Consider the following 129,947-nt stretch of genomic DNA (forward strand, 5'->3'; position numbering starts at 1 on the left):
GCCCGCTCCATGATCTCGCAATCATGGTTGACAACTCCATTGTGTCCTCCTTCCAGAGTGCAAAGAACCTTGGCGAGACCCTGGACAACACCCTGTCGTTCTCCGCTAACATCAAAGCGGTGACCCGATCCTGCAGGTTCATGCTCTACAACATTCGCAGAGTACGACCCTACCTTACACAGAAAGCGGCACAGGTCCTAATCCAGGCACTTGTCATCTCCCGTCTGGATTACTGCAACTCGCTGTTGGCTGGGCTCCCTGCCTGTGCCATTAAACCCCTGCAACTTATCCAGAACGCTGCAGCCCATCTGGTGTTCAACCTTCCCAAGTTCTCTCATGTCACCCCGCTCCTCCACACACTGGCTTCCAGTTGAAGCTCGCATCTACTACAAAACCATGGTGCTTGCCTACGGAGCTGTCAGGGGAACGGCACCTCCTTACCTTCAGGCTCTGATCAGACCCTACACCCAAACGAGGGCACTACGTTCATCCACCTCTGGCCTGCTAGTCCCCCTACCTCTACGGAAGCACAGTTCCCGCTCAGCCCAGTCAAAGCTATTCGCTGCTCTGGCACCCCAATGGTGGAACAAGCTCCCCCACGACGCCAGGACAGCGGAGTCACTGACCACCTTCCGGAGACACTTGAAACCCTACCTCTTTAAGGAATACCTGGAATGGAATACCTGACTTTGCTCGCAGGTGCTTGTTTGAAGAAGTGTACTTACTGTGATCAAGATGTGGTTGTCCCACTGGCTATCCTAAGTTGAATGCACCAATTTGTAAGTCGCTCTGGATAAGAGCGTCTGCTAAATGACTTAAATGTCAAATGTAAATGATACATTCAGTTTGACTTCAAACACTGCCATTTTACAAGAATCTGCATATGAACTCTGTAACCCATCCCGGTTTCAGGTACCCAAGAGCCCTGGCTAACACACACACATCTGCTAGTTGGTGTAGTGAGTGAGTAGATCAGGAACAGGCTCCAACATTAATTATGCTGAAGACTAGGCTTATTTCAAGAAAATAGTGAGGTTTTATTTCTGTCTATGGTGTCTGCTGGCATACTGGTGATATGATCATCGATGCTTGGCTACTGTTTGACAAATAAAAAGTAATCTTGTTCTTTTGTCCATAATCTCATGTAGGCTATACCTGCACGGTAGGGGCTACCACCCAAATTCGCTACACAGGTGTCAGAAGTGGGATGGCACCTGTGAGAGCATCCGAGAGGCTGGTACACGTGAGGGACTTGGTATAGAGAAGCGTGGGGACACATTTATATCTGAACATCTTGTACCATTTCAATGTCCTGAACAGGCCCCTGGAAGGTCCTTTATCTTAATGTCATCAGTGGAGAGTCCTTTGAGGAAGAGCAAAGAGGGCGCGTTCCTCTGCCCAGGTGTTGCTGACGGATGATCTTACAACGCCTGGATAGTTATTTTATGATGAGCTAACCACATATGTTATAGCAATCTGGTGCCCGACGACACGGTCGATGACGTGGCACGCAACCATTGGTCTGAGCAGGGGAACGCGACATGACGATGGAGTGGATTGAGTAACAGGTGCCAGACTCAGAGGGCTGTGGTCCAATTCTCTCCCCATCTTGTGCGCTCAGTTTTCTAGCACAAAACACCAGAAAATGGCAAAAAAGAGTAGAACCAGTTCACCTGCTTTTACACTGATTTGACTGTTATATGTTCAATGTTTCTTTTGAAAAAAATATTTAGGAATAGTTTCACCATATTAAAAGAGTTCAGTTCACTTAACAGGGTTTACCTTAAAATGAGGGACATATGTAAATTAATCACTAATCACATTAAATAAATAATAATCTTCAGGGCCTAATTTTTCAAATGTTTTCATCTGGATCAGAATGATCCGGATTCTGTAATTATCTTTTTTTGCAATACAGAATGAGATCGATCTGGCTGTTTTTGAGCTGTTTTTAATAAAAAATAAAATTGGATAGGATCATTCTGATCCAGAGACCACAAAATCAAGTTCACAGAATCCAGATTTTCAGTGCTTTGAATAGGCCTATACCATTCCATCTACTGGACAGGTTATGGTACTACTTCTACACTATCATAGAGAAACAGAGACGAGTACATAAATACATAAACTACATTAATAAAGGTACCTATATTAAAAATAATAGAGCCTGCAGATCACTTATTTTATAAATAAGTATCAATCAATCAATCAATTTTATTTTATATAGCCCTTCGTACATCAGCTAATATCTCGAAGTGCTGTACAGAAACCCAGCCTAAAACCCCAAACAGCTAGTAATGCAGGTGTAGAAGCACGGTGGCTAGGAAAAACTCCCTAGAAAAACTCCCTAGAAAGTACACACATTTATTTGACACATCTCAATATAACAACTGACCACATACCTATACTGCAGTCAATTTAACATATTAACCTTTGGTTTTCAGATGTAAGAATGTATTTTAAACCTGTTCACCTTAATTACATTACATTTCTTTTGTCCGTGCCTTTCACCTTTCTAAATCCACCCTGAATCCACCCTTCCAGTGGGATCAAGATAATCCTGATTTTAGGCATCAAAACTATTTTAATCACCTACATTTAATCCTGATTAAAGGTCAGATTGGATTACCAAATCTGAATCCCTACCCGGGTTTTTCAGTTTTGAAAAACCCAATTCTAACATTTAATCCTATCCGATTGTTGAAATCCGTTCAGATAACTTTTGAAAAACTGGGCCCAGAAATAGCTTTGTCAAAGGAACTAAATAACTTTACAATGACAGTGAAAACGTAGGGAAATTCTGAGGTAAAGTGGGTGAAAATCGTCTTTAAAGTCAGAAAAACATGACATGGGACATGTCAAAATGCTTATTTTGGGCACTTTAGGAAGTCTTTAGCTATATTAAAAATCTAATTTATTTAATTTTCCATGTGGTTTATATTAAAGGCTCCAATCTTTAAAAGATAAATGGGGCTGGCAGGTAAGATTTAGTTCCTCCCGGTCTCTGGCCCACCTTCCAGAACAGTAGGTGGCGGTAATGCACCAGTAACGCTGGATGCGAAACGCCGATTAATCCAACCAAAGAAGAACGTCTCATTGGGGCGCATGCGTTCCCCGATTTATGTCAAGGCACTAAAGTGGCGCTATATCGTTTCAACCTCTACTCAGGTAAGAATTTCCGAGACGTTTTATCAAATTTTACGGTTAATTTGTCAAAGTTTCAACAACTAGCTATGGTTTAAGACTGATGTCCACCGGCTCCCCGTGTCTCCTGCTATGTTATAAAGTAAAAAATGGTGACCACTTAGCAGTAAATGTTTACCCCGCCTGAGATTTCTATTTATTTCTCCCCCTCTTGCCTCTGCCCTCTCTTATTGTTTCGCTCGCTCTCTAATGGCGGACGTGAGGCAGTGCTGCTTGCTGATGGAAGAGAGGCACATTTTAGCCCTGGTTGAAAATTTTATATTATCCTCTGAGGTTTGCAATAGTGTTGTAAAAACGACACGTACTGAGAATAATTATATGTTTGTATGTCTGTCAAGTATTTTGACACAAACAGGGCAGTTAGACATGTAACAGTATAGCGCCTCCCTTCGGCAAATTGGCAACGTCACGTGTATTTTCTTTGGTTGCCCGGAGTAGTCTCTTTTTTATTTTATTTTATTTCACCTTTATTTAACCAGGTAAGCCAGTTGAGAACAGGTTCTCATTTACAACTGCGACCTGGCCAAGATAAAGCAAAGTAGTGCAATAAAAACAACACAGAGTTACATATGGGGTAAAAAACATAAAGTCAGAAATACAACAGAAAATATATATACAGTGTGTGCAAATGTAGCAAGTTATGGAGGTAAGGCAATAAATAGGCTATAGTGCAGAATAATTACAATAGTATTAACACTGGAATGCTAGATGTGCAAGAGATGATGTGCAAATAGAGATACTGGGGTGCAAAAGAGCAAAATAAATAACAATATAGGGATGAGGTAGTTGGGTGGGCTAATTTCAGATGGGCTGTGTACAGGTGACTTTGGGGTCTCTGGGGTGACTTTCCAGACTTTCCAGTTAAACGTTGACGTTACACAGGTATCTCAAAAACAAGACATTTGTTTTGGTTTCAGACTGTTGTGAAAACAATGTCCACTGAATAATTGTGTGTTTGGAGCACGGTTGTTTTTCTTCTATGTAGTGCTCTAGGACTTCTGTCAGTTACATGACTCAACATCACATGGGTTACTAATAGTCGGAATAATTTATTATAATTTTTATGTAATAACAATGGCACAGTCTGGTTGGCTCTCCTACCTCCAGTTCGCCTCTAATCCATTCCTGCCAGGCCAGCAGGGGTGGGTATAGCTACAGTTTGTAAGGGGGTATGAAATAATGTACTCCATACTAACATACTGTTACACAACCTGGTCTCAGAGCATTTCAAATTATTCTGTAAGTAAATCCGAGACACTCCATTTAGTATGTTAAGTTTCGTATGGTATTAATTTGTATGTCCATCATCCATTTCGTATGATGCACTACATGACCAAATGTATGTGGACACCTGCTCGTCAAACTTCTAATTCCAAAATCATGGGCATTAATGTGGAGTTGGTCCCCCCTTTGCTGCTATAACAGCCTCCACTCTTCTGGGAAGGCTTTCCACTAGATGTTGGAACATTGCTGCGGGGACTTGCTTCCATTCAGCTACAAGAGCATTAATAAGGTCGGGCACTGATGTTGGGCGACTAAGCCTGGCTCGCAGTTGGCGTTCCAATTAATTCCAAAGGTGTTCGATGGGGTTGAGGTTAGGGCTCTGTCCAGGCCAGTCACATTCTTCTACACTGATCTCAACAAGCATTTCTGTATGGATCTCCCTTTGTGCATGGGGTCATTGTAATGCTGAAACAGGAAAGGACCTTCCCTAAACTGTTTCCACAAAGTTTGAGGCACAGAATCGTCTAGAATGTAATTGTATGCTGTAGCGTTAAGATTTCCCTTCACTGGAACTAAGGGGCCTAGCCCGAACCATTATTCCTCCTCCACCTAACTTTACAGTTGGCACTATGCATTCGGGCTGGTAGCGTTCTCCTGGCATCCGCCAAACCTAGATTAGTCCGTAGGACTGCCAGATGGTGAAGCGTGATTCATCACTCCATAAAACGCGTTTCCACTGCTCCAGAGTCCAGTGGCGGCGAGCTTTACACGACTCCAGCCGACACTTGGCATTGCACATGGTGATCTTAAGCTTGTGTGCGGCTGCTGGGCCATGGAAAACCATTTCATAAAGCTCCCGACAAACGGTTACTGTGCTGACTTTGCTTCCAAAGGCAGTTTGGAACTCGGTAGTGAGTGTTGCAACCGAGGACATACGATTTTTACGCGCTTCAGCACTCGGCGGTCCCTTTCTGTGAGCTTGTGCGGCCTACCACTTTGCGGCTAAGCCGTTGTTGCTCCTAGACGTTTCCACTTCACAATAACAGCAGTTACTGGGGCAGCTCTAGCCGGGCAGATATTTTACTAACTGACTTGTTGAAATGGCCGAATCCACTAATTTCAAGGGGTGTCCACATACTTTTGTATATATATTGTATGTTATGAATTGCAATTCATACAATATGTGACGAATTTGCAAAAACTACACAATGTTATGAATTTGCTAAAAGTATGATATGTTACGAATTCCAATTTGTTGTGTCTGACGTTAGCTAGGTGGCTAATGCTGGCTAACGTAAGCTAGGCTAGGGATTAGGGTTAAGATTAGGGTTAAGTTTAGGAGTTAGATTAAAGGGTTAAGGTTAGGGGAAGGGTTTGCTAAAAGGGTTAAGGGAAGAGGATTACACAATCCAGATCATTCTGATCCAGATTTTAAAAGTATTAAGTAGGTGAAAAGTTGCTAATTGGCTAAAATGCTAAAGTTGTCCGTGATGAGATTCAACACGCAACCCATCCACCCTGACCAACCACCCTCCTTTTGTTTTTGCCTTAAGTAACCTTAAGTAACCATACCAAATGTAACATATCCAACTAATTTGAGTATTCCGGATTTACATTTGCTATGTTACGTCTAGTCAATGAGACCAGGCTGCGGTACATTTTAGGTAATGAAGAGCTCCATCAGCTATTTCTCAACTAGGCTAACCTTTCATTCTTGACTTAGAAGACACCAGTGTCTCCTAAACTCCCATCCCTAGTTGCAGGTGGAATGTTTGAATTTAGAAAATAACTCTTAAGGTAAATGAGGTAAATGAAGTAATCAACAATAATACGCTGCCATCTTGTGTATTTCTGATCTTCTCTCATTGGTCAAAACATGTGGGTGTCCACCCCAAAGTGCTGCACATCATGAGCGAGACTCAGAAATCGAGCGTTGCTTTGAATGACACTGACCTGGCGTGATCAATGGGTACGGTTACATGCACACAATAATGCGATTATTGTGAATACTCAGATTAATATAATAGTTTGATTACGATGTTTACATGCTTTGCAAGAAGAACAAATTATCTAATAATCCTGTTTTACATGGACACATCTGAAATCAGGCTACCTGATGGGACTTTGATAAATGCAGAAAATCGCCAATCAAAATAAACGTTCTACCACAGCGACCATGTTATTTTTGGGAAGCCTATTTGATTCTGTTCGGACATATAAAGTTTGTATGTGAACTATTTCTAAGATGCATACTTTAAATTTTTCCGAGCTAATTTCACTCGCGCAAAAGAGGGAGGCGCGCACTGCTGGTGCTAGCACATACGCAGATCAAATAAACCACTGAAATTCCAATTAAAGTGTTTACTTGTCCTTATAATTCGAAAGATTGCAAAAAACAATCAAGGGGTTTTAATCTTTGTATACTTCGATTATGACCGTACACCGATTTTAAGATAAGCAGAGTAAGATGGTTATATGACTAATGCCATTCGCTACCCAAGAATAGCAAAGCACCCTTTACTGGCTCAAACAGTCGATCAATCAGCTTAGTAAACTTTTGGGAAAAATTGTGTTTACCAGATACGATGCTATTTCACAGTAAACAAATTAACTGACTTTCAGCATGCTTATAGAGAAGGGCACTCAACATGTAAGGCCCTTTCACAAATGACTGATTGGCTGAAATACATTTATAAGAAGCTTGTGGGAGCTGTTTTGTTAGACTTCAGTGCAGCTTTTGACATTATCGATCATAATCTGCTGCTAGAAAAACTTGTGTTATGGCTTTACATCCCCTGCTATATTGTGGATTGAGAGTTACCTCTAACAGAACGCAGAGGGTGTTATTTAATGGAAGCCTCCAACATAATCCAGGTAGAGTCGGGCATTCCCCAGGGAAGTTGTCTAGGCCCCTTACTTTTTTCAATCTTTACTAATGACCTTGCACTGAGTAAAGCATGTGTGCCTTCGGAAAGTGTTCTTACCCCTTGGCTATTTCCACATTTTGTTATGTTACAGCCTTATTATAACATTTATTAAATGTATAAAAAAATCCTCAACAATCTACACACTACCCCATAATGACAAAGCGAAAACAGGTTTTTAAACATTTTCGAAAATATATACACTACCGTTCAAAAGTTTGGGATCACTTAGAAATGTCCTTGTTTTCTAAAGGAAAGCATTTTTTGGTCCATTAAAAGAACATCAAATTGATCAGAAATACAGTGTAGACATTGTTATTGTTGTAAATGGCTATTGTAGCTGGAAACTGCTGACTTTTTATGGAATATCTACATAGGCGTACAGAGGCCCATTATCAGCAACCATCAGTCCTGTGTTCCAATGGCACGTTGTTTGCTAATCCAAGTTTATCATTTTAAAAGGCTAATTGATCATTAGAAAACCCTTTTGCAATTATGTTAGCACAGCTGAAAACGGTTGTGCTGATTAAAGAAGCAATAAAACTGGCCTTCTTGAGACTAGTTGACTATCTGGAGCATCAGCAATTGTGGGTTCGATTACAGGCTCAAAATGGCCAGAAACAAATAACTTTCTTCTGAAACTCGTCAGTCTATTCTTGTTCTGAGAAATGAAGGCTATTCCATGCGAGAAATTGACAAGAAACTGAAGATCTCGTACAACGCTGTGTACTACTCCCTTCACAGAACAGTGCAAACTGGCTCTAACCAGAATAGAAAGAGGAGTTTTCTTTCAGAAACAAGGACATTTCTAAGTGACTCCAAACTTTTGAGTAGTAGTGTATACCTTATTTCCATAAGTAGCGTGAGACTCGAAATTGAGCTCAGGTGCATCCTGTTTCCATTGATCATCCTTGATGTTTCTACAACTTGATTGGAAGTGACTCCAAACTTTTGAGTAGTAGTGTATACCTTATTTCCATAAGTAGCGTGAGACTCGAAATTGAGCTCAGGTGCATCCTGTTTCCATTGATCATCCTTGATGTTTCTACAACTTGATTGGAGTCCACCTGTGGTAAATTCAATTGATTGGACATGATTTGGAAAGGCACACACCTGTATATAAGGTTCCACAGTTGAGAGTGCATGTCAGAGCGAAAACCAAGCCATGAGGTTGAAGGAATTGTCCATAGAGCTCTGAGACAGGATTGTCTGGGGGCACAGATCTGGGGAAGGGTACCAAAAAATTTCTGCAGCATTGTAGGTCCCCAAGAATACAGTGGCCTCCATCATTCTTAAATGGAAGAAGTTTGGAACCACCAAGACTCTTCCTAGAGCTGGCCGACCGGCCAAACTGAGCAATCGGGGGAGAAGGGCCTTGGTAAGGGAGGTGACCAAGAACCCGATGGTCACTCTGACAGAGCTCTAGAGTTCCTCTGTGGAGATGGGAGAACCTTCCAGAAGGACAACCATCTCTGCAGCACTCCACCAATCAGGCCTTTATGGTAGAGTTGCCAGACGGAAGCCACTCCTCAGTAAAAGGCACATGACAGCTTGGAGTTTGCCAAAAGGCACCTAAATACTCTCAGACCATGAGAAACAAGATTCTCTGGTCTAATGAAACCAAGATTCAACTATTTGGCCTGAACGCCAAGCATCACGTCTGGAAGAAACCTGGCACCATACCTACGGTGAAGCGTGGTGGCAGCATCATGCTGTTGGGTGTTTTTCAGCTGCAGGGACTGGGAGACTAGTCAGGATCGAGGGAAAGATGAACGGAGCAAAGTACAGAGAGATCCTTGATGAAAACCTGCTCCAGAGCGCTCAGGACCTCAGACTGGTGCGAAGGTTCACCTTCCAACAGGACAATGACCCTAAGCACACAGCCAAGACAATGCAGGAGTAGCTTCGGGACAAGTCTCTGAATGTCCTTGATTGGCCCAGCCAGAGCCCGGACTTGAACTCGATCTAACATCTCTGGAGAGACCTGAAAATAGCTGTGCAGCAACACTCCCCATCCAACCTGACAGAGCTTGAGAGGATCTGCAGAGAAGAATGGGAGAAACTCCCCAAATACAGGTGTGCCAAGCTTGTCGCGTCATACCTAAGACTCGAGGCTGTAATCGCTGCCAAAGGTGCTTCAACAAAGTACTGAGTAAAGGGTCTGAATACTGATGTAAATGTGATATTTCTGTATATTGTTTCTAAATTAGCAAACATAAAATAAAATAAAAAGTCATTATGGGGTGTTTTGTGTAGATTGATGAGGGAAAAAAGTGAAGGGGTCTGAATACTTTCCGAAGGCACTGTATGCTGATGACTCAACATTATACACGTCAGCTACCACAGCAAGTGAAATCACTGCAAAACACTTAACAAAGAGCTGCAGTCAGTTTTAGAATGGGTGGAAAGGAATAGGTTAGTACTAAATATTTCAAAAACTAAAGCATTGTATTTGTGACAAACCATTCACTAAACCTCAACTAAATCTTGTAATGAATAATGTGGAAATTGAGCAAGTTGAGGAGACTAAACTGCTTGGCGTAACCCTGGATTGTAAACTGTCATGGTCAAAACATAGCTAAGATGGGAAGAGGTCTGTCTGCAATAAAGTGCCGCTTTCTTGACATTGCTATCAACAAAACAAGTCCTACAGGCCCTAGTTTTGTCGCAACTGGACTACTGCCCAGTCATATGGTGAAGTGCCACAAAGAGGGACATAGGCAAATTACAGTTGGCCCAGAACAGAGCAGCACGGCTGGCCCTTAAATGTACACACAGAGCTAACGTCAATGACATGCATGTCAGTCTCTCCTGGCTCAAAATAGAGGAGAGATTGACAGCATCACTACTACTCTTTGTGAGCGATATCAACATGTTGAAAGCTCTGAGCTGGCTGTTTTTAAACGAGTAGCACACAGCTCAGACACCCAATGGGGATCCCTAATAAACACCACTACTCGGCCTACTGCCATAATCAGTTTAATATCGAATTATTAGTGTGCATGTAAGCGTAGGCTACTCAGTGAGAGAAGATCAGAAATGGACAAGATGACGGCGTACACATTAAAATGTTTGATTACTTCATGGAGCGAAATTGTATTTATTTTAATAACGGCAAATTTTCAAACGTTCCACATGCAACTAGCGATAGGAGTTTAGGAGACACCGATGTCTTCCATGTCGAGAATGAAGAAGGTATCGCCATGTAAAGGTTAGTTTACATTGCTTTTCATTACCTAAGCTGTAGGCTTGGGTGGTATCCAGATTTGTATATTGTCATACCGTCCTTCTCTCATAGCGGGATTTACGGTATTACTGGCATAGCTCACAAGCGGGTGCTAAAAACGCAAGAAAAGGCCATTGTACCTCTATTACAAGAACAACAAAATTAGCACAAACTAGTAGCGAAATCACATAGACGCTGTTAGCTAAATGCTAACGAGCGAAAACTAACAAACTAATTGCAAAGACAGGCAAATCCAGCTCATAAAGTTATACAAGCATACAGTGAGGGAGAAAAGTATTTGATCCCCTGCTGATTTTGTACGTTTGCCCACTGACAAAGAAATGATCAGTCTATAATTTTAATGGTAGGTTTATTTGAACAGTTAGAGACAGAATAACAACAAAAAAATCCAGAAAAGTGCATGTCAAAAATGTTATAAATTGATTTGCATTTTAATGAGGGAAATAAGTATTTGTTTGTGTAGTCAAGGGCACAGCCTCATAGGGGAAAAAGAGAGCGCTTTGGGACAAATGTGGTAGGCTTTTTTTTTCATGTATTGAGCCACATCATTAGGATCGCCAGCTATTAGTAGCCCTGAACATGGGGCTTGATGGCAAGAAATGATATGAGTTGCATTCGCAGTCTAGCAGCAGGAATAGAATAGTCTGGCATTTAGCATATTCCGGTGTTTGGCATCAACCACAATATGAGCATAGCTGCTGCATAAGGACATGGCGTGGAAGCCCCCACATTTCAATAGGGCATTTGTAGCCTTGTTCAAAACAGTAAGAAACTGATTAGTGAACTTGACCACCTCCCCATTTTCTGATGTCTTCAAATAAGCAAAGAAACCTTGGAATGGAATTTACCGACTGGAAACAAATGTATTACAGCTCTTTTTTTTTCTTGCTGTGTGAGTCGCATTACATGTTTTTTTTTTTAAGCTTGACACATTAAGATGAAACTACTTGATTTAGCCTTCAGAATTGTATGATGTTGCACTTGGAGAATATTAACCCTTTATTGTCCATGGTTTGAGACAAAATGGATCCCATGGTGCTGAGGCAGTTGCCGTGTTTACTATGTTGTCATAATGACCATTCAGAATGACCATTCAGTTGTGTTCAGCTTTTGTCTTTGGGGGTGTCCATTGCACTCATGAAAGGCTGTGCAACAACATTGGTGTTCTATGTCTCTGTGGCAACTACAGTCAGTTGCAGTCTACAATCGTGTTTGATATAGTGGACTGGATTATACATGGACCCAAACTAGAGAATGAGCGTGGCCAGGTAGTGCTGCATCTCGGCTCCTGTTTGCTGCCTACTGCCCAGTACTGAATGTTACCCTTATGTCTACCTCCAGATAACAACCAATCCCCGGTAGCCTCCTGATCACTACGGCAACCAAGGTGTTGCATTACTTGGCAACAGAGATGGTAGAGGTGGACAAAGGGGGAGGAGAGAGACAGAGAGGATAGATGTGTTTGTAGGGGGAGGTAGAGGTTTGAATGAGGAGAGGAGAACCTGGACAGAAGGAGTAGAGGGAGACCAAAAGGGAAAGGAGGTACAAGGGAAGAGGGAAAGGATGAGAGGGAAGATGTGCAGAGGTAGTATTCTTGCAGGACAGTGGCTCCCCTGGAGAGTCAGTGGTATTGTAGGCATTGTTATGCTCCAGATTCAGCCCTGCAACTAGATTCACGTGCAACCCTATCATTGTCCCCTGAACACAGTCGTGTTCCAAATACACCAATACTGTGCAGGCATGCACAGAATTTCAGATATGTTTTACAATGCCAAGGGAAGTCTCTAGAATTCCTGCATAGAAATTGTGTGTCTGGAAAGCAACCACAGTCTCTTAACTGGACTTTACCTGAGCAGAGCTCATTAATGACTCTTACGAAATAAACCTGCTAGCCTAGAAAGTGGTTGGCTATATTCCTATTTTTTCACATACACACAGCTTGTACCTGGAATACCTGCACTCAACATGTTTACCATGGACTATGCTTACCATAGGCTTATGGGAGGTTTCTCCTAATAATCTGTGCTGTGTTTGTGTGGTTGCAGGTGGTAGCAGCCTAAACGATGGACGGGGAACACCAGGAAGAGAATCCTTCACATGAAAAAGAAAATGCTCTACACAATGAAGAGAAGACTTCATGTGATGTGGAGAAGACTTTATGTGACATGGAGAGAGCTTTATGTGACGTAAAGAAGAGTGCTGAAGAGAGCAGTTCAAGTGATGATGAGAACAGTTCGGATGATGAGGTAGGACAAAGACTGGATTCAAACATCCCAAGTGGGTCAGATCCTCTTCTATCTAATGCAGAACGCCCCTGCGATAATGAATCTGAGCCGTTGCCCCAAAAAACTGCACAAGCTAAAAAAACTCAACGCAAGAAATTTGCACCACGGAAAGGTACACGGTCAAGCTTACGTTCTAGCTCAAAAATGACAGTCAGCGCATGTAGTACGGCAGATGATGGTAAAAGAAAATGGGGCAAAAAGCACTTCTGCCTGTATTGCAATGAACCACACCATAAAATTGCAAGACATTTAGAAAGGATACACGCAGAAGAAGCAGCTGTCGCTCATGCTATCAGCTTCCCCAAACTCTCCAAAATCAGGTCTCTCTTGCTTGACCAACTCCGTAACAAAGGCAACTATCAAGTTCTTCAAAGTGGAAATTGCGAAATTGTGACAAAGGATAGAACCTCTTACGATGGTGTTTCTGTGCGTGACTGCCTGCCCTGCCAACACTGCTCAGCTTCTTTAAACAAAATTGATTTATGGAAACATGAGGGCTCATGTAAAGCCAGAAAAGGACAAGATGAAAAGAGGGGAGGAAAAAGGGTGCGGGTCCAGGCTGCGCCCTCTCGACTTCTTCCATTGCCGGTCTATTCTACTGGAGGATGTGAAGAAATAATACACAATATGAATCAAGATGACATCTTATGCCACATCAAAAATGATCCCCTGATATGTAAATATGGCAATGCACTATCTGCAAAGCATGGCCATGCCAAGTCACAGTTTACTTACATTGGATCAAAAATGAGGGAATTGGCTAGATTTGTACTTACTGTAAATGAGATGGATTGTGGTGTCCAATATCTGCATGAAGTATGTGTACCATCCAAATTCAAATTGGCCGTTCATGCTGCCAGGAAAATTAGTGGTTTTGATCCTGCCTCCAACAGGTACAAGACCCCATCTCTTCCTTTAAAGATTGGCTATTCCTTGAAAAGAGCTACTGAAATAGCTTTTGGGGAGAGTCGTATGACAGAGGACCGTGAGGCAGAGGAACAAGCCAAAAGCTTAATTGAGCTTCTTGAAAACGATTGGAATAACTGTTTTTCCGGTCTGTCCCTCAGCGCTGTCCCTCAGTGTGATGAAGTTGATGTGACTTCACTAACTGAGGATTTGATAAAACTTCAGAAGTTTCTCAAGGTTGCAGAGGACACGGCAAAGAAAGAATTGCTCGAGAGCCCCACCAACGCTGTCTGGAAAAAGCTCAATGAAACTCTTCTTGCAGAAATAGCTCTCTTCAACAGAAAAAGGACAGGAGAGGTTGCGAAAATGCTGTTGGAAACATACACAAACCGAAAGAAAGCTCCAGCTAGTGCAGACATTTTCAATAGCCTCTCAAGGCTGGAGCAGGAGCTTGGTGACGACAAACTAACCAGGGTGGAAATAGAAGGCAAAAATGGTAGAACAATGCCGGTCCTGCTAACGGCAAGGATGATCTCATCTCTTGAGATCCTTATTGCAAACAGAGACAAAGTTGGTGTGTCAAAGGACAACCCTTATGTCTTCGCACGGAGCCCAGACGCAGCAAGCTACATCAGAGGGTCTGACTGTCTGAGGAAGTTTGCTCATGAGTGTGATGCAAAGAATCCTGAAAGTCTGATCCATGCAACAGTAAGGAAAGAGGTTGCTATCCATAGCCAAATACTGAACTTGAATGAAAGTGAATTGGATCAAGTGGCAAAGTTATTGGGACATGACACCCAGGTCCACAAAGAGTACTACAGACTCTCTGAAAATGCAGCACATCTAGCAGAAATCAGCAAAATGCTGCTTGCAATGGATCAGGTTCCAGTTGTAATTCCAGGGCCATCTGAGGAAAGGGTTGTTTCACCTACATATGGTGAGTATCAGTTGTTTTGGAGAGTATTTGGACAACATTTCCATTTTGTTTCAAGGGTTAAATGTTCAGTGGGAAAATCCCAGTTCAAGTTGTTTTGTGCCATTTACATGTTAACTAGATCTACATTTTTGAGAAGCTTGCAACTTATTACCCTATAGTATTTGCTCTGTTCCTCTTTATAATATATGATAATGGCACATGTTCATGAATCCTTTTCTTCTGTATGTATTAATTTTATAGGGGTATATTCTGCAGGGACATATCCAGTGGGAACCGATTCTGCGAGGACATATCCTACTGGCACATATACCACTGGGTCATCTTATCCTACAGGGACATATTCAGCGAAGTCATATACGTTGGGGGCACAGCCTTCAAGGTCATATCATGCTGGGACATATTCTGAGAAGTCATATCCTTCAGGATCCCATTCTGCAAGGTCATATTCTGCAAGGGCATATCCTACCGGGATAAATCCTGCTAGGTCATATTCTAATGTGACACATCCTGCAGAGACCTATCCAGCAGCTTCATATGCTGCAGGTACACATCTTGCAAGTTCATATCCTGCAAGTCCTTATGATCTCTCATCTCCTGCAAGATCATATGCTTCGGGGACGAATCCTGCAAGATCATATCCTGAAGAGACATATCCTGTAGGGACATATCGTACAGGGACACATCTTGCGGGGTCACAACTTGCAAGGTCATATCCTGCCGGAACATATCCTGCACAGACACTTCCAGCGCAATCACTTCCAGCGCGTACAGTTATTACGCCAACACTTAATGCACAGACACTTCCTGTTGGGGCATTGCCTGTGGGTGCAGTTCCTGCGGGGGCAGGTTCTGTGGGGATGGGTAAGGTGGCCACAGTGTGGAAACAGAGGATGTGGAGTGATGCAGCTAAGGCTGCGGTGAACCGTCAGATGGGACACTTTATCTCAATGATGGAGGTTCCAGGTAAACAGGACTGTGAAGTATGCCTGCACAATGAACCAGCTCTACGAGACAGGACATGGAGGGACATCAAAAACTATGTGCACAACACAGTAAAATCTATAAAAAGGAAGAAGGGCCTTACAAGAGTGGACCCCACAAAACAGACAAAGAAAGGAGCGGCAAAGAAACAAAAAGAGGCAAATCGTGCTAAAGAATGGGTTGGTGGAACAAAGGCAATACCTGCAAAGGGTCAAGAGGAGAGACTTGAGGCAGGTCCTGTGGCAACACCAAGGAAACAGAAGATATGGAGTAATGAGGCTCAGGCTGCGGTGAGGCGGCAGCTAGGAGACTTCACTAAACTGATAAAGATTCCAGGTAAAAGGGAATGTGACGCATGTCTTGCAGCTGAACCAGCTCTACAAGGCAGGACATGGAAAGATGTAAAGAACTATGTGCGTAATACATTAATGACAATTTGCAGGAGGCATATTTCAGGCAAGCAAAATATGGACCATGAAAAACAAAGTCCAAGGACACAAAAACCAGGGGTTCAACAAAATCCAGGGGTGCATCAGAAACCAGAGGTCCTGTTGGGACTTCCAGACGATCCTCCTGTTTATCTGTACTTATGATTACCTTGAACTAGTTTAAAAAGCTTTTGATTTAATCTGACCATCCTTGCTCACTCTGATCTCACTTTGTAGCATAAATCAAGAATGAAGAAGCAGTTTAAGTATATAATATCACTACGTACTTTATTCTACAACTGTATCCGTAGCAACTAGGCTACGTAGTGACATAGTATGCATATACACTACCGGTCAAACGTTTTAGAACACCTACTCATTCAAGGGTTTTTCTTTATTTTTTACTATTTTCTACATTGTACAATAATAGTGAAGACATCAAAACTATGAAATAACACATATGGAATCATGTAGTAACCAAAAAGTGTTAAACAAATTAAAATATATTTTATATTTGAGATTCTTCAAATAGCCACCCTTTGCCTTGATGACAGCATTGCACACTCTTGACATTCTCTCAACCAGCTTCACCTGGAATGCTTTTCCAACAGTCTTGGAGTTCCCACATATGCTGAGCACTTTTTGGCTGCTTTTCCTTCACTCTGTGGTCCGACTCATCCCAAACCATCTCAATTGGGTTGAGGTCGGGGATTGTGGAGAACAGGTCATCTGATGCAGCACTCCATCACTCTCCTTCTTGGTCAAATAGCCCTTATGCAGCCTGGAGGTGTGTTGGGTCATTGTCCTGTTGAAAAGCAAATGATCGTCCCACTGAGCCCAAACCAGATGGGATGGCATGTTGCTGCAGAATGCTGTGGTAGCCATGCTGGTTAAGTGTGCCTTGAATTCTAAATAAATCACAGACAGTGTCACCAGCAAAGCACCCCCACACCAGAACACCACCTCCATGCTTTACGGTGGGAAATACACATGTGGCGATAATCCGTTCACCCACACCAAAAATCTCCAATTTGGACTCCAGACCAAAGGACAGATTTCCACTGGTCTAATGTCCATTGCTTTTGTTTCTTGGCCCAAGCAAGTCTCTTCTTCTGATTGGTGTCCTTTAGTAGTGGTTTCTTTGCAGCAATTCGACCATGAAGGCCTGATTCACACAGTCTCCTCTGAACAGTGGATGTTGAGATGTGTCTGTTACTTGAACTCTGTGAAGCATTTATTTGGGCTGCAATTTCTGAGGCTGGTAACTCTAATGAACTTATCCTCTGCAGCAGAGGTAACTCTGGGTCTTACATTCCTGTGGCGGTCCTCATGAGAGCCAGTTTCATCATAGCGCTTGATGGTTTTTGCGAGTGCACTTGAAGAAACGTTCAAAGTTCTTGGAATGTTCCGTATTGACTGACCTTCATGTCTTAAAGTAATGATGGACTGTCGTTACTCTTTGCTTATTTGAGCTGTTCTTGCCATAATATGGACTTGGTCTTTTACCAAATAGGGCTACAGTGGGGAAAAAAAGTATTTAGTCAGCCACCAATTGTGCAAGTTCTCCCACTTAAAAAGATGAGAGGGGCCTGTAATTTTCATCATAGGTACACGTCAACTATGACAGACAAAATGAGAAGAAAAAAAATCCAGAAAATCACATTGTAGGATTTTTAATGAGTTTATTTGCAAATTATGGTGGAAAATAAGTATTTGTCTTCTGTATAATCCCCACCCCCTACCTTGTCATAACACAACTGATTGGCTCAAACACATTAAGAAGGCAAGACCAAAAATTAACTTTTAAGAAGGCACACCTGTTAATTGAAATGCATTCCAGGTGACTACCTCATTAAGCATGAAGCTGGTTGAGAGAATGCCAAGAGTGTGCAAAGCTGTCAAGGCAAAGGGTGGCTATTTGAAGAATATAAAATATGTTTTGATATGTTTAACACTTTTTTGGTTACTACATGATTCCATATGTGTTATTTCATAGTTCTGATGTCTTCACTATTATTCTACAATGTAGAAAATAGTAAAAAATAAAGAAAAACCCTTAAATGAATAGGTGTGTCCAAACTTTTGACTGGTACTGTCAACTTGTTTAGCCGACTTTTAAGGACATTTTATGAACTTCTTTTGAGCTGCAAAATTACTTTTGCCACATTGTGGCGCCCAAACTCCAAATCCTTTGGCATAAGCTACACCAATGATGTATGTAATCCCTGGATTGCTGATGCTATGTATTGTCCTTTAAGAGGCTTTGAAGACACCGGTCGGCCATATTGGCACTCCCCACTAGGAGCAGTCCTCCATAGGAATGACTGGAATTTTACAGTATTTTAATTAAATGTTTCATGGACAAAATTACATGTATTTAAGTATTTTTTTGTTGTTGTAGTGAGGACCGTAACATTAGTACTCTAAAATACTTTAAGGAAATGTTATGTGTATTTTTGCCTGTACCGTTGTATGTGTAGCTAATGTATATGTGTAGGTTAGGTTTTGAGTTAAAACAACTGACCAGCAAACCTAGAATTTAGTGGGTTAGGCTATTCCTGGTAAAGTGCGGTGTGAATGGGTTTAAGTACTACATTTGTGCCCAGTTTAGAGAGTATGGTTTGATGTTTGAGCCGCTTGAAATCCACCAATCACGTAAAGAAGAATGTTTCTTTGGCTGTTCTTGAATTATACTGAACAAAAATATAAGCGCAACATGTAAAGTGTTGGTCCCATGTTTCATGAGCTAAATAGAAGATGCCAGACATTTTCCATACGCACAAAAACATTCATTCTCTCACATTTTGTGCACAAATTAGTTTACAACCCTGTTAATGACTGTTTCTCCTTTACATTTTTGGCATTTAGCAGACGCTCTTATCCAGAGCAACTTACAGTAGTGAGTGTATACATTTTCATATTTGTTCGCACTGGTCCCTCGTGGGAATCAAACCCACAACCCTGGCGTTGCAAGTGCCATGCTCTACCAACTGAGCCACACAGGACCTCCTTTACCAAGATAACCCATCCACCTGACAGGTGTCGCCCTCCCAGAGTGCAAAGAACCGTGACCCTGGACAACACCCTGTCGTTCTCTGCGAACATCAAAGCAGTGACCTGCTCCTGCAGGTTCATGCTCTACAACATCTGTAGAGTACGACCCTATCTAACACAGGAAGCGGCACAGGTCCTAATCCAGGCAATTGTCCTCTCCCGTCTGGACTACTGCAACTCGCTGTTGGCTGGGCTCCCCGCTTGTGCCATCAAACCCCTGCAACTTATCCAGAACGCTGCAGCCCACCTGGTTTTCAACCTTCCCAAGTTCTCTCATGTCATCCCACTCCTCCGCACACTCCACTGGCTTCCAGTCGAAGCTTGCATCCACTACAAGACCATGGTGCTTACCTACGGAACAGCAAGAGGAACTGCCCCTCCCTACCTTCAGGCTATGCTCAAACCCTACACCCCAACCCGAGCACTCCGTTCTGCCACCTCAGGTCCCCCCCACACACACTTTTTATGCCTGTGATATGTGGTTGTCCCCCCTAGCTATCTTAAGATGAATGCACTAACTGTATGTCTGCTAAATGACTCAAATGTAAACAGCATGATCATTACACAGGTGCACCTTGTACTGGGGAAAATAGGCCACTCTAAAATGTGCGATTTTGTCACACAACACAATGCCACAGATGTTTTGAGGGAGTGTGGAATTGGCAGGCTGACTGCAGGAATGTCCACCAGAGCTGTTGCCAGATAATTTAATGTTAAATTCTCTGTCATAAGCCGCCTCCAACATTGTTTTAGAGAATTTGGCAGTACGTCCAACCGGCCTCAGAACCGCAGACCACGTGTAACCACACTAGCCCAGGACCTCCACATCCGGCTTCTTCACCTGCGGGATTGTCTGGGACCAGCCATCCGGACAGCTGTTGAAACTGAGGAGTATTTCTGTCTGTAATAAAGTCCTTTTGTGGGGAAAAACAAATTCTGATTGGCTGGGCCTGGCTCCGAAGTGGGTGGGCCTATGCCCTCCCAGGCCCACTTGTGGCTGCGCCCCTGCCCAGTCATGTGAAATCCATAGATAAGGTCCTAATTTATTTATTTAAATTAACTGATTTCCTTATATGAACTGTAACTCTGTAAAATTGTTGCATTTTTATTTTTTGTTCAGTATAGAATCTTCAGATGACTACACAAAGACACCAGCTCCATTGAAAATGTTTTCTTCTAATGGATTATACATACATACATACAAGTAACTGAAATGTGCGTTGCCTATTGGAAACAGTTCCTTCGTTCTGCGTGTGGAATTGGTTTCAGAGAATCACACAGAACCTATTCCTCTTGTACTTCGGTCTTTAGCAGTCCATGTAGGGCTACTTGTTTTATTGCCCTTTTGTCAAAGGAAAAACATTTCAACTTTTTATATTAATGTTACTATTATTCAGTACTGTCTTAACCATATTGATTTCACAGCAGCAGTTTAAGTTCTTCAACACTAATTTAGGCTGACTAACTTGTATAGGGTTTGATAGCTGTTGCTTCTCTATGATTTAATCCACTTGCCTACTAGATAATGTTACTATTGCAAGTAAACCTTTCTGTTGCTTCTAATTGCATTAAGGTTCAAGGAGAAATTATGTAAATGTGTTTGTTTATATTTATCAGTTCATGTTATAACTGCAACAGGTCTGCCACAGTGTTGTTAGGCGTTAACTGAGAAAAATAATCAGGGGTTTCAACCACACCCCACTATTTACTGTCTAAAGATGCTTAAATTGTTTGTTTTTTTCACTAACATGTATTTGTTATCAAGCTGCCTGGTGCTCATTGTGTGTACTGTAATATACTATATATTTGCTTGGTTAATAAATTGTTACTTGATGTAAATGTTCAAATGTTATTTAAGTTCTCAGAATATTCATACAGCCTTCTTGAGGTCCATCATTAGTGTTCCAACATGGATTTAGAATTATACCAATAACATTTAAAGGAAACAGCTTTGAGATTTCATGATGTTGTAATACTAGGAATCTATTATCACCATTGCTTAGTGCTTTATGCTTTTACGAACTTAAAACCCTTTTGGATGAAAAGACAACGCCCTAGGTAAGTAGAAAATCAGCTAAACCTTCAAAGAAGTGAACTGCCCCTCTAATTCTTTAAACAATTAGCCCCCTCCCCATTTAATATAATATGTAACTTGTTTGCTACCAGTGGCTTTGGAACGATTTGGTCCTCAGTAAGAAGGAGTCTGTGTGTGTGTCTGTTGCCTCCCGCAGGACTCCAGTGGTATGTCCCTGAGTATGCTGGCAGCAGCAGGGGGACAGGATGACATCCTGAGGCTGCTGATAAAGAAGGGGGTGAAGGGGAACGGACGGCAGAAGAACGGCACCACTGCCCTAATGCACGCTGCAGAGAAGGTAACACAGGACAGACTGGTTTCAACCACCTTATTACAAACAAAGTACACATGTATAAATTCCCCTTGTTTGTATGTTAAATGTCTGTTATGCTATGTGTACTTACTAACTTAACCCCGTATCCTTTAATTTATCATTTCAGAACTTCCTGACCACAGTTGCTATCCTCCTGGAGGCAGGGTCCTACGTCAACGCTCAAACACTGGGAGGAGAGACGGCCCTGATGAAGGTACGGAGGAGAAGAACAAATAAGGGGAAAAGGGGGGAGGTGATGAAGATAAATGCTGTGTTTAATTAGAAAGCAACATACAGTGGTCCTCTGTAGCTCAGCTGGCAGAGCACGGCGCTTGTAACGGCAAGGTAGTGGGTTCGATCCCCGGGACCACCCATACACAAAAATGTATGCACGCATGACTGTAAGTCGCTTTGGATAAAAGCGTCTGCTAAATGGCATATTATTATATTATTATACAGTGCATTCGGAAAGTATTCAGACCCGTTGACTTTTTCTACATTTTGTTTCATTACAGCCTTATTCTAAAATGGATTCAATTGTTTTTCCCCCTCATCAATCTACACACAATACCCCATAATGACAAAGCAAAAACAGGTTGTTAGAAATGTTTGCAAATTTATATAAAATAAAAATAAATTAACACTGAAATTACATTTACATAAGTATTCAGACCCTTTACTCAGTACTTTGTTGAAGCACCTTTGGCAGCGATTACAGCCTCAAGTCTTCTTGGGTATGACGCTACAAGCTTGACACACGTGGATATGGGGAGTTTCTCCCATTCTTCTCTGCAGATCCTCTCAAGCTCTGTCAGGTTGGATGGGGAGCGTCGCTGCACAGCTATTGTCAGGTCTCTCCAAAGATGTTTGATCGGTTTCAAGTCCGGGCTCTGGCTGGGCCACTCAAGGACATTCAGAGACTTGTCCCGAAGCCACTCCTGCGTTGTCTTGGCTGTGTGCTTAGGGTCGTTGTCCTGTTGGAAGGTGTACGTTCGCCCCAGTCTAAGGTCCTGAGCACTCTGGAGCAGGTTTTCATCAAGGATCTCTCTGTACTTTGCTCCGTTCATCTTTCCCTCGATCCTGACTAGTCTCCCAGTCCCTGCAGCTGAAAAACATCCCCACAGCATGATGCTGCCACCACCATGCTTCACCTTAAAAATGTAAAACAGAAATACCTTATTTACAATGAGACTCAAAATTGAGCTCAGGTGCATCCTGTTTCCATTGATCATCCTTGAGATATTTCTACAACTTGATTGGAGTCCACCTGTGGTACATTCAATTGATTGGACATGATTTGGAAAGGCACACACCTGTCTATATAAAGTCCCACAGTTGACAGTGCATGTCAGAGCAAAAACCAAGCCATGAGGTCGAAGTAATTGTCCATAGAGCTCCGAGACAGGATTGTGTCGAGGCACAGATCTGGGGAAGAGTACCAAAATATTTTTGCAGCATTGACGGTCCCCAAGAACACAGTGGCCTCCATCATTCTTAAATGGAAGAAGTTTAGAACCACCAAGACTCTTCCTAGAGCTGGCCGCCCGGCCAAACTGAGCAACCGGGGGGGGAAGGGCCTTGGTCAGGGAAGTGACCAAGAACCCGAGCTCCAGAGTTCCTCTGTGGAGATTGGAGAACCTTCCAGAAGGACAACCATCTCTGCAGCACTTAACCAATCAGACCTTTATGGTAGAGTGGCCAGACGGAAGCCACTCCTCAGTAAAAGCCAAATACACATGTGCCAAGCTTGTAGCGTTAAACCCAAGAAGACTTGCGGCTGTAATCGCTGCCAAAGGTGCTTCAACAAAGTACTGAGTAATGGGTCTGAATACTTATGTAAATGTGATATTTCCTGGTTTTTTTTATATACTTTTGCAAACATTTCTAAAAACCAGTTTTTGCTTTGTCATTATGGGGTATTGTGTGTAGATTGATGAGGTGGGGGAAAACAATTTAATCCATTTTAGAATAAGGCTGTAACGTAACAAAATGTGGAAAAAGTCAAGGGCTCTGAATACTTTCCGAATGCACTGTACATGTGTGGGGTATCATAAGTTTGAAGGAAGGTTGTTGTCTTAGGCACCTTTGCAACACAGGATTCTATATCCTAAACTACTTTAACTACATAAGAGCTTTCAAGAATGCATGATTTTAACTACCTGGTCAAAATAGTCATCCAAATCACTTGTAGTTAAAGTAGTAGTTGTGATGACGATAATGCAGAGCACATCCTGGCAACGACATGCCATTGTAGACATACGATAGTTGGATAAACAGTTATCAATGATGATCTACTGTAGTCCTTGTTTTGTTCATTTGATGTGAACATTACATCTGCTTTAACAGCCACATCATTGAAATAATTTCCCCTTTTTTGTCAACTGCTGTGCAAACTGTGGCATTGAAGTAAAACCGGGTCACCAAGGATACCCATGTCTGTAGTTTATTCTAAAGATATGTCAAATGTCCTCATGTAATTTGACGTCTTTGTTTGTCTGTCGATACATTCAGGTAAGTTTGACTTCAAACACTGCCTTTTTACTAGAATGTGCATATGAACTCTGTAACCCATCCCGGTTACAGGTACCCAAGAGCCCTGGCTAACACACACACACACACACACACACACCTGCTAGTTGGTGTAGTGTCAGTGAGTAGATCAGGAGCAGGCTCCAACATGCATTATGCTGAAGACTACTGTAGGCCTAGTTCAATAAAATAGTGAGGTTTTATTTCTGTCTATGGTGTCTGCCGGTACTTTGATCATGGTTTTCACTCCTTTGTGTGTGTTCCTCTCCTGACCCTGCTGCAGTCTGACCCCATGATGCTATGTCCATATAATAAACAGTGTACATATGTTTCCATATCAAAGAATAAGATTTATTTTTGATTCATCAATGAATGTAAATGCAATGGGAATTTAAGATAGTTTGTTTTGAAGATATGACAAAAGTAGCTACCAACTGTCAGACAAACCTGAATGTCAAGTCGTCAATAGAAAGTACCTAAACATGAGAACACTAGTTTCTGTTTCCCTCTCACAAGGGAAAGCTCATACCTGAGCAGGGGCCTATTCAGTAAGGTGACACGTTCAATCAGAATGTTGCCTATATAAATCGAATGTATGGAGTTGACACAGGCTTCTATATATTCTAAGGACAGGAAATCATGTCTGTTCTACACAATATATTTATATCTGAATGTCTTGTACCGTTTCAATGTCCTGAACAGGCTCCTGGACGGTCCTTTATCTGAAGGTCATCAGCGGAGAGTCTTTTTGAGGAAGAACAAAATGGCCGGAGTGGATTGAGTGACAGTTGCAAGACTCCGAGGGCTGTGGTCCAATCTCTCCCCTTGTGCATTTTGTTAACTTCCCCTCATTGATTGAAAAGAAATGGACTTGTCTAAGAATTATGGTGGAAACTCCCTCTGGCTTATTCTTACACCAATCCAATGCTTTTAAATCCATGAGTAGGAGTGGTCAGATGCACACTTTGTGGAGAAGAGTATAGAATTGGAGTGCAGTATTTTGAAACAGGGCATTTGTCCCTGCTTGTGCGAGAGAGAAACAGCCATGGTAGCTTAGAATGCAAATCCTGCTGATGAACTACACAAGACCGATTACGTCACAACTTTGACCAGCCATTCAAGTCTGTCGTCCATTTGTTGCAATAGAATTGGAGGGACTGCAAAATGGGAATAAGTGCTTGTGAATGGTTTGGAATTAGGTTAGATGTACATCTCTACAGTATTTTTAAATATGTACTGTATATCAAATGTCTATTGATAATGTATGTCTATAAATGGCATATTAACTATAAAGGGTCATACTTGTATTATAAACACTGACTTAGGACGCACCTGTGTGACCAACTGGGGTCAAACTCAGGTCTCCGTTACAAGGTTGGGTTGGCCTGCTGAGCTAAAGCCTAGGGTTAGCAGGGTGCTTACGCAAGTTGTCAGATCATATCAGTAAGGTTACTCATTCACATGTGATTCACACACACTATGAGCATCAACGTTCCACTTTTCAACTTTAAAGTATAGCCTAATACATACAGTCCATGCACGCACACAATCATCTGCTTGCAATAGCATAAATTCATCACTAGGCGGAGTTAGACCAATAAAAGGATGTGGATAAAATGCCCCGCTGTACAAGGGTCATGGCTAGAAGGGATCCAGCTTTTGTCAAATTAACGCCAAAAAGTTATATTTTTTAGCATTTTAGCTAATCCTAACCCTTTCCTTAACCTTTAACCTAATTCGCCTAACCTGCTACGTTAATTCTCCTAACCTGCTACGAAGTCAAATCTGACGTTAATTTGAGAAAAGCTGGATCCCTTCTAGCCATGACCCAGTACAGTTTTTTTCTCCTTTAGTTCATAGTTCGTGGTTATTTTGTTCATGGTCCTTTAGAGCTGGGTCAGAGCTAGCGGATCCTGTTCTTTTTTAGATCAATGATCCTGAATCATTCAGCACATTAGCAAACATCGCCGTTCTAGCATCATCACCATGAAAGTAATGTCCTTGGGTCGTCTTAATTCGGTAAGTTTGCAGATGTAGGCTATCAGAGTATGGACATAGCACCTGGTTTGTATTTTTTGTTATGAGCCCATGCTTGACTCAGGACCACATTTTATCTCACGTAAACGCACCTGATCCGCCATTTTTATACGCCCTCTAGTCCTGTGTGCTTTGTATAAAAAGTGCCCCGTGCTCTCAACATGTGAGTATGGTCCCACTCCGCAATGCTTCGTTGCAAGACGGTTCCGACATTGTTAAGATAACATGTATTTGTCTACCGAGCAGCTCAATGAGCACAGACATACTGACCAAAGTGCAAAGAGGGTGATTTAAACATAGAGCATATAAAAATGTTTTGCTACCAGATGTTGCAAAATTATTCATTTTTTCACATCTCTACATATGCTACATGATTTCAAGGGTGGTGTTTGACATTTTCCGTTGAAACATTTATTTTATTTTTGACACATCGTAATCTTCTGTTGAAAATCATTATGTAATGCTGAACCACCGGTAGACGTGTGTTGGACCTGAACGCAACCGTGACGGGACTGAACGCTGATTGGATCTCTACAGTGTCAATGCGACCTCGATTGCGGTCCAACAGTAAACACACCAGATGGCAAAGTAAAATGCGTAATCATTGCTGAATGCATTATGTGGATGGTTTATGGTAAAGTGCTACTGTTATTATATGAGTTTCAGGTATTCGATCCCAGTTTAATTGTCATCCGCACCACTCCTGATTGAACATTGTACGCCTGCGCGATGATGAAACGCGAGAAGGATCTCGTTCAGATCTCGTTGGCAGTGTCCTCCCACGCGCAGACAAGAACGTCTTTACGTTGGGGCGCATGCGTGCGTTCTCCGATTTATGTCAAGGCACAAAAGTGGCGCTATATCGTTTCAAGCTCTACTCCGGTAAGAATTTCAGAGACGATTTATTGACATTTTACGGTTAATTAGTCAAAGTTTCAACAACTAGCTCAGTTGTTAGACAGATGTCCACGGGCTCCCTTGAGTCTCCTGCTATGTTATAAAGTAAATATGTGTGACGATTTAGCAGTCAATTTGTACCCCGCCTGAGATTTTCTCCCCCTCTCTGCCGCGGCAGGGTACTAGCTATATTGCCTCCACTCTTTCGTATTGTTTCGCTCGCTCTCTAATGGCGGACGTGAGGCAGTGCTGCTTGCTGACGGAAGGGGGGCAAATTTTAGCCCATGTTGAAAATGTTTAGTTACCCCCACAGGTTTGGATTAGTGTTGTAAAAATGACACATACTGAGAGTAAATATGTTTTTAGGTCTGTTAACTATTTGATTGACACAAACAGCAGTTGGTAGATATGTAACAGTATAGCGCCCCCCTTCGGGTGGCAACGTGTATTTTCTGTGATTGCCCTGGGTAGTCTCTCTGGGGTAACTTTCCAATTAAACGTTTACGTTACACAGGTATTACAAAAACAATACATTTGTTTTGGTTTTCAGACTGTGTTGTGAAAACAAGTAATATCCACTGAATAATGATGTGTTCGCCTCAGAGCACTGTTTTCTTCTTCTAGCTATGTAGCCTATCACATTGATATTTGAAGCAGCATTGAGGATAGAAAACGTGAATAATACGTTGCTCTCAATGATTTTTGTCAGTTATGCGACTAAACATCACATGGGTCACTAATAGTCTCGAATAATTTATGATAATTTTTCTGTAAGAATGGCGCAGTCTCGTTGGCTCTCCTCCCTGCTGTTCGCCGCTAATCCATTCCGTGGAAGGCCGGGGCAGCAGAGGTGGGAACGGAACTGAACCACGTTTTGTGGTCCTCAAGTTAGATCAGTGACCCCATCTACCCCGCTCCTCTGTTCGTCAGTGGGTCTTATCGGGTATGCATGAATTATATTTGTCATCGGTCTATTATCCACCTAAAGTTTTGGACCATTCAGTCTAAGTTTTCTGAATAAAAATGATAGCAGGGCGGGTTGACATCGTTATCCGGTTGCCTTGAGAGTGGAGGAGCTGTGGTCCTCGCGATGGAACGGAGGTTCTACCCGGGTTGTGTAGTCACGGGCAAGGCCTGATATGGGGAGAGAGGGCGAGCTTTGGGCCAAATGTGGTAGTCTTTTTTTATGTATTGAGCCACATCATTGGGATCATCAGCTATTAGTAGCCCTAGACATGGGGCTTGATGGCAAGAAATGATAGGAGGCATTAGCAGTCTGTCTAGCAGGAATGGAATAGGACTGTAATTGAGTATATTCCGGTGTTTATTAGCTGCTTCACTCCGCATCAAGCATAATTCATAAACAGTGTCTTGAGCATCACATAATATGACGTAATGGTCATGATTGTAAGAGCAGAAGAGTACCAGGGACCACCCTGTGTATGATGATGGCATGGGGCATGTGCTTGTCGTAATTACGTCATACCTTAGTCACTCCCATTGACTGTAGAGGTCACTCCCCATGATCTAATTGAAATTATGCCGTTTTATCTAATTGAAATTATGCCGTTTTATCTGTACTCTGTGTTGCCTATTTGCAGATGTACGACAATGTGGCCGGTGTACTGTGTGTAACACTAATGCAGTGCTTCAGTGTTCAGTTCAAATCCTGAATGTCTCTCTAACCACACCTGTTTCTCCTTGCTGCATTTGTATCAGTGACTTGGTTCTAGCACATATTGGTCGTTTTGCTGTTTATTTTTGTTATTTTTATATGAATAATGCCTATTGTTACTCTTTATGCATAGAACCCACAACAAATACTATTTAAAGGGATACTTCGAGATTTAGGTCGTTTTTCTACTTAACCAGAGTCAGACGAACTCATGGATACCATTTTTATGTCTGCGTGTGGTTTGGAGATTATCATTTATTTGATTGATTGAATTTTTTTTGGGGGGGGTGTTTACCCCCCTTTTTCTCCCCAATTTTGATCTTGTCTCATCGCTGCAACTCCCCAATGGCCTCGGGAGGCGAAGGTCAAGTCATGCGTCCTCCGAAACATCACCCGCCAAACCGCGCTTCTTCACACCCGCCGCTTAACCCGGAGGCCAGGAAAACACTGTTCAACTGACGACCAAGGTCAGCCTGCAGGCGCCCGGCCCGCCACAGGGAGTTGATAGAGCGTGATGAGCCAAGTAAAGCCCCCCCCCCCCCCCCCCCGGCCAAACCCTCCCCTAACCCGGATTACGCTGGGACAATTGTGCACCGCTCTATGGGACTCCCGATCACGGCCGGTTGTGACACAGCCTTGGAATGAACCCCGGTCTATAGTGACGCCTCTAGCACTGCAATGCAGTGCCTTAAACCGCTGTGCCACTCGGGAGGCCCGGTTTGGAGATTATTGAAGTTAGCATATAATTAGTTTAGCGCAATTGCAGGAAGTCTCCTGGTACAGTAGCCAGCTCCTCTCAAAAGCAGGGAATTGGACCTTAACTACTCCAAAGCTGGGTGGTTGGTCATTTATAGTCTTACAAAGCTATACATAGTATTCAATGTTTTATACAATCGTACATTTGACTGATAATCATTAGAAACAAGATTCTATCCACTTCCTCATTTGCTGTCCTGTTGTCACATAGAGCTGTATAGAGGTCGCAACGTTGTATCTGTCCCATTATGGCGTCAGTGAGCACACAGGCAGCGCCAGTGAGACCGATAGAACGTTGTGATCTCTCTACATCTGTATGCGACAATGGGACAGAGCATGAGGAAGTGGGTAGAATCTCGTTTATAATGACCAACCACCCAGCTTTGGAGTAATTAGGTCTATTACCGTAAAATGGCTTCTAGCCAAAACCATTCTACAGACTAGAGCTGGGCGATATGGTTGACAAATCCATATCGATCAATTGCCTGAATGGATACGATAATGATAAATAGAACACTAAGTTTGTAACATTAATGTGCACTTTTTTTTTTTACCTACTACTACTAGTTTGATGGTACTAGCCATCAATTGTCCCATTGACAATCACCCATATTAGCGAACTTATTTCATTTCAAACTTCACATTTCTCTAGTATAGGCTTAATTGCGTCAGATGCCTGATATAGTTCTGGGGGGAGATGTGTTAGAAAATATAATAGAAGGAGGAGTGGATGCAGGGTGGTAGCTCCACCCCCCTCTCTGCATGTTTCAGGCAAGTCTATGGGCCAAATGTCCCCACACCTTCCAAAATTCGAAAGATGCGAGCACCTGCAAAATCGTGATTTATCTAAAATATCAGTGACAAAAAAATCTGCTTACCTGAACGAAGTGCCTCATTACTTGTCGCATCCCCACAGTCTGTTGACAGACGCTATGATACCATTTATGTGACCAGTGTCTCTCTTCATATAAGGAAATCAGTTAATTTAAGTAAATTCATTAGGACCTAATCTATGGATTTCACATGACTGGGAATACAGTTATGCATCTGTTGTACATCTGTGTCCGTCCAGTTGGACATTAAACATGTTCTTGATATGCCACACCTGTCAGGTGGATGGATTGTCTTGGCAAAGGAGAAATGCTCACTAACAGGGATGTAATCACATTTGTGCACAACATTCTAGATAAGCTTTTGTGCATATGGAACATTTCTGGAATCTTTTATTTCAGCTCATGAAACATGGGACCAACACTTTACATGTTGCATTTATATTTTTGTTCAGTATATGTTGTCATAACAGAATTGTCTTTGGGGGGAGTGTCCATCGCACTGATGAAAGGCTGTGCAACATTGACTGTTTATGTCTCTGTGGCAACTGCAATCTGTTGCCGTCTACAATCGTGTTTGATATAGTGGACTGAATTATACATGGACCCAAACTGGAGAATGAGTGTGGCCAGGTTGTGCTGCATCTTGGCTCCCATTTGGTGCCTAGTACTGAATGTTACCCTGGTGTCTACCTTCAGAGAACAACCAACCCCCATGGTAGTCTCCTGATCACTACGGCAACCAAGGTGTTGTATCACTTGGCATCAGAGATGGTAGAGGTGGACGAAGGGGGAGGAGAGACGGTTGCGACTGAGAGGATAGATGTGTGTGACTTTGTAGGGGGAGGTAGAGGTTTGAATGAGGAGAGGAGAACCTGGACAGAAGGCGTAGATGGAGACCAAAAGGGAAAGGAGGTACAAGGGAAGAGGGAAAGGATGAGAGGGAAGATGTGCACAGCTTGTACCTGGGATACCTGCACTCAACATGCTTATGATAGCTTTCTCCTAATAATCTGTGCTGTGTTTGTGTGGGTGCAGGTGGTAGCAGCCTAAACGATGGATGGGGAATCGAAGGCCAAACCTTGGGTAGAGGAGGAGAACACAGCCACAGCCCCAGAGGAGGAACCCATAGACACAGGCGCCACTCCCTCCTCAGAGCAAACTACACCCCCCACGAGAACCCAGGCTCCTGTCACCAAGGCAATAGAGGAACCCTCCAGGGTTATGGAGAACAATGATGATGATGATGTGGTGCTGGTGGAAGAGGCCCCGCCTCCCTCAGGGAAACAGCCCCCCACCCCCTCTGCTACTCCCTCTTTCCAAGATGGCGCCCCCACTGCCTCCACCCCCACAGACTACACTGAGCCCCGCCACCCGGAAACAGAAACCACAGCAATGGTAAACACGACAACCGCCACAGCAGCATCATTCCCCTCCAAGACCCCGAGTCCACCCGCCACCTCTTCAGCAGAGCCCATAGTCATTGACGATGAGGAGGATCCCGGGCACAGAGGCTTTTCCTCACTAGCCACAGCCGGAGGCCCCTCTTCAGACAGCGAAGGCATCCTGAGCAGCACGGAGCCCGACTCTGAGATAAAGATCGCCAGTGTCACAACGCTGGGGCCCTCTGTCGCCATGGCAGCTACAGCAGCCGAGCCAATGGCAGAAGGGGACATGAACCTGGTGATCACCAGTGTGACATCACTTCAGGGCGGAGTGGGGGGGGAGTGCATGGTGGAGAATGGCTTGCAGATCAGCAGCACCTTCAGTCTGAACCCTGAGGCCCAGAGCTCCATCAGCACCAACAGGCCCCCGGCCACCTTCAACCCTGGCCGGGTTAGCAACACCTCCACCACTAGCCAGCCTGTACAGAACGGAGACACGGGGACCCACCAGAGGCCTGGTAATAAACACGCGCTTATGATTTTCACACACATGCTGAATCATTCTGTGCTGGCTTATATTTCTTATTTTCACATTGCAGCCGTGTTAAGTCGTTTCTTCAGGTGTGCTAAAGTTTGTGTTTGTACGTGTTTTCTTTTTTCCACAGATTCGTGGATCTCCCAGTCAGCCTCGTTCCCGCGGAACCAGAAACGGACAGGGGTGGACTCTACATCGCCAGCCGCATCCCTGCCCAAACCGCCCGGCCCCTCCCCCTCAGGCTCCCAGAACCCCCCTCGCACTGTCAAGGTGACCTGCGCCAATTGTAAGAAGCCTCTGAAGAAAGGCCAGACGGCCTACCAGCGGAAAGGGTCCACACACCTTTTCTGTTCCACCACCTGCCTCTCCTCCTTCTCACACAAACCCACCCCCAAGAAGAGCTGCACCATGTGCAAAAAGTAAGAAGGAAGTGTTGTTTGTGTGTGTCGCTATATCTAATTTGCTACTTTATTTTGAGTGTGTGTGCGTTAACGTGTCTTCCAGGGACATCACTACAATGAAGGGCACCATCGTGGCCCAGGTGGACTCCAGTGAGTCATTCCAGGAGTTCTGCAGTACAGGCTGTCTGGGAGCCTACGAGAACAAACAGAACCCAGCCAAGTCCTCCCTTAAAACTAAGTGCACTGTCTGCAGCAAGCTCACTGAGGTCAGTCTAGCACACTACACTAACCAATCCCAAATCGCCCCCTAGCCTCTCTACCCCTAGGCACTCCTTTTAGATCTGAAAGGATTGAATAGGTGAAATCTCTACTCAGCCTATCCGAAGACAAGGGTATCCTCTTAGATCAACAGGAGTGGTGGTATACAGCTACGACCGGAAGTTACTTTTTCGTCGCAGGTTAGGAGAATTAATGTAGCAGGTATGGAGAATTACCGTAGCAGGTTAGGAGAATTACCGTAGCAGGTTAGGAGAATTAACGTAGCCGGTAAGGAGAATTAGGTTAGGAAAAGGGTTAGGGTTAGCTAGAATGCTCTCCTAACCTGCTACAAAAAGGCAATTCCAGTCGTAGCTGTACTCCATCTAGTCACAACTGTGGGTAGGGGTCGATTTAGGGACTGAGTAAATGAGATGCGTTCCACTCACTCTCCCTCCAACATGGCTGCCGACGGCACAGTTTCTCATCCGCTGTGTCTGTCCAAGCGTTGAGCCTGGTGACCATGGTTACTGCATGGAAAACAGTTGGCATCAAAATGAAGCGTGGTTCCCATCTCACAATAGAGTATTTATAAACAACCCCAATGACACCAACCAGCCACCAGCTAGAATCTCACACCGATCTCACCACTTGCCAGAGTATTCATTCACTATGATTGATTTATAACAATATATGGTAAAATATAATTATTTATATTCCCTTTCCTCATAACAGATCCGCCATGAGGTGAGTTTCAAGACGGTCACCCATAAGATCTGCAGCGATGCCTGTTTCAACCGTTATCGCATGGCCAACGGGCTCATTGTGAACTGCTGTGAGCAGTGTGGGGAATACCTGCCCAGCCGCGCGACCGCCAACCACTTCCTCATCATCGATGGCAAGCAGAAACGCTTCTGCTGCCAGAACTGTATCAGTGACTACAAGCAGGTAACAACTACAATGTATCAGGGACTACAAGCAGGTAACAACTACAATGTATCAGGGACTACAAGCAGGTAACAACTACAATGTATCAGGGACTACAAGCAGGTAACAACTACAATGTATCCGGGACTACAAGCAGGTAACAACTACAATGTATCAGGGACTACAAGCAGGTAAAAAGCCAGGCTGTTTTATCCAGTCTCTCCCTGACACTGGGAGATTTGTAGATTTTTTTCTATTTGTTTCTATTGGTCCATATCTGCTGGTAATTGTTAACAATAAAATCAGCCTTAGGTGCTATTCATGATTTATGTTATGGCTACAAATATTTGTATTCCCTTATTCCTCCAGGCCAACTCTAAGATGGTGATGTGTACTGGCTGTAGGGCCATGGTCAGGTCTAGTGAAGTCACTCACTGCATCGGGGCCAGCGGCACCATGGAACCGTACTGCTCCACAGCCTGCGTGAGCAAGACCAAGCTCGCCAGCAGCGCTACCACTATCCTCCGTCAGTATTTGTCTATACCTCACCATCAGAGCATCACTGTACTCCATTTTCACTTTATTACTTGAATTCCAGTTCCTGAATTAAACCTTGTCTCACACATATTAGAGCATACCACTCTCACTCTCCAGTGAGCCCACATCTTACGTCATTCACACTGACTGTTGGTGTGGTTGCTTTGATGTGTGTGATGTGGTTGTCAAAGTTGTTTTATTTTTCTCTGTGTACATATGCATGGGGGTGTGAGTCCAGCACAGCAAGTACTATAATAAAGGTGCTGGTACTTACTTAAATTTGACCATACCGTGTGTAGGAAGGTTATGTGGTAAGTGGGTGTTTTGTGTTTGTTCCTTTCTGCAGACTCGGAGCCCACGTGTCACTTCTGTAAGAAGACATCGTTACCTCAGTACCAGGCATCGCTGCCTGAGGGGAAGGTCCTAAACTTTTGCAGCTCAACGTGTGTCACCAAGTACCAGGTATGTACTAACTCCTTTCTGTCTTTATTATTGTAAATATCACCTTAACCGGGACATTTGAATAAGAATTCTAAAAGCCTACTTATAGTTAGGTTTCACGTTAGAAAGTGCAGTGCAATTAAACAATATGAGTCCCTGACTGTCTGGGGACCTTATCTGGTTGTCTTCTCAAGGAAATGTTTTTCTTTCTTCAGAATTCCACCATTCATACAGTAACCAATGGACAGGCTCCCCTGTCTACAACGAACCACAACATCCAGCTCAAATGTAATTACTGTCGAGGAGCATTTAGCCTAAAGCCTGAAATCCTGGAGTGGGAGGTAAATTCACTTTGTGGTCATGAACTTGGTTTATATAACACAATTATATTACGTTTTTAGTTGTAGTCTTTTTTTGGTTCTCAAAATTGAGCATAAAAGTTAAAAGACTGAGTGTACATGCTCCACTTATCCCTCTGTGTGCAGGAGAAATATCAAGTGGTCAGATCTCTATAAAATATGCAGGAGCATTCAACAGTGTGTTGGTATCTATTCTCTCCCCCCAGGATAAAGTGTACCAGTTCTGCAGTAAGATATGTTGTGAGGACTACAAGAAGCTGCACTGCATCGTCACGTTCTGTGAGTACTGCCAGGAGGAGAAGACGCTCCATGAGACAGTCAAGTTCTCCGGAGTCAAGAGGCCCTTCTGCAGCGAAGGTTCGCCAAGGCTCTCACTCCTTCATCTGTGTCCTTGTTAGCTAGTCGGTTTTGATTGTGAGAGAACCCAGAGTGAACACTCGGGGTGAATAATATTGTCCTCATCCCATATTTCTTCATGGCCTTGCCATGTTCTGCCACTAGATGGGGCACTTTACCCAGACCAAACATGAGTTGAGCTAAAGTTTGTCTGTCAGGTGAGCGTTGACATCATGTAACCTCCTTAAAGTTGTTGTCCCTATTTCCCCTCAGGTTGTAAGCTGCTGTTCAAGCAGGACTTTGCCAAGCGGCTGGGTCTGAAGTGTGTCACCTGTAACTACTGCACTCAACTGTGTAAGAGAGGAGTGACCAGGCAGCTGGCCGGGGTGTCCAGGGACTTCTGCAGTGAAACCTGCGCCAAGAAGTTCCACGAGTGGTACTACAAGGTCAGAGTGCCAACCTAAATCAGTTTAGCTGTGAAAAATCATATTCCTGAGTTAGTCAATTATTACTTATTTTTATGTTATTCTCAAAATTGTCTCCAGAGGTTGATTTGATCAATCTCTTACATGAAAGGTGTTTGTGTGTACGTTTCCCTGTATGTCCACCAGGCGGCGCGTTGTGACTGCTGTAAGGTGCAGGGGAACCTGACTGAGTCGGTACAGTGGAGAGCAGAAATGAAGCACTTCTGTGACCAGCAGTGTCTCCTCCGCTTCTACTGCCAGCAGAATGAACCCAACCTGGCAACGCAGAAGGGCCCAGAGAACACCAGACTTGGTACTAATTTGTGTGTGTTTAGTCTTTTTTTTTTTATACAAATACATCTGTGTGGTTGACTTATGGAACCCTGTTTTCTATTGACAGGATTTGGAATACAAACCGAGGCAACCAACATTGCGGTAAGAAAAAACCACTTCATGTTAGAACACCAGAATCGTCACAGCACGGCTGACTGTAAGGTAAACAAGATCATCCTCCTCCTTTAACAAGGATCATCTCTTATCCTTTCTATCTACTAGATGTTGAGTCAGCCGTACACCGGTGGAGGGATCCTAAAGGACGTGAAGAATAAAGCTGTACTCTGCAAGCCTCTCACTATGACCAAGGCCACCTACTGCAAACCACACATGCAGAGCAAGCTCCTACAGACAGGTACACAGCTCAATATTACTGTCTGAGAAGTTGTGGTTCAAACTGTACAGGACGTTATCTCCCACAGTCGTGTTTCATTGTCCTTGGTTTGACCTTTGACCTGTGTGTCTGTCTCTAGATGAGGATGACGGGGTGAAGAGGGAGTACATTCCTGTGCCTATCCCTGTACCCGTGTTCATCCCCGTCCCCATGAACCTCTACGCCCAGATCACACCCATGTCTATCACACTACCCGTCCCGGTAAGAAACGCCCTGGGCTCCTTGGAACCAATAGAATAGCCCCAAAAGTGCAAATTCCAAATAATTTCGAGCAGAAGTGTGTCCGACGATTAGAACTCTATTGCTGTTCACGTTCTGAAATTGTATGATTGGTATTTTGTAAATATGAGGACAACTATGAATCACGTTCCCGTTATGAAAATAATAAGGTGGAGTGGGTATTGACTCTGTCGAGTCTTACAAGTATTTAACACATGAACAGTCCCTAACCAACCAGTTGTCCCCGTCCCCCGCCCTCCTATCCCAGGTTCCAGTGCCGATATTTCTGCCGACCACGCTGCAGGGTGCAGAGCAGATTGTCCAGACCATCAACGAGCTGAAGGCCAAAGTCCCCACTGACCCCCACGAGGCTGACCTCCTCTCCATGGCTGAGATGATCGCAGAGGACCAGAAGCCAGGTAGAGAGACACACACGCATAGAGAAAGAAAGCTGGATACCACATCCACAGTTTGCATGTTCCAAACGTGCAAACTCAAAGCATTACTCAAATACTGTCAAGTGTGTCTGATGATTAGAACTCTATTGCTGTTCACATCCTGAAACTCTGTGATTTGGTATTTTGTTATATGAGGACATGAAACAAACCATGAAGCTTTATCCATGACTACCGGTATGTGTCTTTGTCTACCTGAATGGGAAGCACCTCTCTGCCTCATCACTGCAAGCTGCCACAGTTATGAGGTTGATTGTTGTGACTCTTTCAGATGTGAAGGTGAAGAGGGAGCGAGGAGAGGCCAGGTCCAGCAGCTCGAGTAGCAGCGGCTCTGAATCAGAGGCTGAGGAGGAGAAGTATGAACCAGACCTGGACCTGGAGAACGACTTTCCTCAAGGTACGACTACTGAACAACATCCGACCACCCTGACTCTGTGAGACACTTTCTAGTGCTGTCCTTCTCTATTGGGTAAAATTAGATTATTTAACTGCTCTCTGTACAGTGGAGAGGTGTTACGCAATATCACAGGTCACATGGTTGTGTGTTTTTATATTATGGAACAGTACAGTAATTCAGGTAAATTCCTCTGGGGTTATTTCTGGACTGCCTGCTCGTTAGACTCGTCACTCCTATCGGACAAAGGGATTTTTTATTATTTATAATCTGAAGTGGATTCAGAAGGACCGGTATCGGACCTAGCTAATAAAGGAATATAAAATAATAATAATAATAAAGAACCTAGCTAACTGCGGCAGTGACCAGCAGCACTGGACTATGTGTTCAATAGAGAGAAGCTAGTTATGTAACTGCTGTTTGATGATTTAATTCACCCCCACTGGTAAGGGCCAGTAGCTAATTCACTCATTCACATCCCTCCATCTGTCTGGCTCAGTTTGGCACAGTTCGGTTCAGCTCTGCCCGGTTCACTTTAGCTCTGTCCAACTCAGTCTGGTGGGCTTTGACTTGGCTCATCCCTTACCTGTGTCTGTTTGTCCTGTGGTGCCCCAGACCCTGTTCCCACGCTGGAGAGTCTGGACGTGGACATGGGGTTCACCCTGCCCCCTCTCCTGGCTGAGGAGAAGGAAGTGGCACCCAGAGCCAGGAGACAGGTACACTACTCTACCCACCCTGACTAGTGTTGTCACGATACCAACATTTTGCAAACTATACGATACCAACATTTTACAAACTATACGATACCACGGTGGGAAAAAATCAGTGGCCTACCATCTTGTTCGCCCCGTACACTTGTTCCCGTTTTCTAAACGTTCTCTGTCACTGAAATTCACACTTCTACTCAATACAACACATTGCATTTAACTTCACACTGTTCACTGTATAATAGAATGCTGCATAGAATGGCTGATTTGCTCATATGTCCAAAGGCCTACCTGTGATTTGGCTGGAGGAATGGGAGGAAGGAGTATACATGCATAATGATCTGCATGTCATTGTGTCAGTAAGGGGAAAACACTGCATGAAACCTTCTTCTTTACTGTTCAGTTAACAGACACACACACACACACACACACACACTCTCCCTTCCTCACACACTCTGTCTCCCTTACTGTTCAGTTAACAAACACACATACACACACTGCTCCCAACTTTTAAAACGTTAGGCACCAAACAGAATTTAAGGAGCACCGGAAAAGGCCTATATGAACCCTACCTTTGAACCACATCTCATGAGTAGCAGACCCTTTTCCTTTCTTCCTGGGCCAATCAAATGTGCCTAAACCTAGTGTCAAGTTACCAGGTTGTTAGCTAACTAGGTAACATGACTGTTTTTTATTAAACCAATAATTAGCAACCCGGGATTAGTTTAAAACGGCCCGTGACATGGTTTTTGAAATTATATAAAATGTTTGCGAATCCCAATAGAAAGAAAAAAAGGCATCTCTGTTAAAATGGGTCGTATTCTTTTAACTGTTTAGGCTAGAGACAAGCCGTTTTCTTTGTTGTAAAGCTGCAAGCATGCCTGTCACCTAGCGGTGCTCCATTTCCCCTCTCTGACACTCAGAGGCTGCATGACAGTGAACTTGCAAAGTCTACTCAGACTGGTCTGTGCTCTTGGTTACAACAGGCGATTAAATTATACAATGTATCAACATTGCTGGCTTTGCGCACTGCTCCAATGTAACAAATGTACAAATCTAACGACAGAAGACTCGTCTGGGTCTGCATCCCCATCCCCGCTCGCCATCACTGCTAAATTATATTTTAAAAAACTGACGGAGGAATAGATGTGCATGAATCCCACCCCTTACCCTAAACCAGATTCGTATCCCGTCCCCGTCCCCTTATCCTAAACCTGGTTCGTATCCAAATCCTAACCCTACCCATACACTGATACATCACACTCTTTCCCTTCTTGGAGCCCACCTCTCTCTTTATTCATGTTTTGTTATTCATTTCTGTAATTGTAAAGCTACTTTGGGTCCTTGAAAAGCGCTATATAAGTCCCATGTATTATGAAGAGCAGATGGAGAGAAGCAGGTGAGTGAGGGCTGGTTGGGGATGCGGCTGGCTGATTTACAGCTGCCACACGTGATATGCGCATGAAAGTGAAGTGGACATTATTGGACCTGCGCATACAAGAGACTAGTGGCTGTTGCTTAAATTCAACAGAGTTTATAAACAAAACTGACTTTATAGACATTTTATAACAGGCGCCAGCAGGTTCTTTAGATCGGTAGGGCTGACAAATTCGGTAGTATGATATGAAACGGTACTACAGTATTCTAAAATGTTGGTATCATAAGGATCATGACGTTTCGGTACCGTGGTATTACTGTGGTACCGGTATACCATGCAACACTAACCCTGACCCCTTTCATCTAGCTACTAGCTCCAATTGGAAGCAGAAGTGTGTCTGATGATTAGAACTCTATTGCTGTTCACATCCCGAAACTCTGATTTGTTATTTTTCATATGAGGACATGAAATAATAAGCCATGATGGAGAGGAACATATAAACATCTTGAAAAAACGTTTACTAAAAACAGTCTGCCATCATTAAACACAATAGAAAAATTAAGTTATTACTTAAATATTGAAAGTGTGTGGGCTACTGTTTTATAAAATTAAAATCATGCAAAAAAAATAGTGGATAAGGTCTCCCACACGAAGGCTTCTACCGAGACATTACCAGTCTCATTCGTAGGAGATGTTTGTTTTAGGGACACAAGAGGCGAGCTGTAGAGGGAGACCCTTCCTCCCCCTCTCCCCCTACGCCAGACGGCCCTGTGGAGGGGCGCTCGCTACCCCTGAGATCTCGCTACGGGGTCAACGCCTGGAAACGTTGGGCGTTGTCCTCAGCTGACCAATCAGGTGACGATAAAGGGAAAGACTACCTCAAGCAGGGTGAGTAAGCTCCACCCACAGCAATTATTATCGTACAGTAATTGGAACCATTGGACTTTCTGTATGAAAGGTGCTATATAATTAAGTTGCTAAGCGATTATAATTATTTGTCCTCAGAACCTCCACCGGCCCGGTCGAAGAGTAACCCGCTCTCTCTGAAAGCATCAGAGCTCAGCCTGGCCCTGTCACGGTTTGTCCATGAGGTACGGCGGCCAAACGGAGAACGCTATGCCCCTGACAGCGTCCTCTACCTCTGCCTGGGCATCCAGCAGGTCAGTCACCCCTTTCTCGGTCGACTTCTGTGGCCTGGTTTCATTTCAGTGTGTAGCCCTTCGCTCCTACCCATTCAGACCGTGTTCACAGATCTGACAAGACATGGATAGGTGAAAGCAATATGGTGGAGGTTCTGTCTTAAGGCTGATCCAGTATTATATAGATCTATGAACATCAACTGAATAGGTGCTAGGGACCAGAATGGCTCCAGGCCCACATTCGGGGAGTTTCTCCCATTCTCTGCAGATCCTCTTAAGCTCTGTCAGGTTGGATGGGGAGCGTCGCTGCATAGCTATTTTCCGATCTCTCCAGAGATGTTCGATCGGGTTCAAGTCCGGGCTCTGGCTGGGCCACTCAAGGACATTGAGACTTGTCCCGAAGCCACTCCTTCGTTGTCTTGGCTGTGTGCTTAGGGTTGTTGTCCTGTTGGAAGGTGAACCTTTGCCCCAGTCTGAGGTCCTGAGCACTCTGTACTTTGCTCCGTTCATCTTTCCATTGATCCTGACGAGTCTCCCAAGTCCCTGAAAAATATCCCCACAACATGATGCTGCCACCACCATGCTTCACCGTAGGGATGGTGCCAGGTTTCCTCCAGATGTGACGCTTGGCATTCAGGCCAAAGAGTTCAATCTTGGTTTCATCAGACCAGAGAATCTTGTTTCTCATGATCTGAGAGTCCTTCAGGTGCCTTTTGGCAAACTGCAAGCGGGCTGTCCTGTGCCTTTTACTGAGGAGTGGCTTCCGTCTGGCCACTCTACCATAAAGGCCTGATTGGTGGAGTGCTGCAGAGATGGTTGTCCTTCTGGAAGGTTCTCCCATCTCCACAGAAGAACTCTGGGGCTCTGTCGGAGTGACCATCAGGTTCTTGGTCACCTCCCTGACCAAGGCCCTTCTCCCCCGATTGCTCAGTTTGGCCGGGCGGGCATCCCTAGCAAGAGTCTTGGTGGTTCCAAACTTCTTCCATTTAAGAATGATGAAGGCCACTGTGTTCTTGGGGACCTTCAATGCTGCAGAAATATTTGGGTACCCTTCCCCAGATCTGTGCCTCGACACAATCCTGGTTGCCTACATGAAGTAAGAAAACATGTAATGTAACATCTAATTAGGGTCACTTGGAAACACTGACCAACATTTTGGTTCCTACCCTGTCTAATGAATTAATTACATTTTATTTTCGTGTCAAATAGCTAACTGGCAACCCATCCCTTATGGGATTAATTGACACATAAACAAACATTACAATAATTCAATTATAATTATTTTGTCAATAATTCCTCCTTGGTTTATTCATTCGTTGTCATGTCAAACAACAATGTATTCAAGGTGCTGCCCACTATATTCCAACTATAACATTTCCATAATTCCAACAGTTCACCTAGGCCTATATTTTTTAGCCCATATCATGCTGCGTGGCACAGTGTGGAAATGATAATAAAAGTGCTGGGGGGATTTTTTGTGAGGGGGATTGAACAGTAAGTAGAAATGGAGAAAGACCAATTTTTTAAAATCACTTATAATGTATGTGTTGTCACCTTAGGGTCATGAACTACTCATAAAGAATATTTAGAACTTCTATTATTAAAAAACATAAAATACCGTCAAGCATAATATTTTGTCCATATCGCCCAGCCCTAGAAAATGGTGTTGTGAAGTAGATTCTCTCAGGAGCAGGAACAGACCCCTCTATTTCTCACCGCTCTCCTTTCATCTTACCTCCTCTATTGCCCCTCCCGTCATTTTTTAAAGTCTTGTCCGATGATTATAACTTTTGCTGTTCACATCCTGAAACATGGTGTTGACTATTTAAAATATATTCTTCACAATCTCATAACCAGGTCTAGGTTTGGATTCCCACAAGATTTTACTCTAGTCCAGTTATTCTCTACTGGTGACTTATTACTTGTTTGTCTGTAGCATCTGCAGGCCAAAGGCAGGAAAGATGACCTGTTCAGTGACCTGTGCTACGAGCCGTTTGGAGAGGAGCTCAACAAGGTCCTCAAAGACTGGCAGCCCAGCGTGATGCCTGATGGTAAATAAATAGCGCACACTTTACCACTGCTCAATTTACATGTCTATCAACTGAATTATCTTCAGCACACACTCCATCTATGCTGTTTATGGTAATAGTTTTACCATAAAGTGTATGTTTTGAACTGCAACTCCTCCATTGAAGACCTTCCCGCAGTGTCCAATGATTAGAACAATTTTTGCTGTTCACATTCTGAAACATAGTGATTGCACAATATTTATGATATGAGGACACTATAGACATGATCAATTTAAAACCCACATTCAATTGAAGCAGGGTTCATACCTTGTACCTTTTGTGTGTGGATCAGTGTTTGTGTTAATGTTAGGTCCAGAGGTAGTGTATCGTGATCATTGTTGTTAACAGCTGTGTGTCTGTCTGTGCCCCCAGGCTCTCGGTGGGGCCGTGTGGAGGAGCAGTGCCTGTGGAGCTGTAAGCTGCTGGGGGAGCAGAGTCCTGCAGCATTGCTGCGCTCCCTGGTCTATCTCAACACCAAGTACTTTGGCCTGCGCACCGTGGAGCAGCACCTGCGCCTCTCCTTCAAGAATGTCTACGGCCCCGACCACACAGACCCAACCACACAGGAAACCACCATCTGCATCCGCATCCCTTCCATCTCCTCACCAGACCACCACTGTGAGTCTGACCACTAAAACACACACACACACACACTCTTGTGGTCGAGTCCATCTTTTTATCAGCATTTCCGTTGTCTATTTTTGTGCCAGGGTGCCTGTCATGTTGTTAATACTGTCTTTTTGTCTCTGTGAGCAGTACAAACAGGGTCCAGGAAGAGGAAACGTAAGGAGGACAGTGACGCGGCCTACGAGCCAGACGACGGCTCGGGAAGCTCCACACACTGTCCAGTCAAAAAGCACGAGGGCAGATTCTATGAACTCTACCGTTCCAAGTGGTGAGTCACTCTGCTCTTCTAAACTCAGCAAAAAAAGAAACGTTCTCTCACTGTCAACTGTGTTTATTTTCAGCAAACTTAACATGTGTAAATATTTGTATGAACATAACAAGATTCAACAACTGACACGTAAACGGAACATGTTCCACAGACTTGTGACTAACAGAAATTGAATAATGTGTCCCTGAACAAAGGGGGGGTCAAAATCAAAAGTAACAGTCAGTATCTGGTGTGGCCACCAGCTGCATTAAGTACTGCAGTGCATCTCCTCCTCATGGACTGCACCAGATTTGCCAGTTCTTGCTGTGAGATGTTACCCCACTCTTCCACCAAGGCACCTTCAAGTTCCCTGACATTTCTGGGGGGAATGTCCCTACCCCTCACCCTCCGATCCAACAGGTCCCAGACGTGCTCAATGGGATTCGCTGGCCATGGCAGAACACTGACATTCCTGTCTTGCAGGAAATCATGCACAGAACGAGCAGTATGACGGGTGGCATCATCATGCCCAGAGGGTAATGTCAGGATGAGCCTACAGGAAGGGTACCACATTAGGGTGGAGGATGTCTTCCCTGTAACACACAGCGTTGAGATTGCCTGCAATGACAACAAGCTCAGTCCGATGATGCTGTGACACACCGCCCCAGACCATGACGGACCCTCCACCTCCAAATCGATCCCGCTCCAGAGTACAGGCCTCGGTGTAACGCTCATTCCTTCAACGATAAAGGCGAATCCGACCATCACCCCTGGTGAGACAAAACCGTGACTCGTCAGTGAAGAGCCAGTCCTGTCTGGTCCAGTGACGGTGGGTTTGTGCCCATAGGTGACGTTGTTGCCGGTGATGTTTGGTGAGGACCTGCCTTACAACAGGCCTACAACCCCTTAGTCCAGCATCTCTCAGCCTATTGCGGACAGTCTGAGCACTGATGGAGGGATTGTGCGGTCCTGGTGTAACTCGGGCAGTTGTTGTTGCCATGCTATACCTGTCCTGCAGGTGTGATGTTCGGATGTACCGGTGTTGTTACACGCACGTGGTCTGCCACTGCGAGGACGATCAGCTGTCCGTCCTGTCTTCCTGTAGTGCTGTCTTAGGCGTCTCACAGTACGGACATTGCAATTTATTGCTCTGGCCACATCTGCAGTCCTCATGCCTCTTTGCAGCATGCCTAAGGCACGTTCACGCAGATGAGCAGGGACCCTGGTTATCTTTCTTTTGGTGTTTTTCAGAGTCGGTAGAAAAGCCTCTTTAGTGTCCTAAGTTTTCATAACTGTGACCTTAATTGCCTACCGTCTGTAAGCTGTTAGTGTCTTAACGACCGTTCCACAGGTGCATGTTCATTAATTGTTTATGGTTAATTGAACAAGCATGGGAAACAGTGTTTAAACCCTTTACAATGAAGATCTGTGAAGTTATTTTGATTTTTACAAATTATCTTTGAAAGACAGGGTCCTGAAAAAGGGACGTTTCTTTTTTTTGCCGAGTTTATAACTTCGACTTCCTCATGTGGTCAATTGCAACTTCCCTTAATACATTCCATGCATTTATTAGTTAATTTGTCAGGGACCACTGCACAACGAATATATTGGACCAAATGTAGCTACATAACTATAATTTGTGGTCATTCCTCTCTCTGCAGCCCGGGGTCGTTGAGGCAGCGTATGGACGTGTTCTATGTGCAGCCAGAGGCATCGGGCAGCAGCCGTGACAGTGACAGCTCCCTGTGGTTCTCCTCTACTCCTCTGGACCGCAGCGTTCTGGAGAGCATCCTCACCCCTCTACTCCTGGTCAAAGACATCTACAGAGAGCGCCATCTAGAAGAAGAGGAGGAGGTAGGCGGGGAATAGAGTCCACTCTTCCTCCATCACAGAGAAGAGGAGGATTAGGGGGTCCTCTTATCCTCCATGTTCCATCCGCAACAACATTACAACTGGGTTGCTGCATTATCTGTTAGTTATTCCACCATTTCACACCGATCTCAGGCCAGCTGTGAGCGTACAGTGGATGTCCGGTTGGAAGGGACTGCACATGCCCAGAGCTGATCGGAGGACCGTGTTTCCCTGAAGGGCCAAGGAAAGGGACTCTGACTGCGTGTAGCTAGCGTATTGGAGTGTGTCGTGTGAAAAGCCATTCACCATGAACTGTTGCCCTTCCTTCCTTCCTTCCATAGGGGAACTCTGTCCACGTGATGTAGCATTATTTACTAAGCCCAGATTGGGCTGCTATGCTGTGTAAATATTTCTGAAAGTTAAAAGTAGTGGACGGGAAGAGACAGCGAGACATCCACCAGAAATGCCCACTGAATCCTCCTCCCCTTTGACCCCCAGAAGCCTTTTAAAGATGAGACATTTATTTATTGCGGTTGATTGATTGGTTCTATTGTACGTTTGTTCTTTGTACGCCGGGATGTGATGTGTTCGATTGTGCCATTTTCCTCTCCTCCATTAAGAGCATTAATTAGTTGATTTAATTAAATCTGCTGCAGCCTGGAGCTCTCCTGTGTCTCTCTTTCCCTTGTCTTTGCCCTTTGGGGGGCGGTAGTGGTGGCTGTAGGGGTACTGTCTGGGGCTTCAGAGGAGTTGTAGGTACAAGAATGAAGGAGATGGTATCCTGCCTAAAGACTACATTTTGAAATACTATATTTTGTCAAATTGAATCCCATTTGTATTTTGTTTTGTCTCATTTAAGCTATTTGATGTTTATTATTTAGTTGAAAACGTAGCACTTGATAATGGGTGTTGAATTACTCCCAGCTAATGAGTGATAATCTGTTAACATGTCAACAACAAACTGTTTCTGTTGTAACTAGGGTGGACAGATCTCTTTCAGGATTAGCACATTATAGACATGCCTGGTGACGTTTCCCAAATGTACTCCATCTCCAGGCATCCAAGTTACACTAGAAAGCTCTGCATTTATTTTATTTATGTTTTTTTACAGTTTCACTTTTACGTCTTCTTTGTATTATTTTCTATCAATAAATTACACAAGCGAATACCTCGTTTTTACGTTGACTTCTGAATAGGATTTTGTTTTTTCCGTTTTCGTTGAATGGCACCTGCCTTGCCTATTGACGTCCATGTAATGTCTGGAGACTACGCTTCGAGGCTGGAGGATGTCTGGAAAGAGCCTGTCAAGGAAAGGAAAGGAGTCACGGTTGGTTCTGTGACTGACCGGCTGGCTCTGAAGCCTAATGTGAATGTGCCTATCTGTGTGTACTGAACGTGTACGTGTAACTTCACGCGAGGTTGATGCAGTGTGTGGGCTGATATGACAAAATAAATCATTTCATTTCTTAATGTGTTTCCTCTTACATTGCTTACAAAGTTCTGAAGTTCTCTATGTGGGAGATGGTGTTCACTTTTGTGAATATGTGTGATATGTCCATGTGAGTGCGGCCTCACTGGTTCTGTCAGTGGCATAACACTGGGGCTCTCGCCTGTAGTCGTGGTAACTTGTTTTTTGTGTTACAAGGTGACCGGCAGACAGCCCACTGATGAAGGCCCTTATCTATTAGGTGGCAGACAGAGGGGGCATAAAGGGGTGACGCGTGTCAACAACTCGCCCAGGAAAAGAGGCTGGGGGATCGATCACATGACAGGAAGTGACGTAAACCCACTGGGCACAGACGTCAATTCAACGTCTATTTCACGTTGGCTCAATGTAATTTCATTGAAATGACGTGGAAACATTGTTGATTTATCCAGTGTGTGCCCAGTGGGGAGTAGTGACAAGTATCAAGTTTAGGAAGCTTGGCATTCCATTCCTATTTTCTCTCAGTGAATTGATATGGACAATTCCACGGTAAAACAATGATTGCGAAGTTAAACAAACCATACAACTTTATGCACATGAATGACTTAACATTTTCCACAGATTACTTTAACAAAAACACATTAACTTGAACTGTGCAGATGTAACGTTTGGTAACAGAATGACAGCACAAACTGTCATTCTGTTACCAAACTTTACACTGTTCTTCAAGCAAATGTGTTTGTAAAATTGTCAGTGGAAATTGTTAAAACTAGTCCTTGTGCATAGAGTTGTATGGTTTGTTTAACTTTACCGTTATTGGTTTTTGTTTCACATACATTGTAAAGAAAAAAATCTCAGCATCACTCTTACCATGGAATTGCCCATATGTTCATGTCTTTCCATACAATATCATAATGATGGCGACGTTCTGATAAATCATCCATTGTTAGATGTAAAGGGATTGGGGTCAACTCGGGAAGTGAATTGAAATTCAAAAAATTGTCCCATTCTTTTCCATGACATGTCATTCCTGTTCAGTGTTCATATTGTTGTTGAATATATGTTCCCAATAGGGGGCGCTATATGCCATGAGCATGCACGTGCTCCATTGACCAGTGCATAGAGGGGCAGATGCTGCCTAAACTCTTGATTCATGAATATCACAACACAAGGCCTTGTTAAAATAATACCCATCATTCCCCACATGAACACTGCTATGCTGAGCTCCACGACAGGGGTGTCTGAAAGGGGCTGCAGTGTTTCCCCTGTGTGTGACTGACGTAAGGCCTTAATGGCCATCCCACCAGAATTTCAGAGGTCATAGACCCCTGTAACCTCCCCCACTATCAGTGCTAAATCTATCTAGAAATCTTAACCTTTTAAAGGATCAAGCATAAACTTGAGGTGTTTAAACAGGCCATTTCATCATGAGCATTATGACAAAGGTATGACAACCCCTTTATTTATTTTTTTGAAGAGGCAGCTTTTTTATTTTCTATCGGTTAGAGTTGGCCAGACTCCAATAACTTGTCCCATTGATCTAAAGCTAAAACGGCCCTGTGCGCACAGCCAGACCTGCGAGAGAGCGGGCCGGGTGTAAAAACATTTTTCACCCTCTTGTTTTTTTTTTGTTTGGGCTCAATCCCCGGTTCTTTCAGGGGGCATAAAGGAAGCGCTGCGCTCAGCAGGGTCATGTGGGCAAACCCTGCAGCCCAGGCGAGGTGCAGACTATAGGTGGTGATTAGGGCCTCTAATGTGTGATGAATCCTTTTCGAATCACATGATATGAACTAATGTCGCCATTTAATTATAAAACAACAGAGTGGGAGGGGGTGAAGAGCGTACAGCTGCACCAGACCATAGAGGGGGGGGGGGGGGGGGTGGAATGGATGACAACTGCATTTCTAACGTTTTGTGCTCCAACACATGCCTCATACCCCAGTGAAGAAAGATTCAAAAAGCTCAGGGGGACTGATAGAAAGATATTAAAGTTAAACACCTGAAAACGTTTTGAGCTTTTGCCTCATTGTCAATCCTCAACAATACTGTATCTGACAGTAGCTGTTTTCTCAGCGTTATTTGCTCCCTGTGTAAATTATGGATGGTTTAGTTTGTCCTTCCCATTGGCCCAAAGAGTGGGTGAAAATACTTGAATTGTCTTTGATGGACAGGATAGTGTCCACCTCCATAACACAGCCCTCTAACCTTGGGAGCTGGTTTTAAAGGCTGGCTTTCAATAGAGGGTTGTCGGGGGTGGATTAAGTTACATTTAGGATGACCTATCCTTATTTGGGGGACTCAGGGAAGCAGTGGGCGTAGCCCTCCAACAAACACACACACAGTTCTCTCACTCAATCAGGGAGTTTTCATACTCGGACTGAGAGAAGGGCACTATGATACCCTGGCTCTGCCTGTAGGAGTCTCTGTTGAGATCAGTGCCCCTCTGCTCATTCCCATGTTCCCACATCTCTGTCACTGGGATCTTGGATGTGTTGTCATCTTTACCTCAGGTTCTCATGACAAGCCCCTCTTTCTCATGGACAGTCCCTATTGGATGCACTGTTTGGCCACACTGTAGAAAAGTCACAGGACATTAAGCACTCAATACCAGGGTTAGGATCTATCCATTTTCAGTTCAGTCTATTCATGAATAGAAAATGGCACATTATTTTCTATGTGGATACTATTCATGAATCAAATTTAATTTAACTTTCTGAATTGACAGAATTAAAAATGGAATGCATTATTTGGCCACACTGTTTTAATGTCTTCACTATAGGTTTAATTAACATCATTGTTTAACCCCTCATTCTCTCTCTCACACGCACACATTCGTACCCACACACACCCTGTCACAGAATTCTGAGGCCTTGTAATAGAAGCTGATGTCTGTGGGAAGGCTATTACAGGCCCCATAAAAACATCCAGGGCACAACTGAAATAAACAACGGGGGTACTGACTGATTGATTGACTGACTGACTGGCTGACTGAAGTATTCGGACTCTGGAGCCAGTGTGAATTTGTTAGGTGATTAAAGGCTATAAATAACTGCTGTCTGTTTTAGGCCCTGGGTCTCTGTGCCCTGGCTGCATGCAGAGCAGCCTTCACCCTGCAGACCCATGCCAACCCACCAGCAATCTACCAACACTCCTCAGCCATGGGACCCTGTACTCCAGCACCTACAGTGGGGGAAAAAAAGTATTTAGTCAGCCACCAATTGTGCAAGTTCTCCCACTTAAAAAGATGAGAGAGGCCTGTAATTTTCATCATAGGTACACGTCAACTATGACAGACAAAATGAGGAAAAAAAATCCAGAAAATCACATTGTAGGATTTTTAATGAATTTATTTGCAAATTATGGTGGAAAATAAGTATTTAGTCAATAACAAAAGTTTCTCAATACTTTGTTATATACCCTTTGTTGGCAATGACACAGGTCAAACGTTTTCTGTAAGTCTTCACAAAGTTTTCACACACTGTTGCTGGTATTTTGGCCCATTCCTCCATGCAGATCTCCTCTAGAGCAGTGATGTTTTGGGGCTGTCGCTGGGCAACACGGACTTTCAACTCCCTCCAAAGATTTTCTATGGGGTTGAGATCTGGAGACTGGCTAGGCCACTTCAGGACTTTGAAATGCTTCTTACGAAGCCACTCCTTTGCCCGGGCGGTGTGTTTGGGATCATTGTCATGCTGAAAGACCCAGCCACGTTTCATCTTCAATGCCCTTGCTGATGGAAGGAGGTTTTCACTCAAAATCTCACGATACATGGCCCCATTCATTCTTTCCTTTACACGGATCAGTCGTCCTGGTCCCTTTGCAGAAAAACAGCCCCAAAGCATGATGTTTCCACCCCCATGCTTCACAGTAGGTATGGTGTTCTTTGGATGCAACTCAGCATTCTTTGTCCTCCAAACACGACGAGTTGAGTTTTTACCATATGACATTCTCCCAATCCTCTTCTGGATCATCCAAATGCACTCAAGCAAACTTCAGACGGGCCTGGACATGTACTGGCTTAAGCAGGGAGACACGTCTGGCACTGCAGGATTTGAGTCCCTGGCGGCGTAGTGTGTTACTGATGGTAGGCTTTGTTACTTTGGTCCAAGCTCTCTGCAGGTCATTCACTAGGTCCCCCCGTGTCGTTCTGGGATTTTTGCTCACCGTTCTTGTGATCATTTTGACCCCACGGGGTGAGATCTTGCGTGGAGCCCCAGATCGAGGGAGATTATCAGTGGTCTTGTATGTCTTCCATTTCCTAATAATTGCTCCCACAGTTGATTTCTTCAAACCAAGCTGCTTACCTATTGCAGATTCAGTCTTCCCAGCCTGGTGCAGGTCTACAATTTTGTTTCTGGTGTCCTTTGACAGCTCTTTGGTCTTGGCCATAGTGGAGTTTGGAGTGTGACTGTTTGAGGTTGTGGACAGGTGTCTTTTATACTGATAACAAGTTCAAACAGCTGCCATTAATACAGGTAACGAGTGGAGGACAGAGGAGCCTCTTAAAGAAGAAGTTACAGGTCTGTGAGAGCCAGACATCTTGCTTGTTTGTAGGTGACCAAATACTTACTTTCCACCATAATTTGCAAATAAATTCATTAAAATTTTTGATTTTCTGGATTTTCTTTTCCTCAATTTGTCTGTCATAGTTGACGTGTACCTATGATGAAAATTACAGGCCTCTCTCATCTTTTTAAGTGGGAGAACTTGCACAGTTGGTGGCTGACTAAATACTTTTTTTCCCCACTGTATCTGTTATCTCTCTATCTTGTCCCTCTGTCTGTCTGGCTTGGCCTGTTTGATCTATGCACCCAATACTAATCATCACTCTCCTCCTTGTTCTGCTGGACCTACTCACATTTCTTTGTCCATTGTCATTCTCCCTACATTTTTCATCTGCTACCCACTGTTCTTCCCAACTCCCAAACATGTCCACAAGTGCAGAACAGGTGTCCATGTAATTTGTAGATGTGTAGGTTTTGTGTCCCTGCTTCCCATGAGTTCCAGGAACAGCCTGAAGGGACATTCCTTCCTCATTCTCAGGTGCTCCAGATCCAGGCTCTGCTTTAAGACTCCAGGCTCTCTACTAGACTCCCCTTAGCCTGGTCATTTGTTGTTTTAGGCAGGTTACGAATCACACATTGACTCATGTGAGTGCCCAATGTAGATATCATCGACACTTATGAGGTTCCCACATTGATGTTTTAATTCTTATTGCAGTTTACTATAATGTAGTTGATTGTCTCTATTTTTATCCTGGTTGTTACCACCTTTGTGCTGAACTCATATTAACTTTAATGTTGGGGAGTTGGTCCACCGGTGCTGCAAAAAGTTGCTGGGTCTGTGTGACAGTGCTTAATGGATTTGTGATAGATGTTTGTCTCCAACATGTGAGACTGACACACTGGTCTCAATTTAATTATATGTGTGGATGTCTGTTCGCAGGGTAGTCAGCACTGTGGGGAGTGGTGTCACTCCTTCCTCCTTTCCAGCGCAATATCCCATTCTCACATCCCCTCTTGGAATGTGAAGAGAGGGAACGATACTTTTAAAGGTCAATGAGTGTGAGCTCTTCTTGTACAAGATGCATCCCAACTTCCCCAAGATATGATCTTCTCATGAAGGTACAGAATGGGTGTGTGTGTTGCAAATGTATACTCAAGTACAGTAGATCCACATACTGGCTCAATTTTATTGATCGCCACATACACCGGATATATGGTACAAAAAGTTTATTTAGTAACAGTTTTGTAAACATTTGAGGTAAATTAACATTTACATCAACTTGTTTTTACAAAATTTCATACACAAGGCACTTCTCTTAAGACAGCATTGAAACAGGCTGCTGTTCTGAGCATAATGTAGATGGTTCCTACTCCCTGACTGGCCAGAGAAATCACACTCCGCATGACACACATCAAGAGTTTGAAGAAAGCTACTGTATATTAACCTATTGGATGAAGGGCTTGCGGGCAACTCAAAACGATACACAAGTTGCTGTGTTTAGAAGAAGAAAAGGGCCAGCTACCCAGCTAACATTCTCTCAACGTTAGTGTGACGATGTAATACAAGCTAACTAGAGAGTCACAGGAATGTTGTGAGAACACAGTGAAAGCACTGAATGAGCACACAGGAAATACTCACAGACCACTTTTTTTCTATATTTGAAAACCCAAACTTTCTGCAATCGTCTCAGACCATGATTTAACTTATAGATGTATCCTATATTCACATTTTACGTAATTTTTTTAAATACTGTCTTTAATGCAAAGAGCCGCTGTGTTTAACTGTTAAGACATTTTCCTTTAAGGATTATAAACATCGGCAGTCTGGTGTCTTTTCCACTCTCTCTCCTACCAATATAAACTTCTTAGAACAGCATGTTTTGCCTAAATGTGCAAATCTTTTATCTTTTTACTCAAATGTAAACTTTGAGAACCAAAATGACAAATGCAAATAACACAGATTTTTTGTGGTTTGGTACATTTAAATAGTTGAAATGAAAAGGTAACATACATTGGGAAAAACAGATTGTTCCAATAAGAGTAACACTGTTATAAGCAAAGCATTGCGTAGTCTCCTCGGGTAGTCTCTCCTCGGGTAGTCTCTCCTCGGGCAGTCTCTCCTCGGGCAGTCTCTCCTCGGGTAGTCTCTCCTCTGGTAGTCTCTCCTCGGGGTAGTCTCTCCTCTGGTAGTCTCTCCTCGGGTAGTCTCTCCTCGGGTAGTCTCTCCTCGGGTAGTCTCTCCATGGGTAGTCTCTCCTCGGGTAGTCTCTCCTCTGGTAGTCTCTCCATGGTTGGAACTATGGTTCTGGTAGTCTCTCCGCGGTTGGAACTATGGTTCTGGTAGTCTCTCCGCGGTTGGAACTATGGTTCTGGTAGTCTCTCCACGGTTGGAACTATGGTTCTGGTAGTCTCTCCACGGTTGGAACTATGGTTCTGGTAGTCTCTCCGCGGTTGGAACTATGGTTCTGGTAGTCTCTCCGCGGTTGGAACTATGGTTCTGGTAGTCTCTCCGCGGTTGGAACTATGGTTCTGGTAGTCTCTCCACGGTTGGAACTATGGTTCTGGTAGTCTCTCCACGGTTGGAACTATGGTTCTGGTAGTCTCTCCACGGTTGGAACTATGGTTCTGGTAGTCTCTGCACGGTTGGAACTATGGTTCTGGTAGTCTCTCCACGGTTGGAACTATGGTTCTGGTAGTCTCTCCACGGTTGGAACTATGGTTCTGGTAGTCTCTCCACGGTTGGAACTATGGTTCTGGTAGTCTCTCCACGGTCGGAACTATGGTTCTGGTAGTCTCTCCACGGTCGGAACTATGGTTCGGGTAGTCTCTCCACGGTTGGAACTATGGTTTTGGTAGTCTCTCCACGGTTGGAACTATGGTTCTGGTAGTCTCTCCACGGTTGGAACTATGGTTCTGGTAGTCTCTCCACGGTTGGAACTATGGTTTTGGTAGTCTCTCCACGGTTGGAACTATGGTTCTGGTAGTCTCTCCACGGTTGGAACCATGGTTCTGGTAGTCTCCACGGTTGGAACTATGGTTCTGGTAGTCTCTCCACGGTTGGAACTATGGTTCTGGTAGTCTCTCCACGGTTGAAACTATGGTTCGGGTAGTCTCTCCACGGTTGGAACTATGGTTCTGGTAGTCTCTCCACGGTTGGAACTATGGTTCTGGTAGTCTCTCCACGGTTGGAACTATGGTTCTGGTAGTCTCTCCACGGTTGGAACTATGGTTCTGGTAGTCTCTCCACGGTTGGAACTATGGTTCTGGTAGTCTCTCCACGGTCGGAACTATGGTTCTGGTAGTCTCTCCACGGTTGGAACTATGGTTCTGGTAGTCTCTCCACGGTTGGAACTATGGTTCTGGTAGTCTCTCCACGGTTGGAACTATGGTTCTGGTAGTCTCTCCACGGTTGGAACTATGGTTCTGGTAGTCTCTCCACGGTTGGAACTATGGTTCTGGTAGTCTCTCCACGGTTGGAACTATGGTTTTTAGTTTGCATTGAATGTTTGTTATTGCGTTTATTTCTGATCCTTCTCTAACTATAAATTATTAGCATATGGTAATTTGAAGGTATAAGAAATATGTAAGAAATACATACATTTTGGTACAAGTGTGGTACTATACCAATCATGTTTCACAAGTAATTTAAGAAAAGGCCTATTTTAAGTGAATTATTGTGTTGTGCAATTACTTGGATAGCTTTTCAGGTATTCAAGATGGTTCAGGTAATCTAGAAGGTGAAATATTACATTTACGCTAACTAGACGGAAGCCTGTGCTTCCCAATGCTTACAACAGGTGTAGTAGTCAGTAATAGTTGAGCTTCTATCAAGTTGTTAACTGAAATGCAAAAAAAAAGAAGATATGGGGATTTACTTTTCATCCTGGCGTTATGGCACTTGCAACGTCATTGCATTTGTCAGTTTTGTACCAAATAGCTGTTTTGGTTGTCACAAACTGACTACAGTTTTGAAATTAGATTTAATTATAATTCAATTCTGTTAAAAAAAATAGCACTTTTAGGAAAAACCAATAAAGTATCACGTGATTTATGAGAGTGAGTTTCGCTCAACATGAAGATGCAATTATTAAAAGGTGATATTGTGTTTATGATGGCAGCAATAATATTTACCCTCTTAAATTGAAGCATTTGGTTTATATTTGTTTTCAACCTCTTTAGAATTGGATGTTAACTTTTCATTGTGCACATGGCAGTATGCTTTTTAATTTCAGGCAAAAATAATACTTTATTTGCTTAATTTCTGCATTCGAGAATCAAATGTAGGAGCAGGGGCTGGAACCATGGAACCTTATAACAGCTGTGGACTACAAGAACACATTCAACTTCTAGTTTTGACCCATAATCCGGTTATAGTTTGTGTGTAAATGATTTGTTCAGTAAGTGGATCCTGGGTAAAACTAAGACAGATAAATGCACCTGCAGACCTGTTAGTGAATCAGTGAGTTGTAGTTTTGCATTTACAGATTCCACTTTTACTCTTCAAACACATAATACAAAAAATAGCTTAGCTATTTCCTGAATATTATAAAAATAAAAGTTATTTAGATTGTGAAATTCAGGAAGTGTCAAAGTACAATATAAAAGTTCAATAATGAACAAGTAAATGTTATCCCCATATTGGTGTCATCGCTGACATTGAACAGTATTCTTCATCTAAGAGAAAGAATGAGAGCATACATGTTGTTGGATTTAGTTTGTCTTGCAAGCAACTTTCTATGATACACCATAAAAATAGTTTAAAGTAAATTGTTTTAAGAAAGGCTCAACTTGAAGGAACTGTATAACAGCATAAGAGTAAACATACTAAACACACAAGTGGTTTCAAAACACCCTGTACTTGTTCCACATAACAATTTTATTCGAAGTTGGTTCTCAGCAATTTGCCAACCGAACTCAACGACTTGATGAATGTACAGTATCATTCCTAATTGGAATAAATAGGCTTTTATGTTAATCAAATAAACACAACAACAACAACCACTGTTGACAAGAGCACATTGACACATACCAGGCCATTGAAACCAAAAGCAAACAAAAAAGTTACTTGGCCATTTTAAACTGGAATTAGAACCATAAAGTCCCCTGATGTCCAGTATATCGAAGCCTTCAGCTTGTCAGACCATTTTAACCCACATTGCACAATCAGACTGTGCGCATTTTTTATAATAACACGTATGCTACAACTCACCGATTGCACTGATATCAACTGATGTTAATAGATATATACTAGGCAACAACTCCAGTTCCAGCCCCCAGCCTCACATTGCCTCCATAAAAAAACAAATATATATATATATATATATATATATATATATATATATATATTGTACTTTTTATATAGAAAAATCATTGGGGCTTTGGGAGGTTGGAGGTTTATTTAGGGGGACTGACTATACTGCCAAGTCGTTGGGCCTGGCTCTGATGCTGCTGCTCTTGCTGGCCCTGCTGAGCCGGCGAGGGTCTGTGACCATAACGGGGGGCTCGTGCATTTCCACTGTGGTGGTGACGTGGCCTCCCTCCTGATCAACATTTCCCCCACTCAAACTGCCCCCACTGGAGCTGGGGCTGCTGGTGGTGGTGGGGGGAGCAGCGTCACGAGGCTGCTGCTCACTATCAGAGGAGGAGGAGGAGGATGAGGAGGGAGAGGAGGAGGAGGAGGTGGCCTTCATCTCCCGAGTCTGCTGCTCGGTGGCCATGTTGGCCCAGTTCTGCTGAGTGGTCAGCCTGTGGTTGTTGTTGCTGCTCATGTAGTAGGAGGATGAGGGCTCCTCCTGCAGTGGGTCCATCTTGAACTCTGCCAGGGAGGCTTCTGCCATGGGCGGCAGGAACGCACCGCTCCCAGCCGTCACGTCCGTGTACATCGGTGGGTAGCTGAGGTTGGGAAGGGCAGTTCTGGAGGCTGAAGTCATGGACTCAGGCCCCACACCATCAGAGCGAGGCAGCAATGCATGATCAGGGGTGACCATTCCCTGTTTAACTTTCTTCCACCCAAGGTGATAGATCTCTAACAAATTCAGCAAAAGAGACAAGCAAGCCACCACAAGCATAAATATGATGAAAATTGACTTTTCAGTGGGCCTAGATATGAAGCAGTCCACAGTGTTGGGGCAGGGCCACCGTGCACACTTGTATAGCGGCCTCAGCTGGAAGCCATAGAGAAAATATTGACCTAAAATGAACCCCACTTCAAACAGGGTCTTGAATATGATGTTGAACACATAGGTGCGCAGCAGGGCACCCCTAATGCGGATCTTCCCATGCTCATCCCTGATAGGTGGCTTCTCCTTTTTACCACCTCCTCGTCGTCCTCCTCTTCCTCCACCTGCATCCCCTTCGCCGTTGTAAAGGAGTTCTTTCTCCTCCTGGAGTCTGATGGCCTTTCGCAGCTCCTCCTCCTTCTCTTTCCGCTTCTCCTCCATGCGGACGATGTGCAGTACGTGACCCAGGTAGATGAGTGTTGGCGTGGACACAAAGATGATCTGCAGCACCCAGAAGCGAATGTGTGAGATGGGGAAAGCCTCATCATAGCAGACGTTCTCACAGCCAGGCTGCTGTGTGTTGCAGGTGAAGTCAGACTGCTCATCGCCCCACACATCCTCGGCTGCCGCTCCCAGCACCAGGATCCTGAAGATGAAGAGGACAGTCAGCCAGACCTTGCCGATTACTGTCGAGTGTTCCTGTGCATTCTCCAACAGACGCCCCAGAAAGCTCCAGTCACCCATGCTTCAAGATTTCTAGCCTAGGGAGAAAGTACAGTCTGGAGTGTACAGAGGGAGGAGAGAGGGAGGAGGGGAAAAAGAGATTGTCAGGAAACCTGTCAAAGTGATGCTGTGTAACATAAAGTATAAACAGCAGTCGAAAAAAACATGGACAGAGAAGCACTACACACCTAGAGCGAGAAAGCAGAGTTCTTGTCACCCACAAACATACAAAGGGTTAATCACACTTCACATTGGCACAACACATTAAGCACTTATTAAAATGAATTCCATAAAATGGCCTTGAAAAAGTAATTGACGTAAACCGCTGAATCAATTGTCTCAATTGGTCAAAGGAAGTGAACGGTATAGAAATGTTCTGTAATGCCATATAATTTTGTGAAGCCCCCTATTTCACTATTTAGCTTAGAACTATGAACCTGACATTTATGCTAACACTTTCACTCTCCTGTTCTCTCTCTCTCCCACTCTTTCTCTCAGTTACTGTCAAACACACACACTCACACACACATGCACTCCCATACACTCTCTCTCTTTCTCGCTCTCTCACCTGCTCGCTCCACTGCCCAGATGGCATGTGCTGAGATCAACATTATAATGTTCAAAAACAGCAGCAAGCAGAGGTTGGGCTGCGGTGTGTAGGCTCTGACACACACGACTCCCACTGTTACAGATCCAACAGAGCCATAGGGGGTCAAGTCCAAAGATATAACATACCATCTTCAACATCTAATAGCCTTTTATATCCTATGATGTACAGAATGACTTTTACATTGAGAACGGAGGCAGCTATAGGCCTCTTTAACATTATGATCATTATTAATTATTAATTAGCTAAATCTAATACATCTGTAACTCACTTGTTAAAAAAGGATGAGAGAAAAATAACCAATGCAGAGGCCATTTGATGTTTGAGTCTGAAAAATGTGTGCTCTTTTAATGGCAATTGAATGGTCATTTGTATCAGAAATTGCAGCCTATAAATGCAAATACACCATACTCACAATTACATGCATTGACTAAGCTATTAACTATGCAATAATGTATCCTGTCATGCGGCATAAGTTAAACCAAACAGAATTATCAGATGACACTTTCCCATATGTGATGGTCAAAAACAAGCTTTTAGAAAGATTTTTAACTAACCTCTGAATATATGTTTGAAACTAAGGCATTGCACAACATTCGCCAGCCCTAGTCACACGAAACACTGTTGAATACAGGAGCATGAAGACAAATAGGCCTCCTGCCCCTTGTTATCGATATATAGCGCTTGGTTAGCGTTGTTCACATGAACTTGCCAGTAGATAGATGCCTATCAATCTACTATTCACACCAAAAGCAAAACACAAGCAGAAACATAAAATAGTTGGAACTTACTCAAATGTTTTTGTATTGAGGGTAATAAATCCATCGACTAGGGTTCAGAATATATATGACACCTGTAACGAAAAAAATGATACATTAATTAACATATTCGTCCATTAATGTATTTCCATCAAACCCAAACTAAAAAGAATCGTATTCACTTAGATTTAAGCAGACTGGCACATAAAAATATTATTTTGTTTAATGATGGGTATTCTTTGGTTTACTAGTATTTTTTCACTCTTATTGAAGTTACATTACCATAATCTGATTCATAACTAGTATGGCGTCATGAATTAGGATGTTAATTAGATTGGCAAGACAGGCATTTTGACTAATAATTTATATGCAAATAAAACTGTTCACCTATTTCTCTCTCCTTATCAATAGGCCACCCCATAGTTTGTATCCGTATTAAAATATTGTAAAAAAAAAAATGTATATATATATATAGGCCTATATAGTTCACAGCAAATACATATGAAATATATATTAAGAAGTGCTAACATTATAGACCTACACATATTAAAAGGGCTACAACTTCAGAAAAATCGATACCAAAAGTGTTGTTCGATGGACCTGATGATGACCCACCCCAAATGAATGCTGGTCTCATCAGAATTGGAAGTGCTGATCAAGGGAAATACTAACTAACTATTGAAGTCATCTGGGCTATGGGATACATAAATGACTGTATAAAATAATACAGAATGCTTTAAAATGTATATGTTTAATGTATTTGCATTATCACTGCTATTATTAGGCTAGTATAAGGACTACATTATTAGAATACCATATCTGATAAGGTTGGAACGCTGCATGATCTTTTTTTTTTGTCTAAACACGTGTATCAGTCCAGAAAATGTCTAATCAGTTTATACAAATCGAATACATTGAATATCAGATGTTTTATAAAGGTTTGTTTTACATTAAATAAGTCATATTGATTCATTTGATCAAGTTCAGATAGCCTGCAGTAACCTACAATGTGTGCTGCCTCACACAAGCCGACAACACAGAGGATGCCAGATAGGCTTTGTGTCCACTGGCTCTTTTTAAGCATCCCTTTGTTATCCTATAATGTAAACCTGATTATAATAGACGGTTACTACTGTAATTTATAAGAATTAAATAGGCCCACTCAACATTGAAATTGTCATTAAATAAAATGTGCATTGATATTGAGTTACCAGCATCACGGTCTAGGACGACAGTGCCGGGAAAGATATTCACACCTAATTTCAATCATACCTTAAACTGAGGAAGCCCAACTTAAATATCGAAAGCAATATCCGTGTGCCATTGGTGCCATATTTTGAGTGCGTTGGATAGCCTACAGACCTCCCAAGGAAGCTGGTGCCCTCCCCTCTCCCCTGTCCCCAAATTCTGGCAGCCCTGCCAGCTTACCAAACTCTTTTAAACGCAGCCAGGCCAAGATAATCATGCACAAACTTCTTTACACGTGGATTCGCCGCCAAACTTGCGCAAGAAAAGTTAGCTTTTCGAGACGAATTTAACTTGGAGATGGGTGTCCGCGAAGCGCAGCTCCCTCCGGTTCCCAGCCATCGCGACTGTCACATTGTGTGACCATGCATGAGTGAATTCAGAAAGTCATCACCCTGGACCAATGCACGCCACGCCCCTGTAAACTTTTTAAAAAAACGAATCAGTCAAGTTTCAACTAGGCTATGCAGTCTGGGGGTGTATGTCATCCCGGAAAAGTGGGTTCTGCGTTCATTCTTTTACATCTGACCTTTGGCCTACTATAGTGGCTGAATTTGGCCATTTTGACAATACAGTAGGCCTATACAGTAACCCACCTGTGAGAAATAGTTCATTTGGAATGCTGGAGAGAACATAGGCCTGTCAAATAAAAGATTGATGTGATTTAGGTATTTATGATTCTACACCTCACTATAATACAATGAACTTACTTGTCATATATGGCTTTCAAAAGTTAGACTGCAAATCAAATCATCCACCCCAAAACCCATTTCTATAACCTCCTGCCCTCTCTTGGTTGTCCAGAGAAGTGCATCCCAGTGACTGAGGTTGATGCACATGCAATCAATCATTGTTATTACAACCAATAGTCCAATAGTATGAAAGCAATAAGTATCTTTCTTTTTTTATTATTAAACAGTCTCAAGACTGGGGGTCAAAGTGCAGATATTTAATACAAAAATACAAATCAAACATCCTTCATTTTTCAAAAAACATTAAGTTAGAAAGCTAATAGATATGTCCTAACTCCTTTGGCATTTCCTCCAAACAGTCACAAAATAAAAACAGAAATAATCACAATATAAAAATACAAATAGCGCCTCTACAACTGAAGACCGAGAGAAAGTCCTTACCTCTTCACAGGGAACAGTCAGATTGTCACTACAGTGATACAAGTTATGGTGGTCCAACCTCTACATGTATTTTTGGACAGAGCACATTAAGCCATTTTTGCCTGTAGATCAGCCTGCTTACTCACGTTGAATGAGGTGCAGTGATTAGTTCAGTGGCTAAAATAAGGAACAAGCTGAAAGACGATACACCTTTTTAGGCTCTGTAGCCAGGTTTACCACCAGTCTTGACAACAATAGGCCGTGTCTGTCACAGTTGGCATAATGCTCAGAGGGCCAGTTTCCAGGACCCAGCTTAAGACTACTCTTGGACCAAAAAGCACTTTCCAATGGATATTCCTAATTGAGCATGCTTTCTAGTCCAGGAATAGGCTTCATCTGGGTCCAGGAAACCTGCCCAGAATGTTCAACTGCATCAGCCATCTTTCCTGAAAACATTGTGCTCAATATACAGCATCATGTATTACATATACACTATTTGACACTGCTGATAGTGACTCTCAAGGCACTGCATTTTAAAATTGCTTAAGTACTCGAGAAATGTCACTGGTCGCTGTTAGAATGCAGGCAGCGATGTGTACAGGTGTGAGCCTCAATTAGAACTTGGAGCTATACTGCACATTTGTGAGTTTCTGCTTTGGTAAAGTCTCCCACAAAAGCTGAACAAGTAATGTAAACCAATTCTGGTTGCTCTCCACAATAAAAACATCAAACTCCTGCAAACTCATTGTAAACCAGAAGGTGGTACTCTAGGCCCATTTTTCCCTTCTGGTCAACTTCCCACTCCCTGAACAGACATACAGCGCAAACATACAAGCACCTTAAATTCGGCCTCCCGAGTGGCAGTGGTCTAAGGCACTGCATCGCAGTGCTAGCTGTGCCACTAGAGATCCTGGTTCGAATCCAGGCTCTGTCTTGGCCGGCCGCGACCGGGAGACACAAGTGGCGGCGCACAATTGGCCCAGCGTCGTCTAGGGTAGGGGAGGGAATGGCCGGCAGGAGATGTAGCTCAGTTGGTAGAGCATGGCGTTTGCAAGGCCAGGGTTGTGGGTTCAATTCCCACGGGGGGTATGAAAAAAATAAAAATAGAAAATAAATAATAATAATGTATGCACTCACTCTGGATAAGAGTGTCTGCTAAAATGTAAAAAAAAAAAAAAAATTGATATCAATAACAATAATACATCAATTCTAACACATTAAACTTTTACAACTCTAAAAGTAGTGTAGGGCACAGAGAGAAATATCCTCTACATCAACAGACTCAGGATTAGGCTGGTCCTCAGCTGCTACATGCATTCCAGAATAAAAGTATGGTCTCATCTCATGGTAACAAAATATTGATAGATTTCTACTCCCTAGTTCTCTGCAGTCTCTAATGGAGAAGAACGGGCACTGTGCTGTCCTCACACAGTCTTGTTGCTGGAGGAATCGGAAACAGAGGACAGCAGAATCTCATTCTTTTTATTCTGTAGTAGAGACTTGTCCAGGGTCATGTTAACAGGGTGAGCGTAGGCACGGTTCTTCTTGGACATCCTGGCGGAGCACCTCATCAGGGCCTTGGCGATGAGGTAGGCCAGCTCGGCAACGTTGAGCACCATGCAGACAGACGATGAGACCACCATGAAGATGGTGAATATGGTCTTCTCCGTGGGTCGTGAAATGAAGCAGTCCACCTTATTGGGGCAGGGCCATTGCTCACACTTCACCAGACGAGGCATCTGGAAGCCGTCGTAGACAAAGTAGAGTGCGTACATGAAGCCAGCCTCAAAGATGAGGCGGAAGAACAGGCTGCAGGTGTAGGTCCACCACAGAGGCCCAGTGATGGGCAGACGCCTCCTCTTTAGGGTCTCCAGGTCCACCTGCCTGGTCTTGTCATCACCACCACTTCGTGAGGCCGTGGCGATGATGTGCCTCTTGTCCCCACTCTTCCTGTAAGCCACATGCATGGCCACCAGCAGGGCCGGCGTGGACACGAAGATCAGCTGTAGGCACCAGAGGCGGATGTGTGACACTGGGAAGAAGTGGTCGTAGCAGACGTTCTTGCAGCCAGGCTGCTGGGTGTTGCAGGTGAAGCCAGCCTGCTCGTCTCCCCACACGCTCTCTGCAGCCAGTACCAGGATGGTGATACGGAAGAGGAAGAGAACAGACAGCCAGATCTTCCCCAGGCTGGTGGAGTGTTTGTTCACCCCGCCCAGCTGGGCGTACAGAGCCACCCAACTCATCTCTAAGGCAACTTTGGCTCAGACCACCTGGAGAACACAATAATGGAAAGAAAGGTACAAATGAATTTCAGTTCTTAGTGGACATCAAAGGTTCCATTTTCCGAAATCCAAACAGCCCACTTGGTTGGAAAACAGTAGGCCTACATCACTGTTAAGTGTTTGTTTTAGTTTTTCTCATTTAATAAACCTAACCAAAAGGTCCAACCCAGAAGTATTCAACTGAACACTAAGTGGTGTTTCTCTCCAATACATTTCAAGACAACATGAGAGTACCCAATCATGTGCATTTTACCAGTAGGCCTATGGTTTCATGAGTCTTCTCAAGTACCCCCTGTGGATAGGCCAAGTACCCCCAGGGGTCCTGGTTGGGAACCACTGATGTACAGTATATAATGTGTGTTTTCAGTCAAGTAATTACCTTTACACAACACTGGCTAGTGGCTATCAAAAGTGAGGCTATATTGACAGATGGATCAAAATAATCATGTCACACAAGAAAGTGAATTCCCATTAACTTAGAGACAAATCAATGAAAAAGCTTTTGTTTTAATTATAATAGGCTACAAAATGCCAGAAACGGTCCATAACAATTTGCCAATCAATCACATTATATCAAGTTTGGTTTCCTCATCGAATTTCTAACCTGACAATTCTAACCTGTATATAAGGGGGAAAACATCTAAATCTCAATCACCAGTGGCTGTATCATTACATAAAGCCGAATAAAACCGTTGAGTATGCGGAACGAATGATTCACAAATCACAGCTAACTCACCTCCCACTTTCTCGGAATTTCAGCAAACTTCCATTAACTTCAATTTTCGGTGCTCTTTTAACGCCGTCTTGTCAAGTAACTCCAAACGCAGAATAGTAAAGTGTGAGTTGTTTGGACACAAGTCCAACTGAGAAAGCTGCGCGTGTGAGCTCTGGAGAGATGCACCTGAGTTCTTATAATCTTTCAATTTTCGGTGCTCTTTTAACGACGTCTTGTCAAGTAACTCCAAACGCAGAATAGTAAAGTGTGAGTTGTTTGGACACAAGTCCAACTGAGAAAGCTGCGTGTGTGAGCTCTGGAGAGATGCACCTGAGTTCTTATAATCTTCTCCTCTTGAGGAGGATCCACCGGGGCGGGACTAAGGAAAAGAGCACTCATCAACCCCACTCGCTAATCGGAATACTGGGACATGTTCAGGACAGAGTAGGCCTATGTGAGCGGAGTTGAGCAGTCGGAAATCCCGCTCTGCAGCTCCAAGTCCTTTTCAACCGCTCTGCTAAAAAACGCTCCTTTCTCAATGGAAAAAAAACTGCCGCTCCAAATTCCCTCCATTCATTAAAATCACAATTTAACCAACACCCATGTATTTGTATGACTACCAGGACCTACTATTTCGTTTTGAAGTATTGAAACCAAACCATAGGATTTCAATGAAAAGTATTTTAATAAACAACCGGAAACGGGGACAGTAAGAATCGCTCATCATTTTAAATAGGCTACATGTCATTTAAACAGCATATACACTCTCTAAATAGGCCAGGAGCCAGACAGGTAGCCTAAGAAGGAACGAAAATGAATTATTGTATTATTTATTCAAGGCTGTAGCCTACAAAGAAATACAGTACATTTTAAAGCATTTGCGAGTTCGACACACTAGGCTGGCAGGGACATTAAGCGCTCAGCATTTACATAACATTTAGTTGTATTAAATCATTAGTCTATAAATTGCACATATAGCCTGTGACTTACTTATAATTAAATTCAAATGCCTTATTAGACTACATCTACATTGCCTTTTATTTTTATTCATTAAATAATAATAAAAAATAAAACAACCCCAAAAAATTGGGGGGCTTGCCTGTTTTGCATGTTATTTTGGCATTAATACGTGTCACTTATCAGTTTGCAAACAATGTAAAAAACAAATAAATAAAAACTATTTGAGTTAATAAAGCCGCATCCAAAGATGGTCTATTTTTTGCTTTATTGAGTAAGGCAGCTCCAAAATGCAGGTGTTTCAGCCTAGCTCAGTGCTTTCTGTGGTGGTGGGGCAGCCAGCGGAAAATATGGAGCTTAGGTGTTGGTAATGTTCTCTAGTTGCACCTTGATTGGCTCAGTGTTCTGTCACTCATTGGGACACTATGTCACCGCCAAGTATAAGGGTAGAGCTCGAAAATTCAAGCCCCTTGGGTGCTGCCATAGAGTTACATTAGAAGTGCCCATCCAAGAAGGCTCAAGGTCATTGGCCACAGATAAAATGACGTCCAATCACGTTATATCTACAGTAGCTTTGATTGGAATGATCATGTCAACATCATACTTTCAAAATCTTAGCTAGCAGTCATCATCATGAATGAAGTCGACAATCTACTGGCAAATCCTTATTAATCCTTGTCATACGAAGAGAAATAATGAAGATAAATTATAGATAAAACGTATCGTGCACATCGGCCATTGGACATAAACATTACACAACAAGTTGGAAATCGCAAATTCAACAATGAATGGTTTGGAAGGAACCAGTGGCTAACTGCAAACATTGGAAAGCAATCACTAGCCTGCTATTCAGTGGAGTGGCTGTGTGGTCCCAAGTCTGGGATTAAGGGTATCTTTTCCAAGCTTAAAATGATAAACATTCAACATCGGCCATGCTTTCAATGAAGCATGATTTGTGCCGCGCTCAAAATAACTGTTAACTCGGAACTGTGAAATCTGACTTCAGTGAGTTCAAGACAACTGGGAACTCGGGAAAAATGAGCTCCGACTGGGAAAATACGTTTTGAACGGTCATCCAACTCGGAATTGTAAATCCAGAACTCGGGCCTCTTTCTAGAGCTACGACCTGAAGATCACTGACGTCATCATGATTCAACCTTGTTTTTTTCAGAGTTCCCAGTTGTCTTGAAAGCACCATAGATCCAGAGAATGCCAGACTTTGATGACAAAGTTTGACAACAAAATTTGCCCATGAAGGACCGCTGCGCCACCCTCCTGTTCAAGTGAGCACAGCACAACAAGGTGAGTCCAAAAATTTATTGTATGCTGCTGCATAAATGATGTAATATGCCAGGGAGATACAGTTAAAGTCGGAAGTTTACATACACTTAGGTTGGAGTCATTAAAACTCGTTTTTCAACCACTCCACACATTTTTTACATGCTAAAATCGCCACTGATTGTATAAATAGAACGAAAATTAACGAAACTTTTAAGAGATCAGATTTTTTGTTAATAAATACTTTGCTACAATGACACACTTAGCTAGCTACCAACCTCGTTTCTTTCTGTTAACATTTGCACGTAGCACGTACACCATCACGCTTTCGGGATACGTGTCTTTTCAGATTCCACAATGATTCCTTAGTTGTGGACACTACATCACCGCACTCCCTCTCTTGCTCTCGGTCCTCTTTATCTTTGTAAGTCACCTTGATTTTTCACCTCAGTGTGTTATCAGTTTCTTTATGAAAATATTTAATATACTAAATGACAGTAGCTAAAGCAAGGGGCTATAGCAGCACACAAGTAGACTACAAGTGCATGCTGGGCCGGGCATGCCCTGAGCTCCAGTCAAATAGGTCACGCTCCACTCCTCGCTCTGCTCCAGCTCTGCTCACATACTCTGGTTCAGGAGGGTGCAACTTTTAGATGAATGTGTCTGTCATGTAGAGTAGAGTGTTGTATCAGCTCTATATGATTAAACATTATGAAGGTTTTATCTAATTTCACTGAATACATCCTGTGATCACATTAATTTCAAATGTACTGTTCACAGATCGAGACACAACACAGAAAGAGACACTTGAATTCGGTGTTAATTTGGTCAAGCATACTGTATAAAGTACATAGTCATCATGAGTCACAAGATCACCTGAACAATTTATTTTTATGTTCAACACATTTAACAGATCCCAATCATAGCTGTCCAAAATGTGACACAACACAATATGAAAAACCCTATGATGTATCCTCAATCAATTCATGTTTCTTATTTATTTTAAATCTCTAGTTCTTGATAAGGACAATTAAAATGTATTACAATCCTTGAAAAATGCAACATTGTAATCAAACAAATCGAACAAAAACGTTTTTCACATTAATAATTCCAATTCATAATTCAAGAAGCCATTGTGGTATGACCAAACCATTAATTCCCTTGTCTGATCATCAACTTGTTGATTGCATAAAACATGTGGTGGTTATATTTCTGAGATCCCCAGATTAGTATATTTTGTGTGATGGCTCCTACAGTAACATCCCAGATTGGTTGAGCGATTGTGTGTGAGGACTCAGGGCTACAGTATTCAGTAACATCCCCAGTGTAGGCACCACTGAGAGATCAGGTCATCCTCATCACCAATGCTCCTCGGGCTGAGTGAGGGTCAGTGAAGGCCTGAGTGATGGACAGCAGAGTCTCAGACACCAGCCCACCCTGTTCATCAGTGGTGGTGATAGTCCTGTGGTCACTTTTTGAGCTTGGCCAGGCCCATGAGGAGCTGATTCCTCATCTCTCTCCTGGCAGACAGGTGCTGCGGGTCAGCTGGGATCAGCTCACACATCTCCTGTAGGGATACATCAGAAAAGGAAGGGAGGGAGGGAGAGGATGAGATTGGTAGAGAGATCATTAATTGTAGTTTTAGCTGCTGGGATTTCTTTCCGCTATTGGCCTGGTAAAATATTTCCTTGGTTGGATACACTTGGATGCATTAAATCGGTCCAATTAGAAATATTTTATGCTTGTGAAATATGTTATGCTTATGGTCAGGGTGTTCTCACACGACGGCCTCCATCTGAGTGTGGATAATGATGTTTGAACAGCCTGACGGCATGTGGTTGAGTAATGTCTAATTAACAGAGTATAGTCCTAGAGGGGGAAATATGTAGAACGCTCGACCTTGAGCTCCTTGGACTAAAAGTTCCATACGTAAACATTGCCCTCTTTGAACTAACCCAGTTTTTCGCACTTTCTTGAACTTGATGAGTCAAATCTGAAGATATTTTTCCTAGAATCTAGAGGAGTTAGTACAAACAGTACAACACACAAACACATAAGCCTACTTTGTTGATGCGCTCGGCTGCCTCCCCAGAGAATTCGGGAACAGGTCCAAAGGCGGTCAGAACGCTCCTCATGCCCTCTCTGTAGCGCTGGAGATAGTCCTCCAGACCTGGGGGAGTGGACCATACAGAGAAGGTTGGCCAGACTTTAAGTCAATGAGAAGATCTTATTTGTATTTGTTTCAGACGTTCAGAACAGCAAAACAGATCTGCATGGTCTCACTATGACCAAAAATGAACGTCTTCCAAGTAATTTAGTCGTATTCTATAATGATTCTAGTAAGTGCTCTAGAGTTCTAGGGTTTAAGCATTTAAATTAGTAACTTGTTTATTGGGTGTAAAATGCTATTCCCCCTGTTTTCTTACTACCAAGTTGAACAATAAATGTGTACATGAACATTACAGGGACAGACTAAAGCTAACACTTCAGTGTGATAACTGCCAGCTACGTCCAGCTAAGCTCTCTCACAGAGTTACACTACCAGTCAAAAGTTTTAGAACACCTACTCATTCAAGGGCTTTTCTTTATTTTTAATATTTTCTACATTGTACAATAATAGTGAAGACATCAAAACTATGAAATAACACATATGGAATCATGTAGTAACCAAAATAGTGTTAAACAAATCAAAATGTGAGATTCTTCAAATAGCCACCCTTTGCCTTGATGACAGCTTTGCACACTCTTAGCATTCTCTCAACCAGCTTCACCTGGAATGCTTTTCCAACAGTCTTGAAGGAGTTCCCACATATGCTGAGCACTTGTTGGCTGCTTTTTCTTCACTCTGCGGTCCGATTGGTTGAGGTCAGGGGATTGTGGAGGCCAGGTCATCGGATGCAGCACTCCATCACTCTCCTTCTTGGTCAAATAGCCCTTACACAGCCTGGAGGTGTGTTGGGTCATTGTCCTGTTGAAAAACAAATGATAGTCCCACTAAGCCCAAACCAGATGGGATGGCGTATCGCTGCAGAATGCTGTGGTAGCCATGCTGGTTAAGTGTGCATTGAATTCTAAATAAATCACAGACAGTGTAACCAGCAAAGCACCCCCACACCATAACACCTCCTCCTCCATGCTTTACGGTGGGAAATATACATGCGGAGATCATCCCTCCACCCACACCGCGTCTCACAAAGACACGGCGGTTGGAAACAAAAATCTCAAATTTGGACTCCAGACCAAAGGACACATTTCCACCAGTCTAATGTCCATTGCTTGTGTTTCTTGGCCCAAGCAAGTCTCTTCTTTTTATTGGTGTCCTTTAGTATTGGTTTCTTTGCAGCAATTCGACCATGAAGGCCTGATTCACACAGTCTCCTCTAAACAGTTGATGTTGAGATGTGTCTGTTACTTGAACTCTGTGAAGCATTTATTTGGGCTGCAATTTCTGAGGCTGGTAACTCTAATGAACTTATCCTCTGTAGTAGAGGTAACTCTGGGTCTTCCATTCCTGTGGCGGTCCTCATGAGAGCCAGTGTCATCATAGCGCTTGATGGTTGCGACTGCACTTTAAGAAACTTTTAAAGTTCTTGAAATTTTCCGTATTGACTGACATTAAAGTAATGATGGACTGTCATTTCTCTTTGCTTATTTGACCTGTTCTTGCCATAATATGGACTTGGTCTTTTACCAAATAGGGCTATCTTCTGTATACACCCCCCCCCCCCCCCACACACACAAATTAACTTTTAAGAAGGCACACCTGTTAATTGAAATGCATTCCAGGTGACTACCTCATGAAGCTGGTTGAGAGAATGCCAAGAGTGTGCAAAGCTGTCATCAAGGCAAAGGGTGGCTATTTGAAGAATCTCAAATATAAAATATATTTTGATTTGTTTAACACTTTTTTGGTTACTACATGATTCCATGTGTTATTTCATAGTTTTGATGTCTTCACTATTATTCTACAATGTAGAAAATATAAAAAATAAAGAAAAATCCTTGAATGAGTAGGTGTTCTAAAACTTTTGACCGGTAGTGTATGTTTTTGGTGGGAGAAACCTCACCTGACTAGGCCAATTTCAGCGATCCTTTCTCTCCCTCTTTCTTCTGCTTCAATAGTCTGAACAAAATAAGTGCATGGCTCCTTCAGTCTCATGTTTAGCTGATAAAATGCCTCTGTTTTCTGGTTTAAGGGCTCTTCTGTGCCCTAACTGGAAAGTATAGTCACTCAGCCAGAGCAAAGCAGAGAGTGGACCTGAGTGTTGTACTATCTGATTGGACTGGTTAGACAAGACGACCTACAGTCACAACAGGAATGGGCTTGAGTAACCTTTGGAGGTTCTGAGCAACATGCTGTAACACATGCCACTGTTGTTTTTATTTAATGCAATGGGAGAAATAAAAACACACACGTAACTAAGCAAATAAGTGTATTTTACTACACTTACACAGGCCTATGTTAATTAATCACTTGAGAAGATGTCCATGGACTTGCACAATAGGACTGGTATAAAAAATGATTAAGAGAAAAGCTAAACAGGTAAAGTAGAATGTGTGAGTACTGTACAACATGTATTCCTCCCTGGTAATAGTGGTTTTAGATGACTGGTGTGAGGGCGTTCATTAATCTGTGTTGATCAAAAGACAGCTTTGTTCTGCCAAAGTGCTCTCTCTCTCTCTGAGCCCGGTGGTGCAGCCAGAGCAAGGACAACCTTTAGTTTTCACACTTCCCCATCTATATGACATCTCTCTCTCGCTCTCTCGCTCTTTCGCTCTCTCTCACAGACTCACACATGCGCAAGTGCACAAACACTTTCTCTCTCGCTCTCAAACACACACGCACACACCCACGCCTTCCCCCAATATATACCTATATGGTAAAAGGGGACTGAGACATGTGAGGCATGTGAGGGCCACAGTTCCCCCTTTCCTTAACAGATGTTCAGGGTCTAGCAGAGCGACCTCTTTGAACCCTAATATCAAGGTCTGGTCTTAAACTCTGCCTCTCACACAACCATAATTGTACATGGTTAAATTTGCCACAATCACACAGGACAAAGAGGACAGTATATAAATATGTATTCTTTGGGGACGGTCTCTCTATGTGTAAGTCAAAGGAGGAACTTACCTTCAGGTGCATTAAGGTGCATGGTTTCCATGGGACCAATAAAAGCGTAGCGCATTCCCAGCCCCTCTGACATTACCAGGTCAATGTCCTTGACTGAGATGACACCATCCTGAAACGGGAGGAAGCAATTAACTCAGATTCAACAAAAGACTCAAAAGGGCAAAAGTGTTATTTTTGCACAACCTCCCTCCCCTCTCACTCTGGGTACCAAAGACACAGACGAGGGGTTATTCACCCTCAACGACACTCCTAATAAGCTTTCTACCTGCCCAACAAACAACCATCAGTCTGTCAGGAGGGCTGAGGAAGCAGCAGACTAGACAACCCTTCTCCTTTCATCCCACCAGAGCACAGCAGCATTAAGGCTACTCCCACCAGATTGGGTTTCCCTAATCATCTCATTCTGTGTGCCAGGATAATGGCAGGGTACAGAGGAGAGGAAAGGCTGTAAAGGCAGTGCCAGGCCAGGGACAGGGCCTGCTGTTCCCCACTCAGATTACTGCTCAACAGATACTTGTTGGCTGACCAGGGGGAAATCAAAGCTCAGACACAGATATGGAGAGTAGAGGGAAAGGGGGACAGTGCCGTCTTTGTTCGCTTCCTGCAGGCCAACAATGGGCCCATTATCTTGGTGTCGCGAGGCGGCGTCCAGGCGGGGGGCAGCCGTGAAAAGGGGCCTTTCCTCTGCTAATCACTGGGAGCTACCGGCTGCGTTCTCAGCCACTCTGCTTTCCGACACTGGCTTGGACTCAAAGGCCAAGTTCTGTGTGTGTGTGTGTGATTGGGGGGTATGTTATGTAACATTAATATCAGTGACACTTCACTTGAACTCTCCGTCATTAACCCTACATACGACCATAACACTCAGCTTTCTGCAACGAGTACAGCAATGACCAGGTAGACCTATGTACTTACAAGGCAACATTGTAATAACATGAATTACTTTATTATTTTGGGGGGATTCTCTGGGAAGCACCACTAGGTATCAGGTACTGTAGAGTTGAATTATTCTATGTAGCCTAAGTGACTAGTACATTTCCATTGATGCCATATAATTTCCTACCAATTAACAATACAGCACCGTAAAATAAAATGTTGCCAACTTCCTCTTTCAGAGTGCTAACAACGAAATGAGACATATCAAAGGAGAGACCATGCAGGATAAACCAGATTCTGACATCACAGTGAGTTTACATTGTCATGCACCGAGGCAAGGTGTGAATAAAGGATGATAACAGGTCAACAGCTGAGTTGATGCTGGCTTAAAATAAGCAAATTGTGTCAATATCATTATATGTCAATTGAGTAGATTCAGTTCGGAAAATGAAAATACTGAAATATCTGCATTAGCGAATTGGCAGTAATTAAATTGAAATTGACCCAGACTGGTAAATAATAAAGTACCATCTCAAATGTTGATTCCATTAGCTAGGTTTCCATCCAATTGGCGTCAGATTTTCATGTGAATATTCTAAAATCTGCGCACTTTCCCACCAGAGATTTTCCATCAAATTGACTTATTGCGGATAAAAATATGTTGTAGTGCACATAAAAATAAGTTTTGCGGTTAAATTCTTATGTACCGAATAAAAAATACAAGTAAATGGGTTTCCATCGCATTTTCAACTCTACTGATGGGTTTGTCACAAAACATTTGCATTATATAGCGAATGTGCCAATTCTGGTCTTTGCACATGTGCTCTAGCCAACAGCTCACAGATACAGTGTGGGTAGGCTACCTACTTGATGAGATTTCTTTAATTATGGACAAAAGAGAGAGATAGATTTACATTGGTCAAACGGCAGCCAAACATCGATCATCATGTCATCAGAATAAGACCCTCGATATTTATTGGAAAGTACCATCAAGCTCATCATCGTGCACATCACTCTGTTAAGTTCATCATAACTTATTTCATCTGTATCCTAATAAACGGCATGCTTTCCCGAGTTGTAGTGGGAGGACCACACAACATATCATCACGTGACTCGAAGTTTACTTCGATATAATGGCTATTATATCAATATTTGCACATAAAGGTATTTTCAGAGCCATTTCGCGCATTAATTAATTTTACAGACACAAAAAGATCCCACCATGTCCAATGAACAAATGATCATTCATAGAATTGTTCCGAAACTTCCTGTTTCCATCACAGCTGTCATGATTTTGGTTACCTAATGCATAGTTATAGTAGGGCTGCCGGTTCAGCTGGTTCATCCAGAAGGCAGCCAGCCTCAACCAGAAGGATTTACAAACCACTGCCTGGTTTTGTTTCAGTACTGATCAGTGACTACTGACTACCCAGAGACAACATGAGTAGAGAGCAACCAACCAAAAGAGGTAGAAGAGGAAAATCCTCAGTGACATATTTGACGTTTGACATTTAAACAAATATTTTGACCCAGATCTGTCTGGTTTTACCTGCACAACAGCCTTACAAGATCTTAAAAAGCTGAAAAACTGATCTCAACCTCTCATGACATATGGTGTCTATAGATGACATGTATCACACTGTTATTTGCATCAGCTGGCATGATACACGTGACTAACGCATCCTTCAGTTCCATACTGTGTAGGTAGAGAACCATCCACTTAAGTTTAACTCCACCCAGGTCAGAGCATTTCAATAGTAACAGCAATGTGTCATTTGTCAGTAAAGAACCAAGGGTGCCCTCAGAGTTTGGCTTCAGGGTACAGCTCACAGCCAGCCAGGACACTCCAAACACTCCAGGGCTCCAAGGAATGTCACAAAGACATGCGTCTGAGTTTCTACAGGGCCGTGTTAAGACGTAATTATCTGCACAGACGAGATGTATAGGGGGTGGGGAATAAATCTCCTCAGCTTGTAGTCCTAAAACCCAGAAATGAGTGACCTCTGGTTCGTTCAGCCATCCCTATGGGAAAAATGACTGGGAAAAGAATAGGGTTTTGGAATAAATGCCGAAAATAAGGTCTGAGGTTAACACAGGCTTAAGAGATCTTATACGTTTTGTTCTATGAGATACAGTGGGGGGAAAAAGTATTTAGTCAGCCACCAATTGTGCAAGTTCTCCCACTTAAAAAGATGAGAGAGCCCTGTAATTTTCATCATAGGTACACGCCAACTATGACAGACAATTTGAGAGAGAAAAATCCAGAAAATCATATTGTAGGATTTTTTATGAATTTATTTGCAAATTATGGTGGAAAATAAGTATTTGGTCACCTACAAACAAGCAAGATTTCTGTCTCTCACAGACCTGTAACTTCTTATTTAAGAGGCTCCTCTGTCCTCCACTCGTTACCTGTATTAATGGCACCTGTTTGAACTTGTTATCAGTATAAAAGACACCTGTCCACAACCTCAAACAGTCACACTCCAAACTCCACTATGGCCAAGACCAAAGAGCTGTCAAAGGACACCAGAAACAAAATTGTAGACCTGCACCAGGCTGGGAAGACTGAATCTGCAATAGGTAAGCAGCTTGGTTTGAAGAAATCAACTGTGGGAGCAATTATTAGGAAATGGAAGACATACAAGACCACTGATAATCTCCCTCGATCTGGGGCTCCACGCAAGATCTCACCCCGTGGGGTCAAAATGATCACAAGAACGGTGAGCAAAAATCCCAGAACCACACAGGGGGACCTAGTGAATGACCTGCAGAGAGCTGGGACCAAAGTAACAAAGCCTACCATCAGTAACACACTACGCCGCCAGGGACTCAAATCCTGCAGTGCCAGACGTGTCCCCCTGCTTAAGCCAGTACATGTCCAGGCCCGTCTGAAGTTTGCTAGAGTGCATTTGGATGATCCAGAAGAGGATTGGGAGAATGTCATATGGTCAGATGAAACCAAAATATAACTTTTTGGTAAAAACTCAACTCGTCGTGTTTGGAGGACAAAGAATGCTGAGTTGCATCCAAAGAACACCATACCTACTGTGAAGTATGGGGGTGGAAACATCATGCTTTGGGGCTGTTTTTCTGCAAAGGGACCAGGACGACTGATCCGTGTAAAGGAAAGAATGAATGGGGCCATGTATCGTGAGATTTTGAGTGAAAACCTCCTTCCATCAGCAAGGGCATTGAAGATGAAACGTGGCTGGGTCTTTCAGCATGACAATGATCCCAAACACACCGCCCGGGCAAAGGAGTGCTTCGTAAGAATCATTTCAAGGTCCTGGAGTGGCCTAGCCAGTCTCCAGATCTCAACCCCATAGAAAATCTTTGGAGGGAGTTGAAAGTCTGTGTTGCCCAGTGACAGCCCCAAAACATCACTGCTCTAGAGGAGATCTGCATGGAGGAATGGGCCAAAATACCAGCAACAGTGTGTGAAAATCTTGTGAAGACTTACAGAAAACGTTTGACCTGTGTCATTGCCAACAAAGGGTATATAACAAAGTATTGAGAAACTTTTGTTATTGACCAAATACTTATTTTCCACCATAATTTGCAAATTAATTCATAAAAAATCCTACAATGTGATTTTCTGGAATTTTTTTTCTCATTTTGTCTGTCATAGTTGATGTGTACCTATGATGAAAATTACAGGCCTCTCTTATCTTTTTAAGTGGGAGAACTTGCACAATTGGTGGCTGACTAAATACTTTTTCCCCCCACTGTAACAGCAGTCAGTTAACATGACCTTTGAAGCCTTTATGTGCTTTTTTTATTACATACATTCTTCAAAATTCACAAAAAGTGACGTTAGCTGATGAAAATGATCTCATAGAACAAAACGTATAAGATCTCCTAAACCTGTGTTTAACACAGACCTTATTTTCGGCGTTTATCCCAAAACCCTACAAAAACGCCATTAATTTTCCCCATAGGCTTTGTCCAACGAACCAATAGCAGAGTTAGTGCTTACAAAAAGACGCCATAACTATTTCTCTCTATGGATACAAAGTGAAGACGCTCCGTTCTCTGAGCTAAAAACAACACAGACGTTCTCAGTAGCGTGACCACAACGCTTTATTGAGTGGACTGACTGCGCTCACGAGAGCTGTGACCTTCACTCTGAAGGCTCACTTAACCTGTCTGTGAGGTGAGGATAACTCTTTAAAGACACTACAGTGTTACACGCTAATACACATCCAGACTGAAGAGCTAATCGAGTGGGTCGGAATGTTTTGACTCTGTGCATTCCACTGGGCTTTCAACGCTGTTATTGTATGAAGACAATGGAAGTAGAATAATTATCCTCTTGGGTAGAGGTTCATTGACTCTAAATGTTTGGTGAAATCAATGCTAATTGACATTGCCAAATAAGTGGCAGACAGTGACATGACAAAAGCACCACTGAGGCGTTCTTTCTTTAAGCTTGAGAGGTTTCATGTCCAGTACTAGGCCAGATAAAGAGCCACAAAAGCAAAGCCGTCGTGACTGTGCACATTATCTGAGACTTCAGCCCTACTTACCATGTAATTCTGATCTTGGCTTTTTTTTATTTTAATGAAGTGGGAACATCAACAATTTGTCCTTTCACTGGGAAACTCCTTGCAAAAATAGCTTTCTTTCTGCTGATATGGATGACCATGATAGGGAAGTGTCAGTGTCACTTCATGGAAAATCATCCAATTCACTGTTCACATCATAGTCTAGGGTTCACAACAATAAATACTTCACTTTTCTTTATAGTAGAAGTAGAAAGCAGGGTGACTGCCTGGTCACCTTGAGATGGTCTCTAGTTCTCTCCCTTTAACGACCAGGCTTTTCACAAGTACACCTTTCTGTGATAACACCTCATCATCTTTTCCTTACTGCCCCTCACACCCACCTCCCAGACACAGTTTACACAGCTCTTGATTCCTTCACTCTTGGCTCATTCCTCCCACATTATACATTTGAGTGAAAATGAGAGGAGAGGGTGGTAGGCTTACTAGGCTATATGCATACCAAGACATAAACATATGACACCCTAATTAACTGTATTGGGGTGTAAAGGTTATGTACAAACACCTGTGGTTTCTATTTCAGTGGATTCCTAGCCTGCTGTTGTGGCCAAAACAGCTCCTGTTGTAACAGTGTTTCTCTTGTCCTTGGTGGCTACTGTGTTTGGACAGGATAGCGGTAGCCTAGCTGTGAGGGCTAGGTGGGTCTGTGAGACCAGTTCAGACCAGTCCGTGGGCATCTGATACACTGTAACTCAGGTGTACTGTAACTGTTACAGTACCGCAGGGACAAAACGTACTGCGTCAGGAAGCTGAATGTGGGGAATCTTTTGTAAATCTCACCCACCAACAAAAAAGACAGCATAAAAATACATTTAGTAATTAGGGGACTATAAATGCTCCATTATAGTTGTGTGCTGACAAAGACAGAGGGACTGTGGTCTATTTTCTGTCTGAGATACACTACATGACCAAAAGTATGTGGACACCTGCTTGTCGAACATCTCATTCAAAAATCATGGGCATTCATATGGAGTTGGTCCCCCCTTTGCTGCTTTAACAGACTCCACTCTTCTGGGAAGGCTTTCCACTAGATGTTGGAACATTGCTGCGGCTTCCATTCAGCCACAAACGCATTAGTGAGGTCGGGCACTGATGTTGGGCGATTAGGCCTGGCTCGCAGTCGGTGTTTCAATTCATCCCAAAGGTGTTCGATGGGGTTGAGGTCAGGGCTCTGTGCAGGCCAGTCAAGTTCTTCCACACCAATCTCAACAAATTATGTGAGCTTGTGTGGCCTACCACTTCGCGGCTTGTTGCTCCTAGACGTTTCCCCTTCACAATCACAGCACTTACAGTTGACCGGGGCTGCTCTAGCAGGGCAGAAATTTGACAAACTGACTTGTTGGAAAGGTGGCATCCTATGCTAAATGACGTAAATGTAAATGTATGACTGTGCCACGTTGAAAGTCACTGAGCTCTCTACTGCCACTCTACTGCCAATGTTTGTCTATGGAGATTGCATGGCGGTGTGCTCGATTTTATGCACCTGTCAGCAACGGGTGTGGCTGAAATAGCCGAATCCACACATTTTAAGAGGTGTCCACATACTTTTGTATATATAGTGTAATAAAGCTCACTGATTGACGTAAACCCTAGATTGCGGCCATTAGCGCTTTTCTTTGTCAGTACTGGGATGAGTGATGGGATTTCTTACACATTTTCCTCCATGCTGACATGTGGCTGAGCCAATTCATTTCTGAAGGGGTGTACAGTGCAGCAGGGCTGAATACAGTTGTGTACCTTTCAAGGCATCAGCCTCAGTATCAGGGTGGTACAGAGATATGTCCTGTTCAACAGTCTATTGGGGTGGGATTGTAGATAAAATATCAAAAGGGGCTGTTTACCCAGAGTGATTAAGTGATTGTGATTAAGCTTAGACCTGGCCTACAAAGCACCTTTAATGGATATTCTCCATTAAGCTTGTTTTTAGTCCAGGACTAGGCTTAATTTCGGACCTGGAAACCAGCCCTGAGAGTTCAGCTCTTTAACCTCTACGGGATCGGTGTCCCGTATACGGGACGGTTGAGCTAATGTGCGCTAATATGATTAGCATGACTGTTGTAAGTAACAGCAAACTTTCCAGGACATTGACATGTCTTATATGGGCAGAAAGCTTAAATTCTTGTTAATCTAACTGCACTGTCCAATTTACAGTAGCTATTACAGTGAAAACATACCATGCTATTGTTTGAGGAGAGTGCACAACAACAAAAAACGTATCACGGCAACTGGTTTGATACATTCACCTCTGAAGGTAAATAATGTACTTACATTCAGTAATCTTGCTCTGATTTGTCATCCTAAGGGTCCCAGAGATAAAATGTAGCATAGTTTTGTTTGATAAAATCAATTTTTATATTCAAATTGTACAGTTTGAACCCCTGCTGTCTCTAGCTCCACACCCACCCCACCTGGCGTGAAAGTTAGTGTATAAGCTAATGATCCATCATGTATGACATTCCTGGGAGTGTGTAAACTTACATTTTGTATTACCATATCATTTTTGTATGTTCTCTATAGTTATGTACAGTCGTGGTCAAACGTTTTGAGAATGACACACATACTAATTTTCACAAAGTCTGCTGCCTCAGTTTTGATGATGGCAATTTGCATATACTCCAGAATGTCATGAAGAGTGATCAGATGAATTGCAATTAATTGAAAAGTCCCTCTTTGCCATGAAAATGAACTTAATCCCCAAAAAACATTTCCACTGCATTTCAGCCCTGCCACAAAAGGACCAGCTGCCATCATGTCAGTGATTCTCTCGTTAACACAGGTGAGAGTGTTGACGAGGACAAGGCTGAAGATCACTCTGTCATGCTGATTGAGTTAGAATAACAGACGGGAAGCTTTAAAAGGAGGGTGGTGCTTGAAATCATTGTTCTTCCTCTGTTAACCATGGTTACCTGCAAGGAAACACGTGCCGTCATCATTGCTTTGCACAAAAAGGGCTTCACAGGCAAGGATATTGCTGCTAGTAAGATTGCACCTAAATCAACCATTTATCGGATCATCAAGAACTTCAAGGAGAGAGGTTCAATTGTTGTGAAGAAGGTGTCAGGGTACCCAAGAAAGTCCAGCAAGCGCCAGGACCGTCTCATAAAGTTGATTCAGCTGCGGGATCGGTGCAACACCAGTGCAGAGCTTGCTCAGGGATGGCAGCAGGCAGGTGTGAGTGCATCTGCACGCACAGTGAGGCGAAGACTTTTGGAGGATGGCCTGGTGTCAAGAAGGGCAGCAAAGAAGCCACTTCTCTCCAGGAAAAACATCAGGGACAGACTGATATTCTGCAAAAGGTACAGGGATTGGATTGCTGAGGACTGGGGTAAAGTCATTTTATCTGATGAATCCCCTTTCCGATTGTTTGGGGCATCCGGAAAACACCTTGTCCGGAGAAGACAAGGTGAGTGCTACCATCAGTCCTGTGTCATGCCAACAGTAAAGCATCCTGAGACCATTCATGTGTGGGGTTGCTTCTCAGCCAAGGGAGTGGGCTCACTCACATTTTTGCCTGAGAACACAGCCATGAATAAAGAATGGTACCAACACATCCTCCGAGAGCAACTTCTCCCAACCACCCAAGAACAGTTTGGTGACGACCAATGCCTTTTCCAGCATGATGGAACACCTTGCCATAAGGCAAAAGTGATAACTAAGTGGCTCAGGGAACAAAACATCGACATGTTGGGTCCATGGCCAGGAAACTCCCCAGACCTTAATACCATTGAGAACTTGTGGTCGATCCTCAAGAGGCGGGTGGACAAACAAAAACCCACAAATTCGGATGTGGTCAGGATGTGACCCAGAAGTTAATTGACAGCATGCCAGGGCGGATTGCAGAGGTCTTGAAAAAGAAGGGTCAACACTGCAAATATTGACTCTTTGCGTAAACTTAATGTCATTGTCAATAAAAGCCTTTGACACTTATGGAATGCTTTTAATTATACTTCAGTATACCATAGTAACATCTGACAAAAATATCTCATAACACTGAAGCAGCGAACGTTGTGAAGACCAATACTTGTGTCATTCTCAAAACTTTTGACCACGACTGTACTTGAAAATTTATCAATTGACCAATTCGGCACATTTGGGCAGACTTGATACAAAATAGTCCAGTATTGCAATGCTTCACTGGATCAATCTGAAACTTTGCGCGCACCCTGCTGCCATCTAGTGGCCAACATCTAAATCGCGCCTAATCTGCAATATTATAATATAATAATATAATAATATGCCATTTAGCAGACGCTTTTATCCAAAGCGACTTACAGTCATGCGTGCATACATTTTTGTGTATGGGTGGTCCCGGGGATCGAACCCACTACCTTGGCGTTACAAGCGCCGTGCTCTACCAGCTGAGCTACATTGTGGCCTTTCTCTTGCATTTCAAAGCTGATTAAAAAATAAAGAAAAAAACCTGCATGTTTTTTTGTTTGTATTATCTTTTACCAGATCTAATGTGTTATATTCTCCTACATTAATTACACATTTCCACAAACTTCAAAGTGTTTCCTTTCAAATGGTATCAAAAATATGCATATCCTTGCTTCAGGTCCTTAGCTACAGGCAGTTAGATTTAGGTATGTCATTTTAGGCGAAAATTGAAAAAAAGGGTCCGATCCTTAAGAGGTTAAACAAGCACTAGGAGTTGGAACTAAGACACATCGGGCCGAATCATCTCCTCCATCCGTGTGGTGGTAATAGAGATTGTCATCAGGTAAGAGGTTTATTTAGTCCCCAATGTCCCCATTGTATCACAGTTACACTTTTGGAAAGATAGCATGGAGATTAGACCTGAAGGCAACTGACAGAGACTTCCCCCTCCACTCCCATTTAGACATGACCATCAGAAGAACTATTAGGGATCCAAAGTCCAAAGTTACAAGGACTGAGGGACTCTTGTCTACAAGGACTGCCAGTGTCAACAACAGCTAAAATCCACCTCCACTCCTGAGAAATAATCCCTTGGTTCCTAACTATTTAACAGACCAATACAGTGATAAGAGAGGAGGGTATGTTGCACAGTATTCAGTCTGCCTCCCACCTTGACCAGCCTCCAGGACTCAGCGATGATGGCGTACTGCACACGGTTCAGGGCGAAGCCATCAATCTCCTTCTTCAGCCTGACAGGAGCCTGGCCCACAGCAGTCATCAGAGCATAGGTAGTGTCCATCACCCCCGGCAATGTCTCTGGGTGTGGCACCAGCTCCACCAGACGCACGTAGTAGGGCGGGTTCACCTGTAGGGATCGAAACTTGTCAGCTCAAACAACAACAGAGAGACCATCTCCATATCAATAGACCATCTCTTCATTCTCTAGTGCCAATGTTCCCTCAAATGTTTTACTCTGAACACAGGCTCTACCCGCTTTAAGTTACAGTTTGAGACAGTGGTCAAGTAGGCTACTGTGGCTATTTGATCATAACGTAGGTCTACCAGAGTGGCCTACCATCAAAAACAATGGAGAAAAAGCATCCCATAACATTTTAACATAGAAATAGCTGTTCTATCATTCAGCCTACAGTAGCAGCCAATATGTGGTGTTCAATGTAGGCCTATATCATTTACATGTACATTTACGTCATTTAGCAGACGCTCTTATCCAGAGCGACTTACAATGTGTTTTTTAAAAATGTTTTTTTGGGGGGGGGGGTAAGGGAGGGGTAGAAGGATGACTTTATCCTATCCCAGGTATTCCTTAAAGAGGTGGGGTTTCAAATGTCTCCGGAAGGTGGTGAGTGACTCCGCTGTCCTGGCGTGAAAAAAACATGTAGGGCTTGACGTTAACCTGTTTATCCACTTGTCCTTCAGACAAGGAGGTGACTGAAAATGTTGTTGTGGTGTTTGATGCAAGAAAACACTTTACAAAATAAAATGCATTATTATTCCCATACCATTATCACAGGAATCAGCCAAATTATGCTACCCTCTGCCTATTGGCTACTTATCTTATTCAAGACCGTCTCAAAATATAACACTGCCCATTTAAGACAAAAAAATAAGCTCTTATCCAACTCGCTTTTCAAAGATGTCTAGAAATGTACACGTTTTGTGCTCTTGTAGGAATAAATCTCCCCCATTACTGACTACATATTATCTATAACTGGGCTAATAACTCACTAACTAGCATAGGATATGAACAAATGTGCACACGTCGCTACATGCAGCTCTCGCTTTGATCTCAAAACAAGCACATCTACTCACGACTGCTCATGCTGTAAACACAGTCCAGTTCAAAGTGAATGGCACAGATCCATATATGGCAATGGTCTAGTTGCATATAGGCCTACTGCAGCTCTGATTGGTTATGCCGCACCGGTCTGTGTAGAGTACGGGCTGAGTCATGCGTGTCAATGCAATAGAATCCTACTCCGAAGCGTTCTGCCTACAACAGAATCTCTTGCATAGTTAGTTTTGCATACTACCTAAGTCTTGCATAGTTAGTTTTGTTTCGGTATGTTGCATTGAAAGTGGCTAATATTGTGTTGATTCGATCATAATTCCCACAGTAAAGGGAAACATTGATAGGGGTAACTAAGGGGGAAAACTCTAGAAAGTTGAGTTAAATTCAATCTCCTGCTTATCTGCGCAGGATGATATTTCTTCTGCGCGGAATCCCGGGGAGCTGCGTGCCCGTGCGCAGTTTAGAGGGAACATTCCCTAGTGCCTCACTTCTTTATGTTAGGATTTAGAAAAACAGGGTGGGCGAAAACAATATGGTGGTCGTGTACCAGGAGTTTCACTAGTCCAGCTCTCTCACATCAGTACAGATTTGGGAGAGGAGACAGGGGGAAGGAAGCTAATTGAGACTATTGCGATGCTATGCTACACACCTAGGGCTGTTGCGGTGACCGCATTACCGCCACACCGGTCATGACCTCAGTCAAATTCCATGTGACCGTTGAGTCACGGTAACTAGGCTTCTCCAAAACTGCGCTCTGATGCCTCTGAAACTTGCTAACGGACAGTTGCTAATGGCCGGTACTCAGCGCTCTATTGTCCCTCTAATCACCCTGACATCAATGCAAATGCAATCGAAAATCAAATCAAACACTTTATAAGAGCCCTGGCATTCAGAGTTTGAGCGGAATAGGAGCTCGTTGATGCATTGAATACAATTTCTATACACTATGCAATTGCGTGAGAAAACAGCGTTTTGATGGCCTCTATTAAAAAGAGGAGGATCCCATCAGCTTTCTATCAGCTAGGCCTACTATATTTATTTCTCAACTTTCCATATATTAAGCACATTGCTTTGCTTTACAATTGGAGTAGCCTGCCTGGCTGAACCGCAGGAAAAGCGTCTTCTATTTGCTATTCGAGTGCATACAGATGACATGTATTTTTTTACCCTGCTCCTGTTCCGACAGGCGGATGATACATATTGTTTAGTATATGTAAAGACAAGATTAAATTGAGAATAGTCTGAATGGTGAGAATATTTTCAGTTGTGAATGATGCACAGCGCATGTATTTTTTTGTGACTTTTTCAAATCACAGTCGCATGTATCATGTAGCCTAGTCCATAGGCCTATATATTTTGCAAAGGTTTGTATCACAATTAAAGAGGCCAAATAACTCAAAATGTAGCCTATAAGCCCAAGACCTCTGGAACATGGATGGAGAGCCCATAGCCTACAGAGCCTACTGAAACGTGTTCTTATAAGCCCAGTCATTGCGTAATCGCCTGTGAAAACAGAGTTTAGACAGGACACTTTTTAAAAGCGGATCCCAGCTTTCTCGTGCTGCTATATTTATTACTCAATTCGTAAAAACTAAGCACATTAATCCGCTTTACAAACGTTGTAGCCTACCTAACTGCATGTAACCTATGGATTACTTTCTTTTTTTTGTGGGCCATTCTAAATCAAAAATAATTCCACACATACAGTGGGGAAAAAAAGTATTTAGTCAGCCACCAATTGTGCAAGTTCTCCCACTTAAAAAAATGAGAGAGGCCTGTAATTTTCATCATAGGTACATGTCAACTATGACAGACAAATTGAGAAAAAAAAATCCAGAAAATCACATTGTAGGATTTTTAATGAATTTATTTGCAAATTATGGTGGAAAATAAGTATTTGGTCACCTACAAACAAGCAAGATTTCTGGCTCTCACAGACCTGTAACTTCTTCTTTAAGAGGCTCCTCTGTCCTCCACTCGTTACCTGTATTAATGGCACCTGTTTGAACTTGTTATCAGTATAAAAGACACCTGTCCACAACCTCAAACAGTCACACTCCAAACTCCACTATGGCCAAGACCAAAGAGCTGTCAAAGGACACCAGAAACAAAATTGTAGACCTGCACCAGGCTGGGAAGACTGAATCTGCAATAGGTAAGCAGCTTGGTTTGAAGAAATCAACTGTGGGAGCAATTATTAGGAAATGGAAGACCTACAAGACCACTGATAATCTCCCTCGATCTGGGGCTCCACGCAAGATCTCACCCCGTGGGGTCAAAATGATCACAAGAACGGTGAGCAAAAATCCCAGAACCACACGGGGGGACCTAGTGAATGACCTGCAGAGAGCTGGGACCAAAGTAACAAAGCCTACCATCAGTAACACACTACGCCGCCAGGGACTCAAATCCTGCAGTGCCAGACGTGTCCCCCTGCTTAAGCCAGTACATGTCCAGGCCCGTCTGAAGTTTGCTAGAATGCATTTGGATGATCCAGAAGAGGATTGGGAGAATGTCATATGTCATATGGTCAGATGAAACCAAAATAGAACTTGTCGTGTTTGGAGGACAAAGACTGCTGAGTTGCATCCAAAGAACACCATACCTACTGTGAAGAATGGGGGTGGAAACATAATGCTTTGGGGCTGTTTTTCTGCAAAGGGACCAGGACGACTGATCCGTGTAAAGGAAAGAATGAATGGGGCCATGTATCATGTGATTTTGAGTGAAAACCTCCTTCCATCAGCAAGGGCATTGAAGATGAAACGTGGCTGGGTCTTTCAGCATGACAATGATCCCAAACACACCGCCCGGGCAACGAAGGAGTGGCTTCGTAAGAAGCATTTCAAGGTCTGGAGTGGCCTAGCCAGTCTCCAGATCTCAACCCCATAGAACATCTTTGGAGGGAGTTGAAAGTCCGTGTTGCCCAGCAACAGCCCCAAAACATCACTGCTCTAGAGGAGATCTGCATGGAGGAATGGGCCAAAATACCAGCAACAGTGTGTGAAAACCTTGGGAAGACTTACAGAAAACGTTTGACCTGTGTCATTGCCAACAAAAGGTATATAACAAAGTATTGAGAAACTTTTGTTATTGACCAAATACTTATTTTCCACCATAATTTGCAAATAAATTCATAAAAAATCCTACAATGTGATTTTCTAGATTTTTTCTCCTAATTTTGTCTGTCATAGTTGACGTGTACCTATGATGAAAATTACAGGCCTCTCTCATCTTTTTAAGTGGGAGAACTTGCACAATTGGTGGCTGACTAAATACTTTTTTTCCCCACTGTATATTAGTAGGCTATATGTAAAGACCAGATTAAATTGAAGAAACTGCGTGAGAATATGATCAAGTGCTTATCAAATTGTGAATGAGAGACTGATGAAGTGTGTGCAGCATGCGAAAGAAACAGAGCAGAGCGTTTCCCTTTCATGTAACTTTTTTCAAATAATCATTTGTCGCATCATGCAGCCTTAGAATGTATTAGAAATCAAAATATATAGCCTAACGTTTGTATCACAACTAAAGTTGCACAATAACTCTAAATTAAGCATATACAGTGAGGGAAAAAAGTATTTGATCCCCTGCTGATTTTGTACGTTTGCCCACTGACAAAGACATGATCAGTCTATAATTTTAATGGTAGGTTTATTTGAACAGTGAGAGACAGAATAACAACAAAAAATCCAGAAAAACGCATGTCAAAAATGTTATAAATTTATTTGCATTTTAATGAGGGAAATAAGTATATGACCCCTCTGCAAAACATGACTTAGTACTTGGTGGCATAACCCTTGTTGGCAATCACAGAGGTCAGACGTTTCTTGTAGTTGGCCACCAGGTTTGCACACATCTCAGGAGGGATTTTGTTCCACTCCTCTTTGCAGATCTTCTCCAAGTCATTAAGGTTTCGAGGCTGACGTTTGGCAACTCGAACCTTCAGCTCCCTCCACAGATTTTGTATGGGATTAAGGTCTGGAGACTGGCTAGGCCACTCCAGGACCTTAATGTGCTTCTTCTTCATTGTCATGCTGGAATACCCATCCACGACTCATTTTCAATGTCCTGGCTGAGGGAAGGAGGTTCTCACCCAAGATTTGACGGTACATGGCCCCGTCCATCGTCCCTTTGATGCGGTGAAGTTGTCTTGTCCCCTTAGCAGAAAAACACCCCCAAAGCATAATGTTTCCACCTCCATGTTTGATGGTGGGGATGGTGTTCTTGGGGTCATAGGGAGCATTCCTCCTCCTCCAAACATGGCGAGTTGAGTTGATGCCAAAGAGCTAAATTTTGGTCTCATCTGACCACAACACTTTCACCCAGTTCTCCTCTGAATCATTCAGCTGTTCATTGGCTAACTTCAGACGGCCCTGTATATGTGCTTTCTTGAACAGGGGGACCTTGCGGACGCTGCAGGATTTCAGTCCTTCACGGCGTAGTGTGTTACCAATTGTTTTCTTGGTGACTATGGTCCCAGCTGCCTTGAGATCATTGACAAGATCCTCCCGTGTAGTTCTGGGCTGATTCCTCACCGTTCTCATGATCATTGCAACTCCACGAGGTGAGATCTTGCATGGAGCCCCAGGCCCGAGGGAGATTGACAGTTCTTTTGTGTTTCTTCCATTTGCGAATAATCACACCAACTGTTGTCACCTTCTCACCAAGCTGCTTGGCGATTGTCTTGTAGCCCATTCCAACCTTGTGTAGGTCTACAATCTTATCCCTGACATCCTTGGAGAGCTCTTTGGTCTTGGCCATGGTGGAGAGTTTGGAATCTGATTGATTGATTGCTTCTGTGGACAGGTGTCTTTTATACAGGTAACAAGCTGAGATTAGGAGCACTCCCTTTAAGAGTGTGCTCCTAATCTCAGCTCGTTACCTGTATAAAAGACACCTGGGAGCCAGAAATCTTTCTGATTGAGAGGGGGTCAAATACTTATTTCCCTCATTAAAATGCTAATCAATTTATAACATTTTTGACATGTGTTTTTCTGTTTTTTGTTGTTGTTATTCTGTCTCTCACTGTTCAAATAAACCTACCATTAAAATGATAGACTGATCATTTCTTTGTCACTGGGCAAACGTACAAAATCACCAGGGGATCAAATACTTTTTTCCCTCACTATAGGAGGACCTCAACACAGAATAGCTCCATGTACACAGTCCCTCGGAAATTGTTTGGGAAAAATATATTTTCGATTTTATTCAGCTATGCTCAATTGTATTGTTCTTTCTATAAAAGAATACCACGGGAATCATAAGCAAATCTTGCCTGCTAAATGAACTAGTATTGCCCACAGACATAAGGCATAGCCAGATCAGGGCCTAACATAAGGCCTGAAATAAATAATGGATTTATTGTGATGGTGTTGGCTATATTAAATTGATTTATTATACTTTTTAAAATATAGATGTTCCAAAGGTCCGCATCAGTGGCTTGTAGACTATGTGTGGAAGCTGGAGATCCTAAACATGTTTATATTAATTACGGTCAATTACCGTGAGACCGGCAGTTACCTGCATGACAATCACGGGTTGACAAAATGTAATGACCTCCACAGCCCTATATATACACCCAGGGTGTGTTCTTCTCTGTTGGACCACATTACTCTGTGAGCCATAAGCAGGGCTTACCTCACACATTTCCCTCTGTGAAGGCCTCTCTGAAAGGAGTGGCACTGAGGTAAAACCATGGGGGGATTAAACATTCACCACACACATATGCGCACATGCACACAAACCTTCCCAGGTAAAGGTGAACTCGTCTCTCTGGCCACAAAGGACTGTGTGTGTATGTGTGTGTGTTTCAGCCTCAAGGCGATGATAAGGGTGGAATTTCAGTGGTTAGCTAGTTGTTAGGCGACTGAGGGAAGAGGGGGTAAAGTCCAGAAGGTTCTCTAATACTTACAGTGGGGAAAAAAAGTATTTAGTCAGCCACCAATTGTGCAAGTTCTCCCACTTAAAAAGATGAGAGAGGCCTATAATTTTCATCATAGGTACACGTCAACTATGACAGACAAATTGAGAAAAGAAAATCCAGAAAATCACATTGTAGGATTTTTAATGAATTTATTTGCAAATTATGGTGGAAAATAAGTATTTGGTCACCTACAAACAAGCAAGATTTCTGGCTCTCACAGACCTGTAACTTCTTCTTTAAGAGGCTCCTTTGTCCTCCACTCGTTACCTGTATTAATGGCACCTGTTTGAACTTGTTATCAGTATAAAAGACACCTGTCCACAACCTCAAACAGTCACACTCCAAACTCCACTATGGCCAAGACCAAAGAGCTGTCAAAGGACACCAGAAACAAAATTGTAGACCTGCACCAGGCTGGGAAGACTGAATCTGCAATAGGTAAGCAGCTTGGTTTGAAGAAATCAACTGTGGGAGCAATTATTAGGAAATGGAAGACATACAAGACCACTGATAATCTCCCTCGATCTGGGGCTTCACGCAAGATCTCACCCCGTGGGGTCAAAATGATCACAAGAACGGTGAGCAAAAATCCCAGAACCACACGGGGGGACCTAGTGAATGACCTGCAGAGAGCTGGGACCAAAGTAACAAAGCCTACCATCAGTAACACACTACGCCGCCAGGGACTCAAATCCTGCAGTGCCAGACGTGTCCCCCTGCTTAAGCCAGTACATGTCCAGGTCCGTCTGAAGTTTGCTAGAGTGCATTTGGATGATCCAGAAGAGGATTGGGAGAATGTCATATGGTCAGATGAAACCAAAATATAACTTTTTGGTAAAAACTCAACTCGTCGTGTTTGGAGGACAAAGAATGCTGAGTTGCATCCAAAGAACACCATACCTACTGTGAAGCATGGGGGTGGAAACATCATGCTTTGGGGCTGTTTTTCTGCAAAGGGACCAGGACGACTGATCCGTGTAAAGGAAAGAATGAATGGGGCCATGTATAGTGAGATTTTGAGTGAAAACCTCCTTCCATCAGCAAGGGCATTGAAGATGAAACGTGGCTGGGTCTTTCAGCATGACAATGATCCCAAACACACCGCCCGGGCAACGAAGGAGTGGCTTCGTAAGAAGCATTTCAAGGTCCTGGAGTGGCCTAGCCAGTCTCCAGGTCTCAACCCCATAGAAAATCTTTGGAGGGAGTTGAAAGTCCGTGTTGCCCAGCGACAGCCCCAAAACATCACTGCTCTAGAGGAGATCTGCATGGAGGAATGGGCCAAAATACCAGCAACAGTGTGTGAAAACCTTGTGAAGACTTACAGAAAACGTTTGACCTGTGTCATTGCCAACAAAGGGTATATAACAAAGTATTGAGAAACTTTTGTTATTGACCAAATACTTATTTTCCACCATAATTTGCAAATAGATTCATAAAAAATCCTACACTGTGATTTTCTGGATTTTTTTTCTCATTTTGTCTGTCATAGTTGACGTGTACCTATGATGAAAATTACAGGCCTCTCTCATCTTTTTAAGTGGGAGAACTTGCACAATTGGTGGCTGACTAAATACTTTTTTCCCCCACTGTATTTAAGACTGGACAAGGACTGGACTGCAATAAAATGTAGTGTTGCAACCTAGGGATTAGAACCTGAAGGTTGCACATTTTACTGTTGGAATGGATGGGTCATTCCCTTGTGCAAACACCAAAAGTACTGGCCTCGGACAGGGAGAGAGAGTTTGTGCAAATCTGAAATAGCATCCTGTTCCCTATGCTGTGCAGGGCTCTGGCCAAAAGGAATGGGATTACGGCGCCATATTGGACACAGCCTTGGTGTTTGGGTTAGCGCTGTACTGACCGGGTGAGATATGATGCAGCGCTTCCGGTTCTGGAGCCGGGAGAAGACGTTGCTAGGCAACAGGCAGGAGGTGGAGCTACTGAGGATCACGCCCTCTCCCACGTGACTCTCCACCACCTGGAAGACACTCTGCTTGGCCTCAATCTCCTCAAACACACTCTCCTGTACACACACACACACACACACACACACACACACACACACACACACACACACACACACACACACACACACGTTGTTTAGCAGAGACAATGTGACAGTAAAGTTAACACATTTTCCTATTGCAGTGGCAACAGGGACCGTCAGTGCAACATTATAAACAAATATTAGGACATACAGAAATACAATGTAAAGACTGATGAGAAAAAACATGGTGTACTTTCAAACTATTTGTTTTTTTGCTGGGAAACGTAAATTGTTCTATTTCACACACAAAGAAACAGCTTTTCCAGCTACCTGTACAGTGAGGGAAAAAAGTATTTGATCCCCTGCTGATTTTGTACGTTTGCCCACTGACAAAGAAATGATCAGTCTATAATTTTAATGGTAGGTTTATTTGAACAGTGAGAGACAGAATAACAACAACAAAAAAATCCAAAAAAATGTTATAAATGTATTTGCATTTTAATGAGGGAAATAAGTATTTGACCCCTCTGCAAAACTTTAAGATTGAAAAACATGACTTAGTACTTGGTGGCAAAACCCTTGTTGGCAATCACAGAGGTCAGACATTTCTTGTAGTTGGCCACCAGGTTTGCACACATCTCAGGAGGGATTTTGTTCCACTCCTCTTTGCAGATCTTCTCCAAGTCATTAAGGTTTCGAGGCTGACGTTTGGCAACTCGAACCTTCAGCTCCCTCCACAGATTTTCTATGGGATTAAGGTCTGGAGACTGGCTAGGCCACTCCAGGACCTTAATGTGCTTCTTCTTGAGCCACTCCTTTGTTGCTTGGCCGTGTGTTTTGGGTCATTGTCATGCTGGAATACCCATCCACGACCCATTTTCAATGCCCTGTATATGTGCTTTCTTGAACAGGGGGACCTTGCGGGCGCTGCAGGATTTCAGTCCTTCACGGCGTACTGTAGGTTGACAGAATATTAACTTTTAAAAGTGAGATTTTCACTGGGCAGTTACTTTAAGATTGAAAAGGAATATTGGGGCATGATCATGTTTTTACTGAAAAAAATTCTAACAATAAGGGGAAATGTCACATCTCCAATGACTCAGGAATGGTGGTTTACTAAATATGTCTCCCAGCACTCCTCATGATCCCCAGTCACAAGAGGGTTATGTATACTGCTGTCATTCGTGTTTCAATACAAATACAAACCACAGAAACCACATTGAGAAAAACATGATATGATTCGATGTGGTCATCGCTTCTTATACATGAATACAGAACACTGCTTGTGCTTAGTCCTGTTATGCATTGCTCATCACAACCATATGCACAGACAAATGTCTTGAAAGCCATGATGCTCTCTACCTCACAATGCTATTTCACCTTCTAACTAAACTAACCAGCTTGGATATACTACAAAATGGCCGCAGGGCAGCTTAACACCTCCAGGTGTTTCTCTCTAAGCCCTGATGGCTCTCACCATGGTCAGTCACCCTTGCAATGGTTACTATGTCTTTAACAGTAAAATAATAACTCCATGACAAAGTCGCATGTTACCAGATTAAACTAGCAGCAGTAACTGGCTGGGTCAGTGGCTTACCTGACACATTCACAAATAAAATGGTATGTCCCTCACATAAAGAGAGATACAAAAATAATAACTATTACCCACTGAGGCGGGACACACTTTGCCTAAAATATTTCCCTCATATTATAAGTCTTAAGTGGGAAAACGATTATAAAGCCTATTAATCCAAAATGAGGTTAGAATCAAAGGAGGAGTGAACTGCTGTCAGTGAGGAAACGTATCTGAACCAGGAAATTGTGGTCTCAGATGGTGACAGGAAATACTCTGAATATTTCCCAGCAGAATTTCCCTGTAACTCTCTAAAACACCCTCTATTGTTCTCCTCCACAATGTGACACAATGGTATGTTCCTGAAAGTTTGAATCGATACACTGTAATGATTAAGCCTATGTGAAATACCATGTATCGATCTCCCCTGTGACCCAGTGACCAGTGGAGCTGGAGTGGAGCTGGAGCGGAGTGTACCCAATTTTACTGGAGCGTGGAGCGACTTTCCCAAAGGCTGGAGCATCGGCCTTCTCACCCTCTCCAATTTCGCTCCAGTAGCGCTCACCTTATGAGCTCAGGGCATGCCCGGCTCAGCATGCATTTGTAGTCTACTAGTGTGCTGCTATAGCCACTTGCTTTAGCTACTGTCATTTAGTATATTAAATATTTTCATAAAGAAACTGATAAAACACACAGGTAAAAAATCAAGGTGACTTACAAAGATGAGGAGGACCAAGAGCAAGAGAGGGAGTGCGGTGATGTAGTGTCCACAACTAAGGAATCATTGCGGAATCTGAAAAGACACGTATCCCATGATGGTGTACTTACTATCCCATGATGGTGTACTTACTATACCATGATGGTGTACTTACTATACCATGATGGTGTACTTACTATACCATGATGGTGTACTTACTATACCATGATGGTGTACTTACTATACCATGATGGTGTACTTACTATACCATGATGGTGTTCTTACTACGTGCAAATTCCAACAGAAAGGAACGAGGTGGGTAGCTAGCTAAGTGTGTCATTGTAGCAAAGTATTTAAAAATCAGATCTCTTAAAAGTTTCGTTAATTTTCGTTCTATTATCTATACAAAAGGCCATCATTGATTTTGGCCCAATAGTCCTGGCATATTACCTCTTTCAAGGAGCTTTCTGTTTTGATAGGGTTATTTTACCTAAAATCCTACCTACAGAAAAATCTAAAAACAACTACGCATCCCTGCCAAGCCTGGCAAGAGTGGTCCGAAGGGTGTTTAGCACCCCCAGTGGCTCTGCATGTGCTGAGTGGGTATTCTCCGCTGCTGGCCTGGTCTCCAGGCACCATCGCATGAGGCTGAAACCACAAACTCTGGCCAAACTCATGTTTCTAAAAATGAATTCAAAGGCACTGTAGATGGAGCCTAATAAGGCATTTTTTGTTTAATTTGTATTTAACTCTAAGTAAGTCGCAGCCTATATGTGTAATTTATAGACTAATTATTTAATACAACGAAATGTTATTTAAACGCTGAGCGCTTAATGTCCCTGCCAGCCTAGTGTGTCGCACTCGCAAATGCTTTACAATTGATTTCTTTGTAGGCTATAGCCTTGAAATAATTTCAATAATATAGCATAAATAATTCATTTTAATTCCTTCTTAGGCTACCTGTCTGGCTCCTGACCTATTTAAAGTGTTTATATGCTGTTTAATACGACGTGTAGCATATTTAAAATGATGAGCGCTTCTTACAGTCACCTTTTCCTGTTGTTTATTAAAATACTTTTCATTCAAATCATATGGTTTGGTTTCAATACTTCAAAACAAATGGTAGGTCCAGGTAGTCACAAAAATAGATGGGTGTTGGTTAAATTGTGATTTTAATGAATGGAGCGAATTTGGAGCAGCATTTTTCTTTCTATGAAGGAGCGTTTGCAAAGGATGTGGAGCGGGATTTCCGACCACTCAACTCCGCTCACATACTCTGATTGAGATGCATCCTAGCGAAGTTTTATTGCTATTCCAGCATGAAAGGGCATTTTCCTCATAGATGATACTCATACCAGTCAGCCTACTGTACCTGGATGAAGAAGGCTCCCTCTAGTGCCTGAGGGAGGTCATCGTGGCTGCTCAGTAGGGCTAGCTGCTCTGAGGCACTCAGCTGCCCCCTCAGCATGTGGGCTTCCTGCAGCTCCTCAAGCTGTTTCCTGGGCCACCACACAAGGAAAATGGGTTAACACACCCACACAGGCACACACACAACCCAAGGTATTTTTCAATGACCCATAACTATACAGAAACTCAGTGACCTCTGGAATATGAAGGAGAGTCATTGCGTGCCACCTGACTACATAATTAATACACTGTAACACCGTATCTGTACCTGTCCGATTGATCCCATTACAAAAACCATGGGAGACTGGCAAAACACAATAACAACAGACAGGTTGAGAACTTTACCACATTGTGAATGGGCTGAGCATTAGTGGTTTCATTAGATTGCATCATTTACATGACAGCCTTTATGTAAATACAATGACAGTCAATAACAGAGAAACGTCAAACTGAAGCAAAACCTCAGGGCACATATCTGAACTCACTGTAACCATGAGAACTGAATGTTACCAGGTTGGTTTTCGAGCCAACAATAAATGCAATGGTCCATTCCCTATGCTTTTGAGGCTTTGATTAGTGGTCAAATCACTTAATAATCCAAACAGACATCTGTTTTTCAAACTGTCATTTCAAAGTGAAGTAAATGAAAACTTTATACGTAAACATATCTTTCCGGTAGCTCTATGCTGAGGCCAGTGGTATGATGGATACCAGATTTTTATAACTAACCCAAGATAGACCAGTGCCTGTCGTTTTCAATAGGAGCAAATTAATCATAGTGGGCAGAACAAGCAAGGAGGCGGGCAGAGCCAAGCACGTGCTAGTGAGATCCTATTGGTGTGTTCTAGCATTTATTTGCATATTTCTGTTAGGGAATGCCTATTCTGTGAAGTGCGCTTGTGCAATAACTTGCCCTTGCACTCCTTCTAAACAACACACTTTTTTGAAACTTTGGCAAAAGGCAAAGTCTACAAAACAAAGTCCACTCTGTTTGTTATAGATTCTAGTTTTGGCCACTGGGCTTCCTCTCATCACCATATTTGATAGTGGAAATGGCAACTGGATGCTTCACATTTATATATCTGGGGAAATATCTGGCTCATTGTTCTATCTGTGGTTAAATCCTATTACATATAATGTAAAAAAAAATACATCATAGGGGAGATAGGACCTGCTGCTGTTGGACCAGGTCTCTATTGAAAAATAGATTTTATCTCAATGAGAAAAACCTGTATAAATAAAGGCTAAATAAAAAACAAAACAAAAAAAGGACCATATTCATCTAAAGCCCTGTGTCATGTCGTAATGTTCAACCATGTTTTTAACACAGTACTACTATATGGTTGTTGATTGATTTATACATTTTTTTTTTTTTTTATTATAATAATTAAGGAGTGGGGTAGTGCCCATTTTTTTTGCTTTATTGAAGAGATAGTAAAGTGTTGGAAAGACGGGGAAGATAGGGGGAGGGGGAGGGGGAGTCAAAGGGCAGGGGAGCGGATCTGAATCCATGCCGACTCTGTCATACATGTGTGCCGGGGTCAGCAGCGGCCACACAGGGTTTATACAGTTAAAAGGATTCACTGATCATGTTTTGGGCTTGTGTCTTCAGTGTGAGTGCAAAAAGGACTGAGGGGTATTTAGGTCATGTATGAGTTGTTATGTATGAGTTGATGTTGTTATGAGACATTTTGTTAATGTTTCGCCTTATTTTTCAGGACTGACCTGACCTCCTGGATGGCCCTGGCAGCATGGCCAGGCTGGTTGTCATAGATCTTCACTCTGTAGCCACCACTCATAAACACCATGGCCCAGGAGCGCCCAATCAGCCCACTGAAATACACACACAACAACAGTGCCAACATTTTTCTTTACTGTCCCCCAAGAGAAATTTGGTTTGCCCCGGAATGGCTACATGTTTTATGATAAATAAAATCCCTAAGTGGTCCTGTGCGGTTCAGTTGGTAGGACATGGCCCTTGCAACACCAGGGTTGTGGGTTTGATTCCAGCTGGGGCCACCCATATAGAAATGTATGAACATACTACTGTATGTTGCTTTTGATATAAGCATATGCTAAATTGCAAATGTATTATATATAATTATTATATAATATAATAGTATATACACTGAGTGTACAAAACATTACTATTGCAACTCAATATTAGGAAGGTGTTGTTAATGTTTTGTACATAGTATAATAGGAGTTATCATCGATTTGGGGGTCAGTCCAAAGGTGAACACAACTTAATTTAATCATGAACTTTAATGAAGTCAAAATGTAAACCTTGTCGTATGACAAGCATTTGTGGCTCTAATTGTGAAACAAGGGTGGTTCAACAGTGACAGTGCAGACATTTTGAGTGCCCTCAACATCCCTCAGGATTGTCCAGAAATGGTGACTAGAGGAGGCAGGAATAACAGGAAGCAAAGGCAAACAAGTGATGAATGTTCTTAAGAGAAACTGCCAGTATCATCAATATAGGCATATGACGGCCATATGAGTGGGACATTTTTTTCACTATTGCATTAGATTTAAAATGTTAATCTAGACAAAAATACATTTTCCTCCAGATATCATGATCACATCATGTGCCTATTGCTAGCACAACATCCTGACCTGATATGGCACATTCAGTGTATACAGTAGTTAGCTAGAAAATAAAGATACAAACTAAATATTCTCTCTAGTATTTACTTGACACATGCACAACAAATATGAATACAATATCTGTAACTCCAAATTTTCAGTGTCATGAAAATGAACTAATTTGTTTACTTTAATCTAGTTGGTGATCAGCCGACCCTACTCTAGCGCAAGGTTCACATGCATAGGCACATACGGTCCGTAGCTAGGTCAATGAGCTATAGAGCTAGATCCTGTAAAATAGCTGCTACTAGGTAAGTTAGCTAGCCTAGTTACTGGAGCAAGATTGGTTATACAGATAAAGCTCGCAAAATGTGAGGTTTCTGCTCACCTGCCAATAACTGTAATGGTCATCCCATCAGAGGAACTCATTTTGCAGGTTTGCTTAGAAGTAAGTTATTGCAATATTGTAAATTCTCACTGACTTTCCCAAAAAGTCTGCATGCAAATCCTGCAACGCCCCTGCTACTCACGTGATTGTACGGTGCCCTAAAATGTTTTAAATAAAAAAGAGCGAACAAAATTAATCGATTTACCGATTTGCATTACTTTATTAAACATGTGGTAATGCTCTTGGTCATACTTTTTACATTCTAAGCTGATAACATTGGAAAAAATAAAAAATAAATGGTTTCCACACTGACTATATCGTAAAAATTCATGAAAACCAAAATGTGCTTTTTGGTCTTAATTTAAGGTTAGGGTTAGGTATAAGGCTAGCAGTGTGGTAAGGGTTAAGGTTATGTTTAAAATAACATTTTAAGAAGATAAATTGTAGACATAGGTGGGGTATAACTCCAGAGATATCAGAGAAAGGAGGAGATGGGAATCCCATTGAACAATGAATGGAGGAATGTATAACGCCCCACCCAGAAGATTGTCGACCAATCGCGTTCACGTTGTCATGTTGCGTAAAGCGGTTGCTAAACTAATCTCAGGCTTCTCAAAGTCAGGTAATGAGTCCAGAATATGGAGCGAGATACCTGCCAATAGGTTGAACGTATGTATCGGTTAGGATCGTAAGAAAATCCATTCGTAAATTGTTTGGATGGTAAGAAACATTAAACGTAAACGTGAAATTTCATCTGTGAACATACAAACACCATGTTACAATTACGGACTAACATTTTAGGCTTGAACAAATCTTGTGTTGCAATTCTGACGTACAATAATACCTTTCAGAGTTTTGGCAGTTTCATCTCACCAACAACAAAAAACGTACACCAAACGGCCTCTGAGGAGTGCTATGCGAACAAGCAAAACACAGTATAAAAAAAAACGTTTTCAAGTTAAAGGTTTCCATTCTCTATTACTCCTCAGTTGAGTTTGCCACTGCAAGTCTAGATAGCACTAGCTGTATTATGCCTAAAACAGTGACGTTTCAGTCCGCTAGGTGTATCTCTACAGCATGTATGACCACTGGAGTCTTTGCCACTCAAAATATTTTTTTTATAGAATATTTTGATATTTATTTAATCATTAAACATTTTGCCTAAGCATATTCTGTAGGGGGGGGGGTTCATATGAATTAAAAATAATTGTACATGATTTATATGAATCGGGTCATGAACATATGGACTTTGAAATGAACAAGGGTGAGGTTAAACGTAGGCGAAGTCTGGCATAAACTTATTCCCACACTTTACAATAACTCTGTTGCAGTGGTTTTAGGTAGTCTCTGTATAGGCTATTCCCTTCATTGCGACACTGCTGCCCAGTTGAAGAGCTTGTGATCTCCATGCAGCACCACAGCACCATGCGCCTTTGGAAAAAAGCACCCCTCAGCCTCAGAAGATGCCCTTCTGGAGGCATGCAGCCATAGAGTCATTATACCCTAATGTAGACCTATTTGCCTACTAGCCAAATAAAGTGCAGAGCATGCATGATGCGTGCAACTCGTCATTCCAACATATTTGAATATTTAATTAATCCTTCATTCAGTTCAGTCAGTCAGTATGCCATCCATTCAGTCATTTATCTGAGTTGCAATAGGAACTAAATCAAAGAGAATAGAACAATCTTATCCATTTGTTTATTGAAATCCATGTGTGTATTCAAAATTATCTCAATTCTCCAAAGTTCTTTAGCCTATAACTTTAATAATTCAATGTATAATTTAGGCCTATCCAAATAAAAAATAGGCCTTCAACTTGTAGGCATTGCAATTTAGGCTATCATTTTAGGTACTGGTGTCTTGCGGAATAATTGTAGAACTCTATTTGTGTTTTATAACTGTTTTTATTATAGGGCTCCCCTTAAAAAGAGACCCTAGCTCACAGGCCTCTAAATATGGCCTCTAAATAAATGTTAAACAAAATAGTTGAAGAAGCACAGGCAGTGGCTGATAGGGAAAACAGATCTGGCAATAAGAATAGGCTATATATAGTCTTGACCATTTGGGACCCCTTGGCTATTTCGCTCAGGACAGGTTATAGCCAAGACTTAATCAATATTTTGTTTTGTCTCATTTATTGATATGGATATAGCCTCTGCGTGATGGGGTTGTGCAACGCAAATGGCTATAACAAGCCTACATGCAGAGTGGAATTCACTAATACAACAGTCAAAATGCCTAATGTAAGGCCTACAGTCCGTGCTCCCAAATACTGGAAAAAGTGTGATTGATTAGGTTACATGATCACCATAGTAGCCCCACACAGCTATACAAATAAATGATGCAATTATATGGCCATTAAATAACACACAACAGCATGGCATATTTAGATAGTGGAATAGGCCTAGCCTTAATCATATTGACTTTCTATTTTGCAGCTCAAGGCTCTTCTGTGTCTTAATCATTCTCACACAAGTCATTTGCTGAAGGCCCAAGCCTATACTACATAATCTACTGACTAGCTACGTTCGGTTCATGTCCTTTGCAGATGCCACATTACTGCCAAAAGTTTGTACGTATAAAAAAGATCTGTAACCGAGTAAAGGGAGACGTAAAGTAAGAATTGAATGTGTAAATGTTCATTCATAGTCGTAACATAGGGTTTGTTCGTTTACAGATCTAATTTAACGTTTGCGTTTCATGTTTTACGCATGATTTTTGTTACGATCCTAACAATTTACGTATGGATTTTCTTACGATCCTAATCATTTGTACGTTCAAACTTGTGAAAGTACATAATGTGATGATTCTTAATCTATATGATATTACAGAGAACAAGTTAATTATCTCACATCTCTGAAAATATTTGTAATGTTGTACTTCTTGTTCACAAAATTCATGCTAATGTTGGGTTTTTGAGCTGGCGCTTCGTTTTCTGTGCCCCACTTTACAGACAACACCCCATCCAATGACTGTGATCTGAGGACCCTTTTTAGCAGCGACTGAGTAACGCGCTTGGCCCTGGCCACTTCTTCATAATTGCTGACCGTCAACCTCCCTCTCCTCATGGTGTGCCAGTTGGGGTTGGTGCCATGCCAGCCAGGATGCCTGCATGCCCCAGGTGCCTTTTTTTTAACAATGTCTGATACTGACAGGGAGGGTAGTGGTTGTTCTAGCTCAGGTTCAAGGAGACATGCCATTCCACTGAACTTGCCCCGGGGACGGTTCCGTAGCCACTGAAGATCCTCCTCTGTGGGCTCTCGGGACAAAGGGTTGTAGTCTTCGGCCAGTACAGGTCCTCCACTGACCGCACATCGTTGGGAACTGCTGGCTTCCTCCACTCACATTCCACATCTGTATGGCCGATATTGTGAACTGCCAAAATAGGCTGCATGGCTACACTTATGAGCTCCACGGAGGCATTTGCATGTGGTAGAGAGAATCCCCTGGTCACCTACAGAGACCTCCCAAGAGGAAGGACGTTAAGTGCCACATGCCTTTCAATGCATGACTTTGAACACCTTGAAATGCATTAGTTGTAAGAAATGTGCTATATAAATCAAGTTTGATTTGATTGATGACATTACAGCTGTAGAATATATAATAAACTGTAATTTTCACATTAGGACAAGTGCAGTTTTTCCATAAACTTTTAATTGATAACTTGGGATTTTATCACTGGACATCAAATATATAGTGGGAAGGATCCTATAAATCAAGACCGTGTGAATGCATGCACCGCTCCGAATAAATAAATACTGTGCCTTTGAAGATCTGTCTCTGGTCATGAAACTACAATACAGGCTGGATGTCTAAACAAAGTCCATTCTGAATGTCAATAGATTTTTAGATTCATTCAAGTATGAAAAATGTATGCACTCACTTAACTGTAAGTCGCTCTGGATAAGAGCGTCTGCTAAATGACTAAAATGTAAATGACATTCTAGAACTAAGTTATCACTCATCGAAGTCTGGTATCCAGGGTAATCTGGTTAATGATTAAATAATTGATTAAGTGGCTCTTTATCCTTGTAGAATGTTGACAGCTGTATAGAACACATTTTATTGCTAAGATGCTCAAACTTAACTTAACAGCTACACTCACCAACACAGGATAAACTTTATCCCTCATGCTGGCCCTGGGCAAACCGGTAAGTTGCCCCTCACTATAGGTGCACTTCTCCACATGGCCAGATTTATAGTGGTCTTCTCCCCTTTTAATAATGCTCTTTCCTTTAAAAATGTGATAAGGACTGAAATAGACACCAAAGTCGACATACTGTACAAACAATTATCTAGGCTAAGTAAAACAACATTATTTTTTGATCTACTGCTCTGCTAACTAGCTAGCTAAAGTGTAGTCAGTGCCTAGCTAAGACATAGTAAGGGGAGGTAAGAAGTTCATGGATTGGACACAGGTATCTGATCGCGCTGGTGAACGGTAGCTGACAGTGTCGGCTAGAGATGATGTGCAAGAGCTTCCTGCAGGAATTTGTAGTCTTGCTGAGGTCTTCTCTGTTGCTAATTAGCATTTCATTTTTGGGGCGTAAATACAGGCGAATATATTGATAAAAGTCACATTGTCCTAGAGAAATTAGCACGGTTATCAAAACGTCACGCTAGGGTAAGCCTACACGGAACACAGGCCTTTTTTTAAGTGTTTCTAAAATCCCCTATGAGGAAAAAATGTCCCTGTTTGGAACCATTTCCCTGTTTGACCGCTAGGTTTTATGGGTATTATGACTCATACTGTGGTACTCTATTGTACCCTATTAAGAGAATTGGGTGCTCTTATCCAATTGCATTGCGCATTGTTTTATTTATTATAAGCTTCTGTCGTAAGCATCCTAAATAATGCCATAGATTCAGTTTTAGAAAAATAGTAAACTTGAAGGTAAAAAAGGGAAGCATGATGCGAACCTGGTATTCCCACTGATTACAGAATAGGCTGCTAAACCAATGATTTACCGCAGCGACACGGTGTTATAATGAAAACAACAGAGAAACAACACCTCTATCTGATAATTACATGCTACTATTTATTGCTGACCAGCAGATGTCACTAATATGCATTATGATCAGATAATGAAGCTCTGAGTAATGAACCGTTCAGAAAGCCTCGGTTTACTAGAAATGACAACAAAATTCCAGCTCCTCCAAGAATATCATATTTGCAATCAATATATTGTTCTCTCCTTTCAATGTATATTGTTTTATCTAGTTAGCGAAGAAAGTATCTAGAAGCCTTTTCCATTTCATAGAAGTCTTGACCGTAAGTAGTTAGTATCCATTCGTATTTTAACTTATTCAATGAGCTAGCTAATGAGCTAGCTAGCCGGCCAGCTGGTTATTCTGATGAACTGCCCGAGTAGCTAGGTTTACCATTGTAGTTTGCCTCGTGAGAAAATGCCATTCTGATTCTTTATAGCTACTGTCTGTCAGTCAGTCAGTGTTCTTTGATGCAATGCATCAAATCTAAAACGTATGTTGTTTCCCTCTTTCACCTGGGCCTGACAGATTCGCAGAGGAGATGGAGCATGTGCATCTTGCTGCTGACGAAGAAGATGACCTGTACTCGGGCTACAACGGATACACTCAAACATTTGATTCAGAGGTAGGTTTAGCTAGCCTCGTGTCTTCTTTTGAATTAGAGTACTGCCTCATCTTCACTCTTGTTTCATACTGAATTTGTTATTAATTATAGTATTGTTGAGTTCATATCTTGTGTTTAACAGGAGCTTGAAAATGATGCTGGTTTTCAGTAAGCAGTCAGGCAAGCTCGTGAGTGTTATAACAGTGTCCTATACAGTTAGTCAAGATATGGCATAATTAAAGCAATGTGCTAAGACAATAAAAACTGAATCGAGTTCTACATTATTTGTGTTTATTTTCTAAGATGACTGCCCAGTTTCCTGGCATTGACATTGGAGGACGGGCTTTGGGAACCTCTTTTGGAGTAAGTATGGATTGTATAAGATTTGGTTTACTTGTTGCAACATGTTGATTGTAAATCAATGTTTCAATGATGGGTAGGCTATAAAGTCGGTCTGAGATGAAATTTTGTTTCTGTGATTCAAAGTATGGGATGCAAACAAATTGTTCACAGATTAATGAAATTAAGGCACATAGAACCAATGTCAATTTAGAAGATATAGTGTATTGTATTGCATTTGAGCATGTTTTGATATTTCAAGAGCAGGTTTGGCAGTGAGCGCAGGCTTCTGAAGGTGAGAGCTTGAGTCATGGTATACTTGGCAGCAAGTGAGGTGATGTGAGGTGAAATGTTAGCTACGGGTTGTGAAAAGGTTATAGACAAACACCTGAACACATAAAGCCATGTTTTTAAAAATGTTTTTAGAGAAAATACCTGTAATGAGTTGATGGGGTTTTATCTTTTCAAGACCTCATAAATCCGCCTTCTAACTTGTAAATCTGTCTTTAATGCTGTGACTTGCAGTCAAGGATGCAAATGGCCTCATCTATGGGCAGACCCATGACTGGAGCAGTACAGGTGAGAGCATCAGTATTCAGTTCCTCTAGTTTTCCTACTGCCCACTGGGCACACACTGGTTGAATCAACATTGTTTATACATCAGTTCAATGACGTTGAACCAACGTGGAATAGATGTTGAATTGACGTCTGTTTCTAGTGGGTGGATTCTAATATCTCGTGAACAGACGCATGTAACACTGGTATCGTTGCGTCAGTCAACAGACTGTGGGATAAGACAACTAACGAGGAACTTTGTTCCAGTGCCCAGAAGTGGACAAATCACGATTTCACAGGTGTTTGCATCTTTACACTTTCAGAAGGGAAGGGGACATTTTGCCCATAGACTTGCCTCTAACTTGCAAAGAGAGCGGGGTAGCGCTACCATCCTGCTTCCGCTCCTCGTTCAAGTATATATTTCGAACACATCTCCCCGCAGAACTGAGGCATTTGACGCAATTACGCACAATTTAAGTTCTGGGTTTCCGACATCAATTGGATTCTGACTCAGTATTATGTGGACAAAGATTATGCTTAGTGTCAAGGAAATCTGATGTGTGTGCTCGACTGTGGGTGTTGTGTTGTGTGACAGGATGGAGCAGCTAGGCCTATGACTGCAGTCAGAGCAGCAGGCTACTCTTCAGCCATGACCAGAGGAGAGTTTACCAGGGAGGGAGAGTGAGGGCTGTGTGTTGGTCTCATTTACTAGTTTATTGGAGACCACAAGTATAGAACGTGATAACAAAACCAGTTTCTTATATTTTCAAGTTCTACATTTGACCCACTGGGTCAGTCCAAAGGACCAGCTGCTCCGTTGGAGGGCAAAAGTGAAGATACATAAGTGTTTGTTTCTGTCTCTGCTGCTGACCCTCATTTCAATATGCGATTCTCAGGATTTCTCCTGTGATTCTGTAGGATGATGAAGGTATAATGATGGTTAGGATGATTTAGGTATATTGGCCATGTTGTTTTCAGGCCGGATAAGAAGGTGAAGGTCCTGGAGAAGAAGGTGAACGACCTGATAGAGGAGAGCTACCTGGCGCACGGCTGTGGAGACCTACAGGTGGTCAGTCTACCCCTGCCTCTTATCTGAACAGAATGACCAGAGACTTCGCAGACTTAGGGATGTGTGATGCTTTACCTTTAACATTGCTATTTCTACCATTGTTATTACAGTCCCGAGATCAGCTAGTGGTCGCGACCCCAGTTTGGGTGATATGAAAATGGGGTTGAGGGAGAATTTACCAAATCCTGGTTTGAAAAAAATAGATATATTATAATATCGTATTTGTCTCTCAAAATCATTGTAATGTGGTTAACCTTAAAAATCTAAATGAAAATTATTAAAATGTAAAAGTAAAAATTCAACCAGAGAGCGCCCTTAGATCGTGGGAAAAGGCCATACTTGAAGTTGGACTTGATTAATTCCCACGGTGAATGGCTAAACCCAGTATTCTATGAAACCACATTGCAGGGACTTTGATACTACCGGCGGCAATTGATATGGTGTGGGGAGGCAGAGGCACAGAAACTCACATCAATACCTTTGTCAGATAACACTGTGAAACTAAGAATTGATGCTATAGCTAGCAATCAAGAGGAAACTGACTGAACGACTCAAAAACTCCCACCTTATGCTCTCTAAATGGACGTTAACTGTGAGGGCCGAGACGCATTGACTTTTGTTCGCTAGATGTCGGGGGATGGTATTCACGAGGACATATTGAACTGTCTCACGATTCCCGAGCATGAAACCGCACAGGGGATGTGTGGCTATACTGACGAAAAGCAGATTCCATGGGATCGAATGGTGGGCTTTCGCACCATTCGCACCAGATCTCCAACTCCCACAAGGAGATGAGGATCAAGATCATGCAGAACATCAGTGTGGTCATCATCCGCATGGGCCAGTACTCTGACGCCATGAGCGAGAGCCCCAATATTAAGACAGGCGTTTAACTTGATCCTGTGTTACTATGCCATCAGAGACAGAGAGAGGATGAAGAAGGCTTTTCAGAAGCTCATCTGTGTCTTCTAGGGATCGACGAGGAGGACAAGTACATCCCACCCAACGTGAGCACTTCTATTCTCAAACTGAACATAGTCAGCACAGTGAAGTGTACACTACACCATGAGTCCAGTGTGCACGCTTCAGCACATGGAAAGTTCTAGGCTTTATTGTAGTAGCACTTACTGCATGTTATGCTTCCCAAGTCCTCCACGTTAGTTTTGTTTTCAGGATGACACCCATGCCAACCTGGTGATTGAAGCCATCAAGAACGACAAGTTTCACCAGATGGAGAGAGAACGGTAACTGTCTTATTCATACATTATACAAAACATCACTGTTCATCTGTATGAAATGTTTCACTCATTGTTTCTGGCTACTGGAATCTGTTGTTTTGAATGCAGGAAAGCCCTGGCTGAGAAATTAATCATGACATCAGCCAAGCTCATCTCCCCGACCATCGCTGCTGGATTTGACTGGTGTTTTTCCTAACCTCAACACTAGAGGGCAATACAGGGTAAATGTGGGCTGGAGTCCCCTTGGTACAGTAATGGTAATACTCTGTGTGGTTGTTTCTGTAGGTGTGTGGACATGGTGAAGAGTTCCCAGTACATAGAACTGGCCAACGACCTAGAGATCACCAAAGCCATCACCTACCTGAGATAGAGGGACTTCAACCAGGTTGGTGTGAGTGTGTCACCGACTCTGAACAGTCTTCCCTTGTACCATATGAAGGAAATTGTATTTATTTTTCACTCCATCCTGTCTGTGTGTACACTGTAACGTCTGTCTATGTATCAGTTTCTCCCTTCAGCTGTTTCACCACATCTTTCTCCTCTTCACTCCCTCCATTTTGTTTGTTTTCCTTTTCTCCATCTGCATGGCTCTTAAGCTCGAGGTATGTGTTATACTCATTTGTTTGTATGTGTAATGCCCTTGTCAGATGTTGTGAGGTGTGTGTTTGTATGTGTAATATCCTTGTCAGATGTTGTGAGGTGTGTGTTTGTATGTGTAATGTCCTTGTCAGATGTTGTGAGGTGTGTGTTTGTATACTATATGAGCATGTAAATGTTATAGTGATACTAAGTGATTGGGTTCCTTCTACAGGCTGTGGAGACTCTGAAGACATTTGAGAAGAAAGATAGCAGAGTGAAGAGTGCTGCAGCCACTAAGCTCTCCTTCCTCTACTTCTTGGTAAGACCCTCTCATTCTGATTATCAATATTATATAGTCATATTAGGGTAATACTCCTATGTTCAATCATCATTAGCATACTTCCTTGAACTTTTCTCACAGGATGTCATTTTTCCTCAGGTCTGACCTATAAGCGTCTGGGGCGTCTGGAGGAGTCTCTAGACTGTTTCCTGAAGCTCCAAGCCATCCTTAGGAACAGCGCCCAGGTGATGAGGCAGCTAGCCAATCTGGATCCTCACAGAATACTGGGTCTTTGTTTTTAGGCAAAGCTCAATGTTCTTTAAGGAGCGCTTTTCTACAACTTAAGAGCGTGATTACAATATATGTGGTCCTCTGTAGCTCAGCTGGTAGAGCACGGCGCTTGTAACGCCAAGGTAGTGGGTTCGATCCCCGGGACCACCCATACACAAAAAAATGTATGCACGCATGACTGTAAGTCGCTTTGGATAAAAGCGTCTGCTAAATGGCATATTATTATTATTATTATTATTATATTATAGAGGGCTACATGTTTTGCGTGTATGTGATCCTTGACTGCAGCTCAGCTTTGAGATGTTGGAGGACTCCCACCAGGCCATAGAGTGGCTGATGCAGCTGATCAGTGTGACACCCACAGATCCCACAAATCTGAACTGTCTCCATGGTCTTTGTTCTTGTTCAGTCCTTCAGATATTTCCCCTCCAACATGGACATTATTGAGTGGCTGGGGGCCTACTACATTGACACTCAGTTCTGTGAGAAGGCCATCCAGTACTTTGAGAGAGCCACACTAATCCAGTAAGTCTCTAGTCCTCATCTCACTATAATATTGATGTGTGTGTGTCTTGAGTTTGTACATCATAATGTAACAAGTGATATGCTTTGTTTGTTGAGCCTCTATTCTGGCATTTCTGCCCAATAGCCTGGTGACAAGGTAATGTTGTATCATGCCCCTGCAATATTGATAACTTGTCAAGTGGTTTCATGCCAACTCAAGTGAAGTGGCAGCTTATGGTGGCCAGCTGCTACAGGAGAAGTGGTGAGGGTATCATCCACCTCAAATTAGTTATTATGTTAATACATTGATTTTATTGTCTGAATGAATTTGTCATCACCTTTACCGAGATATAAATAATTATATGTGCAATGACCTGAACACTGCTGCTCCTTGTTCCTTCATCCTCGGGAAACTACCAGAAAGCCCTGGAGACTTACAAAGACATCCATCGGAAATTCCCGGAAAACGTTGAATGTTATCCACCCAATCCTTTCTTGTCCTCTCAGCATTACTTCTCTAATGTAATGGTTTATAAAAAATAATGTATTGATGCTGACATCTCTATGGCTGGTTGTTTTTCCCATGTCCCCTCCAGGCCTGCATTTCCTGGTGAGGCTGTGCACAGACATGGGGCTGAAATAGGTCCAGGACTACGCCACCAAACTGAAGAAGGTGGAGAATATGAAGACTTACTGGATTAACTACACTCTTGCCTAAGGCTACTGACAGTGACACCACCATTTGAGGCCACTGGAGACTTTGGCTTCACTGTGTCTTTCCTATGGAAAACAGACAGAGAATACCGACATCTCACTGAATCAGAACCATCTGCTCCTAAATCAGCGCTGAGATGTTCTTGGATCAGAATTGTCCTTCTAAGGAGCTAATCTCTCATTCCTGCTCTGTTGTTAACTGGCCTGATTTTGCTGACATGATCAACTCCAGTGTCTGTGGCTGTTTTTGCTCTCTGCAAGTCTCTTTGTTTTCACTATAGAAACCAACAAACAGTTGGATAAATCAGAGAGTGTCTGTGTTGTTGTATTGGTTGATGGTGGATTTGAACAGAGACATCACTCTCTCTACACTAGCGGGTTTAGTCGCCAAGGGAGGGCAGTGCTAGAGGGGCCCGGAGAGAGGGCAGTGCCAGCAGTGGTGATTGACCCGGCTGCAACAGGAACCTGAAAACCTCCATATGTCTACACACATCTCCAACCCTGATTAGTTATATTTGGATAGTAATCCCTCACAAAAATTAAGTTTACCAATTATATATTTTCTCTTCACTGCTGTCTTGAAAGTGGGCACCCTGAACCCTGTCCGCACCCCGCCTAAGAAGGTCATTGGTACGAATAGACATTAGATAGTAATAGAAAAAGAGCTGTTTCAGACTTTCAGTATGACATGATGTTTATCTGTCTAATCCCACTGGAGCTCATCCTAACCCCATACATTTCCATTACATCTCTGACCTGGAGTTTCTCTTCTGATAGTAACCCTTTCCTACTTATTAAATTCAATTAATATTTTATAATCACTCTTTGCCCCACTGCTGTCCCTGGATGTATTTAGACAGTGGGTACTTCTGACCAGGTCCGCACCCCGCCTAAGAAGGCCATCGGTGCAAGCCTTCTTTGTGTAGATGTAGAGTTTATGCAGTATGTGCCCCTTTCCAATACTTTTAATCCAGCTGTTACAATTGCTATGTCACTTTTCTGTACTAATTAGAAAAAGTTAAACACATTGCTATTCTGGCTTGACCATGTGAAAACAATTATTACTCTGAAACCGTCATTGTCATTGGCACATAAAGGGTCAGATGCGTTTGCTTGGCTACATACGGTGCATTCGGAAAGTATTCAGACCCATGGACCTTTTCCACATTTTGTTACAGCCTTATTCTAAAATTGATTAAATAAAACATTTTCCTCATCAATCTACACACTACCCCATAATGTTTGCAAATTTGTCCAAAATAAAAAACTGAAATACCTTATTTACATAAGTATTTAGACCCTTTACTCAGTACTTTGTTGAAGCAGCTTTGGCAGCGATAACAGCCTCGAGTCTTCTTGGGTATTAATTCACATTTATGACCAGAAGATGTCACCCAATTATTTCCCCAACTTTCCTTGGCTGCCACTGATCTTGCTCAACAAAAAATGTCCTCTGTGTCATCACAAGTTTTTGAGATATAAAAAAAAAAAAAAACGATTTTGCGGTAAATTGATCTAATTATTTTTTATTTAAAAAGTAATCTGTACAGATTTCCTATATTTTCATTCAAAATCTCTCTCTCGAGCTGCCAGTTATTGTATAGACTGTACGTACACGGACCCATAGAGATGTATAAAGGGCACACTTGCCACTAGATTGGTTAAGTCTGACTGTAAGTCGCTTTGGATAAAAGCGTCTGCTAAATGGCATATTATTATTATTATTATTATTAAGACCTCTATGGGCTTTGCTATCACAGAAGCCATCAATGGCAAAGATCAGATGTGCGCCCTCTATACGTTTCTATGGACACAACTGTCATGACATTTCTCCAAACACCATTTCTCCGCTCCCTCGAGAACTAAATGAGGAAACAAGTCGTGATCGGATCATGGAAACGCTCCCGGTAGAGAGACGATTCTGAAAGTAACGCACGCGTTGTTTGACAAAGTAACGGTAATAATGCTACCCAATTTGAGAGGTAGCGCGTTACTTTACTCCGTTACTCATGAAAGTAATCTAACTACATACTTTTTTTGTCGTTTGTCAAATACACTAAGCCAGGTGACAGTGTTAATGTATACAGTAACTGTTTAGGTGAGAGTAAAGGAATACAAGTTTTACAGTATGTTAGAAAAAGAAACACCAACATTTTAATACTCAATTTCAATGACTGAACTCCAGTCTAGCTTTACATTCCCAATTCACAGCGTCCCAGAAATCTTCTAGCGGGCTGCTGTGTATGCCAGGAATGACTCCCTCCTGCAACTTGCAGCCTCAAGAGAATGTTTGCACTGATCACATTCCAAAGAGAGAAAAAGAGCTGAAAACGCTCTCAGATATTTGAGAAAAACACCTAAGAGTTTTCCCTCTTTTGACCCTCTTGACTACTAACTCTGAATATATTGTGCTTGTACGTTCATATTTTGGAGTGGTTGTTATTTAAAAACTGGGGTTGTTATTACGGTTATTTTACTTAAGCAAAGTCATCATCCACTTATGACTACTCTGTCACTGGGGATCCAGTATGGTTTAAAAGCATTTCACAGACACTTCCAAATCAATGGTGCCCTTTGATCTAAGTGTGTAAGCTGCCCTCTTCTTGCGCAGGGAGATCTGATCGCCCCAACAGACGACAGCTGACCCTTTGACAGGGAAATATATAGCTAGACACTCATGGTATGTACATATTTCTTCTCCGTTTTGAGGCAGAAAAAGGGGTTGCTTTTCCGCTGGAATTCTCACTGCATTTTTTTGGTGAGTGGGGCCTTTGGAAGGCTGGGATTTGTGGATCTCGAGGGCCAACGGAATATTGGGCCTCCTCCTCTTCCTGTTTTTATGGTTGGAGTTGTTTCCATGACTACCTGGTTACCAGATGTGAGTGTCTCTTGCCTGTCCCCCACTTTTCTGGACCGCCATACGGACCGATCATCTGAGCCTAGAGCTGCCACATATTCTCCCTCCCTCCCTCTCCCTCCTCCTTTCTCTCAAACACACACAGAGGACAGAGAAGCATGTGGTATTAAACAGCCTCTCATTGTTTATCCCTCTCTAACAGAGTGTAACAATCACTGCTAAATGTGATCCATGCAGTTACAGGGTAATGAAGGGGCCAGTTCCAACAGTAGGCAAGCAGGTTAATCCTGTGTCTGTGTTTTCTCAGACAGTGGACACAGCAGCCATGGCAGCAATGCCTAGGCTGAGCGCCAAGATGAGGGCGCTGCCTGGCTCCAACGAACTGTACGAGGTCAGCAGCCAGTGAGACATAGGTGAGACACACACACACTCCCTCCACCTTCAACCGTGAAGACTTGCAGTGTAGTTTTTTTTGTCTTTCATTGTACAACTCTACCTCTGTCTTTCAATGGTGTTCCAACTCTTTCCTGTCTGCCATCATTTTCACGTCAGGCCCCTGATCCATCTTAACACCCTGTGGACAGAAGCATGACTGAGGCCCAGACTAAACAGACAGACTTATAAAGAGAGAAGCAGTATACCATCCATCTGACTATAGGAAGTGGACCATAGACCACACTCTATCTCTCTGTCAGCACTAACACAGCTGTCACCTTCATGAAGTAACTTACCCTCTCTTTCCTAACATTGCTTTTCAGGGGATTGGTCTTGAGTGTTGTTCCCCTTGCAATGTTTTTAGTCTGTGTTGCTAGGACAGTTTATACATTTCACTTACCGTGGAGTTCTAATGTGGGTGTCACTGTGGACACCCCACAGTATCTGCAGGGAGTGTGGTACACAGTTGCCACAAATGGCGAGTGATCATGTGTGGAATATGATGATCAATAGTAACTAAATGTGTTTGTGTGCGTGTAGATGCCTCCTATGTGGATCCACTGGGACCTCAGAGGGAGAGACCAAAGACTGCAGCCAAGAAGCACACAGAGGATGACGACTTTCCCGATGAAGAGTTGGGAGACGACCTACTATCAGAGTATCCAGTTCAAGTTCCCCTGATTTTCCCCTCCCCTCCTCCTTGAGAGTAAGGGCGTTTTCACATATGAAATGCGGTATCCTGGTTCCGTTTCCTGGAGCATTTGTAAGAAATCGACAGAATATGTTTTGCTTTCACAAGACCTGAAAATAACAGTTTCAGGGTGAGATTAGCAAACCGCACATTCTACATGACGTTTGCGAGCTAGTTAGCTAGCTTGTTTACAATGGGCAAAAAAGCTCCACGCAACTCGCGCTGATGCATTACAATACCTGGTACTCTGGTCCTGGATCTTGGACCCATTACTATAGCACGGATCCGGATCATAAGGGTATATGTGAAAGCGCCCTAAATTAATTGAGTTTTCTAAACAAAAGTTCAAAGTATCTATACATCACATTCCACCAGATTATATTAATAAACGGAAACAATCTGAGTTTCACTCGAGCCTCCATAACACATTCAGGAAAACCTATGGCGCAAACTGATAAGATTATTTTCCCATATGCTAGCCTGGATGCATTTTATCACCTGGAAACTTTCTTGGAAAATCCATTGTTATTAACTCTATGGTAACCTCAGGACAGTAATACAGTTTTAATCCAGTTTAGAGGCACCTCATTTAAATGTATACTTTATACAGATGTTTATATTGCAAAGCACTATTTATTGTAATTCCCAAGGCTTCCCAGTCTTTTTGTGTTGTGACTGAGGCAAAGAAGTACACATATGTATCTGATGTCTATTTTCAGATTTTAAAAAATGTCACCATACATTTTTGCTCTTGTTAATTTTGGATGCATGGGTTTGGGTGGTGAAAATATTAATAATAAACCGGGTTGTTCAAGCCCTGAATACTGATTTGCTGAAAGCTGTGGTATATCAGACTGTATACCACGGGTATGACAAAACATTTATTTTTACTGTTCTAATTATGTTGGGAACCAGTTTATAATAGCAATAAGGCACCTCGGGGGTTTGTGGTATATGGCCAATATACCGCAGTTAAGGGCTGTATCCAGGCACTGTAGCTATCTTAAATTGAAAGTATGAACCTTGCCCGAGCGCAGGTGGATGAATTCTTGTCATAATCAACCGAACATTTCCTATCACAGCTGTCAGTGCCAGCCCATCTGTTCAACATTCTAACCCGAAAATATTTCGGAGTGGAAAAAAGCTGGATGAGTACCTGCAGTTCCGCAACCATTCGAGTGACTCAGAGCGCACTGCAATGTTTCCATCTGCGCAACAATAATTACATGGGAGGACCCTAAAATAGACTGAAGTTTTCGCAGACGTTAAACACGATATAAGGGGTTCTAAACCGATGCTGTATAGCCCGACAATACGTTTTTTTTTTTTTTGCAGTAAAAGTGAATCATTTCGTGTCCAACAGAAGTGCGCAACGATGTTTGGTCGAGTATCTTTCGTGTTTTTGCTTCTGGGGCTGTTATGCGATGTGGCATCGAAAGCCAAGGTGTCCAAGAAGTCTACCCGGAGCCGACAGTGTTTGGACTTACCGGAGGAGATCCTCGAGCAGATGTTTGGGCGGCTTTCGGTGGGAGTCCTGAGTGCGTTCCACCACACTCTACAGCTTGCACCATTGGAGCGGCAGAATCTCACCTGCCCGTCAGCGGGACGCCCTGTCCCCGACAGAAAGTCTCGGATCCCCGTCAACCTTCTCAGCCTGTCACCCTGGGCATACAGGTAGGAATACATGGGTCTAAATGTCAGGTGGGCCACAGTAATTATGAATGGGTCAATAGAATTATCTATGTTTCTCCTTCAACAGGATCTCCCACGACCCCGCCAGGTATCCCAGGTTCATACCCGAGGCATATTGCTTGTGTAAAGGCTGCCTGATAGGACCGTTTGGTCAGGAGAGCAACCAGTACCGCAGCACCCCTGTGTACATGCCCTCGGTCATCCTGCGACGCACAGGGTCCTGCGTCGGGGGGCGCCACTCATACACAGAGAGCTACGTATCTGTGGCCGTGGGGTGCACCTGTGTTCCCCTGTTGGAGAAGGATAGAGATGCGCAGAGCAGCAACCAGAGCCTGGAGAGAGAACAGCCAAAAGCTGGCGAGCTCAGCTCCAACGACAAGAACATATAAACTATCCATGGACAGCAAGGCAATAGAATAAAGGGCTGTATAATTTGTATGAAAATGTATGGTTGGCTGTATAACACAACACAGTGTCCCTAGCAGCAGCAGCTTTTGAACAGTAATATAACTCTTGACACACACTGCCACCTGCTGGTGAATGGAATTCTATTACATGATCATCTAAGCATGTTTCCTGCCCCTCCCTGCAAATGACATCTGACAGGTTTTTATAACTGTTTTTTTTTCTGTGTATATATGAGATATTATTTACACTGAGGTCAAGCATACATGAATACCATTACTCACTTCATAATTCCGTCATAAGGGATAAGAAATACTATTAAAAACAAGCCTCCCAGTCTTTTACCATGGTCCCCAAAATGAAACCTTGGAAGTCTGACAGGCAATGGACATTGCCCAACAAGATGGGCCTTCCTTGCGACAGTCACAGACAACATCAGTCAAGTCAGAACTGTGGGATGGATGAATGTCAGACATCACCAGCCAGTAAGGACATTTATAATCAAAGGGTTGCAGGAGCGCTGTCAGGACAGGAGTATTGAGGGGTATTTGGTGAAACAGCGGAACTCGTTGGCCAGGTTGTGGTTGGGGAGGAAGCTGTATATCTTCAGACCAATACGTTTGTCTGCATGCTTCTAGATGGCTTCTGATGAGGGAGAGGTGGAGCAGGAGGGATTAGATCAAAAAGCTGCAGAGAGAACCATAAATCAATATGTTTGAATACAATGTGTAATGTTTCAGGTGTGGAGAAGGACACAAGCCAATGCGCACAGCTATGTGAGGCTCACCAGTGCAGAGCAGCACCTTGACCTTGGCCAGGTACTTGACAGTCTGGGTGACCTTGGTGAGGCACTCCTCTAACAGGTAGGTAGGGTCAGCTAGGACAATGTAAAAACTCTGTGAGGCCACGTCCTCTGGGAGAGTGAGGGGCTCTTTGTAGTCATAGAAGATGAACTCTTGGCCATAGGTGGCGAATCTATGGTCATACTCTAGAACCACAGCCAACACACCGTCAGAGCCCTCCACCACACGCTGCTTCGGCTTCTGGAACACACTAGGCATGCTCATACAGGCTATTCTGGAATATGACATCACAATGTTAGCACGTGTAATGGCGGTCAATGTGCTGCTAACAGCTTAGCTTCCTCCACTGTCCGACTGCCCCATACTGGGCTCGAACCAGTGATCCTCTGCCTCGCAACATACGTGACCGCCCTCCTTGACAACGTACCAACCGATTGAGCTATACAAAAGGTACCAATTGGATAGCCTCTTCGCTCCGGGAGACCTGTACAGAGATCTCCGGTCGCTGAAGGCGACGTTCAGTACCCCGAAAACATATTTACCAGCCCTCTGGTTTACCTATTTGAGAAACTTTTCCCGTCACCGAAGGCAAATCTATAATCCGGAATGCCTTACCAGTAGAGTTAGCCGATATTACGATAGTATCATCTATCGACGATGATTGACAGCCATTGTCGATGGTGACGACATAGTGATGTGACATGACGGTTTAGCCTATTTGAACTTTACTGGCGGCGCGCAGTAAAAAACGGTGTCAGCAGTGCACAGCAGGGCAGCACTCTAGTAATTTTCCTATTCGCGATAGCCTATTTCAATAAATAGGTGATATACAGAACGCAAGAGAGGAATGTAGTCGAGACAGAGCGGAGAATTCCACCAAAGCAGTGCAAAAGTCAGAAAATATTGCTTCTCACACTCTGTCGGATGGGCCTTATAGCCTAAACCTAAACCTATTCCATTTTTTTATTTTTATAAACGTACACTTCCTAACTATATTGTGTCTAGTGGTTTAAAAAAACATAGGCTATATTTCCTTCTCTCTCCATTTGATAGGCTTTGAATGACTTTGGGCTATCCACATTCATCGTTTTATACATGGCTATCTCCTGATAAAACAATGAATGAATCCAAGAATCTAACGGAGTTCCATCTCAAAACGTTGTTTGAATAGCCTAAAAACAAAAGGTAAACAGGGAACTAATAATAAGAGAGAACAAACAACATTAATAGCCTATAGAAGCATTGAATGACAACTTTAATAAGGTTTAAGCTTATTAAGAAATAAATGATCCATGCTGGGCAGAAAAACCTTGACCCTCCATGAGGTTGAAAACCAAATGGCCAATAACCTATCTTCCTACTAGGCCTATCATAAAAGCTTTAAGACAAGTTAAAATTATCAACAGTATCAATCAATCAATCAATCAAATGAATTTATAAAGCCCTTTTTACATCAGCAGATATCACAAAGTGCCATACAGAAACCCAGCCTAAAACCCCAAACAAGCAATGCAGATGTAGTAGCACGGTGGTTAGGAAAAACTCCCTAGAAAGGCAGGAACCTAGGAAGAAACCTAGAGAGGAACCAGGCTCTGAGGGGTGGCCAGTCCTCTTCTGGCTTTGCCAGGTGGAGATTATAAGAGTACATGGCCATTAAGGCCAGATTGTTCTTCAAGATGTTCAAATGTTCATAGATGACCAGCAGGGTTGTAGATGGTGCAACAGGTCTGTACCTCAGGAGTAAATGTCAGTTGGCTTTTCATAGCCGAGCATTCAGAAGTCGAGACAACAGGTGAGGTAGAGAGAAAGTCGAAAACAGCAGGTCCGGGACAAGGTAGCACGTCCGGTGAACAGGTCAGGGTTCCATAGCCGCAGGCAGAACAGTTGAAACTGTAGCAGCACGACCAGGTGGACTGGAGACAGCCAGGACTCATCAGGCCAGGTAGTCCTGAGGCATGGTCCTAGGGCTCAGGTCCACCGGGAGGGGAGGTAGAGAGGGAGCTAGAGAGAATTAGAGGGAGTATAATTAAATTCACACAAGACAACAGATAAGACAGGAGAATTATACCAGATATAACAGACTGATCCTAGCCCCCCGGCACATAGACTATACAGTGGGGGAAAAAAGTATTTAGTCAGCCACCAATTGTGCAAGTTCTCCCACTTAAAAAGATGAGAGAGGCCTGTAATTTTCATCATAGGTACACGTCAACTATGACAGACAAATTGAGGAAAAAAAATCCAGAAAATCACATTGTAGGATTTTTTATGAATTTATTTGCAAATTATGGTGGAAAATAAGCATTTGGTCACCTACAAACAAGCAAGATTTCTGGCTCTTACAGACCTGTAACTTCTTCTTTAAGAGGCTCCTCTGTCCTCCACTCGTTACCTGTATTAATGGCACCTGTTTGAACTTGTTATCAGTATAAAAGACACCTGTCCACAACCTCAAACAGTCACACTCCAAACTCCACTATGGCCAAGACCAAAGAGCTGTCAAAGGACACCAGAAACAAAATTGTAGACCTGCACCAGGCTGGGAAGACTGAATCTGCAATAGGTAAGCAGCTTGGTTTGAAGAAATCAACTGTGGGAGCAATTATTAGGAAATGGAAGACATACAAGACCACTGATAATCTCCCTCGATCTGGGGCTCCACGCAAGATCTCACCCCGTGGGGTCAAAATTATCACAAGAACGGTGAGCAAAAATCCCAGAACCACACGGGGGGACCTAGTGAATGACCTGCAGAGAGCTGGGACCAAAGTAACAAAGCCTACCATCAGTAACACACTACGCCGCCAGGGACTCAAATCCTGCAGTGAAAGACGTGTCCCCCTGCTTAAGCCAGTACATGTCCAGGCCCGTCTGAAGTTTGCTAGAGTGCATTTAGATGATCCAGAAGAGGATTGGGAGAATGTCATATGGTCAGATGAAACCAAAATATAACTTTTTGGTAAAAACTCAACTCGTCGTGTTTGGAGGACAAAGAATGCTGAGTTGCATCCAAAGAACACCATACTTACTGTGAAGCATGGGGGTGGAAACATCATGCTTTGGGGCTGTTTTTCTGCAAAGGGACCAGGACGACTGATCCGTGTAAAGGAAAGAATGAATGGGGCCATGTATCGTGAGATTTTGAGTGAAAACCTCCTTCCATCAGCAAGGGCATTGAAGATGAAACGTGGCTGGGTCTTTCAGCATGACAATGATCCCAAACACACCGCCCGGACAACGAAGGAGTGGCTTCGTAAGAAGCATTTCAAGGTCCTGGAGTGGCCTAGCCAGTCTCCAGATCTCAACCCCATATAAAATCTTTGGAGGGAGTTGAAAGTCTGTGTTGCCCAGCGACAGCCCCAAAACATCACTGCTCTAGAGGAGATCTGCATGGAGGAATGGGCCAAAATACCAGCAACAGTGTGTGAAAACCTTGTGAAGACTTACAGAAAACGTTTGACCTGTGTCATTGCTAACAAAGGGTATATAACAAAGTATTGAGAAACTTTTGTTATTGACCAAATACTTATTTTCCACCATAATTTGCAAATAAATTCATTAAAAATCATACAATGTGATTTTCTGGAATGTTTTTTCTCATTTTGTCTGTCATAGTTGACATGTACCTATGATGAAAATTACAGGCCTCTCTCATCTTTTTAAGTGGGAGAACTTGCACAATTGGTGGCTGACTAAATACTTTTTTCCCCCACTGCAGCAGCATAGATACTGGAGGCTGAGACAGGGGGGTATCAGGGGACACTGTGGTCTCATCCGAAGATACCCCCGGACAGGGCCAACCAGGCAGGATATAACCAGACCCACTTTGCCAAAGCACAAGGGTTGTGGGTTCGATTCCCACGGGGGGCCAGTATGAAAAATAAAAAAATTATGTATGCACTAACTGTAAGTCGCTCTGGATAAGAGCGTCTGCTAAATGACTAAAGTGTAAATGGGTATATAAACATTGGGTTGTTATTTTACCTGAAATGCACAAGGTCTTTTTTTTCTGGATCTTTAGAATTTTTACCCATTTTGAGTTTTGTTCTCTAATTTTGTTCTCTACTCCTACAATTACTTCACAGATAAAAGGGAAACTTTCCACCACCCACGTGGGTATATGGTCCTAAAAACCAATGAGGAGATGGGAGAGGCGTATCATAGAGGCGGGACTTGCAGTGCTTCAAGCGTCAAAAATAGAACCAAGTTCTATTTTAGCGCCTGCTACTCAGACGCTCGTTGATGCGCGCAAGCATAATATGACAAGGAAAGCCAGCGAGCATGAAAGAGAAGAGGATGGCATTGGCGTTTCTCTATAAGTAGGGTGAGTCAACATGTTTTTCTACTTGCACGAACGCGCACGCACGCACACACACACACACACACACATGAATCAGAACCATGGACAGCCACATCATATTTAGCTTACGTTGATTGGATTTTCACTGTATTAGACTAAGCAGAGGTGATTTGATTATGTTGAAATGTTGAAGTTGAAATGGTGCTGGAATAGTGGAGGCAGCTCCTGTTTCTTTGCGACTTGCAGTAACTTTCTGTGGTTCTAAATTAATAGTTGTTTAGTGGTCCGAAAATGTCGGAAACATGAACCATGCCGTAGGTCATGTAACTGTCTGTTACTGTACATGCAATATGCTTTGTGGACTTTACTGGACAGAGGTTGCTATCCGGTTTTGTGATAAAACAAAGGTGTGGTTGAATTTAGGCCTATATATCACGGTCGCAATATGAATTAACAGGTTAAAATCACTGGGGGCTTCCCCAGTGGTTTTACCCACGCACCGACACTGTGCTGTGTAGACCTACAGTGGCAGTTCAGGAGGAGAGTCAAAAGTATATATATATCTTGCGGGCATCCTAGCCTATAGCCTATGCTCTGCTCAGTTTGAGGAGAGCGCGAAGATGAGGAGGACCGGAGGTAAACTTTGATAGCTTGCTACTACTATACTTGATTTGAATAAAAACAATATGTTTATTGCCCATTATGTATTTATCAGAGTTATTGACTTCACAATAAGCCAGATTCGAGTAACTTACATTGTGATGCTGAAACTTGAAGCAGCAGCTGAGGCACAATCAATCGGAAATGGACAGCGCATGGTGCTGAAAGTAGGGAAATTCGAGTAGGCATAATTCATTTCAACAGTCTTCATTTTAATTTGACTTTACTAACAACAACAGGGCTTTGTGTTGGAGCCTATTTCTTGATATTTAATAAATAAGAGGTAGGCCTACCTGTTCGACAGACTAAATTAGGCTATAGGCTGCTATATCCATAGATTTTGTCGGCCAATTCCTCCACCCACCATGCACTCTTTAAATAGCCTACCTCCCTGTCAGTGAAGGGCTTTTCATTTACATTTACATTACATTACATTTTAGTCATTTAGCAGACGCTCTTATCCAGAGCGACTTACAGGAGCAATTAGGGTTAAGTGCCTTGCTCAAGGGCACATTTACGTCATTTAGCAGATGCTCTTAAACAGAGCGACTCACAAATTGGTGCATTCACCCTATAGGCAGTGAGGGGGGGGGGGGGGGGGTAGAAGGATTACTTTATACTATCCCAGGTATTCCTTAAAGAGGTGGGGTTTCAAATGTCTCCGGAAGGTGGTGAGTGACTCCGCTGTCCTGGCGTCGTGAGGGAGCTTGTTCCACCATTGGGGTGCCAGAGCAGCGAACAGTTTTGACTGGGCTGAGCGGGAACTATGCTTCCGCAGAGGAAGGGGAGCCAGCAGGCCAGAGGTGGATGAACGCAATGCCCTCGTTTGGGTGTAGGGACTGATCAAAGCCCGAAGGTACAGAGGTGCCGTTCCCCTCACTGCTCCATAGGCAAGCACCATGGTCTTGTAGCGGATGCGAGCTTCAACTGGAAGCCAGTGGAGTGTGTGGAGGAGGGGGGTGACGTGAGAAAACTTGGGAAGGTTGAACACCAGACGGGCTGCGGCATTCTGGATGAGTTGTAGGGGTTTAATGGCACAGGCAGGGAGGCCAGCCAACAGCGAGTTGAACCAGGACTCGAATTCAGGGGGTATGCCATAGGCCTACCTTTTATTAAAATAAATGGCAAAAAGCACAGGACTACCCTTTGTTAGTTTAAGATTTTGAAGATAATAAAACAGATTGATTTATATAAAGTGATCTACTGTTTAACAGCGCTTTGGTCCGCAATGCTTTAAGCTACAAACAAGCTGTAAATATACCCGGGAAAGGCTGAGCTACAACCTTCTATAGCCGAGGAGACAAAACATGACTTTGCTTGGGAAGTAACCTAATTATGTCACTATCAATTGATTAAGCTATTCACTTTCTGTACAATAGATGTTTAAACTCAGACAGCTTTTAGGGAAACACTTGTGACCTTTCCTTGGGTTAATCCATGGAAGAAGAGGAGCTAGCAGTTAAAGCTTACATTTTTCTGTGTCAGTAGGCCTACTCTGTCTGGGGTGGAAAGGTAGGCCTACTCTGTCTGGGGTGGAAAGGTAGGCCTAACTTTTGAAAGTACCATGCTCAGATTCCTAATGACTTCTTAGATTGAATTATTTGCAAACAGGGACAGTTTCGTTGCAAACAAGACACACTGATTTAGTGTTGGAGATTATATGATAAGATGAACACATAGGCATATCTCTCTCTCCATTCTTAGCCTGTAATTTCGGTCATTTGTGTGGTATTAAAAAAATGACCTGAAAATACGATAGATTATTTTACTATAAGGAGATCTTTCCACCCCTACTCTTGTTTGTCCACGGTGGTCTGTGAACCCACAACCTTCTGGCCCACAGCGCCATCAAAATTCATGCGTTGCCATGTAATGCATACAGGATGAAGAACAGTCTCTAAAACTGCATATCTAAGGCTCTGGTCTGTCCAAGAAGTGAGGGTAAACGGTAGGCATGTTCTCTATCCACTTAATTGGTTTGTATATAGGGAAAGGTCACTTTTTTTTTGAAGCGTTCAGGGAGGGTTTAGGTTAAATATATTTTGCTGAAGGGAGGTCCGATTTTCTCCATGTAACATTTATAAATAACTTTCACTTTAAAGGAGTAGTTCACTATTTTACAACATGATGTTAGATGGTCCCTCCCCCTGAAACTGTAATCCATGGTTCAGTTATCTTTAAATAGCCACTACAAACTTCAGCTAACGTTAGCCGCCACATGCTAACAATCAATGGAAGTGATAATGTCCAAATCACCGAAAATCTATTCAAACAAACTCCGTATTTGGTTTGATGCTACTTAAGGTGATTTGGCGACTTTAAAAAAACATGCTCACATGCCCCCATCAATTCCATTGATTGTTAGCTTGTGGTGGCTAAAGTTAGCTGAAGTTTGTAGTGGCTGTTTAAAGAAAACTGAACCATGGATTATAGTATCTCCTGGCCCATAGACTACTTTCAGGGTGAGGAACAATCGAACATCAAGTTTTAAAATAGTGAACTACTCCTTTAACACGTGCAGACTGGCACCAGTACTGATGATTGTCAGTGTGCTTGTAAAAAAAACGTTTTGTGGTCCTCTGTAGCTCAATTGGTAGAGCATGGCGAACGTCAGGGTAGTGGGTTCGATCCCCGGGACCACCCATACGTAAAAATGAATGCACACATGACTGTAAGTCGCTTTGGATAAAAGCGTCTGCTAAATGGCATATTATTATTATATTATACTACTTATACTTTTTACACTACAACCATATTTGTAGAATTTCAGGGGCCATAGACTTTAATGGGAACAATTCTGGTCGCTACTAGTCTGCAACTGTTTAAGATGGAAATGCCATTCAAACTATAAAACATGCAGACTGGTCTGGAACGGTGTGCTTGTATACAGTATTTTTTTTTTATATATGTATACAGTGGGGAAAAAAAGTATTTAGTCAGCCACCAATTGTGCAAGTTCTCCCAGTTAAAAAGATGAGAGAGGCCTGTAATTTTCATCATAGGTACACGTCAAAGTATGACAGACAAAATGAGAAAAAATAATCCAGAAAATCACATTGTAGGATTTTTAATGAATTTATTTGCAAATTATGGTGGAAAATAAGTATTTGGTCAATAACAAAAGTTTCTCAATACTTTGTTATATACCCTTTGTTGGCAATGACACAGGTCAAACGTTTTCTGTAAGTCTTCACAAGGTTTTCACACACTGTTGCTGGTATTTTGGCATGCAGATCTCCTCTAGAGCAGTGATGTTTTGGGTCTGTCGCTGGGCAACACGGACTTTCAACTCCCTCCAAAGATTTTCTATGGGGTTGAGATCTGGAGACTGGCTAGGCCACTCCAGGACCTTGAAATGCTTCTTACGAAGCCACTCCTTCGTTGCCCGGGCGGTGTGTTTGGGATCATTGTCATGCTGAAAGACCCAGCCACGTTTCATCTTCAATGCCCTTGCTGATGGAAGGAGGTTTTCACTCAAAATCTCACGATACATGGCCCCATTCATTCTTTCCTTTACACGGATCAGTCGTCCTGGTCCCTTTGCAGAAAAACAGCCCCAAAGCATGATGTTTCCACCTCCATGCTTCACAATAGGTATGAATGTTCTTTGGATGCAACTCAGCATTCTTTGTCCTCCAAACACGACGAGTTGAGTTTTTACCAAAAAGTTATATTTTGGTTTCATCTGACCATATGACATTCTCCCAATCCTCTTCTGGATCATCCAAATACACTCTAGCAAACTTCAGACGGGCCTGGACATGTACTGGCTTAAGCAGGGGGACACGTCTGGCACTGCAGGATTTGAGTCCCTGGCGGCGTAGTGTGTAACTGATGGTAGGCTTTGTTACTTTGGTCCCAGCTCTCTGCAGGTCATTCACTAGGTCCCCCCGTGTGGTTCTGGGATTTTTGCTCACCGTTCTTGTGATCATTTTGACCCCACAGGGTGAGATCTTGCGTGGAGCCCCAGATCGAGGGAGATTATCAGTGGTCTTGTATGTCTTCCATTTCCTAATAATTGCTCCCACAGTTGATTTCTTCAAACCAAGCTGCTTACCTATTGCAGATTCAGTCTTCCCAGCCTGGTGCAGGTCTACAATTTTGTTTCTGGTGTCCTTTGACAGGTCTTTGGTCTTGGCCATAGTGGAGTTTTGAGTGTGACTGTTTGAGGTTGTGGACAGGTGTCTTTTATACTGATAACAAGTTCAAACAGGTGCCATTAATACAGGTAACGAGTGGAGGACAGAGGAGCCTCTTAAAGAAGAAGTTACAGGTCTGTGAGAGCCAGAAATCTTGCTTGTTTGTAGGTGACCAAATACTTATTTTCCACCATAATTTGCAAATAAATTCATAAAAAATCATACAATGTGATTTTCTGGATTTTATCTTCTCAATTTGTCTGTCATAGTTGACGGGTACCTATGATGAAAATTACAGGCCTCTCTCATCTTTTTAAGTGGGAGAACTTGCACAATTGGTGGCTGACTAAATACTTTTTTTCCCCACTGTATATATATTGTATAAAGTATTTGGATTCACCACTTCTGTTGAACCGTTAAAGCTACAAACACCAAACCAACTTTGACATGTACAAACTGACTACTTGGTTCTCAAAAGATTGTTGATTCTATTATTGAACTATAACAATTTCAAATTAGCATAAAAGTTCCAGACTTCAAAGGCTACATTTGTATTCACCATTGACTGCTCAATGCATTTCAGCTACTAACACCACCCCAATGTTCACATGTGCAGACTGACTCAACTTAGATGGCTTCAACACAGCTTTTTTCTACCATTCCTACTTCATAAACTATAAAGCATGTTAAAGCCCCCATTCATTTCAATGGCAGAATGCAAGCTTCAACATTCTCAACCTAAATCACTGCCACAAAACATTCAGAATGTTGTAACTAAAACATTTAGAAAGCTTAAAAACATATGGCTTATGATAGTACTCTCTAGCCTACTATACTAGCCCACTATAACAATTCCAAACCACCCCACAGTAGGTCACTATAACTAACAGCCTACAAAAACCCTATTACTACCATTACTACTACTGCAGTCACTACCACTACTACTACCATTTCATAACCATAAATACTTCAAGACTAGCAAGCACACCACATTTACTTCAATAAATGTAATTTTCTGAAAATAATTTCTAATTTCAACTATTCTTTATTTCAGAGATATTGAAAGCACTTTGGGTTTTATGTTTTCAAGAATGATCCAAACTGGATATGGAACTTTTTTTTCTCCATATTCTGTATAACAGGACATTGAGATGGATCAAAATGAAAACAACAAACAATTTAAAAAGAAGAGGAAAAACAACTCAATATTTTATATAATAAGTTTATGTACACTTTTACATTTCAATACAATTCATTCAGGCATTCCAAAATAAATCAGGGTAGTGCTCTAAACAGAGGAAGGGCAGTGAGTCCATCTCAAATGCCATGGTTAAAACAAGTGGCTCTGTTCCTTTTTTGGTTTGTTATTGCTTCTTAAACTTCCATTCAGTGTGTTTTGAAGTGGAGATAGTGGTTGTGACATAGAAAAATAAAACTAGAGAGAACATTGCTAAACTTCAAGGGCCCAAACTTCCTAAGGCCTTCAATTATCTGTATATTGGCTATGGGCAGTCAGGACTGAAATGGTGCTAGGGAGACAAAAGGTTGGCGTAGAATACAATTACAATCTAGAATGATAAAGAAATCAAAACTAAATCCAACGTTTTCAAACTTGCCTCCCTTTTCTTCAAGTGAACTCATCATAACCATACAAATTCAGCTTCTTTGCCATCATCTTATAAAAACTTTCAGTAATTGTTTTAAACATACATTTTTTCCACTTAAAAACCCCCCCACATATATACACCCTTGATGAACACGAAGTTAATTGTTTTTTTGTCATCGGCCCTCCAGTTAACAGGTTCAGCAACCCGAAGGTGGTGGGATCTAGCCTCTCGTGGTCATGGAGATTTGTATGTGCGTGCTTCCACCGTGTTTTTGGTGTGTGTGACAGGCACAGTTGTTGCTGTAAGACACGTCTCAGCTTGGCCACACAGACACACTGGAGTCGACACATGACACAAACAAGAAAACAAAGGCACTCTGGGAGGGGGAGCGAGGGGATGGGGATGGGGAGAGAGGAAGGGGCATAGCGTTCTCAGAACAGATTGGCCCCTCCTGCTGTGTTCATCCCAACCCTCCCACTGGCAAACGTAAACAATGATTGGATGATGGGACAGAGGGGTACAGGGGGCAAGTCCAACCCTCTCTGACCCCCCCCCCCCCCCCCCCCCACCAAATCCCAATCCCCGAAGCCACTGTATGTGTGCGCTGGGGGCCTTTGAGGAAAAAGGAGGGGATAGGGGGAAGAGCGGGCGTGGAAACTGCCCAAACCACACCCTAGTCCAGTCCAGTCCAGTGCTCCCTTCAGTGTCTCAACCTCCCCTATTTTCTTTCACACAGTCTAACAGTGCAGCTCATCAGCTCGGTCTGTCCGTCTTCTCAATGGTTTGGCTTGGTCAGATGTGGTCAAGGTAGGTAGGTAAATCATCTGTGAGCGGCTTGGATATAGAGGGGCTAGGGAGGAGGGGAGCTGGGGGGCTAATAGTTATTTGACACAAAGTAGCCCCCCTACATTGGACACAAACTCCTCCAAACTCTTGAGGAAGGCCACCTTCTGCTTGCGGTCCATGCTTGGCGGCGTACTGCTGGCTGTCAGCTTGTTGAAGGCGTCAGCCAGTCGCTGGTAGATGATGGCGTCTCGCTGGGTGGCAAGCAGAGACTCCACCAGCTCCTGGTACTCCGCCTGGAGCGAGGGGAGGAGAGAGAATAGGAAATTACATCATCCTACAAGGCCGACAGGAGGTACAATTACATAAAATAAAAAAATTGTCCACATACATCACCATAGCCAATCAAAAAGAATGAGATACATGTGTGCAGGAAGTTTAAAACAAAGGATACTCACTTGATGCAGGCACACTAGTGTATATAGAGCTTCTCCCGCTGCCACTGTGATCTCTGTGTTGTGTTTCTGCAGTACCAGCATGTCAAACACCAACTAGAGAGGGAGAGATTTTCATTACAAAACATTTCCTATTTTTGAGCATAATGGAATGAAGCAGACCTTGTCGTTAGGAGGAAATCCCTGGAGGGGGTGCCTCACCTTGAGGAAGTGGCGTGTGGCGATGAAGAGGGGCGTGTCTTTCTCCTGGGACTTGGCACACTGCTCGGCCAGGGGGGACAGAGCCTCCAGACACAGCTGGCTGACCTCTGAACTCATGGAAGTCATGCCCAGCTCTAGGGAGTACATTAGACTCTTAAACAGCTCCTCTGGTAGCTGGGGGATCTTCTCAGGGAAGATCTCACAGATGAACGTGATGAGCTTGTAGTACTGATTACACAGAGACGGGAACTGAAAACACACAGAGACAAACCAGTTTAACAACAGTTTGTAGTACAGTGACAGAATGTACATCAGTGATTACTTCAAGGAAGGAAGAAGCATTGTTTAAGTATTGAGACTGGGCCCTGGGTCTTACCTTGAGCAGGTCCTGAGACATGAGAGGCAGAATGATGTTTACTCCAAACAGAACTACGTCTGCAGCCGACACCGACCGACCTGCCGCTCCCGAACCCTGCTCCTGCCCCCGGAAAACCTCATCTGTTCCACCATCAACACACACACACACACACCAGAGCATTCTGTAAGTATTGATAACTAACTAGGAACCTAAAATATCATACATAAATGCAGACTGGATGTCATTGGGGATGGTGGAGATGTACACACACCCACCGTCCACACCTGTGTCTGAGAAGTCAATGAACTCCTTAGAGAGCAGGTTGGTGAGCAGCTCCATGATGAGTAGCAGGTCCTGGTACTGGTCCTCCTCAGCAGCCACATCAGCCCTCTTCCTGCCCAGGTTGTTCTTAGAGTAGACCTGTAGTAGCGTCAGGCACACCTCATACAGCTTCATAGACTTTGACTGGGGGGTCAGAGAGGGAGAAGAGGTGGCTGTTAACTCTTTCCAGTGGAACCCCCATATCCGATTAAATTGCCCTACACATAATACAAGTGTAGGGATTTGTAATTCTAAGTGTGTGGTTATTATTAAAACGATTCAGTATTTTTGCTATCCTCACCTCTCCAAGGTAGCAGATCTGTTTGTGGGCGACCTCCACGAACACCTCGATGATGAGGTTGATGGTCTCGGGCGTGTTGCGGTACAC

The 129,947-nt window shown here is 42.9% G+C and overlaps 7 protein-coding genes, 1 long non-coding RNA gene and 1 pseudogene across 13 annotated transcripts in view; 5 read left to right on the forward strand and 4 right to left on the reverse strand.

Annotated features, from left to right (window-relative positions):
• The first annotated feature begins 3,112 nt into the window (after positions 1–3,112).
• Positions 3,113–15,850, forward strand: LOC311129466. The gene is made up of 3 exons (XR_014613283.1): positions 3,113–3,168; positions 12,645–14,727; positions 14,968–15,850. It is a non-coding gene; the product is annotated as an uncharacterized lncRNA (long non-coding RNA).
• A 5,500-nt stretch (positions 15,851–21,350) lies between these two features.
• Positions 21,351–24,882, forward strand: LOC311129701 (M-phase phosphoprotein 8-like). The gene is made up of 3 exons (XM_084162108.1): positions 21,351–21,562; positions 21,705–21,791; positions 24,809–24,882. The coding sequence occupies exons 1-3, from the start codon at positions 21,434–21,436 to the stop codon at positions 24,830–24,832; spliced, it is 240 nt and encodes a 79-aa protein (XP_084018234.1). The 5' UTR covers positions 21,351–21,433; the 3' UTR covers positions 24,833–24,882.
• Positions 24,883–26,042: 1,160 nt separating this feature from the next.
• Positions 26,043–47,224, forward strand: LOC311129127 (zinc finger MYM-type protein 2-like). 3 transcript variants are annotated; one of them, XM_084161417.1, is made up of 23 exons: positions 26,043–26,125; positions 31,340–32,204; positions 32,352–32,640; positions 32,726–32,888; positions 33,613–33,825; positions 34,174–34,330; positions 34,688–34,803; positions 34,998–35,123; positions 35,348–35,498; positions 35,751–35,923; positions 36,089–36,254; positions 36,342–36,376; positions 36,497–36,629; positions 36,748–36,869; positions 37,156–37,306; positions 37,614–37,739; positions 38,352–38,452; positions 40,526–40,709; positions 40,827–40,981; positions 42,897–43,011; positions 43,402–43,647; positions 43,786–43,924; positions 45,565–47,224. In XM_084161417.1, the coding sequence occupies exons 2-23, from the start codon at positions 31,358–31,360 to the stop codon at positions 45,770–45,772; spliced, it is 4,116 nt and encodes a 1,371-aa protein (XP_084017543.1). In that variant the 5' UTR covers positions 26,043–26,125; positions 31,340–31,357; the 3' UTR covers positions 45,773–47,224. The 3 variants fall into 3 exon arrangements, with proteins under 3 accessions (XP_084017543.1, XP_084017542.1, XP_084017544.1); XM_084161416.1 differs by lacking the exon at positions 26,043–26,125 and adding an exon at positions 26,944–27,025; XM_084161418.1 differs by lacking the exons at positions 26,043–26,125; positions 40,526–40,709; positions 40,827–40,981 and adding an exon at positions 26,944–27,025.
• Positions 47,225–57,096: 9,872 nt separating this feature from the next.
• LOC311128978 (gap junction alpha-3 protein-like) lies at positions 57,097–58,428 on the reverse strand (the record flags this gene model as incomplete). The annotated part of the gene is made up of 1 exon (XM_084161206.1): positions 57,097–58,428. The coding sequence occupies one exon, from the start codon at positions 58,426–58,428 to the stop codon at positions 57,097–57,099; it is 1,332 nt and encodes a 443-aa protein (XP_084017332.1).
• Positions 58,429–61,964: 3,536 nt separating this feature from the next.
• LOC311129073 (gap junction beta-2 protein-like) lies at positions 61,965–65,417 on the reverse strand. 2 transcript variants are annotated; one of them, XM_084161343.1, is made up of 2 exons: positions 65,155–65,417; positions 61,965–64,399 (listed from the first exon to the last, which is right to left on the reverse strand). In XM_084161343.1, the coding sequence occupies exon 2, from the start codon at positions 64,370–64,372 to the stop codon at positions 63,554–63,556; it is 819 nt and encodes a 272-aa protein (XP_084017469.1). In that variant the 5' UTR covers positions 64,373–64,399; positions 65,155–65,417; the 3' UTR covers positions 61,965–63,553. The 2 variants fall into 2 exon arrangements, with proteins under 2 accessions (XP_084017469.1, XP_084017468.1); XM_084161342.1 differs by having other exon boundaries at positions 65,148–65,417.
• Positions 65,418–68,233: 2,816 nt separating this feature from the next.
• On the reverse strand, positions 68,234–98,809 carry LOC311129770 (lambda-crystallin-like). 2 transcript variants are annotated; one of them, XM_084162207.1, is made up of 8 exons: positions 98,688–98,809; positions 97,436–97,543; positions 95,676–95,802; positions 91,908–92,069; positions 82,981–83,175; positions 72,493–72,601; positions 69,425–69,531; positions 68,234–68,928 (listed from the first exon to the last, which is right to left on the reverse strand). In XM_084162207.1, the coding sequence occupies exons 1-8, from the start codon at positions 98,726–98,728 to the stop codon at positions 68,830–68,832; spliced, it is 948 nt and encodes a 315-aa protein (XP_084018333.1). In that variant the 5' UTR covers positions 98,729–98,809; the 3' UTR covers positions 68,234–68,829. The 2 variants fall into 2 exon arrangements, with proteins under 2 accessions (XP_084018333.1, XP_084018334.1); XM_084162208.1 differs by lacking the exon at positions 91,908–92,069.
• Positions 98,810–103,834: 5,025 nt separating this feature from the next.
• LOC311129199 (intraflagellar transport protein 88 homolog) lies at positions 103,835–111,059 on the forward strand (annotated as a pseudogene). The gene is made up of 17 exons (XR_014615307.1): positions 103,835–103,962; positions 104,208–104,304; positions 104,426–104,471; positions 104,587–104,646; positions 105,148–105,201; positions 105,773–105,840; positions 105,949–106,017; positions 106,156–106,246; positions 107,017–107,253; positions 107,420–107,490; positions 107,593–107,667; positions 107,770–107,875; positions 108,296–108,611; positions 108,928–109,159; positions 109,339–109,397; positions 109,545–109,613; positions 109,735–111,059. The product of XR_014615307.1 is annotated as an intraflagellar transport protein 88 homolog (transcript).
• Positions 111,060–115,055: 3,996 nt separating this feature from the next.
• Positions 115,056–116,271, forward strand: LOC311129388 (interleukin-17D-like). The gene is made up of 2 exons (XM_084161672.1): positions 115,056–115,509; positions 115,595–116,271. Exons 1-2 carry the CDS (start codon positions 115,130–115,132, stop codon positions 115,914–115,916), a joined length of 702 nt encoding a protein of 233 aa, XP_084017798.1. The 5' UTR covers positions 115,056–115,129; the 3' UTR covers positions 115,917–116,271.
• Positions 116,272–127,046: 10,775 nt separating this feature from the next.
• LOC311129411 (exportin-4-like) overlaps positions 127,047–129,947 on the reverse strand; it is a gene marked incomplete at its 5' end in the record, with an annotated part of 48,958 nt that continues 46,057 nt past the window's right edge. Inside the window, 6 exon segments of the mRNA XM_084161694.1 lie at positions 127,047–128,520; positions 128,683–128,775; positions 128,881–129,129; positions 129,257–129,378; positions 129,523–129,703; positions 129,861–129,947. The exon segment at positions 129,861–129,947 is cut by the window's right edge and continues 207 nt beyond it. Coding sequence (XP_084017820.1) covers positions 128,323–128,520; positions 128,683–128,775; positions 128,881–129,129; positions 129,257–129,378; positions 129,523–129,703; positions 129,861–129,947 — 930 coding nt within the window. The 3' untranslated portion in view covers positions 127,047–128,322.

This window comes from Coregonus lavaretus, assembly GCF_964263955.1.
Source record: "Coregonus lavaretus genome assembly, chromosome: 5".
NCBI lineage: Eukaryota > Metazoa > Chordata > Actinopteri > Salmoniformes > Salmonidae > Coregonus > Coregonus lavaretus.

What these genes read in the sequence shown, in the direction of transcription:
- LOC311129701 (XM_084162108.1), top strand. Translation starts at nt 21,434, where the DNA reads ATGTCCCTGAGTATGCTGGCAGCAGCAGGGGGACAGGATGACATCCTG. An exon ending in TAATGCACGCTGCAGAGAAG is followed by an intron (nt 21,563 to 21,704) that starts GTAACACAGGAC and finishes TTATCATTTCAG; the next exon opens with AACTTCCTGACCACAGTTGC. An exon ending in GAGAGACGGCCCTGATGAAG is followed by an intron (nt 21,792 to 24,808) that starts GTACGGAGGAGA and finishes TGTCCTGAACAG; the next exon opens with GCTCCTGGACGGTCCTTTAT.
- LOC311129127 (XM_084161417.1), top strand. Translation starts at nt 31,358, where the DNA reads ATGGATGGGGAATCGAAGGCCAAACCTTGGGTAGAGGAGGAGAACACA. An exon ending in GGAGAACGACTTTCCTCAAG is followed by an intron (nt 37,740 to 38,351) that starts GTACGACTACTG and finishes GTGGTGCCCCAG; the next exon opens with ACCCTGTTCCCACGCTGGAG. An exon ending in TCTGCCTGGGCATCCAGCAG is followed by an intron (nt 40,982 to 42,896) that starts GTCAGTCACCCC and finishes GTTTGTCTGTAG; the next exon opens with CATCTGCAGGCCAAAGGCAG.
- LOC311129073 (XM_084161343.1), bottom strand. Translation starts at nt 64,372, where the DNA reads ATGAGTTGGGTGGCTCTGTACGCCCAGCTGGGCGGGGTGAACAAACAC.
- LOC311129770 (XM_084162207.1), bottom strand. Translation starts at nt 98,728, where the DNA reads ATGAGTTCCTCTGATGGGATGACCATTACAGTTATTGGCAG. An exon ending in AGTCCTGGAGGCTGGTCAAG is followed by an intron (nt 72,602 to 82,980) that starts GTGGGAGGCAGA and finishes CTCCCGTTTCAG; the next exon opens with GATGGTGTCATCTCAGTCAA. An exon ending in CAGCCGAGCGCATCAACAAA is followed by an intron (nt 68,929 to 69,424) that starts GTAGGCTTATGT and finishes GTATCCCTACAG; the next exon opens with GAGATGTGTGAGCTGATCCC.
- LOC311129388 (XM_084161672.1), top strand. Translation starts at nt 115,130, where the DNA reads ATGCTGTATAGCCCGACAATACGTTTTTTTTTTTTTTGCAGTAAAAGT. An exon ending in CTGTCACCCTGGGCATACAG is followed by an intron (nt 115,510 to 115,594) that starts GTAGGAATACAT and finishes CTCCTTCAACAG; the next exon opens with GATCTCCCACGACCCCGCCA.